This window comes from Neltuma alba, unplaced genomic scaffold (assembly GCF_004799145.2).
Source record: "Neltuma alba isolate B1F8T4 unplaced genomic scaffold, ASM479914v2 tig00012154_pilon, whole genome shotgun sequence".
Classification (NCBI taxonomy): Eukaryota; Viridiplantae; Streptophyta; class Magnoliopsida; order Fabales; family Fabaceae; genus Neltuma; species Neltuma alba.
The window spans coordinates 358,098-500,529 of NW_021636702.1; the positions used below are offsets into that span (position 1 = coordinate 358,098).

Here is a 142,432-nt window from a genome sequence, read left to right on the forward strand (position 1 = left end):
TTTGATCCCCCAACCTAATGCTTCCCAAAATAAGGAATGACCATTGAGCCAACAAATTTTTGTTAACATTATGATGCAAAAAAAAATATAAGTTAACTCATTTACTCTTGTTCCAGGTGATAACAACAATACATTTGGAAATAACAAGTTCTGATTGTAAAATAACACGTCTGGAATAAAAATTTAACAATATGTTTTTTTTATAACAATAAATTTTGTTGCAGGCAATAACAACAATACATTTAAAAATAACAAGTTCTGATTATAAAATAACAAGTTTGGGATTAAAATTTAACAACACGTTTTTTTTTATAACAACACACTTTATTTCAAGTGATAACAACAATACATTTAAAAATAACAAGTTCTGATTATAAAATAATAAGTCTGGGATTAAAATTTAACAACATGTTTTTTTATAACAACACACTTTGTTTCAAGTGATAACAACAATACATTTGGAAATAACAAGTTCTAATTATAAAATAACAAGTCTGGAATTAAAATTCAACAGCACCTTTTTTTTATAACAATTAATTATTTTATACTTTTAGAAAATAAATTATTTATAACTTATAAAAAGTACTTGTAATCTATTTAATTTGCTAAAAAAATAATTTTTATCTCTAATTTATAATCAGAACTTGAAGTATAATTTTTTATAGATTAAAAATACTTTTTTATTGTTCAAATTTTTAAATAAAATTTAGGGAAAATGGCAACACACTTTTTTAATTTTTTTAAAAAATTTTTTAATCTATATATCTATACAACTTATTATAAATCAAACTACTTCTTATAAATTATAAATAGTACAATTTATTGTGGATTAAAAATACTTTTTGACTGCTTAAATTTATAAATGAAATTTATCTCTAATTTATAATTAAAAATACTATTTTATTCTTTAAATATAAAAACTATTTTTAATATTTAAAGAATGAAATGATATAAAATTTATACTATGATTAATAAATAAAAAATGCCTTATTATAAATACTTTATAATTTATAAGAAGTAGTTTGATTTATAATGAGTTGTATAGATATACAGATTAAAAAGTATTTTTTTAGAGAAATAAATATATTAAAAATATTTTTTATAAGTTATAAATAATTTATTTTTTAAAAGTATAAAATAATTAATTGTTATAAAAAAACGTGTTGTTAAATTTTAATCCTAGACTTATTATCTTATAATCAGAACTTGTTATTTTTAAATGTATTGTTGTTATCACTTGAAACAAAGTGTATTGTTATAAAAAAAACGTGTTATTAAATTTTAATCCCAAACTTGTTATGTATAATCAGAACTTGTTATTTTTAAATGTATTGTTGTTATTACCTGCAACAAAATTTATTGTTATAAAAAAACATATTGTTAAATTTTTATTCCAGACATGTTATTTTACAATCAGAACTTGTTATTTCCAAATGTATTGTTGTTATCACTTGAAACAAAGTGTATTGTTATAAAAAAAACGTGTTATTAAATTTTAATCCCAAACTTGTTATTGTATAATCAGAACTTGTTATTTTTAAATGTATTGTTGTTATTGCCTGCAACAAAATTTATTGTTATAAAAAAAACATATTGTTAAATTTTTATTCCAGACGTGTTATTTTACAATCAGAACTTGTTATTTCTAAATGTATTGTTGTTATCACCTGGAACAAGAGTAAATGAGTTAACTTATATTTTTTTTTGCATCATAATGTTAACAAAAATTTGTTGGCTCAATGGTCATTCCTTATTTTGGGAAGCATTAGGTTGGGGGATCAAATCCCCCCAACCTCACTTCCCCCCAATTTAAAAAAAAACAGTTTCAAAAAAAAAAAAAGGAAGACCGCCGGAAGCGGCCGCCGGCGCCGGAGCTCCGGCGGCCGGACCCCAGCGTCCGGCCGCCGACAGTGGCCGGAAGCGGCCGCCGGAGCTCCGGCGCCGGTGGCCGGATTCCGGTGAGGAGTGGCTTTCTTTTTAAAAAAAAAAATTTAAAGAGGGGTATTTTGGTAATTTGACCATGATTTCATAATTACAATTTGAGACCAGGTCCCTCATAGTAATTTAGCATATTCAGGTGACCATAGAGTGATTTTGCTAATTCAAGGGTCTTTATTTGTGATTTCCCCTTATTTTTTCATTACAACACCCCCCCCCGGGCCACCATTTTTCAAAAAGATGATGACCACGTGCACACCACCGACCTTACCCCCTCTCTCTTTTATTTATTTTTTCCATGCGTGACATAAAACTCTGTCATTTTAGTTAACAAATTAAAATCAAATAATATGAAATATCTACGCAATATTATTCCTAAGTTAAGAAATTAGGAAGAGGCTCAGTGCATTAATTACGATTATACATTGATACACAGATGGATGGCATCAGTGGTTATGCACTGAGAAGGAGAGAGGAGTGGGTCATGTGGGGGACAAATTTCTAGTTTATCAAGGAAAGCAATTGCCAATTGTGTCTCATCATTGACGTGACCTTTTTTTTAAAATTATTTTCTAATTACTTTCAATAAGGAATGGGCCTCTTTTCCCCCACTTTATTCACTGCCTTTCCTTTGATTTAGGGACAATCTACATGTTTATTAGTATTTTTTGGATAAAAACAATGACTAACAGTGGAAAAACACTTTGGCCCAAAAAAAGAAAAAAACAGTGAATAAATACAAGCAATGGATGCCGACGGGATAAGGAATTATGTTTGGCAATGTAACTCATATTTGAGCTGGTGGGAACATACCCCCTTGTGTCCAAAATATAAGAAATATTCCCAAGAAATATTTTCATCCAAAATATAAAAGGTTGACATATTAACTATTGATAACTGTTCACTTTATCTTGTTATAAGGATGAGCGAGATAGTAGAATTTTCCATTCAATTTAAAAATAGATAACTTGTATCAGTTTAAAAAATATTTAAGTCTGGTCAAAAAGTAAAATATATTTAATGATTAAATTAAATTTTTTAAAAGAAACTTAACTAACGTTTTATATTATATTATAGATTAAAAGGAGTATATTTTTGCACTTGATTACCTTGTGTTTTGGGTTTAACCCAGTTGTATTTAATTTGATATAAAATCAAATACTGGGTATTTTACTGAAAAAATACAATAGTACTATATTTTACATATTGCAGCATTATCTCTCTATTTGACTCTATATATACAAATAATTAATTAATTTGTGAAAATAAGGAAAACTAATTAAGAATATTTGTGTCACAAAATGTATTTTAGTTTCAAAAATACTCTCAATTAATTTGAGAACGAACTTCTACAAAAAAAAAAAAGGTATTTGATAACACTCGTTAAACTAATCTACTTTATATTATGAAGGACTTTTTAATAAATAAAATATGTAATGAGTAGTTAGATATAGATGTGAAATATTTCACCCTGATGAATACATCATCCCCTTATCAATATATATATATATATATATATATATATATTATGTAACAGGATAATACATATGGCCTTCTTTTTTTGACCAGTTAAATATGATTTTCTTTGATTTAGCTGTGATTAACTTAATTAATTGACCTTTTGATCAGATATCTTTATGAACTTTTTATTTTTAGAGGCCTTCTTAATTATATAAAAAGCATGGGGGCAAGCCACATGGTTAGGGCCTTTAAGATTTTCTGATTACCGCAAGAGTGTCAACCACCATCATTACTGTCGGTACTGATTGACAAATTATCCTCTATTTAAATATTTAATCACTTGAAAATACTTATAAAATATTTATAATACTCTTTTAAAAAAAAACTAATACCCTAATATATAAATTAAGAAAAAGGTCTTATTCATAGTTTGTTTTATTTTATCTTTCTTCTAGTACTCTGCAGGGGGCCGACTTCACAAGTTTTAAATTTTTAAATATTTCATCCTCTTGAATATAAATCACATAAAATTAAAAAAAAATTATTATCCATGTTAAAAAAATAGATTATTTCGTACGTGCTTAGAGTAATATATTTATCGTTATATTTTTATAAAATTTAAAGAATTCAAAGGATATATCATTGTACTCGGCTTTTATTCACTGTAGGTGTTGGTATGTCTTATGCAACAACGATCTTTTAACACTGTACAGCATCATCATTCCACAGCCTAATCATTATACTACAAAAGTTGCCATCTTTTCTTTCCTATCTTCCTTTTATTTATTTGTTTGTTTGCTTTCAAATTCTTTCTTCGATTCTCTCTTCTAAGCTTGTATGTTCTCTCCATCTTTAAATTTATATACCATTTTAGGTTTGCATTTGATCTGATTTGATGTTTCAAATACTTAGACGTTCAAATATTCTATAGGGGAAAAAAAGAATAACATGCAGTTTAAGTAGTAGAATTTCGTTAACGGATTCCATGATGAGATTATTCTTTTTAATTGATTTCATAAATATAGTACTCCTCCTGTTCTAAATATAAGACCCTTTCTGTAATGTAAATTATACTGCAGAAAGGATATTATATTCACGGTCGGATCAAGGGTATTTTATATTACATGCTGATAATTTTATAATATTAAATCATACCAAACTTTTGAACTAGTCATACATTTCACACATGCATGTCTTAATTAATGAGAAGAGTATGAAACAGACATATGCGGAAAATGCAAATTACTCATTTGTTGTGGTTGGACGGCGACCAGCATCCTTTGTCAGTTTGTTTTCCCCCTTCCAAGCAACTTATGCATACTTCACAAATGCTCGCTACAACATTAATATTAACTTGCTTAATTATATGCTCCTCTGTTTTTATTTATAGGATAAAGAGAAGACTTTTTTTTAATCCTGTAGAGAGATTTTTTATATAAATATATAATTTTATCCATCATTTATTATTATACTGTTTTATTTACATAAGACATAGTGTATATTAAATAGAGATAAAATTAATAAATTTTAAATGAAAATTAATAAAATTTAATTTTTTTATTATATATAAAAAGTATTAGAAGTGATTTATAAACAAGATAAAAAGAACGTTTAATTAATTATCCAACTTGAATACTCTCAAATCCACCTAACACATTGTCTCCCCTGGCCAATAAATAAAATTACCAACTGAAAGTACGTACCCATTTGAAATATCACCCACTTAAGTTTTGTGATTGCCGGTTTGCTGCTACTGCTTTCGACTTTTCATTCAATTTGTGGAAGCAACGTGTTGGATGTGACAGAAATGGCTAGTTTCTCAACAAAGTGATGATAACGTTAGAATTTTTGGAAAGAGAAGTGCTCATGTTCATTGTCCCAACAATACTCTAAATAGAATATTAGCTATTGTCAATATATTTTTATTGGTGTATGCGGGAGGTTTTGATTTCGAATCGTTCTCTGTATACAGAGTGAATTCGGCAACAAAAGATCTGATCTTTATCCTCACTTGCATGAGATATTAATTTCTGCTACCAAGAAGTCTCCCCAAATAGATACTTCAAATTTCATAAATATTTTAGAGAATGGATATATATATATATATATATGGTGGTATTTCTAAGAGTTGAGATATACCTTTTTTTTTTTTTCACAGACTAATATAGGTGATAATAGGTACATTATCTCATGGGAAAATTATACAGTATGATTTTCACGCTCGCTCTCTCTTTCGCCAGAAGCAAAATGAAGGTTTTGTTGGAGAAGATGATGCAACCAGAAATTAATGTGGATGATCATGGACGTGAGAAAGATCCAATTCCTCTGGAGATGCCATGCATTCCAGGATTGAAGCCCAAGCAGCCTAACAATCCCTGCTTGTAAGGCAAGAACGTCTTCTTCTTCATCTCTTCTGCAGCCGCTCTGTTCACCGTGTAATGCAATTCGTGGGCTGAAACCGCCGCCCCTCTCCTCCGTGACGTTGATCCCGTACCCGACCCCTCCGAGGACCGGAAACTTGAGTCCTTCGCGTCCTCTTCCCCTGCCTTCTTCGACAGCATCGTGTACTTTCTCAGAGGGTCTTTGTCCGTGGCTCTCCCCTCGGAAGCACTCCGAAACAGCAGAAAATCCTTCAGCCTCCATTTTCTGTAACCTTTTGTGAACGAGATCGATGATAGTAACGATGAAGTAGGCGTGGTGGGCTTTGAGTAGCTTGTTGAAGAAGAAACTCTTTTGCCTGTTTGCGAAAAGTCCTCAGAGACAGAGTCACTCATAATGTCAGAGACCCTCAAAGGAGACAATGATCTGCTTCCTTTACGACCAGAATTCGTCCTAAAAGTTCTTTCTCTCCCTCGGCTTTTCTGATCTTCTCGCCATCCTTCACTCTTACGGGCTTCTTCCATGGCAGCTGCGAATGGATCGAAATTCCTTTTCTGATGGCGTGGGGAAAACGCCTCTTGAACGATTCTCTTTCCCTGAGAGATTCTCGACCTCGGAGATGGCATATTCGAGTTCGACGCCGGAGAGCTATTCCCGTCGCCGGAATGCAGCCGCGGAGGTGGCTTCAACGGCCGGATTTTTCCACCATCGAAGAGCTCATCTGCGGTCAAAGCAGTTCTGTCCAAGTGCCCACTGAAGTCGAATTCAAAGTCTTCGTTCCCAATCCCATCCCTGTCCTGTTCAGTGCTGTTGGTGGGTTTGGATTTGGGAACGCCGGGCTTTTCTTCCCAGCGGAAAGGGACAGAGGAAGAAGAAGAAGCAGAGGAGTGTCTGGGCAAGTCATCGTCGTTGAGGAAGAAAGGGGAAGGAGAGCGAGTGGGACTGGTGGGGGCACTGAAGAAGAAGTTGCCGAAACGTTGAGGACTAGAAGGAGCAGTGATGTAAGGGGAGGAGCAGTTGCTGTCGAAGTTGAAGTTGTCCGGCGCCGGAGACGGCACCACCACTTCGACCTCCATGCCTGAACGTAGTTAACGAGTGGTTCCGCTGTGGGTGTGAGAGAGAGTGTCGGCGAGAGAAAGTGAGAAAGTGAGAATAAATAGAGGAGAGAGAGGAGGAAGGCGCGAGGAAAGAGAAAGAGAGAGAAAGGCGACAGGAAGCCGCCTTTACAAGACTGAGCACAACTGTGATGTGTAATTGTTGACATTAATTATTAGTTTTCCTCTACTCCAAGTGTCTCTCTTTGCTTCTTTTGTGGTTCATAATTTTGTTACTAATTATAAAAAACTTATTTTTGTTTGAAGGATTTATTGTAATTTTTTATTTATGTTCTTACTAAACAGGAGTAATATTCCCTCATTAGTAAATAAATTATTTCAGGCATTATAAAAAAAATTTCTATCCACCTACATATTTAAAGTTTTTAACTAAAATTAACTTATTTTTTAAATATTGAAAAAGGTAGATATTTAGTCTTCATAAAGACGAGATAGGGGAGAATATATTGATAATCCCTGTTTTTGACTGAATTTTATTAATTTATTATTAGCCCAGGAGTACAAGATTACACTAACTTCTTTAATACTTCTCCCCTTTTTAAATATATTTTTGTTGCATAAAATTGTAAATAGTAGTTTTTATGAGTTTCTTTCAAATTTTATAATAAGAGGAGTATTTTTTTAAAAAAAAATCACTGCGGAAGTTACATTCATATGCATATAGCTCTTTTTAATATTTTTCATTTCTATCTTAATTTTAAATTTTTCAATCATGGGAAATATATATAAACAACGCTCCCCTCTCTCACAAAACAATAACAAAAAAATCTAGATTTACTAGTATACTTTTGAGGTTTGTCACCAACCTTGATGCTTAACAACTATGAGAGTTGAAATATTTTTTTAAAAACATGTATACTAGTACGACGTATCATTTTCAATTTAGTTTTTGCTTGGACGGGATTATCTATGAGCTCGGGTTGATGTTTTTATTTAAAGCCACAAGCATCGCGTGTTTGAGTTTTGATTATCTTTTGACTTATAAAGAACTTTAATATGCAAATGCATTACTTTTTCGTTTTCATCACTCACATGTTATAACAATACTTTTATATTTTTTGTACCCCTGGTTTTAGAATATTAATTCAATCATTTGAATGTGAATGTGATGTATCATCACTCCAAAAAAAAAAAAAGTATATTCATAACATTTTAAATAAGTCTTGGCTTTCCAACTGATAACCTAAGGACTCAGTGAAGCAATTCACTGACAGGATGGAATTATATTGTTGATTTGGGATAAAAAAGAATAACTTATTGAACTGTGTAAATTGAGTCACCTATCCCTTGTTTTAGAAACTCCAATGATTATTTGCAAATGAACCAATATTGAACTAGTTTTTTGCCCTCTTAGATAGCCTCAATTATAGTTTTGGTCCCACAAATTTAGTTTTTATCAAACCAAGCCTCTAAAATTTCATAATCATGTATAATTAGCCTCTATGGTTTACATTGGACCAAAAAAAAAAAAAACCCTCTATGGTTTACAGGTATATGATTCTAAACACACATGTGGTTTAACAATTAACTCAAGGATGCCAACCTTTTCATTGATTGAAGAAAGAATTGATGGTCTCATGAGATCAAATCAGAATATAAAATTGTGTGTGAAATTTTAGAGACTTAATCTGACCAGATATAGCTTTTTTTTTTATTTTAATGACAATGATTCCAGCATTAATAACAAAAAAAATTCAGTTAAAAAAAAAAAAAGAGTCAGCTAGAACTTTGATCTTTCGTACTCATTATTAATAACGAAAAATGGGTGAGCACGAAAAATTAATAGTTTTATGTACTTACCATTATGCTCCAAGTTCAATTGTTTTCGTAAAAAACCACGTTAGCCTTGTTGAGATGGCACTGATTTATAATTTTATTTTTTTCCCCAATTTTCAGCTGGAAGCTAAAATTTGTAATCCCATCAATCATTAATTAATTATTCTGACGTTGAAATAAGCCAGGAAATGGGCGAGCACATACAAGCAGGACGAATTGAGCAGCTGGATTAAGGAAGATCACAAAATGAAAAGGTTAATGAAGACGTCAGTTCATGAAAGTTTTATGAAAAGGAATATAAAATTATTTTATTTATTAAATTTATAATTTTTCTTAAAACTTTTTAAATTAATTATACATATTTAGGACGTGATATGCGATACGAATAACTGAGAACTTCTGAAAAATCAATATAGATTTTTTTAAATAAGTAATCTAATTAATTTTTTCAATATTTATAAATCAATTATATAACTTGTACGTTAGCACAACTAGCTATGAGTCTATGACATGACATTGATGTTAACATAATGTTGGTTTGTTTTAATCCCTTTATAATTACGTCCCCTTTTGTTCCCTTGAATTAATGCGGTAAATCAGAAAATAATAGAAGAGAAAATAACAGTGTAAAGTGAAAAATGTAAAAAGTTATATTTGGGCAATATATACATATATATATAATTAAGTGAGAGCCAGCATATAATAAATAATACTACCTCGGGTCCTATTCATAAAATCCTATTTATAAATTACAAACAAAATTTTATAATTAGGACTGAAAATGATAATTTAAATCGGGCTTCTTAATTCAACCACAAAATTAAAATATTAAATACCATGCAATACATTTGAAAATATAAGAACGTAACTGAGAAATGTAAAATTCAATATATTATATAAGTATTAAATTAATTATTGTTTTCCATTAACTATTTATTTATATACAGCGTCAAATAGGAGTATCCATTGCCAAAGAGCCTCAACTTGATTTCACGAAAGCTGTATATATAATCCATACATATCTACTTGATCTCTGTTTTTTTTTCTTAATTACTTCCCTATTTTTCTCATTTGTAGAACTGGAAAAAAAATGCATTGGATGCGTCATGAAGATAAATCAAGCAGTCTAAAACCCACTAATAAGGTGTAAAAAAAATTAATGAAACCATTAATAACTAGTTCTTGGTTAGTAATTTATTGAAAAATTAAATTTTTGATGGATCATAACAATATTATGTCGTTTATATAATTAATCTTATGGGATAAAATTTGTTGTAGAGAATGTTTGGCAAATATAAAAAATGTTTTTAAAAATTATTTTTTCGTAAAACGAAATAAATTTCTCTACATATTTATTTTATAAACCGTAAAAACACTTTTAAAATTATGTTTTGATTTCTATCCAATTGTATGATAAAAAAAAAAAAGAAAGGAAAATGTCTGTTTCTTGGGATTTGAGAGAGAAGGGACATGGAGGGATTTTTTTTTTTTTAACCAAGAGGACATGGTGGGATCTGGGGAATAAATGGTGGTACTGTGAAAGAATGGGATTTTTCAACGCTTATGAATCGTGACAGAGAAATTTGGACTATTGGAAAATTTTGCAGATCGAGAAAGGGAAGGCCAGTTTTCCGATTGCATTGTCCTTCTTGCTACATCCCCAGACAATATCAGGCTATTTTTGACTTCCTGCAACGCCCCACGGTCCCAATGTTTAATGCATTTTTTAATAAATCATGCTGTTTAAGTGTTTGTTACGTGACACGTCTGGTTCATAATTAGGATCATTCGGTATGATTTAATGGCGAAAGTTGAATTGAAAATACAAAATATGAAGCTGAAAATAGCAAATACAGTAACCCTGCATAATATGGCTCTTTTTAAATATTGTGCACTTTTTGTTCTTCCAATATTTTCTATATAATTATTGCGAAGACCTTTTTATTATATCATTCACATAATATTCACCTTTTACCTCAAACATCTAGTTTTATTGAAAAATTGCTCCTCAACGCAAAACAGGGATACAAGTAACCTTTCACAAGTACTTTTTCGGCCACGTTATTTCAGACAATGACGAATTGAAGATTTCATTCACACGGGAAAGATACACAAGTCGTCAACTGGTTTGCATTCAATTTAAGACTTCTTTGAGATAACTTTTAAATAGTTTTTTAATTATAATTTGCAGAATACGAAATAAGTATATTAAAAAAATCGATTCAATTTACGAAAAACGTGCAAATCAATTGGGATATACTTGGGATGGAAGGAAAATAAGGGAAATGAAGCTTAAATCCAGACTTTGCCTTAAAAAAAAATATTTGGATGAAATTAAAACCATAATTTTAAAAATATTTTTAACACTTTTCATGGTTACCATTTACCAAGCAAACCCCCCCTCCCCCAAGACAAACTCTGCCCCATTCCCTTCATTCTTCCATCCAAACATACCTCAGCAAGCCTCATGCAAACGAGGGCATAGGCGTGCAACACTGGCATACATATAAAAGTTGCATTGGACCATAAAAAAGATCAAGTATCTAAAATAATCTCAGCCGTCTACGAACAAAATTAAAAAAAAAAAAAAAACTAGTACAGTACCTATGTTCCAATCTCCTCAGATATATTTAAGGGTCAAGAAGAAATGATCTCCTCGCCATATAATGTGTCAGGCACACTCCAAAATTTTAAAGATAATAGTACAGTCTAAAGAACCTCACATAGCAATACAGCCCAAATATAAAACTCACCAAGCTACAAATTTGCTTGGAGAGCAATAAATATATTGTCTTTTTTTTTTTTTTCTGGTTTTTGAGTTTGATGGGATTGGTTTGCAGTTGTGCCCCCCCTATCAGGATGCCCCTTGAAATGCAGCAGCACCGTTCATACTGATTTCCTGGTTTTGTCTCATGGCAAACCCCTGGCTTCCATAGTGTCCTCCATTGGAATCTGTCCTCCACTGTGGGATCCATGAAACCCGAGGAGTTAAATCAGAATCCAGATGATGAAAAAAGCATTTCATAACCCTTTCTGTTAAAGATTTTGCTACGGAGAATGGAGGAATTATAACAGCCTCGCTAACATACTACTTCTTGAAACAAGCAACCAATTTGATATTCGTATTGAGGCACTGAAAATTCTATAAAATATAAAAGCATACATATAGAAGAAGCAAAGTAGGAGAATGGTGGATTGCCATGACCTGGTATCAAAATAAAATAAAATAAAATAACTATCTGGGGAAAAACTAAGTTCAGCATCTCACATGCTTATTTCCAGGACTACGGCCCCAAGAAAGACGTACGGTCTGCTTCCCAATCACAGTCCCGTTCAATGCTTGAAGCGCTTCCTCAGCATTCTTTCTATTAAAGAGATACCAGAAGGCATGATGATTAATTCCCCATAGAGAAGTCAAGGACAACAATACTAATGCAGTGGGCTGTGGGTAAAATGGTATATGGTATGCAGTGATCACCAATGGTATTAGATATAAATATATAGGTACCTGTCAGAAAATTGAACAAAACCACAACCTTTACCCACAGGTATTTTGACCGAGACAACCTCACCAAATTGCAAAAATGGTTGTCTAAGATCGTCATCTCTAACATCAGAATCAAGACCCCCAACAAAAATCTGTAAGATGGATTGGTTACTATAGTATACCGAGAGCAAGATGGTCAACAACTACACTGAAAAGCAGACTCACAGTTGTGTTATTTGAGTCCCCTTCAGGCTGGGAACCTTGTGTAGTAGCTCCATTAGATGAATGTCCATTAGCTAATACTACAGCTGATGAAAGAATAGAAAATCAGAATTGCAATTCCGGTTAGATGAATGGTGTATGATATACTGCATTACAGTGACTTCTTTATGAGCTCAACCATAAACAACATGCTCAATCATAAGTTTTGAAGACGCACTTATTTATTGAAATTATCGGACTTTCTTGACTATCAAAATACACCAAAATATAACAAAATCCAAATTATAATTTCAAGGGTGTGAGGAAATAGGAGAGTTAAGTATGGTTTAAACTTTGGTCTGCATCTCAGAAGGCATGGCTAGTTGGTAACACATTTAATTCCAGAAATTAAATGAAGGCATGCAAGAGCACAGAAAAGAGGGACTAAAAAGGCACTTATAACAAATGTAAGCCCAAGTAAGCAGAGACCAACGGAGTCTTGAGTCATCAAATATATCATACAAAACAAAGTAACAACGATTCAAAGGATCAAAGCTATAATAAATGTCAGCACATAACAGTTTGGTTACAGATTATTCATCAGTTAACAGGATCAGCGTAGCTTGAGAAATAATAAAAACATTTACCAACAGAATAAAAAGAGAAGTGACTAAAGAACAAGATATGGAATGAATTCAAGTTGGTGAGACTGGCAAGAGCTCTTGTCCCTTGAACAAGTGATTGCGGTAGGAGTTTGATTTCTAACTTTTCAGCATGGAACAAACCTAGTTTGAATGGGTCTCATATTTGCTCTCAACACCTCAAGAGAATTAGTATTTGTTATCGACAGAAGATATTCCTATTGTCTCACCAAAAGAGAAAGAAAGAACAAAATGCATAAATCTATAAATATACATATATATGGGTAAAAAGACTAGTTTTATGCAACTAGCAAGCAAACCCCTCCTCTGAATATAAGCATGTGTAAGAGAACTTGTATGGAGAATAGTAAAAGGAAATTACAACAACATAATAACCCTCATGTTATCATTATTATTTGTAATATTCATCATTTTGATTAGATCAATTCAAAAACCAGCTTGCAACTTTGCGACATTTTTTAAAACGAGGTAATGCCAAATTGATTACAGTGCAGAACCAACAAATGCTGCTACAAGTGACCACAGAAATAACAATCTGACAACAACAAGATGCAGTATTCAATAATATTGCCTATTAAACGTATTTTTCAAGCCATACAAGTAATGTAAGAAGTGCTTACTAACAAACCTTGGGAAGAATATTGTTGTTGATACCCATGGGACTTCTTTGGCGTTGCAACACCTATACGCATAGGCCGATTAGAACAATAGCATCCATTCATTTCAGTCATGGCCCTGGACCTCTCAGCTTCATCACCGAACCTTACAAAACCGTAACCTTTTGAACGGCCAGTATTTGAATCAATGACCACTTTGGCTCCCTTTACAGATGTATATCTGCCAGCGAAGGTTTCATGCAGCATAGCATCAGTAACATCTACAGCCAGGTCCCCAACAAATATAGACAGATCAGACGTAGCTTCAGATCTCCTATCACCCGCGCTGAAAGTAGCCCAATTTAGACGAAAGGGCTGATCGGTATTTGGCATCATAGTACCACTGGAGCTGTTCAAAACTTTCTCAGCGGTTGCACGCGAATAGAACTCAACAAATCCATACCCCTCTGACTGGCCAGTTTGCTTATTTCGTATAACCTTGGCTGATACAACCTGCATATGTGGGGACACAAGGTCAAAAAGCTTTACACAGTGAGTCGGTGAAAAAAAATTATTTATACGCATAACATCAGTTATAAGTCCCAGCAGCAAATACTTTGGCCAAAAAAGTCCTAACAGCAAATACAAAAGAAGTTAAAAGTAGAATCTGAAATATAGGATATATATATATATATATATATATAACTGCATATTTTTTTAATAATAAGAGTTGCCTCTATGGCATGCACAAGAGTCTATGCGAGGCTAACTTAGCACTTGTGGGAAAAAATCAATATTAGCAAATTTCATTACCAAACATTCAGCAATATCTATTTCTCTATGCATGTACTTCTCCCATATCATCCCTGATTAATAGAAATACCCCAAAGGACATTGGAATCAAGCCTCAGCAGGGTGCGCATAATTGTAGTTCAAGATTGTCCAGTCTAAAGCTCATGGATTCACAAGCTGAGCTGCACTGTCAAGCAGCAAAGATACGGTCAACATTTATTACATTGACAAAACTAAAACTTTGAATTTTGATTTGACCGGCGGTAGAGAACACTCAAGATCAGCAATATTTCGCAATGCAAGAGCTTTAAGCAAAGCGTCTACCAAGCAGCTACATGGAAAGCTCACTATCAGATGGATTCACGAATCCTAGATGGCGTTGGCTGATTCCTTCAATGTGCCATTCACAAGTGGATCAAAAATCCATGTGATCAGAAGATAATTAAAAGAAAAGGGCTTTTAATAGTGTCCAGAATACAATTGAGAGATCTTAATAAATTCTTCGGTTCAGGAAACTGCAAGAAAGCACCTTTGTAATCCATTGTATGCATAGTTTCAGGTCCACACTCCCGGCCACAGACTAAGTTGACCGGTGCTAATTTTGAGCAGAATTCAAGTCTTTACAAACACTTACCTTTTACGAGCACACAAAGACATAAACTTCACAGTTAAAACATATATTACGGCATTACTTCAGTCACTTAATTGGTTATCTTGCTTGCAGTTATACTCTTTTAACAACTCAGCAGATGGTAAAAATCATGTCATCACGCATCGAAATGAAACTAAACAACAAAGAAACAAAAATCAATTTTGAACCTAAAATATATAGATGGACAGGAGCAGACCTCGCCTGTATAAGCAAAACAGTTATGGAGGTAGTTCTCATCCATCCAGTGATGAAGGTCACCAAGCCATATAGTCCTGATCTCATCGGACGACCCTTGCTTCTGCTGCTGCTGCTGCTGGTATGGCTGCGGCTTGAGCTGCTGCTGGTGAGGAGGCATATAATGGTGGACGTAAGGCATGTAATGTTGTGGATACATCATCATCTGCTGCTGCATCATGGCCATGGCGGCAGCAGGGTACTGCATAGACATCCACTGCTGCTGATAGTGATGCGGCTGCTGCGTCGTCCACTGCTGCTGATGCTGGTGCTGATTCAGATCCGCCGTGTTGGTGGGCTGAGCCATGGCTTTTATGGAGCTTCTCTGTACCTTAGTTTCCTCTCCGACTCCGGAAGGTGTCGAGCTGAAATTGAGAGTTGTGAGAGAGGGGGAGAGAGAGAGAAGGAGAGGACCTGGTCCAAGCAGGGTCGGACGCCGAGACCAGGTAAGGTACAGAGAGCGAGAAAGGGGTGGAAAGAGGAAGAAGTTGAAGATTGGGGTGGCTATATATATACAGAGGGATTGAGGGGTTGGATCTGGCCATCTGGGGTTAGACCTAAACCTCGGTTACGACGTGGGCTGGCAGTCCGTGACATTTGTTATGACAAACGAGTTGGACAAAATCTTTGTTTAATTTTTATTTAGAATTAGTATTTTTATTTTATGAAAAGACTAAAATACCCTTCTGACCCAATAGTACACAGAGACCTTAGTTTTCTTTTTTTGAAAAAAAACCCATCCCAGCCGTCATTCTACCACCGACAGAATCACCATTGCAAATTTACTTTCTGAGAAGGAAGAAAAAACGAATTAACCAACCCTATTCGAATCCTACTAAAAGAGATATCCTCATTTAAGGAGTGTTGATAATTAAAAATATGTTCACCTATGTTGGTTTTAAAATATAAAAATTAAGCTCAAAATGATTTTTAAAATTATTGGTAGAAGAGATATTAGCCATCCCATCAACTACACTAACATGGAAGACTTCGCGGTGCTAGTTTTCAAGTATATTTGTTACGAGGCTGCCCTTCATTTTCCACATCATTCATCACTTAATAATTGAGGCGGCTTAATAAATGGTACGTTGGTGTTTGACGTTATGAAGAAGTAGATTCTTAAAAATTCACTAATAATGGAGATTAAGGTCACTGCAGAGTTAAAAAGTGATTATTACTTTTGAGTAATTGCGTAGAAACAGCGCCCTCCATATTAGTTGTTTTGTTAGTTAAATAGAGGTGCACTTGCATGGGGCGCACGAAGGGAGGTGAGGTCAAAAAGTGGAGTTTAGTTGTATTTGGATGTGGAAGCCACCATGTACAGTCTTGGCAGTCAACTTTGTGCTTCTCCATTTTGAGGTGCCTCCTTCCTTCTTCTTTCCCAAACTAGAAAAATTTGACCTCTTTCCATAATAGAACTGTGAGCCAGGTTTGTCAAGAAAAAAAAGTAACAAGATTTATACATATGAACAAATTGTTGTCTTGTGACGTAGTTTCTGGTCGCCCAATGAGAATGGTGAAGGGCTGCTTAGGACTGACAACATAGAAAGCGTAGGAATGAAGGATGGCTCAAAATCTAGTAATAAGTCTAAAAGAACAGAGCAAAGGCTGAACCTCAAATCAAGGACGGATCCAACAAGGTTGTGTAATTTCCAAGGTCAGGTTACTGTTGTCACTACCGTACCGTTCCAGTAATGCACAAGTTGTTTTAGTATTTAAATAAATAGTAATACCTCCGGTACTTAAAATAAAAATTAATTTGACTTTTGATTTAATCTTAAATATAAGATCTTAATTTATCTTATTTTTTGTATTTATTTTTTTAAGATAATCATTGTAATAGTTATATATGTTAAATGTTTTATTTTTAGTTAATACACATTATTAATAAGAATATTTTAAGAAAACAAAATATATTTATTACAAATAACTAACTTGACTAATTTTCTCAATCTATTCATATTATTCAACTAGTTCTTATATAAATGATCTAAGGTACTAGTAGATAAGAGGCCTTTGTGGTCAAAGTCAAACTTCCTAGTGAATGGCAAATGTAAAGCCATGTACAAATTGATTTAAAAGTCATAACCTTAATTCCTTGTTTGGTACGAATAAGATTTTTTTTAAGTTTATTTTACTAGATATGATTGTGGATCAGTGGTTCAAAGTGGTCCAAATTGGCGTTCAATCATCTTGCTCAAGAACTAATAGTATCACTTTCTATTTCTAATGATACGTGTCGGGGAAATTTTTAATCATTTGTTGAACAAAAACTTTCCGCCCTCAACTTCTCTTCGAAAAAGTTTACACTTAGATTCAAATTGCAAAATACACATAAACTAATCCCACCATCAATCAAATGTCAGCTTGTGAAGCACACCATTGAATGAGTCATAACTTCAGTATGTTCATTCATTTGATGAAATTGGTCTAACTAAAGGAATCAAAGAATCTCTCCATATCCATTCATCATGGGAGAAATTGAATGGGCAGAAATTATGCAGACAGCAGTAATTCCCACTTCCTTTGAAGTGAAATACAATGAACGAATGAAATATAAATTGAATGAACAAACAAATGAAAAAACAACATAAAACTGAACCAAAATTTCACCAGGGTGGCTTACCCTGTGGGCTGCTACTGCATCCAACTTAGCAGCCAACTTGAGACTAAAGAATAGGGGAAGGCTAACCCAAAAGAATGAGCACAAGAACAAATAAGCCACTTGGGGTGTTCTTTTGCTGAGGATTGTGGGCATTTTAAAAGAGAAGCTACGGTTCAAACCTCTGCTCATGCACCACAAGAGAACAAAAGTTGTATGTACATTCCCAGCAGGCTACTAACGGTAATCTGCATGAAGGAAGCTCTCATATGCTGTCCCATTGAGCGTCTTGCTGACTTCATTACAATTCCCAATCTGATTGGATAAGACCCCTTTATGTATCTTCACTTGACGGCTCTTCAAATCTTTATATGGAACCTTGAGAAAATCTTGAACATCTGCTAATTTCTGAAACCAATACAATTTCCTGGCTAAGACTTGGGAGGTTTCCAAGGAGAGCAGAAGTTTTGTGAATGATCATTAAATCTAAGAGGCAAGAAAGGATAATTCTATGAAGAGCTCAAAGCATCGAACCTTCTCACCCTTACACTAACTTTGAGATTCTCATCTGAAAAATTAATGGGAAAAAATCCAAATGATCTCAGGAGAAAAAAGTTAAAAATACAACCTCTTATCAAGTAGACTTGTTCATAGGCTAGGTCGAGACAAGTTTGGGTATAGTCTCAGTTGCATTTTATGAACATGTGCCCAAGCCCAATTCTACGCCCAAGACTATCTTAATTCTAGCTCATTCCGGCAATTCATACTAAAACTAGGACAAATTTAGCTAAACACATTAACATCAACACGAATGAAAGTTTTCAAACAAATTACTTGGTGTAATTGCCAATTACCTTGAAGTTTTCATCTTTAATAACTTCCTTCTCCTCATTATAACTAAAGTAGACATACAGTGGTAAAAAAGTTTAACCGCTTATGAGGTAGGGTGTTTATTAATATCAACACGAATGAAAGTTTTCAAACAAATTACTTAGTGTAATTACTAATTACCTTGCAGTTTTCATCTTTAATAACTTCCTTCTCCTCATTATAACTAAAGTAGACATATAATGGTAAAAAAGTTTAACCGCTTATGAGGTAGGGTTCTCCACAAAATTGCCCGACATAAGAAGGAAAATGAAGCAAAGATTATGCAACACATTGTATGACTTACAGTGCGGTTTTTGACAACATCCTCATAGTATATGACAATATGTCTGGTGCTCTTGAAAAATTCCAAGGCCTTGGTGGCGGTTTCATTCACTTTCCTCAGTTCGGATATCAACGATGTTGCGTTGATTGTGGGTTTGTATTTTGCAAGCGTCTCTGCCTGAAAATAACGTCAGAAATCATTAACTTCTAAACAATAAATATCTACAGCAGCTACCTAGGATGATAGCACATCAATTGACTCAATAATCTTGCATCTAGGCGAGACAAATATAATAACATGCACAAACAACTTCAGAGAGAGAAAAGAGAGAGAGACCTCACGGGCTGAATGAACATGAGACTTGTGAGTCCCATTTAATAGCTTAGCATCTTTGTCAAATTGATTTGCAAGTATAGAAATCATTCTACGGAGGAGATTCCTTCGGAAAAGAAATATAACTGAAACACCATGTCTTCTGAAGTACTCAGCTATTTGTTCATGATTTTGCATCAATCCCTGCGTTAAGTGACAAATATATTCCCATTTCAGCTCTATCGCATTCTTGAGGCAAAAAAATCAACTAAATTCTTTAAAACAAACATGCATTATGCAGAACCAGTAACATAAGATGTTTTATTTGCTCTCTCTATGCAACCTGTTTAATTACCATCCAGAGGGGTTATTGGTCAAAATATACGGTATACTTCATTAGGCTTAATCCAATCAACATATTGAATGCCATTTAATCCATAGTTCATTATTTGCTCTGGGAAGCATGCAATGGCGCACCAGTTCAGGCAGACCATTGTTACAAGAGCGTTCTTAGCAGACAGCATAGGATGAATACCGCATCAGTCTAGGTGACCAGATGGATAAATTAAAATGTGCAAAGGCATCATTGAGAGCTTAAAAAAGGTTATGTTAAACCTTTCAATGAGGCAGACGTACATGTCATGTCAGCTTTACTGAATTTAGAAGAAAGAGGACTTGGGAAACCAAGGGAGAGTTACAAATCAGGTCAGAATACTAGTCACCATTAAGTAGCGGTTGAACTGAGCTGAAAACCACATGTCTTTCAAATCATTAAATCATTATACTGACTCCAAACGTTTTTTCTAACATTCAGATGCCCAAATGGGAGACAATATCATCGACATCTCGCGTTAGCTACAAGTTCAATACACTTTATTCGTAGATGCTAGACTTTCTAACCGTCCACAAACAGAGGAAAATTTTTGCAATATCCAATGTCTTCCTATACTAGAAAAGAATTCATCCCCTCTTTGATCTATATATGAGTAGAAAATTTTACAAAGATGACAGTTAAACTAGACAAACATTTATTTCAAAAGAAAAAGATGTTGCTAAATAAAAGAGACATTACCTGATTCAGCATCCACTTTAAGCCAACTGCAGCTGTGCATTCATTTTTTGACGCGCTACTTAACCAGTCTAGATTATAAACTTTATCCAGAGTCTCCACGATGGTTGAAATATTACTCCTCCTCACTTTGACGGAGAAAATTTCCCCATTTGAGCTTATGTTAGTATGATTATTTAAAAAAGTCTCAAACCATCCACTTCCAGATCTCTGCATTGACAACAGGGCAAAATACCTCACAGGATTGCAAGCACATTCGGCCCTAAAATGAGGCAAAAAAGAAAGCAATATCACTAAGATTTAAACAGATTCTAAAGCCAACACTCAATTTAAGCAGTATTTTACCTGCTGTAAGTTTTGGGTTTTGGGTAATGCACGTAAGGCATTTCCCAAGGTTCAATCTTGGGTTCAGGGCATGTCTCGTTGACGACCTTTATATCCAAAAATCCGATCTTAGTGGGCATGCTTACCTGCTTTAGACAAATAGAACATATATAGACTCCGCAGATCATTGCAAAGACCAATACGGTCATCTTCCCCACCAAAGTAGAATTCTTTGAAGCCTTTGCAAGGAAGACATCCTGTCATCATTCGGTTCATAACACCAATGATTAAGATTCTGGATAATCCTATGAAGATCTCTACCACATCATTAGACGCATTTGGAGATTCTCGATAAAAAGTGAGGAGGGTGAGAAACTCAAAATATATATACAAGTGAAAATGCTCTGCATAACAAACAGGTTCGGGAAACTAATCAATCAGAGAAGGTAAATGGCCGGGAATCAAATACGAGAAAGACTATGTTCTTATTCCTAACGTGAAAGTACTACGTCCAAGGTTTAGTCTTTTACATGCTATTTCTTCAGTTCAGTCCGTCTACCACTGAAATACTGGTAAACTACGTCCTATCCCATTTCCATCCAGAATTTGATGCCAGTTAACCGTCACCCGGCTTAGAAGCCATATTTGAGGTGTGACTTAGCAGTTCCAAATAAACAAATAATACCCAACTCAACGTATTGTTGGATGGGCGTCAGCAGGTAGAATCAAATGCCATTGAAAGTATTTCGATGTCCAAGAAACGAATTTGAAAGAAATTATTTGGAAGGAATCTAATGAAAAAGAAAAGAAAATCATGGCCAACAGCAAATAAGATTTCCGTCATCGGATATCAAGTAGCTTGCTTGCCGATAACATGGCAGCGGAGCTTCCAATGGCAAACATTCGTTCAGGTATTCCAACAAGCGGATCGGACAATCTCAAATGCCACCTCATGAAAAAAGAAAAAAGGAGATAGTAATCACAAGAGAAAAAATTAGAGGTTCCATGTAAAGGGATAATAAGAAACAAGGTGAAACTAAACCAACCTTGGCGGAGGAAGAAAGATCATCGGCCATTGTGGACGAGCTCAAAAGTTAAGCGGAGGAAAAGGCATTGGATAACTGGGAAAACTCATAACGCTGCTTTTGGTTTCTTTGAATCGTCTTGGAGCTTTTCAGCTCTTCTTGCGTCCAGATTGACGAAAATGGCTTAATGGGGATGAGCTTTTTCTCGTGAAAAACACGACTGGCTGCCTCCCGTTTGCAGGCTCCTTTCGTTTTGCTGATTGCCCAATGCGTATAAAAATGCTGTCTTGACCGATATTTTATTTTTAAATTTTAAAACACTAATAAATTTAAACAAAAACACTCTTGAAAAATAAAAGGATAAAAAAAAATTGACTTTTTTTTAATATTTTAAGATTTATTTGATTATTTGATATTTAACATTTGACTATTTCAATTTTCAAAACAAGCTCGCCTACGTTATTTAAGAGAGAGTGACAAATAAAAAACCTCTAAAACAGACTTATCATAAAGTCGGATTATGAGGTGACGGTGACCTCACTCTTTTGAAGAATTTAAGAATTTTTATTATGTTAATTTTTTTACGAAATTAACATGTTGCGTGTAATTTTTTTTTTCTGTGGCCAGATCATGATTGCCTGTAGCTAGAATTATTGGAAAAGAGGTGACAAATTTTACTATTATTTTATATAATTAAAGTTATTATTAATTTTTAAAGTAAAGTAATTGTTGATTTTAGTCACAACTTTTGTCTAAAACTTTAAAGGTTAATTAATCCGCAAGTTCTTATAGTTTCAACGAATTTTGAATCAGGTCCCAATAGTTTTTTTTCTTTTTATTAGGTCCTTATACTTTTACGTTTTTTTAATTAGGTCCTTGTATTTATTTATTTTTAATTAAGTCCTTATAATTTCATTAAATTTTTAATCAGGTCCATGTAGTTTTAATTTTTATTTATTAATTCAATATAAGCTTAATTAAATAGATTAATACTGAAATATAAAATATTAATAATTAAATTAAATTAATAATTATGTAATAAAAAAGTAATAGAATTAATTAATTTAGGAATTTTTTAGAACAATAATTTTTTTGCTGAAAAATTAAAATCATTATAATAATTCAATATCTTTAGAATATTATTGTTTATAAACTAATATTAAATAATATATACTATTTTATGTTTATACAATAGTACTATTAGAATTTATAAAATAAAGAATAAAAAATTCAGGGACTTGATTAAAAATAAGGTGAACTTATAAGGACTTGATAAAAAGAAAAATAAATACAATGACCTAATTAAAAACAGGTAAAAGTATAAGAACCTGATAAAAAGAAAAAAAACTATAAGGACCTAATTTAAAATTAGTTGAAACTATAAGGAGCTGTGGATTAATTATCCCAACTTTAAAATACTACCTAGCAATCAATGTTTAAAACTTTGCTTTAATTTAACATAAGAAAAGTTTTTTTTATTTTAAAGTCGAGGTCAGTGATTTCCTAATCACTTTATTGTTGATGATTCTAAATATCAATATATTATGATCAAGAAAAAGTATCATATATGAATTCACTTTTTTTTTTGGTTGTTTACATATGAATTCTGTTCATTAATGTAAAATTGATGCAACTAGGATTAGATATATACATCTCGCAAGAAATAAATAAATTTGACAAAAACAAACCCAGCAGATCTTTTATTGCTTCCACATATTAAAGGTCATAAAAAGTACTCCTCCGATTCTTAATATAAGACCCAATTTTACAGTTAGTTTTGGTTCTAAATATAAGACCCATTTTTCATATTTATCAATTTTCTCTAAATTACCCTTATAGATACTCTCTCAACCATAATCAAGTAGAAGAGAGAGGGGGTATTAAGAAAGATGATTATGGTGTTTTAGGAAAAATGTGTCACTTTTCTTATAATTAACTAATTTACCTAACTTTTTTAATCTAATCAAATTAGTTAAATGGGTCTTATATTAAGGACCAGAGGAGTATTTTTTAAAAAGAAAAGAAAAGAGCACACTGTAATTGCTTCCCTTCACTTATATCGCATCGTCCCTTATTATAAGATCTTTTTAACCAAATCACGCGACTTAAAAAAAATAGTTAAAATTAGTTAAAAGCAATTAATATGTAGCAAATATAATTTTTTTTCCAAATATACCCTTATATATAAATGAATAGATATGAGAAAGTAATAGTGAGATAAATGAAGAAAAAGAATGTATTAAATGCATTAAACGCATTAAACTAGGAGTAAAATAGGTAATAGTATATTAAATGTTCAGACAAATTCAAAAAATATCTTATAAAAAAATAAAAGGAAAATCCCAAAAAAAGTCATTGGAATATAGGAAATTTCAGATTGGGTCCTGGAATTTTGTAAATGACAAAAAGAGTCAGTGGCCTAATTTGTCATTTGTAAATTCAAGAAGAATTGACAACTTTGTCCTCATTTGTATTCATTCGGAATCACTATAAGGGTTTAGGTGTTACCTAGATTCGTGTAGCGAATAACTACTTACTTTTTCATAGTCATGTGTCTTGTTATTAACTACAACTAATTTTGTAATCACTAGAATAATATAAGCATTACCTAGATTCATGTAGAGAATAACTACTCACTTTTTCATAGTCAGGTACCTTATTATTAACTATAACTAACCTTGTAATCACTAGAACAGTGTAAGCGTTACCTAGATTTGTTTAGAGAATAACTACTCATTTCTGCTTAGTCAAAAGCAAAATTGTCAATTCATCTTAATTTCACAAATGACAGATTGGGTCAGTGATCCTTTCTGTCATTTACAAAATTTCAGGACCTAATCTAAATTTTTTTATATTTTAAGGGTTTTTTCTGAAATTTTTTTAAAAATAAACTTATTTAAAAAATTAAATATTATAATAAGAGACCGATGGAGTATAAGTTCAGGCTCCCAGGAGATGATTAGAAGACAGCAAGCCCAGAAGAGGCCAACACGCACAGGGAAAGTACAAGTCCAAATCAATACGCCGGCTTGAGGTTTTTTCTTTATACTTTTCTCCTTCAAAACACTTAAAATAATATTAGTTCCGATACATGATATAAGAATTAATTAACTGATTTAAGTATATTAAAAAAATTAATTATATTAGTTATTTGTAATAAATAAATATTATTTTTTAAAAATATATTATGACAATGATTATATTAAAAAAATAGATAAATATGAGAAATAAAGTGAATCAAGATTTTATATTTATAATAAAATAAAAATCAAACAAGTTCTTATATTGAAAATAGAAAGTAGTATAAAACATTAAAAAAAAGGAACTAAATTAAAGCAACGCACATCTTCACAGGTAATTTCTACGTCGAATCCAACGATCAAAGATGATTGCCTGCAACGAAAATTAGGAGGAGGTCGAAATGATTTAGGTAAAATTCCCCAGTAAGCTCTCTCTGTCCTCTTTGTTTTTTTTATCGATTAAGCACATGATTCGTTATACAGTGAGGGTTATTCTCTTTCAATAAACCTGGTCCCAGGCCTGTTGGTAACGTGGCCTTATTTTCTTATCATCCTGTCAATTCAAAAATAGTAAATAATTTAGTTTATGTGTAGACAATTGAAGATCTTTTTCAATCACAAATTCTACAGTATAACTCTACGAGCTGAAATAGACGTTTAAAACCAACTCGAGTGCAGGGAAATTAAAATACCGAAATTTCCATCGCGAGTGATGTTCTAAGAGCTTCCACTATCAGTCGAGGACTATTTGTCAATTCTCTCATCTGCAAAATGTAAAATTATCATCAGCCATTGAATAATATTACATTACATAATATAATATTCATGTGACAAAAAAGAAAAACCTGCATTATACTCCTCCGGTCCTAAATAATATTACATTACATAATACTCCTCCGGTCCTAATTATAAGACCCAATTGACTTATTTGAGGAGATTAAGGAAGTAAGTTAAGATGATTATTTATAATAAATAAGTATTGTCATTCCCAAAATATCCTTGCTAATTAAGTATATTGGCTAAAACTATCATTATTTGAAGGATTATCTTGGGAAAAAATGCATAAATATAAGAGACAAAATGGATTGGGGTCTTATAATTAGGACCAAATAAAAAGTCAAATGGGGTCTTATAATAAGGAACGGAGGAGTATAATATTCATGTGACAAAAAAGAAAAAAAGAAAAACCTGCATTATATTCCTCTGGTCCTAAATAAAAAACTCTTTTCCTAGTGTAAATTACACTACGAAAAAGGTCTTATATGTAGGATCAAAGGAGTATTAATTACAGGCTTCAACCTTATTTCAGAAACAGATCAGGTATATCCAATAACATATAAACCTTACACATGCTTATATAATAACATAAATGATCACATATATATCAGGGTAAAATCACGAGACAACACTCCATCCTCGTACACACCTACACATAGCTACAGAGAACAACGTAAATCACCTCAGGAAGGGCAGCTATAAACTGAATGGGAACCCATCCTTGATGATCCATATGTTGTCGAAAGTATGAGTCTTTAATCAAATTATCGAAACTGCAAAAGACAGATTACATAATTTACAAACGGCAAAAAAACAAGAAGAAGAAAACTCAAAACGCACATGCTGAGATTGAATATGGTACCTGAAATAGTACCCAATTTGTCTTACAATCTTAGCACATAAATCATCAGGATTTGGAGCTATATGATCATTTACTGGATAATACGGCATTATTGATGGGTTGAAGTGAATGGGATCGTGATCAGGATAATATAAAACACGATAATTGAATCCTGTAAGTGAACAGAACATATTAGGATTAGTACATAAACATAATATAATACAGAACTACCATATGTTTTGATTATGCTAGAAAATTCAAATTGCATATCAAAGAACTTGTAAGTACGTACGTACCTCTATAAGGTGGCGTGTGCAGGTCTTTGCGATTGAAACTTGTGTTGTGGATGTTCCAATCTTGATGAGATCCCCCAGAATAATTACAATGAATAGCTCCAACTTCACTTTGACTTGAACTGCCATTATTAGGATTTTTGAACGAGTCATCCTGGTGGCTGCCGTTAAAAGATTCGTCTGAATCCTTATGAATCGTTGGTTTCTGGTCGGTAGGGACATCAGTGCTTGTTCCTGCATTATCAGTAACCTGTCCCTCTGAACACGCACGTAGGCTTTCCAAACCCTGTAATATTGGTAATTAATTAAAACATGAGCATAGCATATTAAAAAATTAATAAACCCATAAACAAATATTTTTACCCAGTGAACCTAAGCTAATAGCTAGTACGATCACATAGTAAAGAAAGATATATTGGCAAGAAGAAACCATTGAACTACGTCTGTTTCAGCTTTCTCGTTAGGAAAGAAAGATCAGTTAAGCAAATATTAGACTGTACAAATTCGCAATAGTCTTTTTTCCCCCTCTTACCTTCGAGCTTGTAATAGTTGAAAAGTAAATAATAAAAAATACCTTCAAGTTATTACTTGTCGTGACGTTTTCAAGTATCAAAATTGCAGAGAAAATATAATCATTGAAACTCCATCACTTTTAAAACTGAAAGAAGCTATATAAATCCAAAGAAGAAGAAGAAACCAAACCAGAAAATGTAGTAAATATGACCCATCGTCGGTCAAATCCTCGGCCACAGGGCTAGAATCATCCGCCGGCAAAGAAGGCGAGGCGGGGGATGAACGTTCAACAACAGTCGCCGGCGATCGCAACGAAGCAGCATCGGCTAGGTAAGCGCTTAACAACGCAACATACTGATCAGTCCTTGGCGAGGAGCCGATGGGCCTCACGTCGTCCCGTGGCTCAGAGCCATTAAGATTGTTGGCTGATGATGAAGATTCAACGGGGCCGGTAAAATACATGTCGGAAAAAATCAGAGTGATCGGAAAAGCAATTTACGTTTATCTAAATAAAGAGATTGGTGCAGAGATGAGAAAATAAGAGTGTCGGAAGAACGAGAGGGTGTCACTGAAAGTGGGAGGCTCAGTTAAATGCCCTGAGGTATTTATAGATCGTCGTTTGAGACTTTGGATTAAGTTTAAACAAAGAATAAACAATAAAAACTCAAATTGAATCAAAGCTTTAAAGATTTGCTGGCGTTTTTCTATCTCTTGCTGTTCAAATGTAATGAGATTTATCTCTCTACTACATCCGATAACATCCGATAAAATATCTACTTGTATTAAGATTTACAGGATAATGCAAATATTAATTAATAATTATCATAAAAAAATTAACCTCAACAAAATGTTATCTATTATTCGCGTGCCAACTAAAAGTTAGCAATTCACTAATTGTATTCGTACATTTTGATTTGAAACTAAGATCTTTATTCTGTCTTTCTAAATGTTAAATGTGCCTGGATGAGTTTTTATTTCCTTAAAAAACATAAAAGTAAACGATCTTTACGTCATCTTAATATAATTTATAAATATCCTTTGTAACAATTTTATCAAATGATTTAAATAATGATCCAAAAATTATTATACAAAAATTCACCTCGGAAAAATGTTAGTATCAATTATCCTTTATCCTTATGCTCCCCAAAAGTTAGTGATTAATTACATCCGGAAATTTTAATATTTGAAATTAAGATTTTTATTCTGCCTTTATGTTGAATGTGCTGGGATAAGATCTTGTTTATAAAAGATAGAAATATATTTATCCCCAGTTATAATAATATTTATAATTATACCATGCGCATCAATTTTATCTGAATAATTTGAATATTGATCAATAATCACCATAAAATATCAGACTCGGAAAATAAATGTTATCTAATATTCATCTACCAAAAAAAGTTAGTCACATTGGAAAATTTTAGATAAAATATTTCTTGAAAATTATTGTGGGAGTTAATTATTTACTTCAAGAGAATCACTGCAGCATCGAAGGGTGCCCCAGAATTTGCTGATGTGGCCGCTGAACCTGTAGCCTTTGACAAGTGAATACAATCCATTAATGGAACTGCAGCTAGAGCACAACCTGTATTTTTTTCTCTTTTTCTTTTTTTCATCCCTCGCCATTCTTACACTGTTTTCTTAGTGGGAAAAAGCCGACGAGACATGGTAAGCCCAGTATTGTTCACTGCACCAACCCAAGCCAAATATCACTGTGCGCTGATCAAGCCGAACCAACCACTCATCAATGGTGTTCTTAGCCATTCCTTCCCTCTCTCCTTCTCACAAAAGCCTCTTCCTCCTCGCCCCCCCTCTTTCAAGCTTTCCAGTTCTTCTTCTGATTCTAATTCTCCGTCTTCGGTTTCCTCTCACGACACTGACCAATTAGCCTACGACTTCTCCCCCGTTTTCAAAGTCTACAAAGACGGCCGCGTAGAGAGACTCGCCGGCCTGGAAACCGTTCCTCCCGGCGTCGACTCCGTAACCGGTGTCGAATCCAAAGACGTCGTGATTTCACCAGGCGAAGCCATATCCGCCAGGATTTTCCTTCCCAAAATCACGAACCAGGGTCAGAAATTACCTGTTCTCGTTTACTTCCACGGCGGCAACTTCTGCATCGAAACCGCTTTTTCCCCAGCTTACCACAACTTCCTCAACTCCGTTACTTCTCGGGCGAACGTCATAGGCATCTCTGTCAATTTCCGCAATGCGCCGGAGCACCCGGTTCCAACGGGTCATGAAGATTCATGGACTGCCGTCAAATGGGTCGCTTCCCATTTAGGCGGCAGCGGCCCCGACGAGCGGCTGAATCGTCACGCCGATTTGGGTAAGGTTGTCTTCGCCGGGGATAGTGCGGGCGCTAATATAGCACACCACATGGCGATTAGGGTCGGGTTAGAAAAACCACCGGGCCTAAAGCTGGAAGCTTTAGCCTTGGTGCAGCCCTTTTTCTGGGGCGAAGAACGAACAGAGTCGGAACGGAATCAAGCTGCATACTCGGCGAAGCTGGATCGTCTATGGAAGTTTCTGTGTCCGAGTGCGTCTGGGGGCGACGATCCGTTGGTTAACCCGGAGAAGGATCCGAACGTGGGAAGGCTAGATTGTCAGAGAGTGCTCATTTGTGCTGCAGAGGAAGATTTGTTGAGGGATAGAGCCCTGAATTACAGAGAATTGCTGGGGAAGAATGGATTTTCGGGGGATGTAGAAGTGTTTGAGACGAAAGGGGAAAACCACGCGTTCCACATATTCAAGCCAACTTGTGAGAATGCTATGGCTTTACTGAGCATTATTGCTTCCTTCATCAAACAGGAAAAGCAGTAAGCATTGGACCACTTTACTTTTTTGTGGCTTACTATATTTCACAGTTTTTATTGTTAGATTGCCCGTTTGGGTTTTAATATTTGCACGCTTTGCGGCTACATATTTGGGTGTAGAATATCAAATTCCAATCCAAAGATATGCAGTTATATTCCCATAACAAAAATCTGGGCTATCAGCAAGCCTCCCCCCGGGGGGGTCTTTGCCTGTAAGATTTTTGGACATCGACGGATAACAATTTTTTTTATTTTTATTTGAGCTAGCTTAAGTAATTTTGTACTATACAATGTAAATATATACGAGAAGAGAGTGATTTTTAAAAGTGTTCAAAGCACACCATTAATCCAATCATCCCGTGAGCTTCATTCTAGTGACATCCCATGTTATTCTTATTGATCTTATTTCCCTCGCATGTTTTGGGAGAAAAGTCTGTTATTTATCTCTCTCGAGCTCGACCTCGAGACATACTCGATTTGTGGGTCTTACTGTCCAAACGAGAAAGCATCGTTTAGTTCTTAACCCCTTCATCAATTCATGCAGTTCAATCGAGAAGGAGGAACGTGATACCATCCTATTAGTCGGGAGATAGTGACTCCTCCTAGAAATTATGGGACCTCGGCCTTACCAAATTAGCTTGGAAGTTGGCGACTAGTATTAAAGGTTCATGGGCAGATGTTCTCTTTGATAAGTACTACCAAAACAGCGGTACTAATTATAATAGCTCGTTTGTAAGTGATGTCTTATAATTAGGACTAGAATCGAGCGGAAGTAGTATGTATTAATTTCATTAATGATACTTGGATCTTACCTGATAAACAAAGAAAATTAAAGACATGTGCCTTAGAAGTTAGAACACCATCTTCTGGGGAAAATGATAGTACAGTTGCTGATTGGGCTCTCCAAGGTAGTAGGAATTTTTTCAAACTAGCTATTATTGTGGATCAAGATATGTTTCAGCGTCTTATTACTCTACTTCCCTCAATGCCTATAGCTGGTGATGATGTTATGATTTGGAGTGCGACACCACATGGTGATTCTACTTCGAAAATTGCTCATTACTTTCTGGAACAGAACGCTTCAAATCTCTATAGCAATGCTCACAAGCTAATATGAAAATGGGAAGGGGGTGGAGCGTATAAGAGTTTTCACGTCGCTAGCTTTCAACAAGAATCTACCTGCAAATCTGTGGAGGAATGTTTAGTGTTGGGCCTCTCCTATGTTATGTGCACTTACCGCAACGCTGACGTGGAGGATATATTACATGGATTACGGGATTGTCAATATGCAGTGTGCTCGTAATTTATGAGTTAAGTTGCTAAAACCTTCGTGTTATGGCCAGTTTCTTTTCTGGGTAGCTCTTAATCTGAAACGCAATTTGGGAAAGCATGGAGTCGCTCAATGGGATCTTGTATGGGGAGTGACCATCTGGAAGCTATGGAATCGGCGAAATAGTGCTCTCTTTCAATGACGAATTTCAAAAGCCTCTTGATCCGTTTCCTATTATTTTAAATTCTTGGTTTTTCTTTTGCTCAATCTTTAGATAACCGTGGGTTGGTTTCTCAATGACTGATGCCAAGGTTGGTACTTGGCAAAGCGGCACAGGGTCTCTCCATTTCTTTTCTGTTCATTTTCCTCCATTTCCCTAATGCTGACCTTTCATGTGATCTGTGGCTGAAAAAATGCAAATGCATATGACACTTAATACCTTCACATCACACTGTAAAAACTGTCACCTTTCCCCCATGCTCCCTCTCTACTCGTTCCTTTTTTTCTTTAAAAAAAAAAAATCTTCTCTTTTTCACCTTTTGATTCACAATTTTTTTTATTTTTTATTCTAAGTTGTTATTTTATAGCAAGGTTTTGTCTGTGAGGCCTTATAAGGACCAGATAACTTTTTAAAGTGTGGGAGGACGTATAATTTATCACTTTTTGAAAATATTGCATTAATCCACTCTCTTTTTTTGTGAATAAAACGCACACGCCATTAAAAAGTATGGCCAATTGTTATTCCTTCCTTCAAATCAATCAAATGTTATTCAAAAAACCGAAAAAAATTGTTATTTTAAAAGCATTGTCATTATTGTAAACTTAAGAAACAAAACAACAATTTTCTACTGCCTTCTTTTAACTAAATTTTTTCGACTATCTTAATTGAATGGCGTGCAATTTTTTAAAATTTTTTATCGCTTTTGTGTAATATTTTTATTATTCTGATTTTTTGCCTAAATAAAATATATACTTCTCCACTTCTTAATATAAAACTCATTTAACTAATTTGATTAGATTAAGAAAGTTAGATAAGTTAGTTAATTACTCTTCCGGTCCTAATTATAAGACCCAATTGACTTATTTGAGGAGATTAAGGAAGTAAGTTAAGTTGGTTATTTATAATAAATAAGTGTTGTTATTCCTAAAATATCCTTGCTAATTAAGTATATTAGCTAAAACTATTATTATTAGAAAGATTATCTTGGAAAAAAATACATAAATATAAAAGAGAAAATGGATTGGGTCTTATAATTAGGACGAAATAAAAAGTCAAATTGGGTCTTATAATAAGGACCGAAGGAGTATAATAAATGTGACAGTTTTTCCTAAAACAACATAATCATCTTTCTTAAAACCACATCTCCCTCTTCTACTTAATTATGGTTGAGGGAGTATTCATAAGAGTAATTTAAAGAAAATTGATAAATATGAGAAATGGGTCTTCTATTTAAGATCAAAATCAACTCAACAATTAGGTTCTATATTAAGGACCAGAGAAGTAATTTTTTTCCCGCATTTTTCTGTCTCCTTTAGGAAGAATTTTTTTTTTTTATACAGCTAGAGAGAATACTCCTCTGGTTCTATTTATAAGGCGAAGAGAGAAGGTATTTTTTGGTCCTATTTATAGGACACTGAAAGAAATTTTTTGTATGGATGTACAATTTTACCCTTCATTTATTATTGTGTTGACTTTGTTTATATGAGGTATAATGTATATTAAATAGGGATAAAGTTGGAAAGTCATTAAATTTTAAATAAGAGTTAATGAAATTTAAAATTTTTCTTGACATGTATGAAACATGCTGAAAATATCTTATAAATAGGATTAGAAAAGTATTTTTCAAATTAAATATCAAATAATAATGCACATATCTTTTAAGACCATCCCTCATTTGAGGGTGTTTGGTTACCCTCAAAAATGTTTTTAAAAAGTATTTTTTTGTAAAACGAGACAAACTCCTCCACATATCTACTTTATAAACTGTAAAAACACTTTTAAAATTATAGTTTGGTTTTCATCCAAACATAGGTCGGACCGTCCTCGACCAAGGCTTAAGGCAAGAACGAAAATTTTGTGAGGTTCAATGCCCGCCTAACATCCATGAGGGGGTAGTTGACGACCAACTCCCAGTGCCCAACTAAATGAAATATGGAATTGAGACCGAGTGCGAGCAAAACACGTGTTCTGCTTTAACTTCTTCCTTTGTTCAAAGCCCAGGGGACGGAGAGAACAAACCTCGAGATGGCTGAAAGAGACAATGACATAGCCCCCGACTTTCCCTTCTTCTGCGTATACAAAGACGGCAGAGTGGTTGACTTCTGACCCCTCACTGAGAAGATCCCGCCTTCTGATGATCCAACTACCGGTGTTCGATCGAAAGACGCCATCGTCTCCGTCGAACCTCCCGTCTCTGTCTGAATCTTCCTTCCCAAGATAACCGACCCGAGCTGGAAAATCCCCGTTCTCCTCTACATCCATGGCGGCGGGTTCTGCATGCAATCCGCCTTCTCCTGCCAGTACCACAACTATGTCGCTACAGTGGTGGCTGAAGCAAACGTCATCACGATCTCTGTGGAATATGGTTTATTCCCAGAGCGACCCTTCCCCACTTGCTACGAAGACTCATGGGCTGCTCTCCAGTGGATCGCATCGCACTCGGGGAGATCCGAACCCGAGTCGTGGCTGAACAACCATGCCGACTTCAAACGAGTGTTCGTCGCCGGCGACAGCACGGGAGGTAACATAACCCACACGCTGGTCACTTGGGTTGGGAAAGTAGGATTGTCGGGTGTGAGGATAATCGGGGCGGTTTTAGTGCACCCTTTTTTGGGGGCACAGTGGACAATCACATGTGGCTGCATATGTGTCCAGAGAATGAAGGGTTGCAAGATAGGAGGATGAAACCGGCCATAGAGGATCTGAAGAGACTTGGTTGCCAGAGAGTGTTGGTGTTTGCAGCAGAGAAGGACTGCTTGTTTGAAGCAGGGAGGAATTATGCGAGAGAGTTGAAGAACAGTGGGTGGGGTGATGAAGTTGAGCTTGTGGAAAACTGGGGTTCAGAGCATTACTTTCACTTTATTGGGAATCAAAGAGAAGGTAAGGCTGAGGATTTGCTTCAAAAGTTTGTGTCTTTCATTAAACAAGATTGAGTTGTGCCCATCATGAATAAGCTGATTGGTATCAGTTCTCGGTGTTTTTGGTAACCAATCTTGTCCTTAGTTCTAATGAATAATGATTTTGATTGCCGCGTGGAATTTGAGTAATGGTAGTTTATACTCCTTCCGATTTAAAATATAAGCTAAATTTTCTTTAAAAAGTTGGTTTTTTTTATAAAATAATATTCATTTTGTCCAAATATTTGATGAGTTTTTTTTTCCTAATTTTATCCTCTTATATTCTCTTTGTTTTTTAATTTATTTATTGTATCTTTTACTTGTTTTCTTCGTTAATAAAGTTATATTAAAAAAACAAATATATACTTTTCACATTTATTATTTTCAATTGATTATAATTAGTTTTTTGATAAATATAAATAGAAAAAATTTAGTTTATATTTTGGATCTGATGGAGTTAGTATTTGATACATGAGTATTAGGTTTTTGGATTACGCATGTGTGACATTAGAATTGATGCCCTCCCGCGAAAGATGTCTCCTGCACGCCATAAAAACTTTACAACCTCTGCTTTTTCATCCCTTTCCATTCTGACACTGTGATTTGAATCGGAGAAAGCCGACGAGATGACCAGTCCAGCGCTCACTCAATCCAAATATCACCGTGCGCTAATCAAATCAAACCACCCCTTCGCCAATGGCATTCTTAGCCATTCCTTCCCTCTCTCTTTCTCTCACATCAGCATCTTTCCCCTCGCCTCTCCTTTCTTAAGTTTCCAACTCCTTCTTTGCTCCTAATTCTCCCTCTTCGCTTTCCTCTCATGACGCCGACCAAATAGCCCATGACTCCCCCCCCCCCCGGTTTTGAAAATTTACAGAGATGGCCGTGTAGAGAGACTCGCCGGCCTAAGAACTGTTCCTCCCGGCGTTGACTCCGTAACAGGCGTCCAATCCAAAGACGTTGTGATTTCTGAAGACGAAGCCGTATCTGCCAGGATTTTCCTTCCCAAAATCATGAACCCGGGTCAGAAGTTACCTGTTCTTGTTTACTTCCATGGCAGTGACTTCTGCATCGAAACTGCGTTCTCCCCAAATTACCACAACTTCGTCAACTCCATTGTTTATCAGGCGAACGTCATTGGCGTCTCTGTCAATTACCGCAATGCTCCGGAGCACCCGGTGTTAGAACAATTCATATGAACACATATATTTATCCAAATAGTCATATAGAATTCTACAATCATCAGAGTAGCAGCGGAAGACTTATAAATACCTCTCGCCATGCTAGATAGTCTGAAGAAGCAATCCATAATGCTTCTGGCCTTGATCTGGATTAGAATAACTGAAATTATTCAGATGTTGTTAGTAGAAAAGATATCAGGATCTCTTCTGACTGGGAGGTGGGCAGAGTGATGGAATAAGAAAGAGCCGCCACCAGTCAGGGAACCTCAAGAGCCATGTATTAGGTTTTCACAGATGCTCACTCAGTTAACCGTCAAAAACTTAACCCACCATCAAGGTCAAGAATGACTAAAAAGCACTGAGTCTAGAACCCTACCTGGACTGGGCCTAACTGACTAACGGGCCATACTTTGGATATTTTAATTAAAACAAAATAATATAATATAATATAAAATATATAATTAAAATATCTTACATTCTCCCACTTGGCCCGTTCATAATATGTCAGTTGACATGTCAAGGTTAATTAAGGCAATACTATTAGAATCATGGCGATAAGTCCCCTTAATCGAGTATTATCTTCCATGTATTACAAATAGCATCCTTACTTAATGGGTTATAACTTTATGAATAAACCTTAAATGTTTATTCGGTTCCAACTTGAATGTTTGTTAATCTCACATAATTCAGGTACCAAACTTGAGACAACAAACCAAAATTTGAATTTCATCACTTGATAACACCTCATTTAGATCACTACATGTGATCCATCTCTGATAAGATATTGATCCTTTGACATTTTTAATAGCATGCTCTTTATTCAAAGGATTTATGCTTTATGTGTTTTATGACCAATTAAATCCATGGTCATATAATAAACACCTTTGATGAATTTGAAATTAATTCAATAATTTAAAATCCTATGATGAAATTCATTAATCAACAATCTTACAACTTGCCTCTATGAATGATTACAAGAGACACTTCATGATGAAAGGAAACAATCAGTGATTGTTTAGCAATCTTGCACTCCTTCATGATGCAACTTGTTCATTAAGCATGAATATGTATCACAATGTTAACAATTTGTTGCTAACTCATCCAGCTAAATTGAACGATCTCAATCATTCAAAGAAATTGACTCATATATGTGAAGCATGATACCTAATGTACATTTAGTAATGTACTTCACCATTGCAGCTTTTCAGTTATCATTCAAGTATTAATTTACTTGTAACTCCAACTAATATTCATTGTAATGACATTGCCCATTTTGTGCACATTTAAACAAGGCAATATCCTACAATTGACTTAGAAGAAATACTCATCATCTCCTTTACATGATGATCATATTAGAGACATATAGACAATCTGATCATATCCTCGTATCAAGTATGTTACACATGACAAATGTCATCTATTCGTGGATGTTCAAGTACTTGTGATTATATATTACTTATGATAATCTCAAGTACCTTGAGAATAATCCATTTATGTATTCTAAAAGAATACAACACCTTAACCAATAATATCACAACTTTTGAACAATGACCATCCTCTCATTTGTAACACCTTGAGTCATAAATATGAACAATATATGGATCATCTATATGCAAATTATAGATGACCCAACTCCCACTAATCAAGTGATACAAACAAAACCATGATATTCTCAACTTGATCATGCATGTGAGTATATCATGATATATTAGTCATCACTATTTTGAGACTTGCTCATGGACCAAATTCTCCTTGTATAAACTATTTGACCTCTTTTACTAATTCATGTATCTCTCCTTGTATCAAAAATTGGAAAGATTCTAACAATATTCCAAATCAATATAGACATTGGCACCAAGAAGATATGGTGGGAACTATTCATTAATATAGGAGGTAATATCTCACTATAATAAGTTCCTTTTCTCCATAGAGAATCTTTGGCAAACAATATTCTTTTGTATTACTTAATGTTGCATACTAGCAACTATACAAATATTCAAACGTTATTGTTTGCCTTGAAATCTCACATATCTATTATGAAGCAATGCCTTTATTTGGAATTTATTTCATTTCTTGAAATATGAAATTGAGGTCATACTCCATATTTATATTTATGTTCTAGCTGAATACTTTTATGTACATCATGTAGTTACAGCGAATTACCAAATTTCAATCACTATTGATCTTAACTCAATCTGTTAATGAGATTGAAGTTGCAAAAAAAGAGTATCACCCATCAATTTTGAGATATCCCTTATATATTTTCAAATACTCCTTGTATAATTGACGGAATTCTTAATGTTGATACTCTTAATTTCAAACATGATCAATTGTGAATCTAAGAACTTCATGATGGTTTTTACATTCACCTTAACAAGATGAGTGCCATGCCAAACCAATGTTCTACCATAATTAGAGGTTGTTCTTTATATGTGATCATTCTTGATTAGTTTGATCACTCCCACTAATCATGGCAATAATAATGAATTTGGCATTCCTCCAAATACTACACTAAAATATGATGGACAAAACATTTGGATGCTTGAGACTTTTATGCATTTTCATCAAAATATGCAATATAAGTCTCAAGAAATATTTTCCTTCTACACTCTTTCTTTCATAAGACAATTTTTCTACAAGTATATATAATAAGTTAAGCTTCCAACTCTTTAGATTTTCAAAAGAATTTAAATACAAATTAGGTTGGAATCTCATTTAGTATATACATAATTGTCTTGAGTGTGTACCCGAAAAGGAAAAACAAATTGTAAACCTTATTGCTCAATATGTCTATTAATATTATGTTTCTTCTCTCAACAACATCACCTAGTGATTTCTTATATGAAGAAACTTAATATATAGACTAGGTTACTGTCCATCATTGATGTACTCACCATCTATCTCCCTTGTTGATCTCACTACATTAATCTATTTGTCAGATTAACCACCCAATTTTGCCTTGTACATTACACAATTATAAGGCAAATAGTGATCAACATTGTGAGAGGCCACTTATAGGAAAAATATGTAATTCCATTTACTAGAACACAAACTTACAATAAATAATAGTACATGTAATCTCTTACTAATCATAACTCTTCAAGCTTTCTTAAAGTCGTACGATGGTTTACGTATTTCTTAATGTAAACTATACATAGATTGGAATCAATAAGGTTTAAGAGATCATTAAATCTCATTCTTGATAAACCTTTTGACCCTTTCATGAAGATCTTTGAAACTATTATGCACCACACAACTTGAAGAAATCCTTCTCATGATTAGTACAAACAAAATGAGATTTTAAATGCACCAATGGCAATAATTTATCCATCATTATCTCCAATCAGACCTTTCCTTATTAACATATAATTCTTATATATGCATATCACTTTATGGTCTTGAGGTTGGTGACTAAATAACCCTTATTCAAAATCTCATCTTATTCAAATTTGAGCCAATCATTTAATATATACATTTTCAATAAATACTTAATCTTGCATGTATTTATGAAAACGTATATAGCTCATACTAATGAGATAATAAATTAAGAATCTCTTTCACCAACAGTAATGGAGATTATTTGTGCCAATACACTTTATGGAGAATCACTTTATAGTCCGCATACAATGCAATGACTCTTTATGAGAATTTCTCAAATTCATCCTTCAGCCCATTTCTTGACTTTTGTTCCATTCATTATGTACCCATAACCAGCTCTTAATTGAGATCATTGTATTAAGACAATTTAGTCTCATAATACTATCTCATTTTGCATGCTAGTATTAATAGGCACTAGAACTTTCTTGATATCAAGTTCAATTTAGTTGAAGAAGTCACATTTATCTTCTTCTAGGCTCAATAATTGTCCCTAACTCAAAAGATAACAATAATGCTGCAAAATAAAGAATTAACTTTTAATCATGCTTACAACAACACTTTATGAGGCATTTAACCATCACGTTTAAGCGTACATTTACCAACGTAAATCATACAATCATAAATTTCGTATCACTGAAGTCTACCTGTGGGTAAAGACTTCAGCATAGCACAAATTTATGTTCTCTAATTGGTGAAACTAGAACGCATTTAGATTTCTAATACCTGTGGGCTACTTAGGAATCATAAGGCCGTTTCTATCCCACCCTAATTAAATATGTAATTATAATTATCTACCTGCGGGCAAAGATTAACCATAACTACATATTTAATTACAAGTGATGTCTTTAAATCTTTATATGATGATTTGTCTATTAAGACAAATACATGTACATGTAAGGATGCTGTGGCTACTCCTCAACTCTACATTTGCATCACAAAGACATCAAATCATTGTGTGTATTGATTGTGCATTTAACCAAAATTGATATTTTAAATCCACATGTGATTAAATATGCATACAACATGTGAATAAGGATGCTGTGGCTACTCCTTGAACAAATATATATGCTAATCACTAATGTCATATATGTACAATTAAATTCCATATACACACACAATATCAATGAGCATTCCAACTAAATAATTTAATCAACTAAACCATTTATGTGATCAAATTATAATTACTCATTGATTATAGTTGATATTTTAAAATCTGTATGTGATTATCTATCCATGCACTATGTAAGAGGATGCTGTGGCTACTCCTTATCAACCTTGCATGCTAATCACAATTATTAACTATGTGCATTTAAATCTCATATATGCACAGCATAATGGAGAACTTGACCAATTAATTTAAGCAACATAAGCAACTAAATAACTAAAATTAAATTCTCCCACTATTTTATGCACCCAAAAATTGTTTAATAAATCAAATTCAGCATATTTCAAATCAAATATAATTTTGCAAAACTCAAACAAATATATGATTGCCTAAAACAAATGTTTAAACAATTAAATAGCGGACAAAAAGAATTTTGCAAAATTTCACAGTATGTTAAAATAGCTAAATTGATTTCTCTTTTATTTAAACAATTTAAATGGTGCATGAAATAGATTATAGATAAACCTTATGGCTAAATAAATAAAAACCAATTTAAATAATGCTTTATTTAGCCAAAAACTGTTTCTAGAAATAAAACAAAATTGGCTCATATAACAAAATACAAAATAGAGCCCAAAGCCAAAATTCCAGAAAAATAAAAAAAGTTCAGGCCAAAAAAGAGTCCCAAATAATAAATCAGAGAACTCATACAACATCTATTTAGCTCAAATGATTTCTGAAAAATTACACAAACCATCCCAAACAACAATAATCGCACAAAGGCAAAAATTGATTTTTCTGGGTTCAGACATACATAAAAGGCCTAGATATATTTCTGGATATGAACCAAAAGAGTGAAAAAAAAATTGGAACCAGAAACAAAATAAACTGATTGAGGCCCATGTTCCAATTTTCCAGAAACTAAAACAATTTTTCAACAGCCAACTTCTGAAATCAGACAAATAGTACTAAAACTTTTGAGAAATTGGAAATAATTTTCACGGTCCACTTTGGCTCTGAAATAAAATCAAAATGACCCAGAATGTCATATGGGCGTGAAACATTAAAGGCCTATAGGGAAATAACATATTAAAACCAGAAAATAAAATTCGAAGGCAGAAACTTGAACCACAATGTCCTTGCGAAATCCTTCCTTTTTTTTTTTTGTGTGTGTATTAAATATGCCCAAAACCGAATGGCCCATAAAATGTGGAAAATATGAAAACAGAAGCTGTCATGGGATAGGCCCAAAACACTGCCCAATTTTGTAAAATGGCTTCGAGTAACAAACAAGCTATTCTACAAAAAACATACAGAGTCCCCAACAAAATAAAAAACAATTCAGATGCCTACTTTTTCGTGAGCCCAAACCATGTTCAGCCCAACAACTGAATAGTGAAACTGGGCGTTTCCCTTTGCCGCCTATTTTCCACCTTCAGTCGGATCCCTAACCAACCCGCCAGCAATTTCAACCCGAATATATACAGACATATCTGCCGCCGTCTCTAATTGCAGGCAACCTTTGCCGGCGATTTTAACGCCGTTTCTCTCGTTTTCACGGCAAGATGATCAGAACTCAATGGCCAGCAATTTATGATAGCAATATCATCAAGAGCAAGCCCATGATCAAATTGAATTTGATAAAAACATGTGGAAAAAAAAACACCAAATAAAATTTTGATTTCAAACCAAAACATCACAGTGGTACCATCGGCAATTTTATTCTCCAAAACGGCAAAGTCCATGTGGGCAATAATCACATGTAAAGGATACGAAAACTCAAATCGCATATATCAATATATAGATTTTGATGCAAAACCAAGCTAACGTTTCGGATCCTTTAAATTTCAATGAAAAGGCAAACCAAATTGAAGGCGGTCATCAAGGAAACAATATATATAATTTTCTTTGGTCCATTCACCCAAAAGCTCGACCATATATAGAGATCCGAGAAAAACAAAGACGGTTGAAACAAGCACATATGACGCTCATAGAAGTTTTTCTCAAAATAATTTCCAAATAGAAAATTAACATACATTCATAATGTATCATTTACGAAAATAGCAGGCAGAGGGAGATCTAAAAACCAGGCTCTGATGCCACATGTTAGAACAATTCATATGAACACATATATTTATCCAAATAGTCATATAGAATTCTACAATCATCAGAGTAGCAGCGGAAGACTTATAAATACCTCTCGCCATGCTAGATAGTCTGAAGAAGCAATCCATAATGCTTCTGGCCTTGATCTGGATTAGAATAACTGAAATTATTCAGATGTTGTTAGTAGAAAAGATATCAGGATCTCTTCTGACTGGGAGGTGGGCAGAGTGATGGAATAAGAAAGAGCCGCCACCAGTCAGGGAACCTCAAGAGCCATGTATTAGGTTTTCACAGATGCTCACTCAGTTAACCGTCAAAAACTTAACCCACCATCAAGTCAAGAATGACTAAAAAGCACTGAGTCTAGAACCCTACCTGGACTGGGCCTAACTGACTAACGGGCCATACTTTGGATATTTTAATTAAAACAAAATAATATAATATAATATAAAATATATAATTAAAATATCTTACACCCGGTTCCAACCGGCCATGAAGATTCAAGGACTGATGTTAAATGGGTCACTTCCCATTTCGCCGGCAACGGCCCCGACGAGTGGCTCAATCACTACGCCGATTTGGCGTAGGTATTCTTCGTCGGGGATAGTACGGGAGCTAACATAGCACACCACATGGCGATTCGGGTCAGTTCAGAGAAACCATGGGGCCTAAAGCTGGAAGATTTAGTTTTGGTGCATCCCTTTTTCTTGGGCGAAGAACGAACAGAGTCGGAACGGAATCAGGCCGCATATACGGCGAAGTTGGATCGTCTATGGAAGTTTCTGTGTCTGACTGCGTCTGGGGGTGACGATCCGTTGATTAACCCGGAAAAGGATCCAAACGTGGGAAGGCTAAATTGTAAGAGAGTGCTCATTTGTGTTGCAGAGGAAGATTTGATGAGGGATAGAGCCTTGCATTACAGAGAATTGCTGGAGAAGAATGGATTTCCGGGAGAGGTGGAGGTATTGGAGACGAAAGGGGAAAACCACGTGCTCCATATATTCAAGCCAACTTGCGATATTGCCCTGGCTTTACTCAGCAGTATTGCTTCCTTCATCAAACAGGGCTAAGCATCGAGCTTTTGCTTCTTTCATAGCTTTTATTGTTAGATAGCCCGATTGGGTTTTAATATTTGCAGACTTTGCGAGTCCATATTTGTGCGTGGAATATCAATTACTCTTCCTATACTTAATATAGAACTCAATTATTAAATTGATTTTAGTTCTAAATATAAGATTTATTTTTTATATTTATCTATTTTTTTTAAATCATCTCTATAGATACTCCCTCGACCATAATCAAATAGAAAAAAAAGAGTGGGTATTAAGAAAGATGATTATAGTATTTTAAGAAAAACGTATTATATTTCTTATAATTAACTAACTTAGCTAATTTCTTTAATCTAATCAAACTAGTTAAATGGGTCTTATATTAAGGATCGGAAGAGTATTATTCTAAGATATGCAAGTATACGTATTAATGAATCGGTCCCAGAACAAGGATCCATTTGCGTGTGAGATGTTTGGACAAGAAAATGGAACGAACGATCAGCTCCAACAAATCCTAACCATAATTCAATCATCGTAGAAACTTCCTCACATCCCTCACATGTTCCTGGGGAGAGGAGTCTGCTATTTATCCCTGTCAAGTGATTATTAATTGGTGGGCCTAAGCGTCCAAAAAAGAAAGCCTCATTTAGTTCAGATGGAGAACGATGCTGGACCAGTTATAGACCCAGGATTATATCGGGTTTCCACTTGTGCCCCGTAAGCTTATACGGGATAAAGGAATGCTTCCATACTGAGGTTTTGAAGTTTGGCCCACAAAAAAAAAAAATACTGAGGTTTTCAAGGGCAATCTTTTGTTTGATTAAAAAAAAAATGGAAACGAGAGAATAGGAAACAGAGAAAGATAAAGCTGACAAGTTATCTTTTACTCTCTCTCTGTTTTTTTTTAATAACACGCGCACTCAACTCACGATCCTACACTGAAAAAATAATTTTTAAAAAAATGTTTGTTGTCAATTGAGCTCTAATGTCCCCATTTCAATTTCATGCTACTGTTTGTTGAACTATCTGAAGTAATGGAAAGGTAAATGTATAGTCAAAACGGGAGTGGGATTGAGGTAAATAGTCAGCAGTTTAAAACCTTCTTATATAATTAAAGAAAGGAAGAAAAGATAAACTTGTTTGAAATAAAGACGGCTCGAGGCGAATACTTTTCATTTGTTTTTTTCCTTAAAAAAATTGAATCTCTTTTATCCTTTTCTTGCATTGTATTCCCTGCCTTATCTCTGATGCTGGAGCTATAGAGTTGGTTGAAGCTATCAATACACTTCAATGGATAATTGATATTCACGGGAAGTGATACTATTTATTAAATTATAAACTGAATTATTTATGTTGAATTCTATATATGTGTGTGTGTGAATACGCCTTCTAGAATAGTGTTATAATATAATATTCATTTTTTTTTTTACAAAAGTTAGTGAAACATTTATAATGCATTTTAAAAAATGCCCTTCATGCAATTAACTATCAATTTAATGTGAAGTATCGTCTTTGAATCTTTTCAATAGATTTAACTAAGGGTATCTTTGAAATGTGAAGATAATTTGTTATATATGTTACATCATTAATGAAGTTTTATCTTTTTTTCCTCCCTTAAACTGCGGTTAAAAAGCACTCTCTCCATTGTCAACTACAAGGCAAGATTCGACGTTTATTGATCTGTATATAAAAGCAGACTTGCACAGTATCTTTGATGACGGAGTGAGTAATATGTTATGGACCCCTGAAAGTAGTAATCAGTAAAGTAAAAACTACCCTCTCCAACTCATACTCTCTCTTCTTCCCACTTCTCTTTCTTTTAATAATTTACTATTGTTCTCTTTTATGTTCTCTCTCCTTATTAATGAGGGTATTTTTAGAAAAAAAATTATACTTTTTACACATTGATTGTTCTTAACTAATTTTAACTATTTTTTTATCAACGTAATTTGGTTATTCATCTCTTATAATAAAGAACAGAGGGAGTAATAAATGGTTAACAAGGAGCATCAATTTTAGCAGTGACATTTTGGGAGTAATAAATTAAGGCTGTTCAGCTACATTATATTGAAGCAAATGAAGATGGGAACTGTTATGGCACTGTGCATGGCAGCACTGTGGTTGGAATCAGGATTGTAAACATTTATAAGCATATTTTACATAAATCAAGATATTTTTTTCCACATACTTATCTCATATTCCGTAAATCAAGATTGAAGAATTGCTTATAAGCAATTCCAAACAGATCCTTTGTTTATTTCTTTCACTCAACTCCAAAACCCCCCCAACTTACTCATAGTATACAAATGTATTGTTATGCTTGATCCAACTAGACCTGGAGTTAGAATCAAACCAGACTATAAGCTGTCTTGTTCAACTTGAAGCCTTTTTCATATCAAACCTCGAGTAGATGGCTAACTTGATCTAATTTTAATCCATACGCACCCTCACTATTCCAAGTTTGAAATTTCAAGTCCTTTTCGTTGTCCCAAATTCCACCATATCAGAACAAGCCTATATTATAGTGAGGCCAACCCTTCATATAGGGATGTTGGAGGTTGATATATAGTTGAGTTGTTATGTCACTTCAAAACCCCTTACCTACCATTAACCTCTTTTGATTTTCATTCATCACTCCCAACTTACACATCTTCTTTCCTTGTTCTTCTACCAGTCACTCCCGGGCTTTGCGGGTCCCCCCAGTCAATTCTTAATCACACACAGCATGTGAATTCGGTGAAATTTTTTTCTTTCTTTGTTTGACAAAAACAGAAATCTAATCACATGCACTATTCTACCAAGACGATGATAATTAAGCACGTGTTTTCTAGACCTCAACGTCATATTACTATTGCTTTTAAGTTATCTTTTCTATTAATAAGGTTAGCTTTACAGCGAGTACTATTTCCAATCCTTAATATAAAAGTTAATTGATTAATTTGAGTAGATTAAAAAAATTAGTTATATTAGTTATGTATAATAAATAGATGTTATTTTTTAAAAAATATTTTTGCTAATTAAATGTATTGGCTAGAACTATCATTATTATAAGGACTACTTTAGAAAAAATAGATAAATATAAGAGACAAAGTAGATTGGACTCTTATATTTAGAATCAAAATAAAAGTGAAACGAGCTCTTATATTAAGGACCGGAGGTAGTATTAATTAGCTAAAATCAAATTTTACTAACAAAGTGTGAGATCTCGTATCACATGCAACAAAAATTGGTCCTTATAATATAAAAATAGTTGTTTTAATATGAAGAATGAACTAACAAGAGTTGGAATTAGCAGGAAAAAAACTAGTCATTTGCAACATAGTAGCGAAGAGGTTCTTATATTTAGTGTCCGATAGTATTTTAAACACAACACTGCTTTTAATAGAGCTTATAAAAAAAGTTGTTGAAGTATCAAATCTCAAATTCTAATACGTGTGAATACAAAAAAACTTAGTTCCCCCATTTAACTACTGGGACTTGTAATAATACTTAAATCTAACCCCAAAAAAGTTATAAAAACTGGGATGCTACATAAATGATGAACTGTGGGTAGCTACGAAAGGTTCCTAACTCAGCCTTGCTGTCCTGAGTGGAGAAACATGGTGTTGGAATTTGGCATTGTCTCGTGTTATTATCTGTCTCTACAGAAATTATTGTGTTGTTCCCTGTTTGGTTGTTCCATGTTATGACACTATCTGTCTCTTCCTGCATTAACTCCATTATTTTCACCCTCTCGCCCTTTCCACCAACCGTATTAACCACAAACCAAATCATCCCTAGGTACCTGCTATGCTCGGTAAAATAACTAACACTACCAATGCATTTATGAGTCTCTTTCATCGCCTTTCTGTACACTATACTAAGCCGATCGATATCTTAATTCTCATTACAACCTTTTTAATGTCATCATTACTATCTCACTTGCTTTCCTTTATCATTCTCCCCCACCATGCCCTGCTTATTCAATCATTCTCTGAGAACGATCAGGACACTGCCGATCGATCGCTGTACGTTTTCTTTCATTTATTATATACATTTAATTTTGATGATATTGATGGGTTTTAGAAATCAGATACATATACATATACATACACTCCTCCGGTCTTAATATAAGACCCTTATATATAAGGTCTTATATTTAAGACCCGAGAAGTGTATATATATGATAAGAGTCTTATATTTAAAACCAGAAGAGTGTATATATATATTGTGTGTGTGTCTGTCGGCCATCTAATAACAGAGAGTACAGGCAAAGAGGTCCATGTTCCCTATCTCCCTCCATATATTCAGTGCTCTCTGTTTCTTTCATAATGCCTTCCACACACACGCGCGCGCGCGAAGCTCTCATAGATCATAATAACCCAATTCTTTAATTTCAATGTTGTGCACCACTTCCTTTGTCCGTCTCTTTTTGGCGAAAAGATGAGACACCGCTTTAAATTCGCCAGAAATTAAACCTAACACGATGAATGATATAAACCTTTTATAACTTAGTTGGGATCGATTATTATTTTATAATATATGAACATGTTGATGGGTTAATTATAAGCAAATATGCGAATAATAGAAGGCGCACGGTTCACGTCGAACATCTCAAAGCTGATGATTGTGGGCATTCATTTGGACGGATGAATTGTGTTTTTCAAACAGAATAATGATGATTTGGGTTTAATTTGGTAATGTCCAAAAGAGAAAATAATAATGAAGGAAAAGCTGAGAGTTGGAGGCTTGCACGCGTTTGGTTGCATATTCTGGGGTTAAAGAAAAAAAGGCATGCCAACGCAGAGGAGCCTATGGTGGGCTACCCACGTACTTATCTGTGCATATCCTTTCTTCTTCTAATCTCCCTTTCACATGTCCCCTTTTCTTCTCTCTCTAACTCCGATCCTTCCCTCCTTTCTTCTCTCTCCCCATTCCTTCTTCCTTTGCCTAAATGAAATGTATCCTTCAGTTCATGAAGCCCAGTGACATCCACTTCCCATTTAAATATGTGATCTTATATTATGATACCCTTGACATTTAATTTTTCATTGTTTATTTTAAAATCAGCACGAGTCATTTTTTTAATTTCTTGTTATTTTACTTAATTAATTTTCCAAGCGTATTAGCCAAAACGGCGGAACGGATATACATATCCATGCATGGATCTAGAAAGTTTAAACGATTGCAATAAAGTTTATTAAACTCAATAGGGAGAGAAAACTGTAGATACTTCTTTGTGCCTGTGCGTAGAATTTAATCCAAATCAACTCTTAGGAACTGGGAGAAGAATAAAATAAGCAATAACTTTCATTTTGCATTTTAACCCCACATCGAAAATTTTGACTTTATTATTATTGAACAAGTTAGAGCGAAGCGTTTCCCCTCCCTTCACATGGGCTTCTGCAAACCAAACGGCATTACATGTGTGCGCGTTTTCGGCGTATGGACGACGCCTAACCAAAGACAAAGAGGGTCCCGCATCAGTATTCTATGATTCAAGTCACTATACGATGACGTTTTGTCCCTTTGAGCCAGTCAAATGGACCATCCTTACTTCTAACCCATCTCAGCCGTCCATCTAATCACCAGCTCATTAACTCATGGTCTTCTCTTCTATTCCATATGATCACCCACTTTTTAAGCTCTCTGTCTCTCTCTAGGCTACGCAGCATAACCAGGGTGATCGAGAAAGGAGAAGAGAGAGAAAGAGAGAGATCGAGGACGAGAATGGCCGACAATAAACGCAGCATTTCAGTGATTGCAGACATGGATACTTCAAGCCGAGCTTTGGTGTCCAAGAAGAGGAAACCCGCCGTTGCTGGTTCTGGTTCTGCTTCCTCTGAATTGGAGCTATGCTCTTCCGTCGACCGCCTCCGCAGCACGCATTTGTGGGAAGGGTTGCACGACATGACCGTTTCACCTGCTAGTTCTGTGAGTTCCGCCGGGACGGTGCTTTCTGGCAGGTCATTCTCCTGCTGTTCCAGCAATGTCGTCAAAACTAGCTCAGGCGTTGTGAACAGCACGACGCCGCCTCCGCCGCAGCAACCAGATCTGGAGGTGCAAATTTTGATTTCTGAATGTGTTATGTATACTTTCTTATCACGTACTCTGCTGTATGTATCTGCTGGAATTACGCTTAATTGGTTTCTGAACTGCAATTTTGAGGAGGAAGAAAGAGACGCATAGAAAAACAAAACAAAGCAGCTAAATGTTCCCGAGAAGTAGCTATCCGCTCTTTTTTATACGGTTTCTAGTTCTGATATTTTCTCAACTTTTGTTTTTCTTCTATTTTTCTCAGCCGCCAAGCGGTCAGTCAATATAATCACCCACGCTTGTCAATTTCAAGTTGCGTTTCTTTTTATTCTTGAATTTGAGATATGAATTTCGTGTTTTTTTTTTTAAGTTACTGACAATAATGTGATCCTGCAGGCCAAAGGTTTCGAAACTGTAGAATCAACGTGCAGCGATATCAAATTATTCAGGTTTTCAACAATTTTCATTTCCTCTACTTGCGCGTTGAAATTTCATATCGATCGTCTTATTTCGCTTCCTCTCTGGTTAATACTTTCATATGATTTTGTTCAGGAGGGACATGTACTTGTTAAGCGAATCTTTCGGAGACTCGGAAGAAACAATGACGTTACAGGTCAAGTCACCACCGGCGGTGTTGAGCAAGCAGCGGAATATTCCGGTGGCTAAAATGGCGCCCAAGGAGGAGATTGAGGAGTTCTTTGCAATGGCTGAGAAGTACGAGCAAGAACGGTTCGCAGAGAAGTGAGTGCTTGTTTGAGTGGCGCAGGATGAGAGAGAGAGAGGATTGCGCACCGTAGAATTCGAACCTTAACAAACTAACAACTTTCTTCTTCCTTGCAGGTACAACTACGATATTGCTAAAGATATGCCGTTGGATGGCCGGTACCAATGGGTTCGTTTAAATTGAACATCCGCATGATATGAATCAGCCAGAGGGAAAAGGAAATTTTAGAGAAGGACTAGATCAGGGCGAGGAGGCTTAACCTGACACAAGGTAAAACGAAAACTGAATGCAAATTCCGGTCGCTAGCTAGCTCGATTGGGGCTGGTTTTGTACAGCTAACCGCTTTATCTTTATCTATATTGTGGAATAGAAGTCATAGCTTTCTGCGACATTGTCACTGTCACATTGGCACGGCACACCTAAATGGAACTTTCTTTCTGCAAGTGGAATCGCGTAAATCAGAGATGTAGGGATGAGGGGAGAAATCAAATTAATTTGATGTCCGGGTGTTGTTATATTGAACGTCTTTTTCACAGTTTTCAGTAGAGTACAAGAGGCCATTGATTGGGCCAATTCCTAGGGGTGGTTTTATTCACTGGGGCAAACAAATTCATGGATAAAACATTAACTTGTATTATTGATGATTAAGTTGTCTATGAATAATAATGTATGTGTTTTGGAAATTTCTTTTGGTTGTTTCTTCTCAGCCTTTCGCTGCTTCAAATCCTTTATGGGGGAATTCTTTCCATTTAGCCTCATTTTAGAATATTCTGTTCATGCCAAGGCTATGATTCCCCTATTTGGTGGGGACCATGTGCGTTTCGACATAAAGAAATGCCCTCATATATATATACATAAACTAATCAAGTCTTCTCTTCACCGTAAATGATTGAAAGTATATCAGCCTTTGAGCATGCACAAAATTAACAACCCCTCCAACAATGACCCCTCAACCCATAGTCTATATATATATATATAGGGCTACCCTATGTCGTAGGGACTCTATTAAAAATGCCACCATATTGGGTTGTCCGCTAGCTGTGTCCAGATTCTTGGATTATCTGGGTCGTGGCTATAACCATATTCTTGGCTTCCCAATGTCCCTCTTAACTTATCTCAGGAGAATCTTATCTGCTGGGCTTACTTCTGTGTGCTTAATTATTTTTTATGTTACAAAATATTAATGGTTCGGACGTGATGAGGAGAGAGCTATTTAATTTTCATGCCTTGAAAGTTAACTTTCACAGCAGTAATGTTAATTTAATTTAAGCAAACTGCCAAAGGAAATTAACTTTTGTTGCTGTGTCAGTTTTATTTTTCTCTGTGGCGTGATAAAACAAAAGCACGGATGGACGTGACACAATATTCGTTATGAAGGGAAGAAATGAGTGTGAGGAGGGAGAAGAACAAAGTGTGGCAGAAGGCATTGTCGGAAGCTAAAGAAACAGGGTGGCTAGCCCTCCCTGACTAATGTCATCATTACACACGTGTCCAAAACCACCACCACCCTGATCCATGTGACCATGTTCATCAATCATCATCTCCACATTTTAGATAATACTATTGGATTGAAATTGTTGCTGGTCAAAAAAAAAAAAGAATTGGAATTGAATTGAATTCCCAGCCAAAAAAAATGATGAAAGAAGAGGGATCGCACGTGGTATGGTGGAGTAATCGCGGGGGGATTAATTTGCTTTGGATCTGATGCCATTTTTCTTTTTCTGAAAAAGAAAAATTGCAGGGAAGGATGGACAGCTTTACAGGGGGGTTATGGTGGTAGTGGAGAATAATAGGATGTTGCTTGGTAATGAAGAGAAAGGTGATTTGGGTTTTGACGCTTCCTGCCACTTTTTGCTCTTCTTACGAAACCGATTATGAGGCTAACAAGGAATTACTGTGGATGAACGTGTCTTAAAGTATTGTTAATTTTCGTCATATAGCTTTGGTTTAAGCAAACTGATTATAAAACCATTAATCCCAATCCCTATTATTTATGACTCTCATGTCTCGGATTTCAGGACATTTTTACAATTTGTGTGTAGAATGATTCGTATTAATTATATTCCCATTGGCTGCCTGTGAATTGCCGCATATATAGATTCATCAATCTCCTTGACATGCTCGCAAGATTTTTATTTTTATATTTTTGTGCTGCATAAGCTGGATTCCTGTGTTTTGGGATGAGGGCAGAATTTTCTGCCTGCTCTTACAAACATGCCTTAGACGCTGAATTTTGTTTTTCTCTCTGCTTTTTTTTTTGCGAATGATTTAAGGCTTGTTAAATGATGGGCAAGCAGAATTTATAAACTAAAAAAAAAAAATCATATACCACTACTAAAAAATAGGGGTTTTAGCAGTTTCTTTCTATTTTGCCATCCCGTAGCATTTTCAAATTGTCAAGCACTACCTGATATAAATGGTGCTTAAAAAGCATTGCTTTTTATGGAAAAGTTAGCAATTCCTCAACATGAGTCTTGGGTTTCAAATATATGTAAAGCTTTTATAAATAAATACAGATTAACGTGGTAGGGTGCCCTGGCCCCTCCCCCAAATATTTTCTAACAAAATTTATTGATCCAAATAAATTAATATTGAGTCATGTCTCCCTATGTTTTTCAATTCAGTCACAAAACCTGAACTTTGAAAGAAATTTTTTGGTTCCGGTAAAAAAAAAAAAAAAATTTTTTTGTTCTAATTATTTGAAATACAGCGTAAAGTATTTATGAATAAATACACACTAGGGTGCACTGACGCCTCCCACAAACCTATTGGTTCAAAAAATCAACATTAATTGGATTTGATAATTTTATGCGGAGTTTTGGGTTTTAATCATTTTAAATATGAAGTAAACTACATTTACATAAATACACATCAATGCGGGGCATCCTGACCCCTCTTCCAATTTGTTTCTAAAAAAAATTACTACTTCCAGTTTTTAATATAAGAATTCATTTGATTTTTATTTTGGTACTAAATATAAAACCTCAATTCACTTTGCCTCTTATATTTATCTTTTTTTTTTAAGATAGTCTTTGAAATAATAGTAGTTGTAGCCAATAATTAGTAAGGATATTTTAAGAAAGATAACATCTATTTATTACAAATAATTAATTTAACTAGTTTTCTTAATCTACTTAAATTAGTTAACTAACTCTTATATTAAGAACCAGAGGTAGTATAAATCTATGGGTTCAAAAAAAAAATCAACATTAAGTTGTGTTTCTCTGTATTTTTCAATAGAACCACAAAACACACGCTTTAAAAATCATTTTGAATCATTTCAAATATTAAGCAAAGTTTTTGTGAAGGAAAAATTACAATAAGGTCCCATCTAAGAGAATTAAATATAAAAAGTCTCTTGAAATTATCAAATTATTCTGAAGTTCTAAGGGACTTTATCACAATAAATTTTATTTGTTTAATTGCCAAATTATCTTATTTTTTTGCGTAATGTATAAGTTGTTAGTATCTGTTGCGATAATTGTTAATTCTCTTAGAACTAGAGAAATATTGATGAATACATATTAATGGGAGCCGTTCTCACCCATCCGCCATTCTTTTCCCAAAAAACAAAAAATACAGTCATATTGGTTTAGAAAATACCATTGGGCCGTATCTTCCTGTATTTTTCAATTAAAAAAAATGAATCGAGACTTCAAAGAGCTTTTAATCCTAACTTGATACTAAAATTCACAATCAATCTCACTGCATCTTTCATAAAGAACGGCCACAATTTTCCTAATTTTTCTCTCAAAAGGGTTCGAGAATCGCGCAACCCTGTAAGCATTTGACTATTTTCCTTCTTGATCTTTTACATATTTGTTTATCGATCATGTTATTAGCTATTAATGATGTACGAAAAATTAAATATTTAAATTTATTTCGCAGATCTGCGATTTGGACAACCTATTTCCTCGATTTATTTCACCAATTTCTTATCAATGGAAAGTTTTGGTTTTAATTATAAGATAATTCTAGTGAATCTAAATAAATTACCATTACATGACTGGGATACTCATGTAAGAAATCAAGGGCATCATCACCCACCGATCGCTTGTCAAATCACTAAACTCCCAATAGAGATCTATATTTTATATTTCAAAATTTATTATTCTACAATAAATTTTTATTATACGCTTTCATTATTTTAAAATTATAGAATGATAAATATGAAAAATTATATATAAGTGATTAATTGTCCGTGGTCAAACGATGGCACGAGTAAACAAGACGTTTTGATTTTTTAGTATATAGGCAATCGATGGATGCTATGTATAAAATTAAAATTAGTATCACTGTAGTTTTGTAATAAAAAAAAAAGTATCACTGTAGTTTTCAGGCTGCTACTATCAGTTTTTTTTTTAATTTTAATTCAGAGTTTCTCTTGAAAAATATTTTTAATCAGCTCCTTTTTAAAGATATTTTTTGTACCTTTTAAGTATGACAATATCATTCATCAAAAAGTTGGCCTCTTCTAAATTAGTGCTCAACTGATGTGAAGGTGTTTTTGTTATTACTACCTCTAATTTCAAAGATAAGTAACTTTCTGAAGTCTCATGGCCTAAAATATAAGCCTCATTTTCAGTCAAAAATCTAAGATGAAGCCGACAACTTCAGCCCCTCTGGTACTCCTTCAAAGGTCTCTCTCTCTATACCTCTCTCTGTGCTGTATGTGGGAATATTTTATAATTTGCGAAATTTAACTAAGTTCTGGATACTGCAATATTTTGCATTTCATGTCAGAAGAAGTGGAGTACAAAAGAAGGTAATAAAGACACAAATATAATTCTACGATAATCTTCAAAATTAGTATACATCGTGCTCATTAATGATGCTCAGTTTTAGTAGTGTTTGTTTGGTCCTGAAATTTATGATAAAAAATAGAAAATCCACAAAATGTAGGTTTTCATTTCTCCTGACGTTTGTGACAAAAATTGTAATAATCTTATATATCCTGAGCTGCTTTGGAAGTTAGAAAGAGATATTAGTAATGACTGCAATTGATTTCCTAAGAATTTTTTTGGGGGGGGGGGGTTCTGTGCTAGCTAGAATGAGATGGTTTTGTTTTGAAGTATACTGTATGGAAGAAGAAATAAGAGCTGATATGGAGAGTGATAATTAAGTGAAGCTGATGGTAACCGATTAATCAGATAAACAGCAGAAGAGAAAGCATGAGCCCAAAATTTGAGAGGCAAAGAAGCGTGATTTAAAAGTGCAAGACCAGATTTAACTATGTGCCTATGTTTGCGTTCAACTGATCCATTTTGAGCATGGGAATAAGGACAAGTGATGCGATGAATAATTCCAGAGGATTGAAGAACAGAGTGAAGAACTTTAAATTCCCCTCCACCGTCGGTTTGTAAGAATTTAATTTTAGTATTAAAAAAAGTCTCAACATGCTTTTGAAAAATAGAGAAAACAGAGGACACATCAGATTTTTCTTTGATAGGATATAGCCAAGTAAATCATGTGAAGTCATCAACAAATGAAACATAATACCGAAATCCATTCAAAGATAAGACAAGAGCAGGGCCCCAAACATCACTGAATACAAGAAAAAGGGGAAGAACATGACTCTTTGCTTTATTACAGGAAGAACAAGACACAAACTGAGACAGAAGGCTGGGAAGAGAATACTGGGAGAGCACCCTGCGCACAATCCTATAAGCTGGATGACCAAGTCTAGCATGCCACTGATCAACAGATGTTTTGACTCCAAAGCTAGCTTCAGGTGGCCGAGTAGGAGCAGGATAGAGAAAATTTTCAGTTGGTCCTTGTAGAAGAACTTGTTTGGAATGAAGATCCTTCATGAGAAAATGGGATGAGTAAAATTTGAAATAAACAGAATTGTCAAGGCAGAATCAGGCTACAGAGAAGAGATTCTTGGAAATAGTGGGTACATGTAAGAGATTAGATAAGTGAAAGTTTTTATTGGGTATAGAATAAGTACCTGCACCTTGATTAGCAATAGGCATGGAATTACCATCACTGATGTGAACTTGCTCCCGACCCTTGTAGGGCTCAGAATGAAGATTGAGATTGGATAAATCCTGGGTCATATGATTAGTGGCTCCTGTGTCAAAATACCAAGCATTATCGGGGGTAGATGAAAAAGTAGAGTAGTGAGCCTGAGGCAGAGAGTGAGGAGGTTGATGGGTCTGATTAGAGTAGTGAGCTTGAGGCATCGTTTGGTGAGACTGATTATAATAGCAATTTGATGCTATATGACCGGAGCGTCCACAAATGAAGCATGGGGATTCAAAATTACCACCATAAAAATTTCGTCCTCCGTATCCTCGTCTACCTCTTCGTCCAAAACGTCCTCTGTTTCCAAAACGTCCAGCCTCCCTCTTCCACGATAATGATAGGAACCACGAAATACTTGCTGTGAAGATTTAGAGGGTGATTTTGTTACAGCGTTGGCCAAAATTTCAGGTGAAGAGGATGAGTAGACATTAGTTAAACGAGCTTCATGAATTAATAGAAAACTCAGCACCTCCTCTGGAGACAGCGAGTCAGTGCGAGTAGTAAGAGAAGCAACGATAGCTTCGTAATCAGATCCTAGACCATTGAGTAAGCAAGTAATGAAATCAGCATCGTCTATAGTTTTACCAGCAGTGCTTAGAGCTTCAGAAATCAATATAGCCCTTTTATAGTACTCAGAAATTGTTTCAGATCCCTTTTTCAAATTGGTAAGTTGATTATGCAAATGTAAGAGTCTAGCCTGAGATTTCTGGGTGAAAGTTTTTTCAAGAGCAGCCCACATGGTACGATCAGTCTTGTTTTTAATCACCTGTCCGATTAAGGATTCAGATAGGGATGAGATAATGACTGACAGAACGAATTGATCTCTCTGGAACCATTTAGTGTATTCTGGATTTGGTTTACCATCAGATAGACAAGACGGTGGAGGAGATGAAGATTCTTCAAGATGAGAGAAAAGGTTTTGCCCATGAAGATACGGGATCATCTAGGCTTTCCAAATACAGTAATTATCATTATTTAATTTGATTGAAATGAAATGAGAAGGGGAAGAGGGATTGGGATTTGATCCCATTAATGAATAATTGGAAGGCGTTTCCGCCATGAGGGAGAGCTCAAGGCTCTGATACCATAAAGAGGTATTGAGACCTTAATACTCAGAAGAAAAGTATTGTATTTTCTATATTGAAGAGTAAATGTACAGTGTAGAATATATAGACTTTAGTGATACAAAGAAATGGGACACGTAGCCCTAAACAGAAAGATCTAGAATGACTATACAGACTGATGGGCTAGAAAACATAAATTGGGCCTATAACACATTGTCTTCAGTCTTGGGCTTCAATCTCTTTGGATGGGCTCTAATACAAGGGCTGTTACAAACCTTCTCGAGCCATTCCCTGTTAACCTTTCCGGGCAGAAGTTGTTGCAGTTCTGCAGAAAGACTCCCCACATGCACCTGCATGTGGTGCTTAAAAGATTTTGAATTTGAAAATTGAGCATCACAGGAGCAACAACGCCAGGATTTCCAGGTCTTGTTGGCCTTAACGTAAGCCCAGGCATTTTCTATTAATTTCTGCATTGGCTCTGACTCGCCCTGAAAATACCGTGTGATTTCATGAACGTTAACCACCAGAAACCTCTTTTTTGAATCAGCATTCAGCGAAATCCAATGTGAAACGGCCAAACATTTTCCTTCAGTCTCACTTCCCCTGTTCTGAGATTGGGGTGACTTCCTTTTAACAAACAATTGAGCTTCACTTTTTTTTCCTTTCAGCCCAGATTCCTTAATCGTCTTTCCCATTGTCACCTCTGAAGACAGTTTGAACAGTGCGCCTTTGACTCCGATTCGGATGGCTTTGATTGTTGAGCACGGAGCTGAATGACTTCTTGGTGATGAAAAGTGTCCTATATTAGAAGCAAGAAATCATCAAGAACAAACATCTTGAACTTAAATTTCCATGGTGATATGGTACATTGATATACGAAGACTCTATATAACCCTATGAGTGCGTTTGGTACAGGAGACTTGGAGGGAAAGGAGAAGGAAGGGAAGGGAATTTTGCTCCCCTTCCCTTGGTTGGCAATCCAAAATTTGTAGGAGGGGAGGAAAAAGTTTTTCCTTAGAAAGAAAAAGTATATTTTTATCTTGACTAAATTGTCCATAATTATTTTTAATATTTTCATCCGGTCTTTTTGTCTTTTTGCCTCATCTTATCTCACCCAATTTGTAGATAGTTATATATTTATTTGTGTTCATTTAACTGTCAAATTTTTTAAAAAAGAATTTTTCAATTAAAAATTATTAATGGAAATTTTAAATTAAAACATTAAAAGTTTAAAATTGTATTCGAGAGTCTACTCTGACCAATATTAAGCAAAAATTGTTAACTAAAAACCTAACAGTTAACTAATTATACTAAAAAAATTTTAACCGCCAATGCGATAAAAACTGATCTTTCTATGAGTTATGTGTGGGAGTGTGTGTATATTAATTTTAGTTATTATTGTGTGTATTTATATCTTATACTTATAATATTTATAATTATTATGGTGTATATGCTGTAAGCATGATTATAAATGATACTTTTATATACTATATGTAATTTATCCCTTTCCTCCTTCTCCCTCACCTTCTTTCCTCACTCAGTTCTCTCTCCCCCTCTCCCTCAATTGCGCCTCTCTGCCCATGCCCTCCTATCTCTCTCCATGTCTAAGCCCACATTTTTCTTTGATGTGGCAAGCGTTGCAAAGTCAAATGGATTAACTATCTTCAACTTAATCTCAAGCAAGGCAACTTCACTTAACAAGAAGATGAGCCCACCGTTAATCTTCACAACCACCTTGGCAACAAGGTTACCTCTTGCTTCATATAATTTAATCCTCCTCCTTTCTCCCTTTCAAATTTCTCTCTACAGTGAAACTAATACATGATTCTCATGCTGATTCCTTAGACGATCTCTAATTGCCACAAGGTTACTGGGAATTGAATAGACAATGAGATTAAGAACTACTCAAACATCCACATCACCACAAACTCTACAGTCATAGTTTTGACCGTTTAACGCTGCTACTGCACCTACTGTTGATAACGTTGATGTTATTGATAGCTAAGTTTCGCTTAGTGACCGGCTTTAGTGTCATGGTTGGTCGCAAATGATTGAAGTGTTTCTGTTACAAGAGATATAAAGAAAGCAGGTGGATATCAATGTATTAACGGTGTTTTTACGAAAGGACTTGAACCTTTGGCAAAATAAAGTGTAAGAATATAATAAAAAGAAATAAAACAAGAAGGATCGAAACTATAAGTACTAGCAAATTAATTTTTTTAAACCCAAACTTTAAGATTAGGTCCAATCATTTCAAATATGGACTAAAGTATTTATGAACAAATACACATTAATGTGGGGACACCTTGGTCCCTGGCACAAATTTTTAACCAAAATTTTTATAAACCTATTGGTTGAAAAAAAAAAAGTGAAAGATTTGGTTAGAAGTTCTTGTTTGAAAATTTTATTGGCTAAAATAATCTAAATTTAAGCGAATGTAACTATGATTTATGGGTACAACTTTTCTTTCATTATGTGCAATATATTATTAATGATGCACAACAATCATCAATACGGAAATCATTTGCATACAGTACAAGATATGTTACACACAGCAAAAGAAAAAGTTGCACTCAATAATCATAGTTGCTTGTACTAAAATTTAAATCCTTTTAACTAATAAAGAACAATTAATACGAAAGTCATTTACACACAGTGAAAGATATGTTACACACAGTGAAAGAAAAAGTTGCACTCACAGATTATAGCTGCATGCACTTAGATTTAGAAGATATGTTACACACATCAAAAGAAAAAGTTACACTTAATAATCAAAGTTGCTTGTGCTTAAATTTAAGTCCTTTTAACCAATAAAGAGCCATTAATACAGAGTCATTTACACACAGTGAAAGATATGTTACACACAACGGAAGAAAAAGTTGCACTCACGGATTATAGCTACATGCACTCAAATTTAGATCTTTTTAACTAATTAAATTTTCAAACAGGGATTTTTTTTTTTACCAAATTTTCCAAAAACTAACATCAGATAATATCTCTCTATATTTTTAAAACCATAAAACTCGCATTTTAAACGAAGTTTTGGTCTAACCATTTTAAACGGGGAGTAACGTATTTATAATTTATAAATGAATACGAAATAATGCGGGGCATCGTGACGTGGGCCCTTCCCCCAATCTCTTTCTAAAAACATAATAAATATGCTGGTGAAAAAAAAATTAACATTAAGTTGTATCTTTTGTGCTTTTTAAAAGAACTAAAAAACAAAGGTTTTAAAAAGAACTTTGGGTCTAATAATTTCAAATATGGAGTGAAGTATTTATGAATAGATAAAATTAAAGTAAAGTGGGGCAACCTGACCCCGCTGCCAATTTTTTATAAAAAAAAGTTATAAATATATTGGTCCAAAAAATAAAATATCGGGTCATATTTCCCTATATTTCAACAGAACCACAAAATCTAGACATTAAAATGAGTTTTGGGTCTAATCATTTCAAGGATGGAGTCAAGTTTGTATGAGCGAATACACATTAAAAATCCACTTGCATTAATTAGCACTACTTTTTGTCCTAATTATAAAATTTTGTTTATAATTTATAAATAAAATTTTATAATTAGAACTAGATGTAATATGTATTTATAAGTAAATACATAAAAATACTAATGTGGGGCGCTCTTACCCGTCCCTCAATTTTTGCCCAAAATTTTTTTACAAAACACATTGGTGCAGAAAATAACATTGGGCCATATCTCTTTGTACTTTTGAATAAGACCATGAAACCTAAACTTTAAAAGGCCCTAACCCTACCCGGATTCTAAAAATTCGCAATCAACTTTATTGTCTCTTTTTTGAGAATAGCCGCAGTTTTTCTAATTTTCCTCTGAAAGAGTTTGAAAAGCGCGCAACACTGTAAGCATTTGACTATTTTACTTGTTGATCTTCACTTATTTTTCTAGTCAGAAGATCTTCACATATTTATTTATCGATTTTGTTATTACCTATTAGCAATGTAAGAAAAAAATATTTAAATTTATTTTATAGATCTGCGATTTTTACGATCTATTCCCTTGATTTAGTTCAACAATTTATCATCGATGGAAAGTTTTGGTTTTAATTATAAGATATTCTTAGTAAATCAAATAAATTACCATTACATGACCTAAATATTCATGTAAGAAATTAAGTACATCAATGATCAGCCATAGATCGCTTATCGATCGAATCGCCCAATACGATCGCCATATATCTATATTTCATATCTCAATTTTATTTTTTTTAATACGAATATTATATTTTTAAGGTACACTCAAAAATTTTTTATAATTATAAAATGTTAAACATGAAAATTGTTCTGTCAAAAAAAGCATGAAAAATTGTATATAAATTCTTAATTGTCTCTTTGGACATATCGCACAGGCAAATAAAACGTTTTGATAATATTTTGCTATATAGGCAATCCATCGATGCCATATATGTACTCCGTAGGTTTCAGGTTGCCATCATCCTTGGGTTGTTTTTTTTTTTTTTCCCTGTCTCGAAAAACTTTTTAATAATCTTTTTAAATATTTTTTGTATTTTTAATTTTGACGAGTCATCTAAGAGTTGGCCTCTTCTGCTGAATTAGTGCTCAACTGTATGCGAAGAGAATTGTTTCTGCCTCTTATTTCAAACATAAGTAATTTTTTGAATCTCATAGCCTAAAATATAACTCATCTCTATATATCATTGAATACTTATTTTTTCACAAATACATCATTAAATTTTTATTTTGAGAATAAGCAAGTAAATAGCGAGAAACTGATCATCAAGAAGCAAACCGTTTATCTCTCTGGTCATTGTATCAGTACTTGGAAATAGAAGACAACGAATATAATAAAGAACGCATAATTTGAAATTTGGCTTCATTTTTTATATGCAAACCAATATTTTGTTGGTTGAGGTCATTTATAAATTAAACCAAATGGTATTTTTCAGTTTCTTTCAGTCAAAAATCGAATATGAAGCTGACAACTTCAGCCAGTACCACAACCAGTACTCCTTCAAAGGTTTCTCCCCCTCTCTCTCTGGGATTATTTTATAATTTGCAAAATTTAACTAAGTTCTGAATACTGCAATATTTTGCATTTCAGGTCGGAAGGAGAAGTGGAGTACAAAAGAAGGTAAAGTCACAAATTCTACAATGATCTTCAAAATTAGTGTGCATCGTGCTTATTATGATGCTCAGTTTTAGTGTTTGTTTGATCATGAAATTTATAGGAAAAAAATGGAAAATCTACAAAATGTAAGTTCTGATTTTTCCTGAAGTTTGTGGCGAAAATGATAATAATCTAATATTCCTTAGCATATTTTATAGTTGGATAATAGATATTAGTAATGACAGTAATTTAGTTACTAAAAATAGAAAAAAAAGATACTCCTCCGGTTCTTAGTATATGACCTAATTCTTGAGTTGGTTTTGGTTATAAATATAAGATCCATTTATCATATTTGTCAATTTTTTCTAAATTACCCCTATAGATACTTCCTTAACCATAATCAAATAGAAGAGGGAGATGAGGTATTAAGAAAGGTGATTATGGTGTTTTATGAAAAATGTGTCATTTTTTATAATTAATTAACTTACCTAGCTTTCTTAATAAAATCAAATTAGTTAAATGTGTCTTATATTAAATACCAGAGGAGTACATTCGTTGCCTAGAATGATATGATTCGTGTTTTGAATCATACTGTATAGGAGAAGAAAAGTGAAATACATCCATAATGAAGGTTTTAATATTTTCCCCTCTAACTTATTGGATTGAGTTGGACATGTAATTAAATGATGATAGTTATAACAAATTACTGGATGAAACTTTAACTTATTCCATCATCTATTCATATTATTAGCTTTGTAAATATTACATCCGGTTCTAATTATAAGACCTCGTTTACTAAGACCGGAGATAGTATGTCACATAGATTTATATATTACCATTCATTTCGGATTATCTTAACTACATGATTTGTGTTTTGCTGTATCATGAGGGATCTTATTGGATAGAAATTATATTTGAACAGGCTGTAGGTAAGAACCCAGAAAGATCTCGAAGGTCAGTCAAAATTAATTAACTAACTTGTATTTCTATTTAGTTATTCTCATTATATACATTGTAAAATGTACATGACAATATAATGACTCCACATTTTCACTCGTGCGCTACTTACACACACACAGATCAAAGAAATCAACCACCGATTCTGAATCTCGTGCTCTAGCAAGAGCAAGGGAGATTAAAGCAAAATTATCCAAAGAGCATCCCAGTTTCATAAAGTCAATCGGGGAACGATCTTGTGTGGTAAGTTCCTTTTTAGCACGAAACCTAGTCATTGTTTTAAGAGTTTGTGGTTAATCACAGGTTCATTAGTAAAAAAAAAAATGACGAATAGATATTTTCTACAGTTAAATATGGTTTGTTTTTCTAGGGGCAGGGTCTTCCTAAACGTTTCTGTGAGGTGCATTTGCCTAAGGCTGATACTATGATTGTTTTGGAAGATGAGAGTGGAGGAGAATACCAAACAAAATATGTTGCTGAAAAGAGGTTCTTAGGTAGTGGATGGAAAGGGTTTTGCTCGGATCACAACTTAGTTAAGGGGGATGCTTTAGTTTTCCATTTAATCCAACCATCCAGGTTCAAGGTAATAGCTTGCTAGTTTCATCATTATGAGAAAATTAATGAGCGACGATAATATGTTATGCTGCTTTGTTGCTAGAGTAGCAGTCAAGTTGGTAATCATAAGTATCCTTTTATGTCCAAAGGTGTACACAAGTGTAAAATCTCATGGGTCAAACGAAATGGATGGTGCTCTTGGCCTTCTACGTCTAGATGGATCGAGACAACAAGATTCAGGTACGTACGTTCTCTGTGATTCTCATTTCTTTGTTTACTTTGATGTTCCAATTTCTAATTGCTTTTTGCGATCCATCCTTTTAGATGTCGTCCCTCAAGAAAATAGTCCAGGCACTAGCAATACATGTGACGCTAACGTAGCACCGCCAGATCAACCTGAAAATACAGGTGATCAAGAAGAAAACTCTGGGCTTCAAGTCGTGAACAGGAATAGATTGATGAGATCCACGACCACATTTGAAGAAGTCACAAACATCGATAATTTCAACATTGTTGTCAATGGCTTAATACTTGATTCCCAACTATCGCAACACATCAAGATCAAGTACTATGAACTCTGTTGCAGCCAACAAATGTTTCTTCACGAGCATCTTCTTGAAGGGCAAAATTGTCAGTTAGTAGTTGGAATGATATGTGAGACTGTTAATGTTGCTGAAGCCATTAAAGCGAGCAAGCTCACAACTCCTTCAGATAGTTTCCACATGTGGCATAGAAAGTTGAAAGGGCTGGAGATGTGGGGCATGAATGTTAGTTTCTTGCTTGTTAGGTTAGAACGACTCGTGCATTTAGCTTCAAAAACTGAGGAGTACAAAGAGGTGAGAAATCGTCGAGAACGAGCTGAAGAGGAAAAGAAACATATTGAACTAAAGCTTGAGGGCCTAAAGGAGATTATAAGAAGACTTGATGGGGAAATGGACTCGCTAAATCAGAACTTTAACATGTTGGAAGTTGAGTTTCAAAGACTGACTAATGCACCATGGTGATATAGTACATTGATGCCTCCTTTATGATGTGTTCGTAAATTTGTTTCTTCTCATATAGCAAAAAATCCTGTGTCCATTTGTTTATGTTCACGTGACTATAATGTCACATATATATACAGATATGAAAGTATTTAAATCTGTCTATTGGAAAAGGTTGACCTTCTATAGGTTTAGAATCCATAAAAAATGTCGGGGAGAAGTAGTCTTATGAAGTTGCTCTATATTTCATGTAAAGCTCTAGAGCTACTTACTAGCAAAAACTTAAAGTTGTCATACATTTTTTTCCTTGATTATGACATTATTGATAGTTCTTTTTTTAGTCTATGCCAATTAGCTGGTTTGTCAAACATTTTTGTCTTCATCCTAATTAGTTCGTCCTTTTGATATAATTTGTGATAAGCTTTTGATAATGTAAATTTTGATTCAATATTTGAGTTTTAGGCACGTTCTATTTGAAAAAAACATAAAAATAATATGAGACCGAATTGATTGCTCTTTTATAGAGTTTCTATTGATACCCTTAATTGTCTCAATTTTTGCAGAATTTTTGCAGAATATATATTCTATATGTGAGATAACAAGCACAAATAAAGATAGGGTCCTGTTCTTACACTTATCTTTGGCAGTTTGATATTCATGGCTTAAAAGAGTTTGGGATCAGAGCAGAAACTAAACTCACTTTAATTGAAAAGCCAAGTTTTCTATGATCTTACCTTGAGAAGTTTGTGAAACATGGAAACTTCAATTGGTTCATGAAGTGGTAGCGAAACTTTCGTTCGTAAGAAAGAACAATAACTGGCCTCCATCGATCAGGAATGGATATTTGTGAAAAACTCAAAAACGAAAAATATGAACGAATAAATAAAAAGGGTAAGAGCAGAGTTGCGGGTAATATGAAAAAGAATGCCCCCATGCAGGATCGAACTACAGACCTTCAGTTTACAAGACTGACGCTCTACCACTGAGCTATAGGGGCTGTTCATGGAATGCCGTGGACAAAAATCACTATAATAGCAACAAATATGTTTTTTTGAGTAATTATCTCAACATTCACTGTTTCCTTCTCTCTCCCTCGCATCGTACATGGCATCAAGTATCCACAATGATCATGACTTCTATTTTTGTCTCCACAAGGTCTTCTTGATCACCACCCCTACCTTCGTACTTGTTTGCCATCACATCCCTCACATTTTCCCTCTCGCAGCGACCGACACGCTTTTACTGGCCAAAAAACCGACGAGACAAATGAAAAGAATTTTTGTGACTTGTGAGACAAAAAATGCCGGGGAAAAAACAGAAAATTCACCCAAAATATAGATGCGAGTCATATAAAAATTTATTGATAGAAATGGTCTAAATCAAAATACTAGTGTATAGAAATTTATTTATTTTTACTGATAAAATATTTCTCAATTTTCGAAAAATAACATAATGAGCTTGACTCGTTGGGAGGATTGATGGACGGAGGTCCGATTAGCCACGTCGGATTTCCTTTTCCAAAAAGCAATCCACATGACGGAGAGTCCAATCCAACTTGCAAGAATAAATGGGACGCTCCTAGTGCGATTCCCATCTCCTTCTTTGCTTATCCCCCCCTCCTTTTTTGTATATTTATTCTCTGCCTTAATTTATAAGTAACTGTATATACGCATGATCAGAAGGTAATTATATATTCACTAGAAAAAAAGTTACATATAATAAGACTCCGAACTAATTTATTTAATTTATAAGTTAATACGACATAATAAGAGTATTTAGCAGGTATGTTAATTTTATTATAATCAAGTAATTCATTTATTTTATTTTATTTATTTAAATTTGTTAAATAGCGATAAGTATATATTTTGAGAGAGACAATCTCCCAACATCTTATGGTAGGAGGTGGATTATGTGTATTTGTTTTTAATAAAAATTTTATTTTATTTTATTTAAATCTTAAAAGTTTTAATCTGTGAAATTATGCGTTTTATTTTCAAGTAGTCAGACAATTTATTAATTTTATGTTTAATGACAATACAGATTGATACTAATTTATTTTATGTATGATATGCTATTGATTAGTCATAGCTATCATATATCTTTTTTTTTTTTTAGTTCATTTTATAAATATCATCACTTTTTATTTGTGGCTGGTCCCTGAGTTTTAATTTTAATTTCTGCACTCACCTATCATTTTGGGTCATTTTATACTCTCTTTTTTTTTGGCCTGAATGGGTCATTTTATACTTAAATCTTTATTTTGTTTCATTCAGGCGAAAATTATAAAATGTAGCCGTTATAAAAATCCGGTACAATCCAATCCCCAAAAAGGGTCCAATTTGTTGAAAAATTGATTATAAATCAATTAATATAAATATTAATAATTATTAATACTATGATTAGTACTGATTCAAACACCAAACTAAATAGATAGTGATTTGATATGCTAGATAGTACGTTTACAAAACTCTTAACAGAAAAAAGGAGAGAGAAAAAGGCTCAAGTATCCAACAAATTCGTCGCTGTTCGTAGATTGTAGTTATAGGTATAGATAATAATGTGTTTAAGTTGCCAAAAATTTCCAGTACTGAATTTTAATACAAGAGACTAGGAGGTTAATTAAAGGTTGGGGAAGAGGAGGATGATTCTGTTACGGAAACACAAAAGACCAAAAATTCTTGGAACATTAAAATTAGAACAAAAGTCGTAATCTTTCCATTCTTATAATCATCTGGCGGCTGCATCCTCCGTTGTTGTGTTGTGTTTTATTCTCAACATTCACAGCCTCCCTGCGTTGCTTTCCATCGTTAGATGGAGCTTTATCGCCCATCCTGGAAAGCAACACCTGCGACAACAACATCAATAACAATTCAAGCTCCAATTTTGCAGTTGCAATCGGTCGAGATAAACTCCAAACCCTAAGACACAAAATTTCCCGAAATTGTGGTTTCAGCCGCCATTATCATTGCAACCATGTTTCCATGGAATATTGCGAAGTCAGCGGAGGCGATGTTCTCCCGCTGGGCGACGAAGAGGCTTTGCAAGTTCTTGCTGAAGAAGAAATTGGGGCAGTTTATTTTGGGGGATATCGACCTGGACCAGCTGGACGTGCAACTCACTCGAGGAACAATTCAGCTCAGCGATCTTGCGCTTAATGTGGATTACATTAATAAGAAGGTATTCCTTGTTTTCCCAGTTCTTAAGGCGCGCATATAGGAAGTTGAGAATATATTATAGTTCAGTTGCATTAATTCGCATGATATACTAATTTTCCTGGGCAGTTAGAATGAACTGCAGTACCTGTCTGGATTTCATTCCCTCGGTGTTAGGTAATCGGATGCTAAACTGAGGTTGCTGAACAGTTTTGATTGTCTATGGACGTAGGTTTCCTAAGTGGTATGTGATGCGATAATAAATTGTTCAGGTCAGATGGCGGGAAAATTATGAAGTTGGTATTTTTCACAAGTGTCAGAATTAGAAAGTGGTTTATATGCATGAATTAAATTTCACAACGATAAAGCGTGTGAAATAGGAATAGCTGCAGTTCTTTGGATGATCCTGATCTTATATAAAGCAGCTCCGTGATTATTTTTTGGCTGTTGTTGTTAAATAGCATCAGTAACATTTTATTCATTAACTTATTGCTTTCTTCTGCTTGCTTTTTGCAGTTGAGCAAGGCGGCATCTTTAATTGTCAAAGAAGGGTCAATTGGATACCTATTGATTCAACTGCCTTGGAGCGGTAAAGGTTGTCAGGTTGAATTGAATGGGCTTGAACTAGTAGTTTCTCCTTCCACCGATGATATTCCAATGGATGATGAAACGTGTGTTGTGGGCAATAATGATAATGGCCGTCTCCAACATGGCTCAACTAGTAATGACCAAGAATCATCTTTGATGGATGTTCATGAAGGTGTTAAAACTATTGCAAAGATGGTAAAGGTGTTGCTTACAAGCTTCAATGTGAAAATAGAAAATGCAATTGTTGCTTACGATCCATCTTTAGATGAGGGTGACAAGAAAACAGATTGCCATAGGACCCTTGTTCTTCGCATTTCTGAAATAGAGTGTGGAACATGTTTGTCAGAAGATGCTGATTCAAATGCTGATGTGCTGGGAATAAGCTGGTTAACAAATTTTGTGAGGTTTCAAGGAGCTACGTTTGAGCTTCTTAAAATAGATGAGGATGATACTTGTGCATCTTCTTCATGTGAATTAGGAGCAGGATGTGGAGAACCTGTTTTGGGGTCAACAAAAGCAGCGTGTCCAGTCATGACTGGGAAAAAAGAAGGATTTGGTGGAGAGGTGAAGATAAGTATTCCTTGGAAGAGTGGGTGTTTAGACATTCAAAGAGTGGATGCAGTTGTTTCTGTTGATCCTCTAGTGTTAACACTTCAACTTAGCACCATTAAATGGCTCTTACGTGCTTGGGAAAGTTATAATAATCTGGAAAAAAATGGACAAGTTTGTACCAATCACAACTCAAAGGGATATGCGCAGCTAAAATCTACTACGTTGTGCAGTTCATCAAATTCAGTCTCTGTTAGCAGTGCTGATTATCACAGTTTTCTGGATGATTCCTCTAATTTGACCTCACTTGAACCCCATACTGAATCATTGGTTCCTGAGTCTCGTCTTATATCAAATTGGGTACCACGGTCTGCTGATATAAATAATAAAGATGGTATTCAAGAACTTGATTTTGGGGCCAGGTATGCTCTTTTCCTGTATGCTTTCATCTAGATGCAATCACTTGAAATTCCTGTATAATTTTCTGTCAGCTGGATCCTCGTTAATGTGTGAGCATAGTCAAGTTTAGTGCTTGCTGATAAAACTTTCGTTATGGTTATATTCTGGTGTCTAAGTTATTGTGGCTAATTTATTTACATGCATGAGAACTGAGTTAAGTCTGCACATTTAGCACTCTGATAGGCCATTTTTAGATTTTTGATGACACTTTTATAATCTGTTTAGTCGATACTGGTAACCCTGTTGTTCTATTGGGATTCCTGCAGTGTGGACCAATTTTTTGAATGTCTTGATGGAATGAGGAACTCCCAATCAGCTTTAGGGAGCAGTGGAATGTGGAACTGGACATGTTCTGTGTTTAGCGCTATTAGTGCTGCATCCACCCTTGCTTCTGGATCCTTGCATGCTGCTCCTGGTACTTCTCTTCATTTTGTTAATAAAGCATTCTAAGTTCTTTAACATCGTGTTCTGTTATTATTATCTACTCGCAGTGATGCTTATGAGACCATTTTAACCAAATAACATAGATGAAGAACATGGTGTTCATGCTTTTATAAAAAATTGTCAATATTCCGAAATTGCCCTTCATTATTGTTTAAAACCTCTATCCCAAAATCAATTTTTCTTCTTCCAAGTAAGAGAAAGAGGATTATAATTATGAAGGCCATATTTGAAAATAATTAATAAATGCTTCGTACATTTTGTAAAGGCTTCTAGGTTAAGGACTATAAAAAGATTCTAGAGGGATATTATAATAGGACTGAAGGTAGTATTAAATTTATAATTTACCATCAATTTTGCTTATTGCATTTTTTGTCTCAATGGATGCGAATATTTTCAAAATGTAAAAATTTTCCTATTATTGACAAAGTTTTGGATATGAACCTTGGTTCATGCATGAACAGAAAAGCAACATGAGGAAACCAATCTCAGAGCAACTTTTGCTGGAATATCTGTTGTATTGTCTTTTGGTGATGAAGACCAACAACACTGTTATGGGCCGAACACTGATGATGTTGTGGGGCTGCATATTGATTATCTTGTTGCAGACTGCAATGAAATTCTTCTTTCTCTGCAGGTAATAATATAGCTGAGTTGCTCTTTTCTCTATCCCACACCAACATCTGCTTGTCTTAGGCTTTCTTGGCTTGTGAGACCTGGTTCTCTGCTATTTGATTTTGAACAGGCCCCCCCTCTAACTTGAAATGTTGTGTATTTTAACAGGTATGCCCCCAAGTTACAGTTGTTGAGGGAATGATGAAAAATATGGAAGTTGCGACTGTTTTGAATTCTGGAATTGATACTATAGATTCTGGTTCGCATGAATATAATAATGCTAAGAATCAAAATGCTCTGGTTCAACATCTGCAAGCTGAAGTCCTTGGTGCTCTGCCATCATCTGTTTCTTGTGATCTAGGTCCTGATTCTGATTCTTTATTTGGATTAGTTGCCGCAGACTTTCCACTGGGAAATAATGATAGCTTATTCAAAGTGACATTGTTTGAAACTTCTGGTGTCACCAATTGTAAATTCACTTCGCAATCAAGTTCTGATGGAAATCTAACTGGGCCTGTATCATTTTCTTTGAGCCTGCCACCATTTAATTTCTGGGTAATATTTTCTGTCATAAGTGTGTTCACTAACCTACTTAAGAATGTTGAAAAATCAGTGGAAGTGCTCAATAAAGCAAACAAAGACATATATAAGGCCTCAGATAAGAAGGACTCAGCAACAGAACGTTTGAGTGGTGATATATCAATTTCTAGTGCAAGAGTAATACTGTGTTTTGCTTCAGAAAGAGGTGGAGATCATGCATGTTTCTTTTCTAGGGAACAGTTTATTGCTCTCGATTTTACTTCACCATCACCTTTGAAGAAGAGTTTCACTGAAGATTATATTCCAATGTCAAATGCTAGCTCAAAGAGAAGATTTCCTTCAGCAGATGTAAAATCTCTGCAATTGAGTTTCAGTGATTTATGCATTTACTTGATTACGTCAACAAATAATGATTATGGTAGAATCAGTTCCTGCACTTTGGAGAATGAAAAGTTTTCTGCTAGTTGCCTTCTGTCCGTTGACAGCCGATCCAGTCATTACTCTGTTATTAATGTGGTTTGGCAGGAGGGTCTGGTGACTGGTCCTTGGGTGACAAAGCAAGCCAGGTTGTTAGCAAATTCTGATCAATTCAGGAGTAGAAATGATTTTGTTGGAAAAGGCTATGAGTTTGCAGCTGCATCAACAGTCAAAGACCTGGAAGAATTGAAATCTCAAACTCAACAAGAGATGATTCTAAGTTCATCATTTTTCATTCATGTTCATCTACATCAAGTTATGGTCAGCCTGAGTGATTCTCAATATAAAGATGTGCATTGCCTTGTACATCAGATGCTAAATGAATTGGAACGTGTGGCTTCTCAGTCGGTCACTGATGAGAAAGAGTCTTTTCCTTCACAATCATCAGTATCTGTGGAATGTGATTCTTTAGGAATTGTTATTAGCAGGGATACATCTGAGAGTGTTAGGTGCTCATTGCAAAGTGAACTTCCAGGATTATGGCATCAATTGAAACTGAAAGTTCAAAACTTTGATTTGCTGTCTGTTACAAATACTGGCGGTGTTGGGGGTGCTGAATTTTTCAGAGTAACTCATGGTGAGGGCAAGCTGTGGGGTGCCATAAGCAGTGCTCCTGATCATGAGTTCCTTCTAATTACCTGCGACGACTCATCAATGAAACGAGGTGATGGGGGAGGCTCGAATCCATTGTCTTCTAGACATGCTGGTTCTGATATAATACATCTGTCAGACCCAGAGATTTCCCATGTTTCTACATCTATAACTGTCACATGTAGTACAGTTGTTGCTGTGGGTGGACGCTTGGACTGGTTGAATGCAATATCATCCTTTTTCAGTTTTCCCTCTTCTGACGCCCAAGAAGCAGGGAGCAATACCGTGCTAGATGAAGATGCCAAAGGATATTGCAGGACTGACTTTGTACTCAACTTGATCGATATTGCATTGAGCTATGAGCCCTATGTGATGAATTCAGTGGTTCAAAGTGAAGTCAAAGAGTCTGAGTCTGGCTTCTATTCCAATCAGGATACTGGTAAACAATATGCTTCTTGTCTATTAGCTGCATCCTTGTTGACGCTGTCAACTACAGCTTTGGCCGATTCAGTTGAGAATTCTTATCTAATCACAGTTCAAGACCTGGGGCTTCATGTGGCGTCAGGGACAAATACTCCTTGTAGCACTTATAGCTTTGAGCGTCTTCAAAAGGTTGGTTTCATTAAAGTCGCTCGTGAAGCATTTATGGAGGCTAATTTTAAAACCAACTGTACTAGTGGCACTTTCTGGGTGGTGGAATTGTCTAATTCTCACATCTATGTGGATACTTGCCATGATACAACTGCTAGCTTGATTCGTTTGGGTACTCAACTTCAACAATTATTTGCCCCTGATGTGGAGGAATCCATTGTGCATTTGCAAAATAGGTGGGAAAATGTTCAACAGGCCAAGCTGAGAAATGACTTTAATTATGAAACTAATAACCCCACCTTTGATGCCCTGGCTACAACTTCTCAGCAATGCCCTTCCAAATCATTTTTGGAGGATGGATCTAGAATGGCGGGCTTAATGGATGAGATTTGTGATGATGCATTTCAAGTGCATGACTATAATACATGGCGGCCTCCTTCTTCTGGAGCAGGAATTCACATGCCGCTTGATGGTATCTTTATTGATGATATGAGTAAGAGGCGTATGGAGGAGCCTGAGGTTCTCTCTCATAAAGGATCTTTGTCTGAGTCAATGCCTGTAATGGGAGCAGAAGGTAATGATGCTTTGTTTTTGGAGGAGGGTTTGTGTCCAGAGATTATAGAAGAATATTGTCTCTCTGACTTATTAATATCCATGGGCGTACATTCTGAGGGAGTACATAGATACAAGCAGAGCAATGTGGAAGGTAGAGAGATTGAAAGAGGAAGTGGTGGTTGGTACCAGGGCAACTCTCTGAAAGTTGTAGAAAACCACATTTCAGGGAAAGATGAACAAACTGAGCTAAAACATTCCGCAGTTGGGAAACTCCCACCTAATGATGATTCCTTGCAAAATAAGGCCTGCGGACGTGTGATTCTGAAGAAAATTGATCTAAGGTGGAGAATATATGGTGGTTCTGACTGGCCTATGGAGAATGAACAGTATTCTGGGAGGGATACAACCGTCTGCTTGGAATTTGCATTGTCCGGAATGAAATTTCAGTATGATATATTTCCAGTTGGTGGAATAACTATATCCAAGATGTCCGTGTCTGTTCAGGATTTTAATCTGTATGACGGAAGCAGAGATGCACCATGGAAATTGGTAGGAGTGAAAACATAAATGCTCTGAAATATCTCTCTTTTTTATTTAGTCTTTTTTCGCGTGCAATGACACATTTTTTGTGATTTTCTACTTTTTGAATTGAAGGTGCTAGGATATTATCATTCAAAAGGCCACCCTCGAGAATCTTCCTCAAAAGCACTTAGATTGGACTTGGAGGCAGTCAGACCAGACCCCCTAACTCCACTTGAGGAGTATAGGTACGGTGTTTAATATTCACGCGATCTGTTTTGGATGGCATGTGATAATTTATATCACTAAACCTTGGAAGTTGCATCAACTCCCCTATGGAGTCGTAGAATTGGGGATCTTTTGGGTATGTGTCCCATCATGACATTGACATGGGAGATTCTAAACCTCATTCAATAAAACTTTGCAGAAAGCTGACAGAGAGTCGATAATGAGATTTGTTTGTTTTTAATGATCATTTGGTCTTGTCTAGTGTTCAACGATCTAATTATTCTTTTTCCAAAACAGACGCTAATATCTGACTTACGAGTCAGGTTTATGGAGGGAATTAGGTCTTTGACTTCTTTATCATTGAAATGTTTGAGATGAAAATCAAAGGGCATCCTCCAAGAATTGTACGCTAAAAGTATGACTATTGTTCAAATAAGACAAGAAAAGAAAATTAACAGATATTAGTGCATACCAAATGAGTGGCCCTCACATAAAATATAACCCAATAGTTGGTCTTTGTAATTCATTTCCTGTTGATCTTTTTAAAATTTTCAGAAGTCCTTTCTTCCCATTTTTGCTTGGAAATCCTTATAACTTGTTGAACTTCACTAGTCGTGCCATGGCAATTTGGAGACCCTTGTTCATTGGTTCTACATTGAAACACGTTCCAAAAATTCGATGCGTGGTACAAGCTCACGCTTGTCATAATATGGGCTTCGTTCCCTGTTTCTCTGCTAAGCTCTCTTTTCTTGTCCATGAATTTCTCATCGAGCTTGGTCAATTTGAAAGTGAATTTATCACGGAAAATTTTCCTCCACTTAAGTTTATAAGCTTGTGTTTATTCATTAGTGACCACCCAAACTAACTGTCCATTTAATCTTGTGGGAAGCATAATGCACAGAAGCATGTCTTGAAATTTTAGCAGCTGCCAGGTTCTGCTTTATAATTATTCCGACTTGTATACATGAGGCATTGTAAGAGGCTGTCTTGTGTCGAGCACAACTGATTTTTAAGTCCTTTTCCATTACGGTCCGTGATTTTTCTTAAACAGAAATTTAATGTGTTATCTATGTATTTCCTTTCTCCTATATCAAGACACCATTGTCCGTCAATCATAGGTCTATTGTTGCACGTTAAGGGGATCCACTAATGCTCAATCATGTCAAAAGTTTCATATTTCTTATCTTCAACAATCTGGACGTATTTGTTTTATTTGGATATAAAGGATCTGTTTAGAAATTTTAGAAATAATTAATACTTAGCTTGATTCTACCTGGTGGCAGGCTTTATTCATCTAAATATTTATGAACTCATGAAGGAACTATTATGCATTAAGATCTTCAAACAGCAATTAAGTGTCTTTATATTTCTCTCTTTTCAGGTTACATCTTGCCTTCCTTCCTATAAAATTGCATCTACATCAATCCCAGCTTGACTTTCTTATTGAGTTTTTTGGGAGTAAAAGCTCATCATCTGATCAGTCTCCTGATCATCCTCAAAATGTGGAGGGTTCAATATTTTTGCCAGAAAGGAGGAAAAATCTTGAGGCATTGCTTCCTTACTTCCAGGCAAGTAGCATTCTGTTTTCCGTCTCTATTAACCTGTAATTTCTTGAATTTCTTTATTTCCCTCCTTTTTAATCATGTGCAGTATTGATTTGTAAAGAAGTGAAAAAATCCCAGTGTATGTGTTTTTACAACAAACTTTAGAAAGGCTCATCCCTACTTAATTCATTATATTGCTCTTATCAATGTTCTTAACTTATTAATCCATTTTATGGGGAGTGACCTGTTTGAGAAGATTTATGATATAGTCAGCCCCTAACTCGACTTTGATTTTATGGAATGTTTGGACAGTCTGCTCAGTATTTGTTCTAACCTATCTTAAAAAACATATTTATATGTTGCTTTTGGTTACAGAACATTGACATACGGCCTATCCTTTTTCGGGTGGACTACAGTCCCCATCATGTAGATCTAGCTGCACTGAGACGTGGAAAGTATGTGGAACTCGTAAATCTTGTTCCCTGGAAGGTAATATTTGTTCTTTATGTCCTGTTTCCATCAGTAGTATGGCTTCCCTTGTTTTTATTTCATTTACTACCTAATTTGCCACCTGATAGATTTGGCTTGTGGATAATGGAGCTTCAATTATTGCCTCATCATAGGTTTCCCTATTGGAAATATCTGATAATATGTTTACTAAATTTGCCCAGGGTGTTGAGCTAAATCTGAAGCATGTTCATGCAGCTGGCATCTATGGTTGGGGCAGTGTTTGTGAAACAATTATTGGAGAATGGTTGGAAGATATATCTCATAATCAGGTTTAGTGACAAATTATTTTCCTTGGAACTGAGGTTCTGACTATTCTTTTCTCTTGATTAATAGTTTTTATGTCATATTTCAATCTGTAGATTCATAAAATACTGCGGCGCCTTCCTGCTGTACGGTCATTATTTGCAATAGGTGATGGTGCTGCTAAGCTGGTGTCATCCCCACTAGAGAACTACAGGAAGGATCGGAGGGTGCTTAAGGGTATGCAGAGAGGTATGTTAGATAACACTGCCTTTGTAATTGACCTATATAATTTGGCTTCTTTTTGGGAAGAAAAAATAGGAATCACAAATAACAGTAGGTTTTTATCACTTATAGTTCACTTATAGTTTTATTTATTGGTTTCTTAAAATATTTTTTGAGCGGAACGATCTGTCGGTAGAGCCAGCAATTTTGAAAGCCAATATTCATTATGTACCCATTTAATTGTTGTGGCAGTTGATAACCTTCATTTACCTGGATTCATTTAGTTCAATCCATTCAACAAAATACATTTTTATATATGATTTACTGTAAGTGGCAACCTTTCTAAGCTACAGTAAGGTCTTAATGGCTATTAATTTTATATTTGGATTTTTTTTTTGGGGGTCAAATTTTGTATTTGAAAGTTTAATATTTACATTTATATAAGTCTGTTGCTTGAGGGTGAAACCTCCATTTAAGGAAATTATTCTAGCTTCATTACTGTGTCTGAAAGTGTGCTTTGGGGAAGGGAATTGTAGACCCCCTTTTGGCTGGGGAAAACAATCTGGTTTTACTAGTCTATTTGTATTGCGTCTATATTTGCAAGAATTGGATTATTCCATTTCTTCTGCCCTTTTTCCTTTAAAAACATCTATGTTAATTTTTAACTTGTGTTTTCTGGCTCCATTAATGATTGTCTTCTATTTTTCTTGTTAATTGTCATCATAGTAGTCAATCTGCTTTGTAGGTACAATTGCATTTCTTAGAAGCATTTCTCTTGAAGCTGTTGGACTTGGAGTACATTTAGCTGCCGGAGCCCATGACATTCTGCTCCAAGCAGAATATATTCTTGGAAGCGTACCTGCTTCTGTAACATCTCCGTTAACAGATAAACTACATGTTCGATCAAATCAGCCTCAAGATGCCCACCATGGTATCAAACAGGTGAAGTTTCAAACAAGTTGATACCTATACTTCCTTTTTACACAGATTGATGTCTTGCTTATCCTAATTCCTGCATTTCTTAAACGAAAAAGCAGAAGAAAAAAAATGTCGGCTATATAACAAAATTAATAAGGGGCCCTCACCTTTTCCTTACCCTCTGCCTTTTGTTGTCTACTTCTTCTTCTTCAGATAGTATTTATTTGAGCAAATGAGGTTTTTGACTAAGCTTTCGTAAAAGAAGCTACTTCTGAGGAGGAAGCAAATATTGGAATTTCTCTTATGCAAAACAGAAATTTTTTTGTAAAGACAGAAGTACCTCTAATCAAAAGCAGTGATTTCCATTGTTATATCTGATATTTTTACCTAATTTCGGTCATGCATGTGTTTTTCTACTTAGAAAATAAAAGGCAGTTATTTATTTCGCAGGCTTATGAGAGCCTTAGTGATGGCCTGGGAAAATCTGCTGCTGTGCTAGTCCAGAGGCCCCTGAAAAAATATCAACGTGGCTCAGGTGCGGGGCCTGCACTGGCAGCTGCTTTTCGAGCTGTTCCTGCAGCTGCCATAGCTCCTGCTTCTGCTTGTGCAAGTGCTGTCCATTGTGCTCTTCTTGGCATCAGAAATAGGTCGGATAACATTGCCTTGATTTGAAGTAATTCTTGTTTTAGATTTCCATTGAAGCAATTCCTAGATAATTTGAAGTTTATTTACACACAATTTTTTTCCAGTCTTGATCCTGAACGTAAAAAGGAGTCCATGGAGAAATATTGTCCAACACAACCCTGGGAAGAAGGCTAATTAGAGGTGCCATTAGCTACAGATGATTTTGTCTTCGTAAAGCATTCATACAATTATGGAATGAGATATTTCTTGGTTCCATGCCCAGAATATCATGTCAGGATTGACTGATTGATACTTTTGCTTCACTGGCCGACTGTGAGGAGATCCAAAGGGCTCTCCATGAAGTGATGGGTCATGTATCATGTGAGTTGGGCCTCTTCTCTAGCTATCATTGTATAGTAAATCATATGATGGGATGATTTATTTATCAGAAGGAATAAACGACTGCATCAATAATTTCATTCGGAAGAGCAACAAATTAATGGATCATTAGTTGTGAATGTCCACACCAGATAATAGTAGGAATAGTTACAATCAAGCTAATAATCATCTCTTATCATTCTCATCGTGAACAATTTGAGCATGTATGTGATGTCTTGGTGATAATCGCTGTAGCACTGTTTTATGGAGATAGTACTTTGAGTTTGAGATAGCTGACGTCTAAAGTTTCATTAGATCTTTCTCAAGGTATATTAATTGAATTATTCTGAACATTTTGATTGGCTGCAGATGTACAGCAGCGGGACCATTAAGCGCATTCTTTTGTCAGAGGAATTGTATATGCTGTAAATAATGGAGTATGGAGAGTGCTTTTATTCGCACTGAATGGGGATATCTTCTTGGTTATAGGGCTTCCGTTTGCAATTTAGCCTAACTAGTTGTGTACATAGTATCATTCATTTAATGTTAAGCTATCATTGTATATTGCCGTTATTTTTTAGCTGTAAATAATACACGCTTATTAATATGCTTCCAATTATTCAATTTTAGAACAGTGATTGAGCATTTGGACTACTGATAATCATTTTTTCCTTGTGACGAAGTTGGCAAGTATATTGTTGATAACTATGCGGAAAACTGCTTATTATTGATTTTTATGCCATTGGTAATTCCGACCAACAAATCATAATTTTGTAGAACATTTTTATTTTTCACCAAAATGCATACATATAGCTGTTGAGACCCGCCTATAATGGCAGGCTTCGCCATGAGATGCCTTAAGAATTCTCGCGTCATAGAAAATTAATGCTCCTTTTTTTTTTTATAAAAAAAAAAGGGCTGTTATATTATACTATTTCAAAATGGATATTTGCTGATAGACGTTTATACTATTTCAAAATGGATATTTGCTGATAGACGTTTATACTATTTCAAAATAGATATTTGCTGATAGATGTTATGTCTCTGGTAAAACAATTTGGGTGAATGTTTGTTACTTGATGTTAATCTTGAAGACGATCGTCCCTAATCTGTTGGTTACATTTGGTACGGAGTATTGAAAATAAAGGATAAGGATTGGGATTGAGGTTAAAAATATATGTTAAAAGATGCTTAGCATGAGTAATTTTTTTATCACATATAGATAGGATTGGAGAATACTATCTCTCTTCATGATATTCCTCAATCCCACATATATGAATTTATCTGATCCCAAGTATAATATAATTACTCATACTGAATATTTTTTTAATATAGTTTTACACTTTCAATGTCAATCCCTATCCCTCATTTTTAATGCTTCGTATCAAACGGGACCTGAAGGTCTTAGAAAGCATGATAAGTTCATTAGCATGGAAAATTCTGTACCACACCATCATATTCAGTTAAACAAATTCTTCTGCTAGAACAAGGAAATATTCTTATTAATTGAAACAGTCACCAAAAACATACCAGTCTTCCAAAAGCAAGCGCAACAACAAAGTAGGAACGAGAAACAAACCAGAAAGTATCACAGCATATTTTACAGCTTCCTCCATGGCCAAGGCTTCAACTTAAAGTACTGAGCTTGATTTTGATACTAGGCGAGATAGAAACTGGTTCTCGGCTCAAATTATTCTTAAACCAGCCATTTGCCTCCCAGAATTCATCAGCTTGTTTAAAAATAAAAATGGAATCCGATGGCTTCTTTTTAAGTTTTTCTCTACCCACCTAATGAATTTTCTTCTTTCCTCCTTTGCTCTCTCCCACCAGAATTCAGAAATCAGTTTAAAGGAATTGCATTAGCTGCAGCTTTGATCAATACCTCTTCCTGCTTCAGATAAGAAGTTTTTCTGCCATCCCAGAACTCTTCTACTAACACTGTCCACAACAAAATTTAAGGCTTGTGATTTCGATCTTCCCCATAAATTACGAAAGGAACCCTTGACAAACTTACAAGTTGACGTTATTCCATGAATTAGTTCCAGCAAATTGGGAATTCTTCTTCCATCTTATCTAACAGTTCAACATGACATTATGGTATAGGGATAAGGGCATTTGATGGGGAATGACACCTTCTTAGTGTGATTTTTAAAAAAAAAATCTAATAATTATGAAGAATTGAAAATTCTTTAAAAATCTGAATTTCCAACGCTTACGCGTGAAATTTGAACAATTTTTGTGGCAATTTATTTTTGTCAAGTCATATAAATTCTCTTAGTTTTTTTGGGTGCAATTCTTTTAAATTTTGACCGATGTGCAAATAAACTTTAAGCTTTACAATTTGATAAAAAAGCCTTATTTAAACTTTTAAGTCTGTGCAAATAATTATTTGGTCGTCATAAATTATTTTGTTATTTCACTAATAAAACGTAATACGTTATTGATCATATGCCTCCCTTTTTTGGTACAGATAATCCTATAAACTTGTAGTTATATGCAGATGATCTTTTCTTAATTTTGATATGTGCAAAAATATATGTAAAATCCTCTCGCTCGCTCTTCACATCTCCTCATTCAAGTACGGAGGAGGTCTGAATTGGTTCCTTCTATTTCTTATCATGTTTTTCCCTGACATTGAAAGACTGATAATCTAATAATACTCAGCATTTACTTAAACATTTTTAAAAGAATCTGATACAAAAACTTAGTCCCTGCAGACATGAATTTCTTTTAACAGAAAATTAAAGGAAGAAAATAGACAACTTATTACTAGAAAACAAGTGGTCTCTCCATAATAATTGGGCATATTACACACAGATATAAACTAAAACCGATCTACTGATGGGGTTGTTCTTCTACTGCAAACATTTGTACACTGATCAAAATGCTAAAGGTGCCATGCATCTTTCTATTTCTAGTTAATTGATAATAAACATCGCTTAATTTGCAGGTTATGTCTAAGTTTTTCTGAATAAAGTCAGCACAAATTCTAACAACCCCTCAGAAAATTATCGTCAGAGGAACGAAACTCCCTCCTAGAGATTCGACCAACACTGCCGCTACTATATATATTTATAGTTCAGCTCATCTTCTGACCTCCTCCATAAAACAGCCCCTGTGACAAAGTAAGAAACTGGTTTAATAATACTCATGGCTGCAGAATTTACTACTTTATATTCTATTGCTTAGCACATATTAATAGTGAGGGGGAAAAAGACCCAATTATATTCAAATAGGTTTCCTCACTCGGTAAGTGAAGATGACCTCTCCCTATATCAACTTGGGTTCAGTTCTTCTAGGTAACGACCAATATGAAAACAAAGTTTCCAGTGCATCACTTTAGTATAATCAAGGAATTACGAATGACAAATCAAAACCACCTAGAGAATCATCAGGGATAAAGAAGATGCATGTTAGGTAGACATATAGGCATTACCAGATTGTCTTTGCTAGGCCTTTCCTCTTCAGCTACTCTCTGCAGAAACCCATCAGTACTGCAACTCTTCTTATCCTTCTTATTAGAACTACTCTTTCTTAAGCCCAGCCTCTCCTTCCATCTGCTTGAACTCTTCGGTACTCTTGGCAGTGCGTCGTCGTACAAGTCATCACTCACAAGAAGCTCATCTCTCAGAGTAGTCGTCATCTTCTTGGCCGTCATGGATTTGTTATTAGGCACCAACATGCCCTGGGAAAACACTTCATCTGCTGAGATCATGGCATAGTTCTTCACACAGAATTCGAAATCCGAAGACACAGGAGCTTCTCTGTAAATGCTTTCACGCTTCATATTGATGGCTTGCTGGGCATCCACAAAATCATTGGAGAAGGAGATTCTTGGATCCATAGCTGAATGGAGTTAGCTAGCTAGCTTGAAGCTGAGGATAATGCACTATACAGTGCAAGGGTTAGTAATATTGTTGCTTATAATTTAAACATGTTTAAGCATGGCATGGACAGTTTCATGTGAGGGTTAGGGCAACTTTTGCTTTTTGTGTTCCTTCAAGATGAAGGGTTGGATCTGAGATGAAGATGATTGGTCATTTATATATAATGTGGGGATGGATTCTCGTGTTTGTTCCCTTTAGTGGACATAACATGTTGCTCGGATTTGTCATTTTATGTTAGGAATGTGGGTCTTGTTCACTTTAGCTCTTTTGGGTTATGTGGCAAAAACAATTATTGACCCATCGCAAGAAATATGTTAAAAAAATTTAGGGGTAATACAAATAATAAGGACATGTTTAATTTTGCCGGTGAGTTTGACTATTGAGACTAGATGGTGGCCTTATTTTAATCCAAAGCTTCCATTTATTTTGTAGCCAAATGTTTGAGTTAATTAAGCACTGAATAGATTAATCTCTTAAGAAATGAGCTGTACATGTAAATTAAACTTGTTCTTGATATACAAATTCCACAAGTTTTTAGTATTCAAACATCTTACAAAGTTTCCGGTCCTCAAAATTTTTTTTGCATAAGAAGCTTTCACCGACTTGGATAATAACATTTCCAATCAAAAAAGATACTTTGAGCCAGCTCAACAAACAGATGGAGAACTTGGAAAAAGGGGTAAAGAATTTAAAAGTATTGAAGGGAAAAGAAGTGGACTTCATTTTTCTAAAAGAACATGGAGTTTAATTTTTATATGGGGATTTGATATTCCACTTTGAAGAAGTAGAAAAAGATACAGTTGTAAGCACAAGGATGGAAAATGTATATATACGTACAAAGCATGCAACTTTAACTACATTATTATACTCATTAATTAATAATAATGCAGTTGTCTAAAGAATCTTTTTCTCTGTTGAAACTATATTGACCATCACGTGTCTCCTTTTCATGTGTCTTTCACATGCCGTTCATATCCTCCAAAAACTTTCTAACTCGATCTAAGTCTATGACAAAATCAAATAAACTAAGTTAATCCTATTTAAGTCTTTAAACTTATTAAATTACTTATGCAAACTATTCATTTTTCAAATTAGGGTTGAATATATATACTAATTAAACAATCATTACTTCATCTTCAATCATACGCTTAATCACTTTTAGACTTGGTTCTTTTTCCATAACAAAAATATGTAGTATTAATTATATGTAATATACTCTAACATAAAAATAAATAAAAGATACATATATTTACCCTAGACATAATAATACTCTTTTCATTAATATATAATTACGCCAACATAGATAGCTCAATTTGTTTTCTAAATGTGTATGTAATATAAGTCAATAATTAAAAAAAAAACCTTTTGTTTAATGTTACATGTGATATAATAATTAAGTTAGGCAACACGTCAAGACAATTTGATTTAACTGATACTAATTATTATCTCTATTTCTTAATATAAGATTTAGTTTGAATTAAAAATAAAATCTTATATTAACAATCAAAGGTAATACTTTCTTAAATCTTATTTCAATATATATAATATTGCATATTTGACCCTTCATAGATATGATGAGTGCATGATTTGTTTTAAAAAAAGGTTAGGAAACACATATTTTGAGTTTTGCATTGTAAGCACATATATAATGGAGATCAAAGAGGTCAGGAAATGGTCAAATCCTAGATGGAAGTGGTTGCATGTTAAGATAAAGTTTAAGGAAAAACAAAACGCCCTCATAGGTTGCACGACAGAAGGTTAGGACTGAGAGCTTGTCTCCCTCTTGGTCTCCTCTTGACCTGGCAAAGCTTGTCTCTTTGGAATCCATTTGCTTTTAACTACTATGATTATTATCATAGTTAAGCATTCTCAAAGCTCGAGGCTCATTTTACTATGTCAGATCAAGAAAACCCTTATTTTATTTGTTGGGTTCTCTGAATCTTGCCTTGATAACAACCTGTTATTCATAATTCACCGCTCACAAATTAAGTCCTCAGAGGGAATATGGTTTATACAATGTGCTTATCAGCTTCATTACTTCATTTAACTTCATGTTTAGTGTTCACAAAATGATTTATATATGTTCCACAGATATAAATTTGGTATGCCTTTTCCTATTTTATCCCTAGTATTTTGACTCTAAAACATTGATGAAATTAAGAAACTTGTGCAGCTAGTTGAAATTAAGAAGTTTGTAATGATGCGACAGAAAACAGATCAATCAAGTAAATGAGTTATAAGATACTAAACTTGCCTACATATGATCAGAAACTAAGTTAATTGAACGCTTACATTTCAGGCTCAACAAGCCACCACTTCAATTTGTTACCTTCTTCCGAATTGTCCGACTTTGCTTAATATTTGTACTCAAAAATGTGATTGAAGCGCCTAACACAAGTGATGGTGACTTAATAATGAAAGCCAGATTTAGATAAGAAATTATTCCCACTTCCTCGAGACATTCGAAACCTATAGATCTGGAAAAAAAATATACAAAAGCAAAAAGATATAAGAAAGATGTCAACCGTACTTTATAGCTAGAGTCTACACAGCTAAGCCATTTCTGAATGACTATGGCATGGCAACCTACGAAAGCAACAAGAGTTTCACATTCATAGGCATACCAGCTTTAAAGGTCACTGCAGATTGCCATGTAACATCACATAATTGGATCCATCTTCATTAAATATTAACTTTGCTAGCTGTTCTCGATTCTAATGAACAATTTCATCGAAATAAACTATAAAATTCACAGCAAATCGAATTGTTTGTTTAGGTGAACAGTGCAATTTATTCTGCGGATCCGGTAAATCTAGGGATTATTTATCACAAAACGATCAGCTAACAAGGGTTCAATTATTATTCGAGGCCAGGTAGAAACAAGCTCGTAGTATATTGGGTTCAAAACAAAAGGAAAATAGAATAATAATACTGATATATACTGTGGGTGGCTCCCTAATAGCTAAAAGATAAAACTTGCTTGCTAATGACAATGATAGCTTGCTAGCAACAAAGTATTCCTCAAAAATATATCACTAATTTAGGACAAGTTACAGCACACGAGACTTGGACTGAGATACGTCATATAAACATAAGTGGGTTGCTGTTTCGTTTATCAGTAGAAATTTCCAGAAGATAGAGTGAAGAATTATTCAAGGAGGAAGTACTTCTGACGTAAGGGTACATAGAATTATAAAATTTATTTCCATCTGTAAAAACTAGACGCTGTAATTTTGTTGAGAAATCAACGTAACATGATGATATTACATATGTCCCCAGTGTATTTCTGTATTTCTGTTAGTTTATTTTATACTGTTTGTGTTCTCATTTCTCATAAACTGCGGGTTCTGCCTGAATAGTACTACCTCCAATCTTTAATATAGGATCTCATTTGACTTTTATTTTAATTTTAAATATAAGACCCAATCCATTTTGTTTCTCATATTTATTCATTTTTTTCAAAATAGTTCTTTTAATAATGATAGTTCTAACTAATACATTTTATTAGTAAGGATATTTAGAAAATACAACACTTATGTAGAACAAATGACTAACTTAACTTATTTCCTTAATTTACTTAAATTAGTCAACTAGCTTTTATATTTAGGACTGTAGGTAATAATAACCAGGATTAGTTTTCCTCCAATTTTTTTCCTTCCGGGTTTTCCAATGATTTGCTTGTATAGAGACTAATGATTATCTATAATAGGAATAGGGCTTAGTTTTGGTTAATAATAAAGACCGCATGTCTGAAACTGAAGAAGTATGGTTGGTGGCAAGATATGACAGTTCAGTTTATAGAACAAATTGTGCCACCACCACTTCCTTGTGAATTCAAGCAACATGATCTAACTAATCTTGCATTGACCCATATTAATTAACAAGAAGGTTGCTGTCAAGCCAATACAAAAAGAAATGCATTCTAGTTGACATAAAATTGACTGATCTCCTTATAGCATTAGTAAATGATTTCTCATCTTCCACCTTGCATTTAAAAAATCCATTAATTATAGAGTATCATCTTTGAATGTTGAATGCCCATCCCCGAACTCAATGACCAAGTCAACCAGATCATGATTGAAAATGAGGATTGCTTCCTCTTCCTACCATCTTGCAGCAGAAGATTGTTCTAGGAAATTGCAGAGCCAAGAAGGAAACACGGTGATGTAATTCCCTACTTCTTTCTATGAAATTGTTCATTTATTAGATTAATCTTACTTGTTATTGAACTAGCCTGATTCTATTTATATGCTGCAATATTGATTTCTGATTATCTGCTAAATTCTCAGAAGCTTATGTATCCTACAATAGATGAACCTGAGATATATCCAGAGTATAGCCGTCCAGGTTATGTCCTTCCAAATTATGGGACTCCACGCGTTTCTTCTGCTCCTCCCACCATCATGAGGCATTCTGTTCCAACGCCTCAGTGGTCAAGTGATCTTTTCCATTGTGTTGATGATCCTTCACTTTGTAAGAAACCCAGAAATTTTCCATATATATATATATATATATATAGATATTCAACTTTTTCTATACACAATTCACATGTTTACTTTGCTTCTTGAAGGTTTAGTCACTTGCCTCTGCCCTTGTTTTACTTTTGGGCGCATCGCAGAGATTGTAGATAAAGGCAATCCAAGTAAGCAACGGCAAAATCACGATCTATAGCATGAAATGTGCCATTCACTATGAAACAAACTCGTAGCGTGAAAATTTTCATCACTTGAGCAATAGATTAATTATTTCCATTAAAAATTATATGCTATATATCAATGGCACTAATTAAAATCATTAGGGAGCAAGCTGAATATCTAGACTAAATCATAAGTAGTAGTTTGAAGTGGCTTGTGTAGGTAATATTCTTTAAATTATGTGCAGCATGTGGTTCAAGCGGCCTTTGTTATGGGTTATTAGCTCCCACTGGACTCGCATGCCTGTATTCTTGCAATTATCGCTCAAGAATGAGGGCACAATATGACTTACCAGAAGCTCCATGTATGGATTGCTTTGTTCATTTCTGCTGTGAGGCTTGCGCTCTGTGCCAGGAGTACAGACAGCTGAAGCATTATGGATTTGACCTCAGCTTAGGTAATTAACATAAGATGACCCATTGACAATCAAAGTGCTTGTTGTTCTTATTATTTAATGTTGTTTTTTTGAGAAAAAAAATGGTGAATATGAGAATGATTTGCTGTTGGACAATGGATTGAAGTATAGGATGGGAAGCCAACATGGAAAGGTCAAGAAGGTTTGGGGTTACGGTAGCCCCAGCTATACCAACTGGCATGACGAGATGAAAGTGAAGGATTCAATTGGGAGGTTTATTTTTCCCTGCTAGCATGGGACCTCTTGATGCTGGTTCAAACCCTGTGTGAATTCTGCGTGCGCTGTGCTGTTAGGTTTGAGTGCTTTTTGTCAATATTAAGCAAAATAAAATGTGCTCTTGTACATCCAAAAAAGGGAAAAAGAAAAATCTAGTTTGTTTCTTTTGCCTTGTCAGCCCTCCATTTTCTTTCTTTATTTCTTTCTCTTTGGAGTTACAAACTTTTGGTGAGAGGGCTAAAGTAACAAACGAGAAGCTTCCTCGGATGAAAATATGGTATGAGAATTATTTGTAAAATTTTAATATCTTTTATCCTGTAGCATTGTAAATAGATGCGTTGGCTTGACAATGTCGAGACTCGCCTGCTTGATCATTGCTTCTTTCAATTCTAAGAAAATGAGAAAAGTGCAAAAGTGGCCAAGTTTTAAGAGTTTGCTAGTCTCTTTTTCCTTTTTTACCCCCCAAAAAAAAGGCAATTTACAAGTTGACTGGGAATACCTCTCATCCTTAAATTTTCTGTTATACCCCAATTCCATAATTTAGAAGAATCTCCAGTATTTGGTTTATAAGGAACATGTAAACCAAGCCTGTGAAGAGCGCATAAATGTGTTGTGTGCATAATAAGACCCTGTTACAACATATTAGTGCTTTTATATTTGGCATCAAGAGTAAGAAAGTGAATTGAGAGTCGCTCAATGAATCTAATTCACTCTTATCTTGTGTTATGTTTCTTTCCCAATTCAACTGATGCATTTAAAATGGGCAATGGCCAGTAATTCAGCTACGTGTCAAGGACTGAGTCATCATTACAAGAAACTCGTCCATGTCAACCATGCCATCTCCATCAGTATCCACAGCACTCACCATTCTGGTGCAATCATCAAGGCTGCATCTTTCCCCCAGCCTCCTCAGCATATCCTGAACTTCCTCTGCGCTAATCTTCCCATCACCATTCTTATCAAATACCCTGAATGCACTTTCTATGTCCACTCTTCTAATCCCACCACCCATTTTCAGAGCTTCCACAAATTCCTTGAAACTGATAAAACCATCTAAATCCTGATCGACCACCCGGAAAATATCAGAAACTTCACGAGCCATATTTCCCCCCATGGCTAGAGATTTCAGGGTGGCCTTATACTCCTGCTGAGAAATTTTCCCATCTTTGTTGGAATCAAACTTGTCAAATACCTGCTTCATGTCATCTATGCTTGGCTCAAAAATCTGTTTCAATCCAGAATTGAGCCTTTTTGGGGAGGAAAAGAGACGAGATGGTGTGCGCAGGTACTTTCTCTTTGAAAGACTGTATTGGAAATCAAGGAATCTAGCACTTGACATTTTTTCCCCACAATGGTGGATTGGTCTTATCTGTTGAATGGAAGAAGAAGAACGGAGTCTTTATATTAGAGGTGGAAAGTGGAAGTGGTGAGTTCCCATTCTTCTTCCACTAGACATCATGCAAATCTTAGTTTATCAGTTATTCCTCGACAAATTGATCCTAGAAGGAAAGGCAGGATAGGAAAAGAATAAATTCTTTCCAAAGGCTACAAGTATGTTCCTATATTTCCTGTGAAGGGGTTTTTCTTTTCCAGTCTACAATTGTAAAAAGTTGATTTACATGAATAAGCTATTATTATTTCAGTAACCAAAGAATACACAGCTCATCAAGTAGGTTACAGTATAACTTCCGGAAGTAAGGAAAGGAAAAACCTAGAAGAAAACTGGAAATTATCTTGTCACGACGGCTTTCCATTATCCAAGTCCTCCATTACGTCAATGTCCTTTCGAGCTGTTATCTTCTGCACGTATCCTGCCAAAACAAACATTCTGCTAGTGAGTGCAAGTTCACATTCTAAAACCCACAAGTTAATTAGTAACACTAATGGCATTTTAAGCAGTTGACTCAAGATGAAGGCCACCAGGGCGTCATGTAATTCCCAAGGAAGTCACAGTTGGGAAGGGAAAAGGTCCCTTGCACGCACTCCGACACAGTTTCAAGAATAAATTTAAAATAACCAAAATATATATAATATGCACAGTGAACAAAATGGTAAAGTAAAAGAGACGCTGAAACAAAATCTAGGCAAAATTTAAATTAATATCCCATATAACATAAGATTAGCATGCGACTTCCAAACAGGAAAAAAGAAACTTACATAGGTGTTCACGCTGTAAAATCCAGAATTATCTCACATAGAAAGCATTTATGTCCTTCTAGCGCATTCAAAGATACCAGGGACTAATGAATAATTTATAAAAGGTAGCTAGGACTCAAGCTATCAAGGCAGCAGCTAACAAGAGAAAATTGGGATCTTCTTAGTTCTTACAAGTATGTTTTGGATTCAAATCAACAGAACTCTTATTTACCTTCTAGTTTTGTTGAGGTGCAGTAAGGCCAAAGAAAAAACATAGACTGCAAAGTTAGAAATCCCATCTCATGTATAAGTTAGACGCTGATATGAATCATATCTGCATGGGATTCGAAGTGTACCATAATAGTAACTTTAACTGAGTTGACTGACTGACAAAACAAGATTGCATTGTCAAGGAAGAAAAAAATTCTATTCCGAAATCGCAACTGGATCAATCCGTAGTTTAGTGGAGAACATGTTATATGGGACTGAAATATCAATGAGGATTTCCTAGATTTTCCTTTACAAGGAAGGAAAATCAACTGGAAAGTGAATAACTAAAAAACCCTGTCATTTCATTTCATTAAATCAGGCAGAGCAGTTCAACATATCTCTCGTGTAATTAGCTTTAAAAGAAATCAGACTCCAAATCCATATTATGGAAAGATGGCTTTCCCGTACCACAAATTGCATAGCATGGACAGGGAAAGGCTAAAAGCATGAAACAATGCAATAGATCACAGACACACAATCAAGGTGCATTCAATGCAAAAGCTTTAAGTACCAGGAAAGTATTCATTCAATGCTACAGATATATCGTGCATAACATAGCTAACAGGTGAGCTATGACAACGATCCTTTAAAAAAAAAAAAGGTCAAACTAAAACAATGACAACAATCCTTTTTTTTTTTCCCTGATGCATATTGCAATACTAAAGATTAGTTGCTTATCGAGCCATGGGGAAAAAAATCCAAGATACTTACAGCTAAAATTATTTAGGATTTCTTAGGATCGTTGTAATTTAATTAGCCATCTGTATTTAAAGAATGATGCCCTCGAGCATACCTAGATGTGGACATGGCACAAAGTAAAACATAACATATCTCACAAATTACAACAGATGATTATCTATTTTTGTACACATCACATGCATGCACAAGCTTCAGACAAACACGACATTGAAAATAGGCATCCAAGAGTTTGGGTGCATGGTATTGGGCTCTGACAATGGGGAGAAAATTAGACAATAAAAAATGAAAAGAATTGAGTTTATAGCATCACAATTGATGCATCGAACCCAAAATACTTATGAACTGCTACATGTAAAAACTTCGCAGCCGAAACTGTTGCTGCCTTAGAAGCCAAGAGTGCACGAAAACAAGTAACAAAAGTATCACAAGGAGATAAAGATTTTCCATCGCTAGCTTCATAGAAACATGCTCTCAGAATGATCAGCTTTGAACAGAATAGACAGGAGGAAAGACCAAAATAACACATCATGAAAGCACAGAGCAAAACTGAATTCTCTAAATAAATTGGTGTTGTGATGTAACTCATTTAGCATAAAGGACTAACATATTTGTGCAGCAATGACCTTTTTACATGAGAATGTCGAACAATGGCGCTCAATATTTGTTCATTTAAAACATATATTGTCAACATCATTACTAACAGCCCTCTCTCTCTAATATATAGACCCGCTGTTTTTCAGTTCAGTTCATTTCAGTCTAGAATTAGAAAAACAAGAGAGCAAATTACATGGGTCTAAAAAGGAAGAGCAAACACCTAAAAAAAAACATGAAGGATGAGCATGCCAATATTGAAGGGAGCAGTACCAATTCCCATGCAAGGAATGCATTTGCAGGATGTCGATTTGCCCCTTTTGTTATAGTAGGTTACGTATCCCGACCCATGGCAGCTACGGCACATGCCAGTCCATTCATAGACCACTTCTTTACAGTCCTACACAGGAGAAAAAAAAGTGAACCTCTTTAATTTCGCTACAATGAGGGGAGAAAAGCAGGAAGACATAGGGAGATTTAAATCGAAGCCAAGAACCCTCGACCTCCCACGGCTCAAAAAAAAAAATCTTCAAATTCTGGAACACAAACAGTAATCAAATACGTAGGTCGATAGGAGGAAAGAAGGCAAGCGAAATTAACCTCCACTTGGGGATCGCATCTAAGCCGCTTATCAATCTCGTCAGCAGAAACCGGCGAGGAATCCGGGTACGTCATAGGAAGTGGAAGAGCGTCATTATCATCCGCCAAGTAGCTATCTGTGTTACGCGACCATTTCCTCTCCTTCGCATTCACTCTAACGCCATCATTTCCGCCTGCGCGTCTCCCCGCAACGCCACCATCCACAACGGGTCCTTTATCGATATCTTCGCCAATTCTAACACCACCGGCGACGCCAGCAGCTGAAGCCAAGGATTGGAACCACGAGGAAACGATGGTCCGGGCAAAGCATCTCCAGCGGCGGCACGGCAGCGGAAGGCCGACGGTGAGACGCGATAAGATAGTGAAGGCTTAGAGGGATAGAACAGGGAGGCTGTATTGACGGAGAACATTACCAGAAAGTTAGCCCACGTTAAATATGTGTTTAGGAAATGGGAATTCAGAGGGAAGATTGAGAATTGAGAGGTATAATTGGATGAGGAAGGTACGGATGATTTATATAGATTATGCTCTTGCCCAGCTACTCAACAGCACGCTGGAAAGTGGAAAGCTTCAGCACTTAGCATTGGCCGGTGAAGCCCCTTCTGACCTTCTCTATCCAATAGAGCCGTGCCGTTCACATTGTGGTTAAATTATAACTTTTCTCTGCTTTAATTTTTTTTTAAAAAATTAATCCGAGGATATAGTCAAATCATGTATGGATTAGAAAAATTGCGTCATCAATCTCAAATAACCTCCTTCACTGTTTTTAAAAGTAGTAGATTAGTTTGTAATGTAATACAATTGAAAGTTTAGTTTAGACGCATTTCTAGCAAAGCAATCTGTATGATTATTACTCCCCCTTTGACAATTTTTGGAGTGCCTAGGTACATCAAGGTATGGGATATTTTTATTTTGAGAAAAAATAAGGCTTGATTAATGAACTACTTCTAGAATTGTTCTTGATTATTTTACTCCTCAAGAGATTTTTCTTTCTCTCTCATTTTAACCTTGTTAAAAGATATTTTTTTAAAAATTTATATGTATTTTTAGAAAAATTAATAAACTTTCAAATTGCATCTAACAAACTTGGGTCCTATTTAGTATGATGATTAAAATCACTTATAAACATGTTTCACGTAAGTCGAAACAAAATTTTTTTCACATATTTACTTCATATTTAGTAAAACATGATTGAAAAACTACTTATAAACCATTCTAAACGTCTTAGTTGGTAGGCAAAATTTTGTCAAAAAAATGTCCTATGGTATGAAATGGGGCGAGCAGTGATTTTATAAGCACGCTCAAATTCAATATGCGTGTTGGAGCAATAGCTGCAATTACAAGGTACAACCATAGCTATCATCCTATCAAAACATCGTCGATGATTCGACTAGAGATTTTTATACAGGAATTGTCATGCTCATGCATGTCACTTTCAATTTTTTGTCTAGAGATTTCTCTCTCTTTTTTTCTTTTTTGGTTGCATGTCTAGAGATTTTTCGTCCAGGATAGCCCGTGATCAATCTCCCTTCTCATTTCCTTTGGCAGCGCACCTGATAATAGAGACGAAGTGGGCACTTGTTTTGGGCCTGACAAAGGTAGGTACTTTTTTCTTGGGTCTAAGTGAAGGTGGGTACTAAAAGTTGGTCTTCTCGGGATAATTTTTTAATGAAACAAGATGATTCATTTACATTTTCAAAAAAAAATACTATACCAATCCAAAGCTAAAAATATGATTTTTAACGTCCTTCGTCAATAAATAACTCGGTTCATGAAGAATGCTTTTGGAGACCTGAACTGAAGAGGGGGGAAAAAATAAATAAATAACTCCAGGAAACGGTATCTAGGGAGACTCGTCTGTTTCACGAATGGCTGTGGCTTCAATACTTGCTGGCAGATTATAAGAAAGGGAGCTCAGCTAGCAGAAAAATATTGAAGAGCATTACACTATATAGATCAAGTGCTGCAATTTTCCCTCCCAACAATTCTTTCTGTCTGATCTATTTGGAATCATAAGGTTATCATCACTAAGGAGTTTCTTATCCTCTCTATAACAAAAGTGCTGCTATTAATTAGAATCTGCTTTCTGCATTCATTGCAAACTGCAAAATCATAGTGTCTTCAGGGCATTTCTTTTGATTTGCGTTCGTGACAACAACATGAAAGCAGAAACTTACAGTAGTTTTTATTTGCTTACTTCTTAGCCATCGTAATCAGGAAAAATGATGTAGTGCTTACTTATATTTTGATAACTAGCTCTCTGCTTTTAGAATCCTCAAGGAGTTTTGCTATCAAGTTTGTTAGCTTGGAGAAATATTTCTGGTAAACCAAAACCACATAGTTTATATGATTAGCGAAAAGTACAACATGAAAGAAAGAATAGCAACAGAATGTTTAACTTTTGTCCTGAAAAATCTTACATCTGGTGCAGTTTGGGAGCTGCCCTACTGATGGAGGAACTGATCCTTCAAAGTTGTTGTTTTCCCAGTGTCTTGCATGGTGGAAAGTGATCAAAGGAAATGGGTGAAAAAGACAGGAGGGCAATAAAGACAGTTTAAGAAATCTCAGAAACTATTGAAGATGAAGCATCTTTTTGTTCACATACAAAATCAGTAGTTTCTTCATCCCACTTAAGTCAGGAATAGTGTCTGAGAAGTTGTTTCGAGGCGGTTTGGTTCAACTCTATTGCAGGCCTACAATGCTAATCAAGATTACATAACCAGAAGAAAATGTGTTTGGTTGTTTTTTTAGTTTGGTAATGGGATTTACTGTGGTAATGATTGTTACCAGAAATAAGGTAATACCTACTCATACCTCCCCTTATGAATTCCGATTACCACTCATTGCGTGTTTTAAAAGGTCTTATTTACCCTTCAGTCACATTTGTGTTTGTTCTCACCATCTTTTCCCTTCCTCAGTTCCTCCTCCTCCATCATGGACCATTACCCCCACGGCACCACCACCCCCACCGACCAAGAACTTTTCTTTTTTTCTGCCTCCCTTCATTATCATTGTCTCCTTCTCCTTTGCCCTCCTTGTTCCATTGGCATCGTCATGTCCATCCTTTGCCATCAATATTCGAAGTTGTGAATCTCCTTTTCAAATCAGTTTTAATTTTTATGAATATCCTTCTCTGAATCTATTTTCCGCAGAAGTTCATATTAGTGTTCGCGGTGACAAGCTCCAGATTTCCGCATTTATGTGGTTGAGGTCTATATGGAAGATTACTTTTTCCCCTATACGCAATTTGAACCCACATTTAAAACTTGATTTATGGATTACTTCCCTTTCAATTCGTTACTGCATGTCGGCTGATTCTTGTCTGCATTTTCTACTGAGACTCTGAGAGTGGTGTTTTGGCTGAGGATTTGAGGAAGAAGACAAGTGGGGATGGAGAGCTTTTTTTTGTTTGAGGGGCGTTTTAGACCTCTCATAATTTTGATTAAGTATAAAAAATAGTTTCTGCACATTTTGTTAATAACAAACCAAATATATTGATTGATGTTAACTATTATTGCAGTGCACTCCATTGCATTACTAAGGGAGTCTCCAATCGAACCAAACAATTGTAGAAATTATAATGTCATCTCCATAAATATCTAATTATTGTGAGTTTAGTACGGAGAAACTTAATCAATACTAAGTGGATAATTTTATGATTATTTCAAGAAATCGGTTGAATTTTTAACATTAAAAGATAAGTTTATAATTATTATTCTAACGTAAAAATAAAAATGAAGGGCTAAGGATTTTGCTGTAAAAAATGGATATCTAACAGAGAGGAAGTTTCCCTGGAGAAGTACCACATAAATATATCATAAGCCATTTTTAGCCACACACCTGACCCAAAAAGGAAGAGAAGCCCAACCCAATATCGAGAAAGAGGGTTCGCTGTCAGTTCGACAAGAACGACGCAATTCAGGTTTCCAGCTGACCCATGGCATTGAGAATCCACGAAGCTTTGATTTAGCCCACAGAATTGAAGAGGGAACGGTGAGGACCAGCCTTCGCTGAAGGGAAAGTGGGAAACAGAAACACAAGTCAAAGTCAAAGCGAATACCCTTTCATTATGGTGAAGAGTCGGAGAGCAATTAATGTTCATTCTTTTTAGATTCATTCATTGCGCGCACGACAACAAATGATATAAAATGCCGCCTTCGTCCTTTATATAAGTCAATTATAAGGGATACTTTTGTTCTTAAATACTCCTATGATTTTATTTATAAAACACTTATAATATATTTGATATATTTGATATAGATTAAGAAAAATTTTTAATTTTATTAATTCTTATTTAAAATTTGATAACTTTTTAACTTTATCCCTATTCAATATATATTATACCCTATTAGAACAAAGTCAACACAACATTAAATAAAAGATAAAATTGTACAGTCATATAAAAAAAAAAATTTCTTTATCCTATAAATAGAATTAGAGAAGTATATGCTTCCTCCGATTCTTATTATAAGTTTTAAATAACTAATTCATAAAAAATAAATGATTGATTAAAATAATAAATAGGTTAGAAAAAAACTTTTATTTTCAAATATGCCTTTTTAACAAATGAGAAAAAGAATGAAAGAGAATATGAGGAAAATGTGATAAAAGATAAATAATTAAGGGCAATATTAAAAAAAACATTAAATGTTAAAACAAACTCAAATTAAAGCTTATAAATAGGACCAGAGGAAGTACAAGTCACTTTTAAATTTTAATACATCTAACGTTTTTTTATTTTATCTTTATTATTAGAAAAATAAAAGAGAGATATGAGAATTATTAGTAAATGTTCAAAGAGAGAAAAGCTTTAATAAAGAGTAAAATTGAAAACTTTTGTTAATTTAATGTATTTTTTGGTATATGAAAATGTGTTACAAATGACTTGTATTAAAGACTATAATAGCATATACGAAGCCTGCGGGTAAACAATTTTAATTATTTTATTTAAATTTTTTGCCAACGCTTTTTTTTCCCTTTAAATAGTGTATTGTTGCATAAATGATTAGACGTCTTCTGATACATTGAATATCGTCCCCAAAAAAAAAAGTGCCAAGTATATGATGAAGGGTGTGTTTAGATTAATTTAGATGCCTTCGATCTGATACGTTGAGTATAGAAATCTGTATGTTTGGTTCTTCGTTTTTCCCCATTCCATCTCAATTTTTAATAAAAGAAATTGGGAAAATGACCCCTTATTAAAAAATTCACCACTGAGAAGATCTAAATCAAACTATATACTAATATTCTTGTGATAAAATTTGTAAAATATCAGTGCTTTTTGTATATAAAAATTTATCAAGTGCTTCTTATAAAACAAATTTAGTAGATAGAGGTTTTTTTCCCTCCTAATATTTTCTTTTCTTTTTGTGCCCCAACCAAGGCATTATTATGCTTTCACAGAAGAATCATCTGTCACAACGAAGCTTATCTCACCTAGACAAGATTAGCTGCACAAACCATATGTTGTCATTTTATTCTATTAATAACTAAATTTTTAAATAAGTTGTTAATCAAAAAATCTTATTCAATCAATTTTTTGAGTTCTCTTCAATTTTCATCTAACTATTTTTAGAAGACTCTATATTGTGGGATTTACTATCTTTACCATCTTTCCAAATGATCTTTGTAAATTTACATACTATTTTAAACAATTTTCTACCATTATTTCTTAAGAGAAATCATGCTAATTATTCTTAATATATGTTCATAATGAATCTTATCTTCTTTTGTAGTGTCGTGTATTCATATCAACATCTTCATATTTTTTATACTCCAAATTTTTGCTCTCATTGACTCTTTAAAGCTCAACATTTACACCATATAACATTTAAGAATAATTTGTTTTATAAAAGTAGAAATTTATAACAGAAAACAAAGTTGGGTCTCATTATCAAACACACAAACCGAACAATATAAATATAGCCTAACAAAACAAAGAACGAACTTCTCAATAAAAAAATATACACCACTAAAAAAAATCAGGTACTGATTGAGAAATACTACCTTCGGTCCTTAATATAAGATCCCGTTTGACTTTTTGTTTGGTCCTAATTATAAGACCCCAATCCATTTTATTTCATATTTATGTATTTTTTCCAAGATAGTCCTTCTAATAATAATAATTCTAGCCAAAAAACTTAATTAGTAAGGATATTTTAGGAATGACAACACTTATTTATTACAAATAACTAACTTAACTTACTTCTTTAATCTCCTCAAATAAGTCAACTAGGTCCTATAATTAGGACCGGAGGTAGTAGTATCAAAGATAAAATTGCACTTTTACATAATAATAAAAGTATTATCATTAAATAACACTAATGAATTGAAAAGAAGAAATATTATGCAGAAAAAAAAATTAATTTTCCCCCCTTGAAAACCAAGCATGTGACATGTCCTTATTCTCTCAATGCCACTTGAGGGGTGAAAATGAATTACCTTTAGGTGATAAAATAAAGTGACCTAATAAGAAAAGGAATCTGAGGAGCGTCAAGAAGGTAATAATAAAAAGGGGATGAGTTCCCCTTTTTGAAGGAGATATTTGAAGCAATAAATCAAAAGGGTTTGGCCCCTACAAGCAAAAGGAGAATAGAGGCAGATAAGCTGAAAAGGAAAGGAGAATAATCTTAAAAGTGAAAACATGATGCAAGTGAGGGGACCCATTTTTCAAAGCGTGCAGAATCCGCGTATGTTTTGCACGGACGGATGATCATGCCGCGTAAACCGGGGATGGTTTTCTGTTAGCATTTAATAATACCACTACTAATATGATACTATTCCATTTCTTATTATAAATTTTTTTTTAACTAAATTATGTGATTTAAAAAATAATTAATATGTAGTAAATACAATTTTTTCTAAACATATCACTATATATAAATGGATAAATGTAAGAGAATAACTGTAAGATAAATAAAGAAAAAAAATATACTAAATATATTAAATTAGGGGTAAAATAGATAATAATACATTAAATATTCAGACAAACTAAAAAAATCTTATGAAAAGAGATAAATTTATTTAAAAATTTGATCTTATAACAAGAAAAGAAGGGAGCACGGGTCAAGCCCGAAGGATGACTCTGTCAACTCCAAAAAGCACAATTCTGTCTCCTAATGTGTTAGTGGCTGGAAGTTATGTTAGGTTAGACAGTTGTTGATTAGGTCAAGCTCTCCTGCCTCTCTCTACAACGCCGTCAAACACTTCCCAATAAATCCTCGTCCCTTTTTTTTTTGGGTATAAGTCCTTGTCCCTTGCATCTGTCTGCTTTGAGTGCTTTCCTGCCTCACCTGTGGATTCTCTAGAATCAGTTGACGGTCAAATACTCTTGAGATGTTTTGCCTCACCAATCATGTCATCATTTATGTCCATATATATAGAGGTGGTACCACCCCCAAAAAACAACCGGTTGGATTGATAAAAATCAAATTTATTTTAAAACATTTTTTTTGAGTCCGCAACCATCAAAATGGAATTCAAAATTAGCATACCAGCTCATTTTATTTTATTTTATTTTTAAAAATTTTTTCTCTATTCAAATATAATTATGTTTATTCTTTTAGTCTTTTATTTCATCCGCATTATTTAAAATTATCATAATGTAATATATTTTCCACTCTGTATTATGAATTTTATTTGTGGTAAAGTTAGCTAAGCAAAAAGAAGGTGGTTCTACTTCTCAAACCCAACCAAATAATTTTACATCTTTAGAGCATACTTCGAATCCTATCAATATTAAATGATGGCTAATAGTGAGTACCTGATAGTGATTTGTGATATTGTGTTTGTTTTATTATTGATTTGGATTTATTATGTTTTAATTTGTGATGTATGCTTAATCATTTAGGATGATGTGTCATGTATGTTTAATATTTTGAATTTTATGTTTTATTTATGATAATTTCTATTTAGATGTTTCATTTTAAATATTTAGGAATTGGAATAGATTTTACTAAAATAAAAGAAAATGCCAAAAAAAAAGTAAAATACCAGCCTACCAGAAGTCGATTCTTTTAGAACCATCCTGTCGATCCTTGACCTTGTTATGGGCCAGCCCATAACCATCGGGTTGGCCTATATTACCAACTCTCTCTGTACACATGATTCTAATAATTTTGTTATTTGTTAATTTCAGCATCAAATTTGTTATTTGTTTCTTAAGTGCTTTGCTATATTTACTATATAGACGTTCTCATAATGCTATATTTTATCATCTCATTACTGTACTAATAATTAATGTAAACTTCTATTAGAAATCTAAATATTTTTTTCAAAGTTTGATGGGATGGATGAAGTAATATGAACTGCCTGATAAAAATTTATTAAAAAAAATCATACATCTTAGTCTTTTAACAACATATAGAGTAAGAAAGCGTGAAGCTGATGGATCATTTATCAGTATCTTAAGGGGAAAAAAAAAGCTAGGTCATAAATTGATTAGATCAATTACCAATTTGCTAACTTAAAGAGGAATTTTAGTATTTTAACAACATTAAAAAAAATCCCTAATAAGGCCCATTGGCCTAATTAGGAATTTATTAAAATTAAAGTGTGAGCCTTAATTTAGATTTTGATATTTCAACTCTCTGAAATTCTCCCAAAATAAAAAGTACTTTTACTTGGTAGTAATTTAGATATACGATACATTAACATATATGGTCCCAAAAAAATATTGGCAAAGCAATAATAAGAATAAAATAGAGATATAGTCCAAAATCCTTGCCCCCCGGGCCAGAGACAAGCAGGCCAAATATTATAATCTTTGTATTGTCTTTAATATAAGAGTTAGTTGGAGTTGAATCTGATTATAAATGTATATAAGATTTCAATTTACTTTGTCTCTGTTTTTTTTAATAAATCCCTATTGACTATAACGAGTTCCCACCAAGTAGTAGTTTCAACGTAGTACATAATTAAAAATAGTAATTTAAGGAGGCCAACATATATTGGTTTCAAATAATCAATTCAACTAATTTTCTTAATGTTAGCTTTAGGGATTTCAGAGAAATAAGAAGAAAGATGAAATCAAATATATTATTCATGATAAAGCACATGCTTATACAATCGTTGTAACCTACTTGAGTTAACACTAATCATCCCTTACACAAGGGTGATGAACAAACCCTATAACTTATGAGGATTTTTTATATGGGTGACCCAAGTTAACCTTCCCTTTTTATGATGAAGATTACATTATCTCACACTCTTAACCCATTCACTAAGATTCTATTTATAGAATCTATCTCAATTATCTAATGATATCTTTACCCCTTCTTAACACTTAACATCCTCAAATTAGTTATTTAGTTCTTATATTGAAGACCCAATATAGTATTTGTATGTTAGTTTGCGTAAAATAGGAAAGTTAAAGGAACATCAGTTGAAACTCAGTGCTCATTCATCTAACTACAACAAGTATCGTCCTAAAATAAACTGGGTTTTTATCATAATTCACTGAGTAAGGTATCAAGTAATTCTTTTAAATATTATTCCTATTTAAAATTTGACACAACATTTATCTGAGCATTCGTACAAAACTGGCCGAGTAAAATTGGAATATTTTTAATTTCAAGACAATATTAACTTTATTTCGGACAAAAATGTAGTAATAATAACTCAACCCCACATCTTTCAGTTTAATAAGATATGATGCACAATGATGCCTACATAACAAGACGTGGAGAGAATAAAAGTGACTTAATTATATTCCCGTTTAACAATGTTAAGCCGCATATCTTTATAGATCTTTTGAAGGAAAAAAAACACTACTACTCCCTCTACTGTTATTTGTAAATTATATTTAACAAATTCATACAAAACAGGAAAACCAGTTGGAGTTTTTTTAACTAGGTATACTTTGAAAAATTATTCAAACTTAAAAAATCAACTAATATTTAATAAGAAAATTAATTAACCTAGCTAGAGTTAGCACTATTCTATTTTTTTAATAAAAAACTCCTCTTCTTTTCTTAATTTGATATTTATTTCATTCATTGCGCCCACAGAAACAAAAGATATAAAATACCACCTTTATCCTTTATATAACTCACTTATAGAAAAAAGTTTTGTTCTTAAATAATTCTATGATCATATTTATAAGTTATTTCTAATATATTTCATACAGACTAAGAAAAATTTTAAATTTCATCAACTTTCATTTAAAATTTGATAACTTTTCAATTTTATCTTTATTCAATATGCATTATACCCCATTAAAACGAAGTCAACACAACACTAAATGAATGATAAAATTATACATTCATATAAAATTTTTCTCTCTTTGCCTTATAAATATGACCAAAGGAGTATATGCTTTCTTCAATTCTCATTATAAGCTTTAAATAACTAATTCACAAAAAATGAATAATTAGTTAAAAGAATAAAGAGGTTAGAAATAAACTTCTATTTTCAAATATTCCCTTATAAAAAACGAGAAAAGTGATGAAAGAGAATGTGAAGAAAAATAATTAAAGCAACATTAAAAAAAAATACATTAAATGTTAAAAAAAACCAAATTGCAACTTATAAATAGGACCGAAGGGAGTATAACTCACTTGTAATACATTTAACCTTGTTTTTAAAAATTTATCTTTATTAATTCTCATTGGAAATAGAAAAATAAAGGAGAGATATGAGACTTATTAGTAAATCTATGAAAATGTATTACAAATGACTTATATTAAATACCACAATAGTATGTAAGAACCTTACGAGTAAACAATTTTAATTATTTTATTTAAATTTTTTTTCCAACGCTTTTTTTCTTTAAAGGGTGTATTATTACATAAATGATCAGATGTCTTCTGATACACTGAATAGCATTCCCAAAAAAAAAAAAAAGAACGAAGTATGTGATGAAGTGTGTGTTTAGATTAATTTATATGTCTTCTGATACATTTAATAGAATATGGAAATGTTGTGGTGTTGTGTGTGAGTAGCAAGTGAGGGGACTCATTTTTAAAAGTGTGAAGAATTTGCACGGACGGATGATCATGCCGTGCAACAATGAACCGAGCGGATGGTTTTCTTTCAGCATTTAATAATACCACTATTGTTATGGCTCGAGGCGAAGCCCGAAGGTTGACTGTGTCAACCGCAAAAAGCACAAATCTCTCTCCTAATGTGTTAGTGGTTGGAAGTTATGTTAGGTTAGACGGTTGTTGATTAGGTCAAACTCCCGGGCCCCCCCCCCCCAACGACGCCGTCAAACGCTTCCCATAGGTCCCCATCTCTTACACCTGTCTGCCTTCCCACCTAACCTCTGGAGTCTCCCTTACACTTGTCTGCTTTCCCACCTCACCTCTGGATTCTCCAGAATCTGTCGAGCGTCAGATACTCCTTAAGATGTTTTGCGTCACCGATCAGGTCATCATCTATCTCCGCGGATAGAGGCTGTGCCAAGAGTTAGATTGATAAAAATCAAACTCATTTTAAAACTAATCTTTGAGTCTATAACTATCAAGACAGAATTCAGGGCTAGTTAACTCACAAGATCAGTAGATCAGCCCATTTTACTTTGTTTTAAATTTCTCTCTCTCTCTCTCTCTGTAAATATAATTATATTTATTTCCTTAATTTTTATCTCATTTTTATTATTTAAAATTATCATAATATAATATATTTTTACTTTGTATTATGAACTTTATCTGTGGTAGAGTTAGCTAAGCAAAAGGAAGGTGGTTCTATTTCTCAAACTCAACCAAATAATTTCACATCTTTGGATCATGCTTTGAATCTTATCAATATTGAATGATGGCTAATGGTTGGGTATTTAATAGTGATTTGTGACATTATGTTTGTCGATTTAGATTTGTTATATTTTAATTTAGGATGCATGTTTAATCATTTAGGATAATATATCATGTATGTTTAATATTTTGAATTTCATGTTTTATTTATAATAATTTCTATTTAGATGTCTCATTTAAAATATTTAGGAATTGAAATAGACTTTATTAAAAGAAAACAAAATCCAATTTTTTTTAAAAAAAAGTAAAATATCAACCAACCAAAAATCGATCCTTTTAAAATCAGCCTATCAGTCTTTAATCTTATAACGGGTCAGCCCATAACCCACGGTTTGACCTATATTATAGGTTATCTCTATGCGTGGCTCCCGCATCCCCCTTAATAATACCCCATCATATACGGATGATAATACGAGTACTACTCATCTTCAAACTTTATTTTAATCTGTTCTCCTTTCCAAGTTACTTCCTTTATTTTATCCCCAAGCCAGCAGCCCCCCGATTTTTAGTCAGCGGCATCTAGCACGTGTTTAATTCACAGCCGGGATGCTCTCGTGGTTTCCTGTTCATTACGTGGCATCACTGGGATTCAGGGAGAGTGTTACGCGGTCCTACTGATAGTGGGTGACTCGGTTCCACCAATTGCATAAATTTGTGACAACTCAGCTAGCTACTCAGTAAAAGACACGAGTAAGACGTTTCAATCATAACTGGCATGCTTTCACAGCATTGCTAAAAGAACTGCCCAAAGGGCAGAAAAGGACGGGAGGGTCAAACTACGCGACATTTTACCGATGATTCTCCCAGCTAGGTCCCACCCACCTGAAAAGGCACCCCGCCAGACCCACCACCGACTTTTGCCTGTTAGAGCAAATACTGTATATGGAAACCATACCTTAACTCGGTTTCTGGATCATATGCATAAGTTTGCGTGCCTATATACAGTTGTACACCCAACACAGTACTGAAATGAAAGACTCATTATTCCCACCGACCTTTTATTTTGCGCATGTACATAGATACGACCTGCTTCCATTTGCTACTGCACATTAATTTTTTGTTAATTAACAAACTTTAAAAACATATACCTCCTTCCTCCAGTCGCGTAAATGCAACTGGAATCTGGGTACAGCATACATAATTCCCTCTCACACTAAATCTTAAAACGGAGTCACGAGTCCATAAATCTAACGTGACTCGTCCTATACCAAATTAATTAAATACGCTCAGCATTGATAGGCCTCTTCGAGGCAGAGCTAATTTTTTGTTTTTCGCTTTAGTTTGGACCACTCTATGGCGAGATTATTAAACAGACTGTTTATTCTGACCACGTGCTGACTTATTTAAGAATTCACCGGCTCTGAGTAGTTCCGGGAGCAGAGTCCGAAGAGTCTCCCTCGACAAAATCCATCAACCATTCCAAATCTTCTTTTCCAATCCCATCCCAGAATTCACCATCGTCGGGCACTATCGCTTCCATTTCAATGTTCGGATTCTCGGGATTCACCGGCTCCGCCTCGGACGGCACTGTCGCCGGCGGCTGAGCCAATGGGGGAGCTTCCGGTGGCTGAGTGGCCTGCAAATTCAGCAACGAGTCATCAGAGAAAGGAAAGTTCAGCTTGGCGCGGGGCCCGCGGAACTCGATGGCCGCTTTGTCGTAAGCGTGAGCTGCTTCCTCGGCTGTCTTGAAGGTTCCCAGCCACACCCGGGTCGCCCGTCTCGGATCTCGAATCTCAGCCGCCCATTTGCCCCAGGGCCTCTGCCTCACTCCCCTGTACTTCTTCGCCCCCCCCTTCTGCGGCTGTTTGTTCCCTGCATTCTTGGTCTTCTCTTCTGGTAAAGACTTGGAGCCCGAGCAGGAGGCCACTCCGAAATCAGGGCGGCCTGCTTCAGCAGTCGTCAGGGCTGGCGCCCCGTGGTCGACATTGTGTAGGATTCCGGCTGCGGAAGAGGAATAGGGTGAGGGGAAGCGATGGGTGAGATCAGCGGTGGAGCCAAGGACGACGTTCGTGAGTGCTTCGACGATGACGGAGAGTTCTTGGTCGGGAGGGAGGGCGGTGGGCGGACGAAAAGAGAAGGAGGCGGAGGAGGAGGAGGAAGAGGAAGAGGAGGGGGGAAGGAGCCTGGATGGGGTGTTGGAGGACATGGGGGAGAGCCGGAGAGGAGTGAAAGAGTGCGAAAAGTGAGAGAGGATAAGAATGACGGCTGATTGTGAATGCGGAGAAGCTACCAAGCTAGGAGGAGGGGAAAGGAGCGAGGGGCATATATACGGTTTGGGGGTGACGTGGCAGGGAAGTGCCAGCTGTGTACACAATTCGCACACGGGGTTGAAGGGGGCGTTATGGAACTCAAGTAAGATACGCCGTGTCACTGTTTTGACGAAGCCAATCCTTTGCACTGACTCCAGCAGAATCTCACTACGAGACAAGGGCAACAGTTGGGCACTCAGACAATGACAGTAGGACCTCATCTTCTCGTCGCAGTGGACGGTTACAGCAGCAATATCCGTCCATCATATTATTATTATTATTAGATATGGGATGCATCGATAAAATAATACTTGTCCGGTATTTAATATATAACCTCTAAGTTGATATTCGTTTTAAATATAAAACATATTTTTATATTTATTAATTTTTTTAAATTACTCTAATAGATACTCTCTCAATCGTAATTAAGTAGAAGAGCGATAGAGGATATTAAGAAAGATGATTATAGAATTTTAAGAAAAATATTTCATATTTTTTATAATTAATTAACTTATCTAACTTCTTTAATCTAATTAAATTAGCTAAATAGATATTACATTAAGGATTGGAGAAGTATTAGCATACTAGATCTATCCTAAATAAGATTAGGGTTTTATATGCTGTTGGAAAATAATATTAATGTCAAATGCTATTTTACCCTATTTATTTTTAATTATCAATTTGATTTTTTAAATTTTTTAGAGCTCAAGAACAAATTTCTTTCGTGCTGTAATTTCTTTGCTTTTTTTCACGGTGAAAGCCATACTGTAATCTCCATCGGAATGTGAGCTTAGGAATCGCAAAAGTCATTTATAGTTACATTATTTATATTTTGTTAAAAAAAGTAGAATGTATAATTTAATATAAATATTGATATGAACATATAATAGAAAAAAAAATAAGATCTTTTAAAAGGTATTTTTTATTTGATGTTGATATGTAATTCCAAAAGAAATTATAACAGTAAACGATGCCAACTATTTTTCTTTGTACGTATAATATGTGAAATGGATGATGTAGAAAATAAAAGGGAGAACCCTAATTAAATCCACTTGAAATATCAAAACTCAAATTAAGGTCTATATTCTTAACAAATTTTGAATTAGATCAAAAAGTCTTATTAGGGATTGCTGAATGTTGTTAAAAGATTAAAATACTTTCTTATAATTTAAAATAATATTATTTTGAAAACAAAAAAATTAAACCATGACAACTTGGCATTATATATAGTACTTAATTATAAAATAAATTTACATAAAAAACTTGCAAATACTAGAAACAAAAAATTGACAATGCATAATATAATATTTTATACTAACTCTAAATAATATTCATAAGAAATTTATGGGAACAAGGATTTTTTTTTTTTTTGGGTAATGGGAACAAGAACCTTTTAATTACCAGATTCCAACACCATTAAATTAATGACTTTTTTAGTTAAAAAAATCAGTTTTGGCCTCAAAAAATTGTTAAAAAATTAGAATCTTAATGTATTAGTTGATTTCAGTATCAAAATTTTCATTTCTTTCTTTAGCGCTTTGCTTTATATGCCATAGAGATATTCTCATCATGTTATGTCTTATCATCTCATTACTAAAATTCATGCTAATAATTAATACAGACTAATATTCAAATTTAAATAATTTTTTCAACGTTTAGTGGGGTGGATGGAGTAATATGAATTGCTTAATAAAAATTTATAAAAAAGAACCATACATCTTAGTCTTTTACCAATATATGGAGCAAGAAAGTGTGAAGCCGATAAATCATCTAACAGTATCTGAAGAAAAAAAAGAAGATAGGTCATAAATTGATTAGAGCAATTACCAATTTGCCAACTTAAACAAGCATGCTAGTCTTTTAACAACATTCAAATATCCCTAATAAGACCTTTTAGCCTACACAGGAATTTGTTAAAAGTATATACCTTAATTTGAATTTTGATATTTTAACCGGATTTAATTAAAAAATTTTCAGAATAAGAAGTACTATTACTTGGCACTAATTTACATGGACGATAAAATAACATATATGGTCCCAAAAAAATATTCGCAATAGTAAGAATAAAACAGAGAATTTGGTTATAAATGCAAAACTTTGATTTATTCTGTCTTTTTTCCCCTAAAATATCTCTACTGACCATAACGAGTTTTCCAAATAATAGTTCCAATTCAGTACATGATTTAAAATAATAGTTTAAGAAGGCCACTATATATCTGTTTCAAATAATTAATTCAACTAATTTTCTTAATATCTTCAAATTAGTTATTTAACTCTTATATTAATAATTCAATATAGTATTTGTTTGTTAATTTGTGTAAAATAGGAAAGTTAAAGGAACATAATTGAGTTAAATGCTCATTCATCTAACCACTACAGGTCTCGTCCTAAAATAAACTGATAGTTTTTATCATAATTCACTGAGTAAGGTATTAAGTAACTCTTTTAAATATTATTCCTATCTAAAATTTGGCACAACATTTATCTTTGAGCATTCACAGAAAATTGGCTGAGTAAAATTTACAATATTTTTAATTTCAAGACAGTATTAACTGTATTTCGAACAAAAATATAGTAATAATAACTCAACCCCGGATCTTTCAGTTTGATGAGATGCACAGTGATGCCTACATAATAAGACGTGGAGAGAATAAAAGTGACTTAATTACATTCCCGTTTAACAATGTTAAGGCGCTTATCTTTATAGATCTTTTAAAGAAAAAAAAAAACACTACTCCCTCTACTATTATTTGTAAATTATATTTAACAAATTCATACAAAACAGGAAAACCAGTTGGAGTTTTTTAACTAGGTATACTTTCAAAAATTATTCAACTTAAAATATCAACTAATCTTTTATAAGAAAATTAATTAATCTAGAGTTAACACTATTCTATTTTTTTAATAAAAAAATCTTCTCTTTTTAATTTGATATTTATTGCATCGAGTAGTGACAAATCACTATAATGCTCAACCCCACACCACTTTCGTTGTTTTATCAAACATTAAACTGCCTCAATAAAGGGGAAACAATATCTGCCTTTTGGGGCCTTGTTGAAAATCTCCGTCCAAAAAAAGGATCTCATCCCCTATGTCCATATTTATATAAATCACTATCCCGAGTTCTGTCACATTAGCACTTAGTTGAGTTTTTCAAAGTTTGATTGGTGACAATATGTATGAAGAGTGTTATAGTCAGTACTAAATTTTTTTTGAGAAGTGAATATTAATCACTACTACCAACGCTAAATAGTTTGGATTTATTAAAAACAATAATTACCTTGTGATTTGTCGTGGGGAATGAAAATAGGAAAGAGAAGCTGGGAAAAAAACACAACAAAAAAATTGTTTTTTTCTCGACTGAATATGAAAAAAAAAAAGGAATCTAAGGTTGACTTTGAATCCCACACTCAAACAATACAATGCTCATCATCAAGTTTAACAATTTAAACTGATTTCAATGGGCCCAAATTTAATTCAATTCAATATTTTAGCCTTTTTTTTTTTTAATTTTAACGGGTGAAGGACTAAAGTAGAGATATGACGTTATGTTTATGAAAAAATCTCAAAAAAAGCTCTTGGAATATACGAAATATCAGATTGGGTCATGGAATTGTGTAAATGACAGAAAGGATCAACGACCTAGTCTGTCATTTTTAAAATCAAGAGAAATTGACAACTTTACCCCGACTAAGCAAAAGTGAGTAGTTATTCTTTAAGCAAATATAGGTAACGCTTACATTATTCTGGTAATTACATAATTAGTTGTAGTTAATAACAAGGTACCTGACTACGAAAAAATAAGTAGTTATTCTCTACACAAATCTAGATAACGTTTACATTGTTCTAGTAACTACATGATTAGTTGTAGTTAATAACAAGACACCTGACTATGAAAAAGTGAATAGTTATTCTCTACACGAATCTAGGTAACGTCTAAACCTTTATAATGATTTCTTGAATCATTGTAGTAAATGAATACGAATGAAAGCAAAATTGTCAATTTCTCTTAATTTTACAAATGACAGATTGTGTCATTGACCTTTTCTGTTATTTACACAATTTCAAGACCTAAATCTAAAATTTCTTATTTTTTTTTAGAATTTTCCCTATGTTTATTGCTTAAAAAAAAATTCTTATTTAAATACTGGTACTACTTTGAAATTGAAGACGAGATTTGGATAGAATAGAACTGTTGCAGCGGCGCCGTCCAATGACATGTGGGGGTCACAGATCGCGTCATTCTGAGACGGAGGAGAATGGAAGGTAAGTTCGGTAGAGAGGAGGAAGGTACAAAAGGTACAAATAGTGACAGTGAGATGACAAGCTGGAGGCAGCTGCCAAAATCACGACTTGGCCTCTTTCCCATTTAACGCCACGCCCCACAGACCGACCACGCTTACAACATTTCCCTTTCTTACCCCTCACTCCCTCGTCTCTTGGCCTCCGCCTCGCTCCTCCCTTAATTATCTATTTTTGTGGTGGTTATCAGATCTAACAGACTGAGATCCATCCAACAGGGATTCAATTTAGCTCAAAGCCTAACTTCTCATCACGTGCCGAATCAAAAATTTAAATTTTTGTTAAATATTGTGTTCACATTTAATAACTAACAGCACGTTAAGCATGATGATATCCAATTAAATAATATCTGTAAGTAATAAAAAAAACGTAAAGCAACATCTAATTTTTGGATTCACGTTGGGCCATGTTGAAATTTCGTATTAGGAAAGGATTTCGTTCTTTTAGAGATAAGTTCAACATTAAAAATTTTTTATGAGAAAAGTAATGCCTTATAAATTTTTACAAATTAAAATAGTAGTACTATGATTTATGTTTCTTTGACTGATAAACTTTTTAATTATGGTTTTTTTTTGGGTGATTTTTACGTCCGTCATCTCTACAGTTATTTTTTTCTCAGTTGAATATATAGGGAAAATAAGGAATCCCCCATGTGGCAGCATTCAGTGAAAAAAAATAGAAGTACTATGATTTATGTTTTTTTGACTGATAAACTTTTTACTTATGGTTTTTTTTTTGGGGTAAAAAAAAAGAAAAGAAACGTGGGAGTAATAGCTGGCTACGATGAGCAGCCGTCCAGAGACATGGTAGGGCCATAGACGGGGTCATTCAGCGACGAAGGAGCATTGATTTCCAAAAATAAATAGCAGAAAATGAAAGTGGGGGCCCAACTGCCAAGGGCACAGAGTGACAGTTAGATCCCAAGCTGGAGGCTGCTGCTGCCCAAATCTTGACCTGGTCTTTCTAGTTCCCTCCACGCTCCTCCCTCTCATTACTCCTTTCATTTTCATATCCACTGACCACTATCTAGTCATCCACTCCCACCTCAACATCACTCCTCTCTGTTTTTTTTTTTTTTTAAATCATGCCCTTAGTATTGAAAATATCTCCAGTTCATTAACCAGGACTAATATTGAAATAATTAATAGGGCATTTTAACATTGGAAATTTGGGATATTTTCAAGAACATTAACCAGATTTAATCAATCTTTTTGTTTCAGCAAATTAGTTAAACATGACTCACGTGTGTATAAGACCATATTAAATATAATTTACTTGACATTTAGATATAATTGTTGTTATTTTAAATTCTCCCAATTTCAAAGCCAGACTCTCTCACCTTCATTTGACTCCAAATCTTGACTTTTTTTCCTTTCTTGTTTCACTGGAATTAAATGAATCTCTTTGATTACTTGAGTCTCAAGGTAGACCAAATCTTAATAACCATGGAAATTATTCACTTTATATTGCTGGCCGAGGTTCGTTGCTGTGCGTGTGTGTGTTTTTTTTTTGGCTAAATATTCTTCTTTCTGCCATCTATCTATCTATCTAATTCAGCCCATGGCGAATCTGTGCCTCCAAAACAGAACACGACGAATCTAATTAGGATCTTGGGAAGACCCTGGAAGGCCACTCATATACAGCAAACTCATATGCAGAACATAATATGCTTGATGATCACCTTACCTCATTTTCCCCAGCACTTGCAGTCACTGAAAATTTTTATAACTGAGCAGAATCAAAGCTTTAACCTTCTTCAGTTAGGCTGAATCCAGCAACCAGTACCTGAGAAATCCAAAAATAAATAAAAAAACCATACTTGCATATTAATTCAGGTTAATGTGAAAAGCCTCGCTACGTGGGAGCCAAAAAAAAAAAAAAGATTAAAGTTTGAGTTAGTGAATTGACTCGTAAACTTGGTCTGAGCTCTAACAGAACCAGCCAGCCAAAGCAAAAAAATGCCCAGACTAAAAACTGCATCTCTTCATCGTCCTCTAAATCTGCAAGAAATAGAGCCCTTCAGCAAAATTAAGACTACAGGACAACAAGGAAACTGAAGATTTCTAGGCTTTGTAAGTAGATCCTGGTAAGGAGCATAATTCTGTTTTGATTTTGTCACTGTAAATAGCGAGCAAGCATGTTCATGAATTAGCTTATAAGCTTCTTCAACATAATGACTGAGAGTTGACTTACGAAAATAATAAAAATTCACGCAGTGCAGGAATATTTGAAACTCTTGGCAGCTTCCATGAACATGGGACTGGCATCATGAAGGGCGAGGTTTATGAAGACAATCCTGAAAATCCCGTAAATGCAGTATCTGTGACCTACCTATACGTGTTTTTTTCTGTGTTAAAAGGAGCAATCTTCAGTGTCCATGTTCTTTATTGTAACAAAAAATGGGGAATGGGTGTCTAATGCGCCTTTCCTGCTGCCTCCTAATGCCTCTAATCCCCTGCTGCTGCTTTCATAATCAGAGAAATTTCCTAGCCTCTTGTTCATAAACTGAATCCTATCCATTGATCCCTTTTGACCTAATTAGTCTTCTTCTTCCTCGCAGAATATTTGGCTCTGAAGGCCAAACCTCTTCTTTCAAAGCTTTTGGGCGTGTGAACTGTGATGGAGACCGGAGAAGCTCGTCGGAGGGGCGACTGAGACGGGAAGAAGCTTGCCGAATATTGGAGTTTCAAGGTTTCAATGTGAAGGACTTCCTCTTCGCCTAGCACTCTTCTTGGGCGTCTTAGCAAGGTTGGTGTGTGATGAGGAGAAAGCTCGCGAATTTGAATTTTGAAGGCCATCGCCATTTTGGTTTCCAGACTAGCAACGGAGATATTAACCCAATCCTTCTGACTTACACACTCTCTCCCTCCACACACATACACACACTCCGGGCATATCTTTCTGTTCTGAGTTTCTGTTTTTCAGGCCCTTTTTGTTTTCTATAACTCAAATTCGTGCTTTCTGGGTTTTGTTTTGTTTTGCTGATCAGATGATTCATGGATGATGATTTTTTTGGGATTTATGTTTGTTTGCCAGTTCTTCATCACGTTAAGAAAGGGAGGAAGATTTCCACGGAAGAAGCTTGCTGGTTGTTTTGGCGTTAGTTTTTATTTAAATTTTTCTGCTTTAATATTCACCATCACTCTTGCTTTGCTGACCATCTCCGCTGACAAATTTTAGTTTGTGAATGAGCTGCAATGACTCAATTAAAATGACGCTGTTTTGATTGATTAATGAAACGTTTGTAGCCGCTGGATAAAATGAAGGGCTGAGATTAGGAGCATTATGGGGCAGTGGACAAGGCACAGCAGACACGTTTGCCCACGACAATGCCAGCCCACCCACGAGCCTGAAGAAATTAACAGAAGCTGTTAATATAATTACATGGCAGCAGCAAAAGGCTATATAATTATGCCAGGACACAGTCACAGAATTTTTCTCACATTTAAAAGTAACGGCCCACAGGATATAAAGAAACAGAATTGGGTAAGCAGCCCCATAATGTTTTTAACTGTTTTTATTGGTACGTTTGAATTAAAAAGGTTTTATAAAATGGACCGAAGTGAGTATCGGCGATTCTATGTTCTTCCAGCGAACCCCAACACACTAGAGTATTCAGTTCTATGTTACCTCACATATCATTTTGCCTGTTTCGAGTGACTATGGACATTTAGCTTACCTCCCCATGGATTGTGCTCCATGTTCTTCAGAGAACAACTGTGAGAAATGTTCGGCATTAATTTGGCATATTCCATATTATGCTATTGATAACTTACCTTCTGGGTTTTGGGAAGCTGATATACTCAACAATTTGATTCTGCATGGGAGTGACCACTATAATCAATAAATTAATTGTGCATGTCTTCTCTGCTCAATGAATTAATTCAATGTTCTGACTGCCTTTAGACTTTGGTCATTGTCTTACAATCTTCACTAGGCAACAACCTCTTTCAGTGTAATAAAGGGTTTGGTACAATCTGTAAGTGGCAGAATAACCAGAGGCTTAAATTTTCCATGTAGATTGAGATACTTCTGTCCGTGATCTTTATTGTTAAACATGTTCGTGGATCTAAAATTATGAATCATGTACTATATTTGCACCCTTACCGTTCCATATTATTAAGTCCTGATATTATATGATGTTTCTTTTTTGTCTTCTTGTTGCATTACCTCCAATCGGGAGTGTGTGTGTAGTGGTTCTAAAAGTTTGAATAGCTGAGATCCATGATTAAATTACAGATAATCTTAGAACTTTTTGGTACTGTTAAAAAAATGATAATAGGCATTTAATCTTACCACCGCATTTATCTATCTATTAACTAAAATATCCCTCATGTTATGGCACCCTACCACTTAGGATAAAATTTTTACAGATATGGTGCTACTCAGAAAAAGAAAACCATTAGAATGGAACCTTGGTAAAGAAAATCAGTTGCATGTAGTTAATTTGAGAAGAAGATACAAGGAAAAATGACACTTGAGAATTCATAACTTACAAAGTTTACAATTAAAGGCTCTAAAAATCAAAATTTGTCTCGAAGACTACAAACAAGTTATCACTAATATTCCTTAGTTAAATTTATAATTTATGATCTCCGAATTCATTTAAAGAAGATCATATTACTTTAGGACGAGTAATGCCCTTGGAATGTGCTAGTAGTAACTTATTCTTATGATGCTTAGGATGAATCTTAATTTTAAGGTTTTTGATCCTCAATATTATATAAGTTATAAATCCTTGATGTCATTTTTCCATGATACAAGATACGTCGTTATGTTGAGACTAGGGGCTCATCCAAAATCTTGCAGGAAGACCGTGCAGAGGAACTGGAAATGGGTTATAATGAACTCCACCCTGACATCCTACCACCTCCCACCTGCCAGTCATTGAGTCCTAAGTTAATTTCCTCAATAGATAAGGACTCATAAAGTAAATACACAGATTTAGTTAGGAAATTGACATGTTTTTCTATAAATGACACCAGGTTTGAGAAAAAATAAACATCACAAACCTCGTACTATCATAGTTTATGATATGAAATTTATATTTTGTACATTGATGCTGATAAATATAAATGTCAACTGACTTCAAGATAGAGAGATGTTACCTTAGTTTGGTCACCAAGTGATGAATTAAAATCAGCATGTTCAGCTTGGCAAGCTCATTGCCAGGACAAGAGTGCACTCCCTTCCCAAACGGCATAAAAGTATTGGGCTTTGGTGCAACCTGAACTCATCCACAAATAAAATCAACTCCAAATGCTTAATTACGAGAACTAAGTGAATCATTTTGCTTGAGCATATTATTTTCACCTGAAATCTTGATGGGTCAAAATTGTGAGGATCTAGGAAGTATTCTGGATTATGATGGATGTTCCTGAACAGTGGCATGACTTTCCAACCCTTTGGTATGAGATATCCTGAGCAGTTCACAGTAAGTTTGGATATCAGTAAAACTTTGTCATTAAGAAGAACTTATCATATTTAATAAAAGAATGTTCTGTTCAAAATCATTAATTACCATTGTATACTACATCAACCGTAGCTTCCCTATAGGTAAAAGATATGATGCTTGCCATCCTCAAGCTTTCCAGTATCACCTGCAAAACAAAATCCTTCTTTTGAGAAATTCATTCATGAAGTTGCTTTGAAACTCAGACTAGGAACTAAGTATTGCAGCAGCAGCAGTTACCCTATAAGTAAGCGGCATCGTTCTGGTCTGACCCCATGTCAAGGGTTTCTTCCCTCCATCATTGGCTTCATGAATGGCCATTTGTTCTTCCTATGTATATTACAACTGGTTGGTCAGCTAAGAGGCGTAAACATAGTGCCATAATGTCTCAGACATGAATGTGAAAAACTCGAGTCTATCTTACTTTTATTGCTTCAAGAAGTTTCGGGTGATCATGGAGATACTTGAGAATCCATGTCAGAACACTAGCTGTAGTGTCTTGAGCTGCAAATAGAACCCCAACCAGATTATCAGCAATTTGGTCATCAGTTAGTGTTTGTCCCTTTTCATCCTTGTAGCTCAGCAGGTGACCCAAAAGGTCATCCTCCATCAATCTCTTCTCTTTTCTCTTGTAAATTATCTCTCTGATAATCTCTTGGATTCTTCTCCTAGCCTATCAGAATTCATCAGACACAGAAAGAGATAGAGAATAAGATCCATGTTCTCAACAACTTGCTATCAAGAATTTTATAGGATGTCAAATTTACCGAGAATGCCCGGGAATATGTGGTTCCTGGAATCCTGTTTGGGAAAGAATTATAGCCTCTCTCTACTATGCAATAATTCTCCTTAAGCTGCTCTTTATAATTGCCTTCCAAGTAACCAAACACCGATAGGATGCCAATATTAAACGAGAACTATCAAGAATGAAGAAAAGCCATTTGAGTTGGAAATGCCAAACATAGGTTTAAACCAGAAAGCTGATGCAGAATAAAAATGTCCGTGGCATCGTACAATCAGAACTTTTAGTATAGTTTGCAACTAACCTTCTTCATGCTCTGAAAAACATTAATGACTTGACCAGCAGAAATCCAGGACTTCAAAGTCGAGACGGCCTCAGCTTCTATATAAGGAGTAAGTTTTCGGACTCTTTCAGGGGATAAAGAAGTTTGCACCAGCCTCCTAATCCTTGCATGGTAGTCTTCTTGGTAGAAGAACAATGCAGAAGGGCCTATGAGCATCTCTTTGCTTTTGGGGTAGGTAGGCTTGAACAAGTGAGCATGAGTGACGAGTACAAACCTTGCAGCCTCAGGGCTAGCCAGCATCACAGAGGGACAACCCAGCACATGGGTTTTAAAAATTGCTCCATATCTGATCAACATAAGAGCGAACAAGTGAATTATGTATCAACCCTATGCATGCAAGATTAAGGAACCCTGAAAAAGATGAGAACCTTTTCTGCTTTAGAGCAAAAAATACATTTGGGTCCTCAGAGTAAAGTTGAGGAGTCTCTCCAATATAAGGCCAACCCATGGAACCTGGGGGAAGAGTTGGGGTACCTTTGGGTTTCTTGTGTTTCTTTATAAAGAGACAACAAAGGATCAAAAGTAAGAAAAAGAGGATCATGTATACAAATGTAGCCATAAGCACTGATCTCTGTTTATGAATTGTGAACTCCTCTTATCTAAATGTGAAGCCAACAATGAGATAGCGTCTGCTATATATAGAAGCGGCATGAAGACGATAGGGACAGCTAACTACATTTATTTTTCTAAATAAGGTTAAGTACAAGCTCTCCAAAAATCTGATTCTGACACGACTGTAACAATCACTGTTCATATAACTGCGGGAAGAAAGTCAATAAAAGTGAATAACATATACTTATAGGATATTTATCACATTTGTTTCTAAAGGAAAATAAAGGACAATTTGGATTAGAAAACGATAGCCAACTGAAGAAAAAAAAGAAGATGCCTCCGGAGCGAAATGGAGATAGAGCTCTTTGGTTCTGCCTTTTCTTTTGTCACAGTTTTCTAGCATACCAAGAAGGATTAAAATTCTAGTTTCACTTTGCACTAACTATTACCGCTTGAATTAGTCTCTAGTGTTTTTAGCACTATGACACCCTCTTTCGGGCTACCATCATTATGCTGGTTGCCTACTGATAATGCTTCTTCCTTCTCTATGACATGTGCAAGCTCCATGAGAAGTGCTTGAGAAAGTTTGTGAATCAAGCTTAATTAATGACGCTACCTAGTACGTACGAATTTTTGTGGATACTCTCACTTTGCTAGAAGTAATCAACTTCTCTGCCGTTACCTAATATGCGTATGTGATTCGGACTCTGATCTCAAAGTTTTAAAAGAGCATCTCTTTCTCAGAAAAAAGAACATGATACCGGATTCATGTTCGGATCCCCTGCACCTTATATTTGTCTGTATCTGTAATTTGAAATATATTTAAGATGGTTCATCACAACGTGGAGAACTATCATGGACCCTTGTAGTGATTTAACAGTTGTCAGAGTGGGGATCGTTACAAAGATTTCAAGAGGAAGAAATCGGAAGATGGAGGGGCGATATCCCTCAACCCCAAATTCCGAAGCTAATGTGAAGAAGATTGATTGGACGGAGTCTGTTAACATTCTAATTCATAATTAGGTTATAAGTTACCATAGCCCAGTGGGACCCAGTGATCCGATGGTGTTAGTGTACTATTTCTTGTCCTAATTATAAAAGCTAGTTGACTAATTTAATAAGATTAAAGTAATAAATTAAATTAGTTATTTGTAATAAATATGTGTTGTCTTTTCTAAAATATCTTTGTTAATCAAGTTTATTAGCTAGAACTACTATGATTAGAAGGACTATCTTAAAAAAATATAAATATAAGAGATAAAGTAAATTAAAATCTTATAATTAAAATAAAATAAAAATTAAACAAAATCTAAGAAGCGGAAGTATTACAGTTCATGTACCGAGAGATCCTTGAAATTCTCAGACCAGGTGACTGGCCCCACTTTTAATATCTTGTTCCCATATGAATGTCGACGTGGGGGTGGTGGTGCGAACGTGGTCCGCGTGACGTTATTCCCCATAAAGCAGAAGTCGGGCGCTAAACTAGATCCATACGTGGCCGTCAAAGATTGATGAGTCTCCACGTGTCAATATCATGGTGGTCCTGATCCCAAAGCTTGAAGGCCAGAAGAAAGTCATATAGTGCTTTGAAAATTGCAAGGCTCTTCTAAAAATAATTTTTAAACTAACTCCTTCTAATTTTCTTCTCCTGCGCAGCCTAGTTAAATATGACTAAAGTTTAAAAAAAAAATTATGATTTGAGATAAATTTAATAAGTTAACATAATCTTTTAGTTCTGATGAAGTAATTAAAGTACTTTAAATTGTAGATCATGGGAGTACTATCTCCTTACTTATTAGTTATTAGTATAAAACATCTTTTAAAAGAAAGATGGGTGTTATACTTAATGGGGCATTAATAAAATTTTTCATTTGAATATGGATAAAATAAAAAATTTATCTTATTTTCAGAAAAGTTAATACCTTAATCATCTCTCCTTTATTTTGATAAGATACTTCCTCTTGTCCATGATATAAGTTATTTTAACAACTTCATCAGACCCAAAAAAATGGTCATTAATTTATCAAATTCACCTCAAATTAATTTTTTTTCCCAACTATACTCATAGTAAATGAAGTTGTAAAGAAGAGGAAAAAAAATACCATAAATTATATTTAAGTATTAATTGTGAGAATAAAATTGATAGATAAGTATGAATTAATGTTCTGAATCACGAATGTTTTAGACAATAGAAATTATTTAATGATTCGACTTTGTATGGGGGGAGGACATGTCGGCTTTAACTTACTTTTTACGATGTCACCCATGCGCAGATGCCTGCATTTGACGATCTCATGTAGTACTGCTACTTATCTTTAATATAAAATTTTGTTTAATTTTTATTTTGATTTTAAATATAAGATCTCAATCCGTTTTATTTCTCATATTTATATATTTTTTTAAAATATTTTTTCTAATAATAATAATTTTAGTTAATATAATTGATTAGCAAGGATGTTTTATGAAAGACAATACCTGTTTATTATAAATAACTAACTTAACTTATTTTTTTAATATTCTCAAATTAGTTAATTAGCTCTTATAATTAGGACTGTATAAGAAAGAAATAGTTTAGTGACCCTAATGTTTAATTGCAGATTTTAGGATAAGATAGGATTCGGTTTCGGATTTTTGGTGATCAACACCGTATCTACATCCTCCAATTTAATATAAATTTATTTTTTATATTTTTAATTCATATGTAATCTAAAGTAAAATATCTCTTTACCATCATTTCTGTCGAAAAAATATTTTCTACTCTTATTAATTAAAAATTTCAAACACAAATTTTTGAAACTATATTTAAAACTGTACAACATCCAGCAACAAGCATAAGCTTAAAGATGAAAAAACAAAACAGCAGACTAAACAACATCTAAACTAAGCAGACATATGCTACACAAATTGTCAATCCTATTATTTACTTGTTAACTTATACTATCTTCTATCTTTAATATAAGAGTTAGTAGACTAATTTGAGTAGATTAAGTGAACTAATTAAGTTAGTTATTTGTAATAAATAAGTCTTATCTTTATTAAAATATTTTTACTAACCAAGTGTATTGGTTAGAACTACTATTATTACAAAGATTACCTTAAAAAAGGGGAATAAACATGAGAAATAAAATGAATTGGGGTATTATATTTAGAACAAAAATAAAAATCAAACGAATTCTTATATTAAAGACTCAAGATAGTATCTAGCTGGGATGGTTGTCCCACTTTTCATGTTAATCAAATGACACAACACGGCATTAAGTTTTGTTGGGATAAAATTTGAACTATAATTCAATAGAAAAAGATGTAGATCCCATGTTAAAACCAATTATAGATCACATAGGCCTCGAACGGTGCATGGGCTAAGTACTGTAAGTCATACTGTTCCGATACCTTCCAAACAGGGACAAGGTCTTCAGTCCCAAAAAAAAAAAAGAAGAAAGAAGAAATAAATAGGGACAAGGTCATCAGTTCATCACAAGAGTTAAAAACAGAACAACCAAACACAGAACTATTCCCATGCCATGCGCAGCCTAACAAGCTACCTGCAGGCCAATTATGGAACAATCTCAATGACCCGCAAATGTATTGGCGGCATTCTTCTCTCAGCTCTGTTGTTTCTCCCCCAACTTTTTCTCTACAAGTTTTTTTCCGAGCTCGATCTTCTAGATACTAATAACATTAGAACTGGCAATCTGACTGTTCCATATGCTGCTGTTAAAAAGATGTCCGTTTCCCTTCTAGTGCAGAGATGCATAGGCAAAATTTTTATGGTAATTCGCATAACAATCTTCAAGCTTAAAATTCTGATCCGTATCATGCTTAGCTTCTTACCTATTATCTGAAAACCTAACCGTTCTGTTTTCTATTTAAGGAAAAAAAAAAAGTGTTGATGAGATACCAATTTGGCAAAAGTGATTCTTCCTTTACCAGCATCAACCTAGATCTCATCATTGCAGGGGGAGCATCACATCAGTACACTAGTACAGTTAAATTTCATTTGGTAACATTGAGAAGAGAATTACAGATCTTGTAGTTACCTAAGATCTTCAGTTTAAGTCTATTTCTGTTTCCTGCTTAAGGTTATTTTCCCATCATGATTTGTGGTTGTGTCATGAATGACGACAACAGATTCCATAATAACTACCAATTTGTATGAAGGGGATAAAAAAGAAGTGAAAAAAAGGAATATAGAGGCCCAGAGACGTAACACTTTATCAACTATTCCTGTTATCAGGTACCATTCTTTAATGGATTAGAGTGTTCCCTATGACTGATTTTCCGATCTTATCAACTTTCTTGCTCATCTCTATTATTGCGTCTGAGAAGAAAATGAAAGGAACAAAGATATCTCTACTGTTACAAATTGTCCGCCCATGCTAAAAAGCAGAGGAAAATACGAACCCAATCTATCATCTCTTTCAAAAAGATCCGGGTGATCTATAAAGAGCCGTAGATGTCATATCATTCGACTGTCGCGTTATTTTCATTTTTGTTCAAACAAACATTTTACGTGGACCTGATGTATCAAAGAATATATAAACTGACTTAACAACTTATGAGCATGCAAGTATATGAACTGTACACTTTTTTTATTTCTCATAACTGGTTTGGGATGCATAACTTCTAACAAGTCTACCTAAAATCTCTCCCATAATTATATTCTTCCACAGGGCAAACAATCATGGCCGAGTTCAAAGTGAGCGAGATTAATTTTGGAACTCACGGGTTGACGTAGCTATCTAGCTAGGCCATGGGTATAATCAACAGAGGCACCACCAGTGAATCTTCTCATTAGATATGCGAAGAGATTGCAAGAGATAAAAGCCAAACCAGTACGACTCTGCCATGTTCCTCTCCTTTGGAATTCGGAATATATCATTGATTCCTTGGTGGATTTGCACTTTTTCCCCACACTCAACTCACCACAAACGTGCCCCATCCACAGAGCTCTTTATTGCTTCGAACTGTGCCAAATCCAAGCGCACTTTTGCTCCACTGCAACTAGTACCACTTGACAGATGCCAGCGCGCTATATGCTAAGCTTGATTCAATGGATCAGATCGACAAACACATTAGGTGCAATATATCATTATGCAGTCCTCGTGAGCTTGGTGAGGTACAAGAGGCGAGTTAGTCAGTATACAATGATAGATGTGCAAATAGAACTGCTCTTTATACAATTAAACAGACACTTTTTTTTTCTGTTGACCCGTGTATGCCTAAATCCATAAGGACAGTATACTATGCAATTCAATGGATCAAATCATCAAACACCTAGTGTGCTGTAATTTTGGAGTTCTTATGAAGTTAAACAGCCCCAGACCTGCAAATAACATCGTTCTTTGAACAATTAGATACCCTTCCGTTGCTTCTTTTGACTAACAGAAGCCTTATCTCATATGAGCTATATGATCTGAGCTTATCCTCATCTAGGGCCGCAAAGACAAAATTCCACCTCCACCAGAGAATAGTCAAGTGCAGCGAGCAGAATATAAATAGAAAGCAATGAAAATGCCACCATTCATTCATTCACTCGAAGCAGTAATCTGTGTATGCTTATGAGCCCTCTATGGAGTAAAGAATGCAGGTTGAACACGGCACTTGTTGCCATGATCTGAGGCACAGGTTGAAACAAATGGATTTCCGTGAATGGCTTCAGAAATTACTATCAATAGAACCAAAAATTCTTCACTATGCGTGTTCACATTTCTTGGAGGTAGCTTACATTCTCCCAAATTCCCTCACCATTGCTCTGTCGCTTTCGTCTTAGCCATCACTTTCACGTAAGATTCTAATTAAACAGGCACTGTGTCCTCCACATTGGTCGGTGGGTTTATTGTGCTGTTTATTGAAAAAAACAAAAAAAAATCTATAAAGCTGATGGCCTTTTGATTCCAATTTTGGAAAATCTGAGTAGCTTCCATACACAAACTTTTAACCATCAGAGTTTAGAACAGGTTACCAACTAAATTAACTTGTGAGAAGACTCGTGTCCATTCTATTATATCCATTATAACCAATTCCTTTAATCAGATTTCAATAATAAAGTTTTTTCTTATTTCATTATTTATTTAGTTTTAATGAACTATAATTATATTTTATAGTAAAATTAATTATTGATATTTTATTGAAAAATTGATAATAATTAATACTCCTCCGGTCCTTAATATAGGATCCAATTGCTGAGTTGATTTTGGTCCTAAATATAAGACCTATTTCTTATATTTATCAATTTTCTCTAAATTACCCATATGTATATTCTCTCAACCATAATCAAGTAGAAGAGGGAGATGGGGTATTAAGAAAGATGATTATGGTGTTTTAAGAAAAACGTGTCACATTTCTTATAATCAACTAACTTATTTAACTTCCTTAATATAATCAAATTAGTTAAATAGATCTTATATTAATGACTGAAGGAGTACAAAAGAATGAATCTAAGTTTTATTCGTTAAATTATAGCCACTTACAATAGTGTTTTAAGAATACATTATTTTATCATGATAAAAATGGAATTTTATGGATACCGTGTAAAGGCATCTTTTGAGTTGTGACATTCTCAAGATTCAATTCATGTAATGTAACCTTTTCTACAATTCAATGAGTTACCCTTTTCTTACTTTTTTGGATTCCCAATCAAATGTTTCAAAAAACTTTTGTTTTTGTAATTTATGAATGGTAACTTAATGATATTAGAATAAACTTCAATCTCACAAAAATGAAGGGAAAAAGACAAGAGCTGATTTAGTTCGCCATTAGGAGATAAACTTTTGTTTTATTATATGCTGTTTTCACGTCTCATATGCCAACTTTTATTTTCTAGAAGATTTTCTGCCTCACTGCTTTGTTTTTAACAAGATGCGTGACAATAATATTAGCTCGGCATTCTTAGGTCTCGTTTGTTATGAAGCATTGAAAAGAAAAGATCAAGACTGGGATTGCAATTAAAAAAATTATTTAAAAAATATTTAGCATGAGTAATTACTTTTCACATGAGATTAAAAAAACCTGTGAAAGTGGGATTGAGTAATACCATCTCTTCTTATTTTATAGTAAAATTAAATTATTGATATTTTATTGAAAAATTGATAATAATTAATACAAAAGAATGAGTCTAAGTTTTATTCGTTAAATTATAGCCACTCACAATAGTTTTTTAAGAATGCATTATTTTATCATGATAAAAATGGAATTTTATGGATACCGTGTAAAAGCATCTTTTAAGTTGTGACATTCTCAAGATTCAATTCATGTAATGTAACCTTTTCTACAGTTCAATGAGTTATGCTTTTCTTAATTTTTACTAGCTTGGCATTCTTAGGTCTCGTTTGTTATAAAGCATTGAAAAGGAAAGATAGGAATTGAGATTACAATTAAAAAAAATTATTAAAAAATTATTTAGGATGCGTGATTGCTTGTCATATTAGATTAGAAACACCTATGAAGGTGAATTGAGTAATACCACTTCCTCTCATTTTATAGTAAAATTAAATTATTGTATTGATATTTATAGTATATACTAAATACTCTTTTAATAAATTTTTTCAATATCAATCCCAATCCCAATTTCTTATTTTTAATTCTTCGCTCAAATGTATTTTAATGTTTTCTTATTTTTGGTTACCATATCTTTTTATGTTGTTTTGTGTGCAATATGTCCGTCGAAATTGGGCATATTCAAAGAATTTGTTTCAGAGGATATGAAAATATTAGACACGTATGCTCACAACGTGTCAACATAAGGCTCAGCCGCTCAGGTTTGAAATCTTATCCAAATATAGCGGGTGGTATTGTAACTGGTACACCTAGCCGTTCACAATTTTCCTCCTTGTTCAACTCCACATCTCATTTGCTGTTTTAATGTCCATTCTCATTTCTTTGGGCTTTGGGTCATTCTATTTGGGGAAAAAAAAAATTAGAACAGTCTTTCCATAATAACAAGTAATTTACACGCGGCCAGTCTTTTATGTCTCTCTAGATTGCTCATAATGGGCTTAAGCCTAAGGCCCAGGTGGGTTAAGCTCCATGTCAAATACCGGCCCATCTTTCGAAAAAGAAATTAATATTTAATATTAAAAGATATACTCATCCGGTCCTTATCATAAATATCTTCCATCCAGTAATTCGGTCTAAAAAAGACAAAGACCCAAAAGGCCCCGGTCCACAGCGTGGGTTTGGCCAACACGCGATAAAACAATAAAGAAGCCAACCTACTGACTTACTGAGACAACGAAATATCACGACATTGTACGACAAACAAGATGCAAAGGACACGGCAACAAAAATTCACAATTACATTCGAATTTCATAGACACTGTAGAGAGTTTCGATACCGTCTGCTTGTTTCTCACAGAAAAGATGAGAAGTGAACAGAAAGAGATTCAGACACAAAAGTGAACACCACAAGTGCATTTTAATACTTGACTTCTTCAGGTGGGCGGCGACGGACGCTCAAGTCCTGGATAAGAGAATTTAAATCGGAATAGGATGAACCTCCTTCTTCCACTGCCTTTCTTGCTTTCAGAGCCAGCAACTTTGCTCTGTCCCTCAGTTCTTCTGCTTCTTCCCCTTCCATGACTCTCTTCACAGCTCTCTCTATGGCATCCCATTTCATACTATCTCCCGTCACTCTCACCCATTTTGTGACCCCTACAGGCACACCAATTTTAAGTACCTCAGTCACCAACTTCTCATTGTAAAATTGCTCTGCATACACAGGCCATGTCACCATTGGAACTCCTCCACACACTGATTCCATTGTTGAGTTCCAACCACAGTGGGTCACAAAAGCTCCGATTGCTTTGTGCTCAAGAATCTTCCCTTGTGGTGCCCATCCTCTTATGATCAGCCCTCTACCTTCCACTCTTTTCTCGTATCCTGCATCAGGCAGCCATCGTTCTTCTTGCTGTTGTTCGTCTTTCTTGGGTTTTCTCACGACCCAGATGAATTGTTGGCCTGAAGCTTCCATACCCATTGCGATTTGTCTGAGCTGGGATTCTGGGAAGTTCGTCACACTTCCAAAGCAGACGTAAACGACAGAGTTGGGTTTCTTCGCGTCAAGCCACTTGAAGCATTCGTGTTCCTGTGTTGCTGATTTTTCCTCTGTTTTCCGGTCGCGGAGAGAAAGCGGGCCGATATGCCAAGATTTTCTTCCGAGGACATTCCTGTAATGATCGGCATAGTCCTTCTCCAGTTCGTAGAAGCTGTTGACAACCACCCCGTAGCACGTAAGCTCCGCTTCCTTGGAAGCAAACAACAGTCTGCTCACTATGGTGTCTTCATTATATTTGAGAAAATCTGGCACCTGCGACCTCGTCATCGTGATTTCACCAGGAAGATTAGGAATGACGAATGGCTCTGAATCTGAAGAAACATGGTCGTGAGGCCTGTAGAGTCTGAGACATTCGGAAGCACACAAGGCGAAGAGACCAGTACCGTGAAACACGATGGCAGGAATCCCAAACTTGGCTGCAGAATCAGTGGCCCATGGGAAGAACATATCAGCGACGAGACAGTCAGGAAGGGACTGCTGCAACACTTGCTCCAGTGGCTCTTGAAGCAGAGTAGTGGCTTCGAAGAATGCGCGCATCAAATCTGGAGAAGGGATTGAGTTCATACTCTCGCAGCCTTGAGGGAAACCAACCTGCTCACAAGGGAAATCGATGGTTTGGATATGAATGGGAGAATTGAAGGATGGAAGTGATTCGGAAATAATAGGAGCGTTGAGAGGAGTGGTGACAATGGTGACCTTAACTCCTCTGGCTGCAAATAAATTGGCAATGCTAATGGCAGGAATTATGTGGCCATGGGCAAGGAAGGGAAAGAGGATTATGTGAAGAGGACGATTCTCAGAACCCATATTTTTCAGGGATGAAAGTTCAGATCTTGCAGGTGAAATTCAAGAGGACGAGTAAGAGGAATTTGTTTTTTTGTGTGCAGGCAGGCCCGATGATGTGCCCGTTTGCGGTGTTTGTCTCTTCAAATACTCATAAACAGGCGTGGCCTTGACCTTGACTACTGAGGCGCATTCCCCACGGAAATGCCAAGGAAGAATTTTGATGTGAGCTGCCAGAAATAAATGGCCATTACTCCCTCTGGGAGTAGGGCAGAAAGGTCTACCTTTCTGCCATGAACGTCGTTGCGTTTTATTCAATTGGATTCTTTCATTTCTTACGTGATTGTCCTCAGTTTTCATGAAGTCACTCCTAACTTTTTAATATTTTAGTCAAATTTTATCCTATTTCTCATTCTATCTTGTAATTATTTTTTAGATTAGTACTCCTTTTCAACAATCAGCGATGGTTATAATTCTTTTTTTCCACGTAATGTTAATGTTTGGTTTTCATGGATAGAAAATTTACATTAGAAGAAATTTTCCGATTTTGATCTAATAATGGTAGAGTGTATTTTAAAAGTAAATTTTATTGATAGAAAAATATTAAAAGAGTTAAATTAATTTAAATTAGAAAAAACATGATTTTTGTTATTAAAGTTGCCCCTTTTTACAAAGGATTTAAGTTTCGCAATTGGAGTTGAGAACCGTACAGTTTTTTTAGCCATCGAAATTATAGTAGTAACTTCTATTATATTAGCTGCGGTCCTCAATATAAGAGTTATGTGACTAATTTGAGTAAATTAAAAAAATTTATTAAGTTAGTTATTTTTAATAAATAGGTAGTGTCTTTCCTAAAATATTCTTATTAATTATATATATTAGTTAGAACTATTATTTGATGGAACATTTAACATGTGTAACTATTACAAAAATTATTTTTAAAAAAATAAATATGAGAAACAAAGTAGATTGAGGTTCTTATATTTAACAAATTAAAAATCAAACTATAAGAATAAGAGGTGGTATATAGTTACAATTATTGATATGGCGTCATATTGAGTGACAGTAATCATAATGATGATTTTGACTAAAGTTAATCATCAGTTAATAATTCATGAACTAATTCTTTATTAGAAAAAGTCGAAAAACTACGCGATCTCCATTCGCCTGAGTTTGATTACAGTTTTGAGAACAAAATCTCCATTGCTTTCTTTTTTTCTCAAAGCTGTACGTCCATCCTTCTTATGTATACTTTTCTAATCCTAGGAGGAAAAAAAATCTTTTTATACTATTTATTAGTCACGTTATTAAACTTTTCATATAAGCGTGAGATTTGACTACATTTATGATTGAATAGACTTTATACTCATGAGGTAAAATACATATTAATATGAGTAAAATTGAAAATTTATTAAAATTTGGTACATAATTAGTAAGATTTAAGATTTTTTTTTAGTTTTGATGAAAAATATTGAAAATGACTTATTAGGAGTAAATTACAATTTTTTAAGATAAGACCGACCTTTTTCATAAATTTCACTTTGTATTTGGCTGAAAATTTATTTTGTTCCGATTTTATCTCTAATTATAACTAAGCTATTATCTCTTATGCCTATCTCGTTCATTCTCTCTTATTTACTCTCTTAGCAGAAAAAGGTATATTTGAAAGAATATACCCTTCTTTGTATATTGCTCTGGTCTGAACCTCGCATGTTCACATTTTATCTGCCACTTCAGTTTGTCCTTGACAATTCCAATTTCTGCAACGGATATAGGAATTCTGGTGAATATCTTATCTTTAATATAAGATTTTGTTTGATTTTTATTTTAATCCTAAATATAACATCCTAATTCATTTTGTTTCTCATATTTATATATTTTTTTTCAAGATAATCTTTCCAACAATAGTAGTTCTAATCAATATAGTTGATTAATAAGGATATTTTAGAGAAAATAATACTTATTTATTACAAATAACTAATTTAACTTATTTTTTTAATCTTTTTAAATTAGTCAACTAATTTTAGGATCGAGCGTAGTATTAAATTTGTAGCTTTTGTAATATAATGAGGTTTATTTCATCAATGAAAAATGAACTTTTATTATGTAGGATGTGAAGGAATAATTCTATGGTGAAGATACTGGCCAACATAAACAACAAAGCATTGCGAAATTCAAGGGCAAAAGAGATGCAAAGTGCACACACTACAAAGTTTCCGTAAGGAGCATTGAAGCTGGCCCCGCTTATCTGCGTACCAAAACCTAAACCCAGTTCGCTACGAATACAAAGAAGAGCTGGGAAAGCAGCGATCTACTAGAATGGGAAGGGAAACAAAACAATGCCAAATAGAAACACTTCAACATTTGCATCTAACATTCTAATATTTGATTTCTTCAGGGGGACAGCGACGCCGGCTCAAGTCCTGAATTAGAGAATTCAAATCTGAGTAGGATGAACCGCCCTTTTCCACTGCCTTTCTTGCTTTCAGAGCCAGCAACTTTGCTCTGTTTCTGAGTTCCTCTGCTTCTTCCCCTTCCATCGCTCTCTTCACGGCTTTCTCTATAGCATCCCGTTTGATACTATCTCCCGTCACCCTCATCCATTTTGTAACTCCCACAGGTACACCAATTTTAAGTACCTCAGTGACCAATTTCTCATTGTAAAATTGCTCTGCAAACACAGGCCATGTCACCATTGGCACCCCCCCACACACTGATTCCAATGTTGAATTCCAACCACAGTGTGTCACAAACGCTCCGATTGCTTTGTGCTCAAGAATCTTCACTTGTGGTGCCCATCCTCTTATGATCAGGCCCCTACCTTCCAATCTTTCCTCGTATCCTTCATCAGGCAGCCATTGTTCTCCTTGCTGTTGTTCGCCTTTCTGGGGTTTTCTCACTACCCAGATGAATTGTTGGCCTGAAGCTTCTAGACCCATTGCGATTTCTCTGAGCTGGGATTCTGGGAAGTTCGTCACACTTCCAAAGCAGACGTAAACGACAGAGTTGGGTTTCTTCGCGTCAAGCCACTTGAAGCATTCGTGTTCCTGTGTTGCTGATTTTTCCTCTGTTTTCCGGTCGTGGAGAGAAAGCGGGCCGATATGCCAAGATTTTCTTCCGAGGACATTCCTGTAATGATCGGCATAGTCCTTCTCCAGTTCGTAGAAGCTGTTGACAACCACCCCATAGCTCGTAAGCTCCGCTTCCTTGGAAGCAAACAACAGTCTGCTCACTATGGTGTCTTCATTATATTTGAGAAAATCTGGCACCTGCGACCTCGTCATCGTGATTTCACCAGGAAGATTAGGAATAACAAATGGCTCTGAATCTGAAGAAACATGGTCGTAAGGCCTGTAGAGTCTGAGACATTCGGAAGCACACAAGGAGAAGAAACCAGTGCCGTGAAACAATATTGTAGGAATCCCAAACTTGGCTGCAGAATCAGTGGCCCATGGGAAGAACATATCAGCGACGAGACAGTCAGGAAGGGACTGCTGCAACACTTGCTCCAGTGGCTCTTGAAGCAGAGTAGTGGCCTCGAAGAATGTAAGGATCAAATCTGGGGAAGGGACTGAGTTCATATTCTCGCAGCCCCGAGGGAAACCAACCTGTTCACAAGGGAAATCGATGGTCTGGACTTTGATCAAAGTATTGAGAGATGGAAGTGATTTGGAAATAATAGGAGCGTTGAGTGGAGTGGTGATAATGGTGGCCTGAACCCCTCTTGCTGCAAATAATTTGGCCATGTCAATGGTAGGAATTACGTGGCCATGGGCAAGGAAGGGGAAGAGGAATATGTGGAGAGGGAGACTCTCAGAGCCCATGTTTTTGAAGGTGGACAAGTTCAGATTTTGCGGGTGAAACTCGAGAAGAAGAGGAACGGAGAATGATCGTGGGGTGCAGACAGGGCCGATGATGTGCACAGGCCTTCACTATTCGTCTCTTTAAGAAGCCGCGGCCTTCCCCTCCTTCTGTGTATTTTTAAACAATAAAAGTGAAAATGGTGAGCTTCTAGAATTGAATGGTCTCTACCGGTTCTGGGAGGGCAAAAAGGTGTTTGGATATCATGAATATAAATTTTTTATTCAATTGAACTCTTTTTACGTGCATCAAAAATATGTTAATAAAAAATTTATAAAACAAATAAATTGATTTGTAATTCAGCTTACATGTGTGCTTTTGATTTACTGAGTTTTGTAAAATTTTTATTTGGTTTAGAAAATGAACAGCATTGTGTCGGACTTACAAAAATACTCCCTAAGATTTTAAATACATGGTATTTTTCAGAACATTGTCTTGGTCCACAATATGATGTATCATGGAGCAATGAGATTTTTTTTACATGAAAAACATTTTCCTGGTGATGGGACTTTACCATTAAATTATTTAATGATTATTCGTCCAGTAATCATGTTTTGATTGGTTGGATTTATTAGCTTTATACTTAATGAAATTTAATTTTGTTTTTGATAGTAATGAAATTTAATTCTGCCTTTGATAGTAATGAAATTTAATTTTGGATTCATCAAGATAAAGACGAATGATTGGTTTTTTTGTTCTTTTCACGATTTACAAATATAACAGATTTTTTTCCTTAAAATACATGGCATAATTGGAAGTGTGTTATATTTAAGATAAGGAAGAGAGAGTATTAAAATTCATCTTACTAAGCACCATGACGTGATGGCAAAAGGATTCCATTTCTGTAACCAAAAAAAGGATTCCATTTTGGTTCAGTTGAGTTGAGAACTTTGGTGCTTGAATCTTGTAATGTCTATGGCAGATCGCCTGCCCTTCATCAAGTTTGGCTTATCTCGCCCGGGAAGCCACTTAGAACATATTTTCTGTAATCCCATATATAAGACATAAATAACAGAATTATACAAATAAAAAATTAATTAAAATTGATTCTAAACAGTAAATGCATAAAAAATATTTTTTAATATATTATTATTTATGGAGAGGATGATTAAGAGGGAAAATGAGTGGAAAAAATGATAAAGAATAAGAAGTGCGAAAAATGAGGGGAAGTCTTCTAAAAGAGAGAAAATAAAAGCAAAAACATGCAATGAAAAGGGGTTAAAATGAAAAAAATAAATGGAATTTTAAGCACATCCGAGCATCTAATTGTATCCTCAGCAGCTATATACACGACAATGTTTCATGTTGTCCCTGACGTGGGGCTATTACAACAACCCCAAGGCGCTTTGGTTAATGCGTTCAGCAAACCCAAACTAGAAAGAGTTATTTAGTTTGCATTCCAATCACTTATAAATACTTTTATGTAAATTAAGATAAAACTCTTCTTATATACTCACTTCAACAAATAACGATCGATTGAAAAACTACTTATAAGTTATTTCAAACTGGTCTTAAAAATATATTTGCTATAGGAGAAATAAATGGGAGAAAATATTTTAATGAGTTTAATTTTAAAAAAATTAAAAAGTGAGGTGAATAAAAATTTAAAATTAATTTTTTTATTTTACATTTTTTTATCAAAATTTCATAAGCTCATTTTTCAAAATTTTTAAATCCAACTTATTAATTTTCTTTCCTTCAATTCTATCACACCAAACATAAACTTGGTGTCTATTGTTGGAATAAGATTGTAATCTCATTGAAAAAAAAAACAAAAAAGACTCCATTATTAGAAGTCATAGTGACTGGTTAACTGCTACTTCCTCCGTTTCTTATTATAAGAGACGAATAACCGAATTACGTTAATTAAAAAAACAGTTAAAATTAGTTAAGAACAATTAATATATAAAAAGTATATTTTTTTTTTCAAAAATGCCCTCATTAATAAGGAGAGAGAGCATGAGAGAGAACAATGGTAAATTATTGAAAGAAAGAGAAGTGGGAAGGAGAGAGAGTGTGAGTTGGAGGCAATAAATATGGGTAAAATAGAAAATTAACACAAAAAAATAGAGACAACTTTTAAATATCTCTTATATATAGGAACATGCCATAAACATCAAATGTCTCTTATAATAAAGAACGGAGGGAGTAGTAAGTAGGGGATAGCTTTGAGGCCCTTGTCCCGAGAACACACATGACGTGTCTCATGGACTATCTGGGGATCACATTCAATGATATGTGGACTTGTTTGTGACAGCCGACGAGTGGGAATTAGGGTTTAAGTTCAAGAAATAATGGGTGTGCCCCGTTCACTCGCAACTGCGGCTATGAAACTCGGCTTAGCTGCGTCACCCGCCAGCGATTGGAGCATGTATGTTGAATACAGTTATTCTACTGATTTTAAATATAAGATTTATTTTATAATGTATATAAAGATTTTATATTTAGGATTGAAGGAGTATTAAATCCGAATATAGTATGTGGACAAAAATTTTTCCATCAATTCTATAAACTATTCCCTCAACTTTAAACAATAAATTATAAATTTAAAAGATAACGTAAAATAATATTTTATATTTAAAATTAAATTTAACTGTCGGCTGGTTCTTCTATTAATAAGAGATAGTTTTGCACATCCCCATCTATAATATTGGTCATTTTCTTTCACCTTGCGTGTATCCAAAATATAAATTCAGTTCGGTAATATCTACGATATTTAATATTATTTTGTAATCTGTCATTCTGTACAATTAATGAGCCAAGTTTCATTTAATAACATTTAACTTGCGATAAGTATCGATTCGGAAAAGAACATGGAATTTATGCATTGAAAGCAAATCAGCAAGATTATATCACTTAAAAACATATAAAAATATCATTTTTAAATCTGTGACTGACTCAGCCTAATTTTTTTTTCCCTCTAGTCTATGGGAATAAAAATTTATTTTTAACAAGGAATAATGGTTTTTACTATGTCACGCGGGGCAAAATGGTTTGTCCTTAGGGTAACATGAAGATGACTCTTTAAATTTGGCATACTCCATCAATAACTGTGTATAGTTACAGGTTTAATTTTAGATTATAAAATGCGTTACAAAAAATGTAATCAGGAATTTATAGTTAAATCAGGAATTTAATGATATATTGACTTGCATGAGCGTAACACATGAATGTGAATTAGTGAAGAGGAATAGTGTCCGATGAATGCTCAAATATAACGATACTCCAAAGCTCGTGGGTTGAAAATTGAAATTATATGAGGTGGAGGGTTCTTATTGGACAGAGTTGACATGATTTGGCACGCTGGGAGTACCTAAAAATTTCTCTGACTCAGCCTGCATTCCTTGCCAATTAAAGTTAAAAGCCGACCACTCCAATTAATTATTTGTGTTGAATAGAACTGAATCTAATCCCAACCATTTTTTTTAGACTAAATACACGTTTGATCTGTAAGATTTTAGTTTGGTCTTTTAATTTTAAAAAGTATACTTTTAGTCATTTAATCTGAAAATTGTTAGTTTTAAATGATATTTTTTGTAACAGTTATGATTATTTTGAATATTAAACTTAATATGTTAGTATTTAGTAATATTTTATCAGCATTCAAGAGCTCAATATCATTATTTTTTGTTAACAGTTTTAGAGTTAGAAGACTAAAAGTTTACTTTTTAAAATTAAGGGACTAAAATGAAACATTATGTAAAGTTAAAAGATTAAAAGTATACTTTAGCTTTTTTTTTTTAACTACAATTTAGATATATATACACGCATACAAAGATATTAATATTAGGTTTGAATAAAAAACCTCATCCAGCTATGGCGGGCAATGCCGTCACTAGTGGCTATATATTTCACTATTGAAAATCACAACTCCAATAATGAGGACTCTTAGCCATGGAGATGTTGGGAGAGAAACAAAACTATAATCTTAAAAATGATTTTATCATGGGAGAAAAATTTTATCTCGACTAATATAAAAATACTTCTTCTTCTTTTTTTTTTTTGGCAAACCAAATACCTCCATAGTCTCTTTTACTAATATTAACATTCATGGATTTATGCTATGTTGTAGGAGGACACAAAAACAAGCACAGCAAGTTTCAACACAATGACATGTTAAGTTGTTATGAAATTTTTTAATAATTACTCTTCTGGTCTTTAATATAAGACTTATTTAACTAATTTGATTAGATTAAGGAAGTTAGATAAGTTAGTTAATTATAAGAAATGTGACATATTTTTCTTAAAACACTATAATTATTTCTCTTAATACCCCTCTTTCTTTTCTACTTTGATTATGGTTGAGGGAGTATCTATAAGAGTAATTTAGAGAAAATTGATACATATAAGAAATAGATCTTATATTTAGGATCAAATCCAATTCAATAATTAAGTCATATATTAAGAACAAGAGGAGTATCTTACAATAAATCAGCAATCACATATAAATTGATAACTCATCTAGAAGAACCGCGCACAAAACAAGTGGGCGTAGACTACGTGGACGCGATCAATTTCATATGAGTTGGACAGAGTGACGATAAAGATGACCCTTTACGTCAGGAACTGATGGAGAGATACCTCTTTTTTGTTTCTGATACCAACTCCACAAACTTGTTCAAATTAAACTATTATCTGAGTTTAATAAAAAATATTTTTAATATATAAATTAGAATTCTATATATTTTATTTACAAATATGTATGTATATAAATGTGTGTGTGTGTAAATATAGTTTTTCACCTTTTCCTACTCCGCTCGGTGAATACAGACGCAGTGGTACAGCAAACTAAGGAGAGCTTCTAGAAGAAGAATCGATTTATTCAATCTATGGTCCAATCTCGAAGAAATTGGGACCCCTCCTTTTTGACAAATATCGCCACTTGAGATTTCATGTCCCCCGCCGCTCTTTTGCCTGAGTTCTACCTTCTATTATTGAATACTTCTGCCTACCTCATTTTATTATTTTCCTTTTTTTTGTTTTTTGAAAAAAATCAGTAAAAAGTATGTAAACATTTTATTGGCTAAAAAGACATGAATTCAAGCATGTTTAATTATTTTCAACAGGTGTAACTTTTCTTCAAATGATTTCTGTCTTAACATTATTAAAGAAATGTTGTATATAGCTGAAAACAAAAGTTCCACTGGTAAGGATAGTTACATCTACTCAAATTTAAGCACTTTTAGCTAATAAAATTTTTAAAGGGATACTTCTTTTTTTTTTTTTTTAAAATCAAACTTCCCTTTTTAAAGAGCAAATTTGCTTTTTTTTTTTTTTATAATTTAAATAAGCTGTGGTTGGTATCTTTTTATCTACGTGATATTTTTCTAAAAATTTTAAGAAGATTGCAATATAGTTACTATAGTAATGTTTTAATCATCTTTAATTGTTATTTGAACAATTTGACTAAAACTGAATGCCAATTTTGCTTTAAGAGCTAACCCAACCTGAGCGCTATATAGAATTGCCCCAAGTCCCCACGTCTCCCATTAAAACTGATGCTCCTATTACAACTTGACAAACGGATTACAAGCGCATCCTTTTCCTTTACCCACCCCCCCTCAAAAAAAAAATCACACACACACACACACACAAATTTAACTTGGGATGTTGATTCATAATCTCATCCAAAATCTTCTTTTCGTTTTGGGTTATAACAAATTATTGGATTCTTTTTATAATTTGAATGTCAATGATTCAAAAATATTGCACCAATCAAAAGTTTATAGTGCGAATTACTCTTTTGGACAAAGTTCTCATTTAACACTTATGATCGTTCAACTAATGCTAAATGTTGGTCCAACATTTTCATGGGGTGACATTACCCAATGTTTGAAACTTTTGGGAGAATATTGTGTTAATTGGAAGTTAAAGATACTAGTTACACCCATAAAAAATACTTTCAAGACAAGCTTGCCATTTAACCCCTTTATTTAACATCAAGCTTCAAGATTGAAACTTTGGTACTTTTAAGGTAAAATTAAGTGATGAAAGATCATCAAATATTTAATTTACTAAATAATTTTGTCATTAAAATGTCATGACAACATTATGCAATTTTTAAAGAAAAAAATTATTAAATGATATCTTTGTCTTTGTCTAACAGTTTACAAAAACTCTCCTAAGAAAATACTAACACCGATCCTAGTTATATAATCATATAATTATGATTAAAACTAGTATAACGATATGGGAAGTCTACTTTTTGGTCTCCGGATTGAGCACAGCGGCAGATGAGATAATTGCAACCGCTCATTTAATGGCGATCTTCTCTAGAAGAAACAGTAACGAGACCCGCAGGCAAATGGATTCCTTCGTAAGCGAGTTAGGTCAAACTTGATATTGATAATTCAGCTGACTAATGAGGAGAGGCCACTCAGCGACCTGATTCGTGAAAACCCTAGAAAATGGATTACTGAGTTTACCACAAGGCTTCTAGCTTATCCTCTTGCGTTGTTGAAATCTTAATACACTTACTAGAACAAGCAGGGCTTCTTGAGAAGAAGTAAAGCAAAATACCAAAAAAAGAAGGAAAAAAAAAATCTAAACCCACAACTTCTGGCAGTGGAATGCAGACAATAATTGAGTCCTTGGCCAACTAAGGTGCAGAAATCAAAACAGTGGCTAGCACTATCAATGGCAACGCAAAGCCAACTACTGAATGAGATAATTGAAATCAGAGTGAGATGATCCTCCAAGTTCAATGGCCTTAGCTTTCCTGCCTTCTGTTTCTTCTCCTTTCATTAGAACAGTCTTCTTTATGGTATCGCCGTCGAAATGGTGGCCTGAAGCTTCAAGACCCTTCACTATTTCAGCGAACTCAGATTCTAGCAAGTTTATTTGTTGCAGTTCCTATTCGTAAACAAAAGTTGGGTTTCTTCGTGTCAAGCCACTTCAAGTGTTCGTGCTTGTTACGTGCCATGCTTGGCTTGTAAAAGCGATATTTGTATTTTTACGCACCTTACCAATTTCGAGTTAGAACTTTGTAGCGACTGCGGGAAATTTATCATGGTTAAGTTTCTTGTCGTACTGTTACTACTAATTTAATCTTATTAGGATACTTATTAGCATACATCTCAATTATGTATTTTTGTGATTTCCCAATTCTAGTTACTTTTCAAATTTAAGGAAAATGTCAATTCGTCAGTTACTGGACGGGTAGATGAATATGTTAAAATGGATTTTAGAATCATGTAACGGAATACGTGGAGGGAAAGGAGTTTCAGAACCATTGCATATTAGGGAGGGAAGCTAGCTGAGATTTTACACGCAAATAAATAAACACAAGGCTTTCCCATAGATTAAAAATGAGTGACAAGTGTGTGTGTGTGTGGGGGGGGGGTTAATTTTAAAATAAATAACAGAGAGAGATAAAAATACTTGTAACTAGTTGGATCTATGTCCAAATTTGCTGTCTATCCCCACGTCTCATCCATAACATCCAATTAAAATTTGGATGTGGTCTAGATCAAATTATTTTATTTTTTGTATTTTTAAATTTAAATATTTATTTTACAAGTTGATAGTTATATAAGATTGATATAATTTTGTATTCTCCAATCTCCATAAAACAATCATTAAAATATGATTAAAAAAAGTTTTGAATCATCCTAATATTATCTGAATGCTCCCGATATCTACAGAAATAAGCAAAAAAAATGCACGGGATCCAGTTTCCTGTCACGGGAGAGAGGAATTACATTCATTATCCTGCAAAACTTTTCCAGTAAAGTCGCTGTGTTTGATATTTACATAAACTGGAAAAACAATATGACTTAAGCATAGGCTAAACAAATATGACTTCAAACTTCGCACAAGGATTGCTTTCCAGGTAATTCCTGAAATCATCGTCCCCTTTAAAACTGAAGGTATAAAGAGCTTGTCTCTGGGTCATGCCAAGGGGGTATATTCTGTAAATTTTTAGTTCATTGCTTCCTCTTATGCTTTCAGGTCTCTCGGACCTCCAAAGGGGTACATGATTCAGGGATGTGAACTTTGAAAAAACAGCAGACTTCAAAGCCTCCAGAGTCAAGTGGCCAGACCTGCCCATTGGTGTCAGTGATGAGTCTTCATCATGTTAATCTCATAATGTCCTTATTGATAAACCTAAACATACAAGAATAAGATATTGGAGGAGGCCTAAAACATTACTCTTTCCCAAGTAGACTGAAATCTGAATGAATGTAAGAAAACCTAATGATATTCCCTTTTTCTTTATAGAGGCATCCCTGCTGTTTGTTATTTTGATTAGCAACCAAGAGATACTGTCAAGTCTATCTGAAAGTCTTTGAACCGTAGCATAACTAACGGAAATTTGCATAAAACATAGCATGAAAAAATCAGTGCTGGAAAAAGTAGTATACCTCAGGTAAATAGATTCCATCTGAAACCTTCCTCTTTCTCTCACATATATGTGATAAACTGTTTCTGAGCCTCTCGTGCACCTGCAAGGGCGTTTCTTAAAGCCAGCGCTCTTTTCTTCCTTTTCTCTAATCACTGAAGCCAAGTGAATGCAAAGGCGGCAAGATGAATGCACCACTGCCATATCCAATAGTGCCTTGAAAGAATCAGATGGGCCCTCGTACTTCCACCTAGTCAATAAATATCTCAGCGTGTACCCAAATGGTATTTACCAATTGAAGATATAATAAATGCAGCATGAAATCATCTTTTAAAACTAGATCTGACTTTTACAGTCCAATTTTGCCATCAAATCCATTAGAATTAAGTCCGGGACAATGGCAATCATTCCTCGGGAAGAACTCTTTTCATCTCTGGAGGGGGTTGGGCCATTGACTCAAGAAATCTCTTCTCATTTTTCACGGCGTGAAATTATAATTTACCTCAAATATTGACTATATGCTTGAGGATTTTCTGCTAGCATCTTCATGGTCTTAGCAACTGAACCAACATCTTTGAGCTGTCTTATATGTAAAAAGGAACCAGAGGAAGGAGCAAAATCTTGAATATTTGGAGCACCAACAACCACAGGGACAGATCCTGTCATGAAAGAGACAATTCTGACATTTGATGGAACTAATTGGGCCAAACAACAGAAGGAGAAAAACATATGGGATGCATCGGCCATGAGTTCTGAGGTTCATAAGGTTATATCTGTTTTCCCTAGACATTGTAATATAAAGAAGGGAAGATAATCAATTTTCATACCAGCGACCAGGGATTGAAAGAATTTTTCAGTCACGTAATCCTCCACATTGGAATTCTCAAATGCTAAGCTAAATTTGTAGCGCTTCAGAGCTTCCACTTTGTCCACTGTGAAAAAATAAAACAATAATCATGAACAGTAGTAAATGTATATATGCACACATGAAAAGTAAGCTGGGGCAAGAAGTTTTCATTAAGTGACAAAAGATTACTACTAAATTAACTGATTCTTACAATAAAAGTTTCACAACCTTGCTCCGGATGCTGGCCTAACAACTTACATATCAAGTTTAGACGTTTCTCAAGAGTAAAATAAATAATGATATCAGATAGACCAATGTCGGAGACCTCTTTTTATTTGATAGCATCCCAGCATAGTGGAGCCGTGGAATATGTTCTCAGTCTGCGTACAAATAAGTCCGTGTACACTCTCAAGCACATTTAAGCTTAGGCTATAGTCTTTTAATCCTTAAATTTATCAAATGACTTGCCTGTCTCAGTTTTTCAAAGAACCTATACAGAAGATCATCAACTATCGAAGTAGAATTTCTCATCAAATATGGAGTCATCATCTAAAAGGTAGAAGGAACCAAGGATGCGATTCAAATTTAAGAAACACTTTGACAGGGTCAGCATAGAAAAGGGGGTAGCATTTGTCATGTTAAGAAGATTATCATTTGTCACAAGAGGTTCCAAAAGATAATAATGAGCATTTATTCTTAATCAATTAAAACTCCTAGTAATATACCTCTTTCATCACGATTCCTATGGCAACCACCATAAGAATCAATCTTGATGTTCATTTTTTCAAGTGCCTCAAGAGCTTCCAACCGAAAATTTGGGGCACCACAATTGGAAATGAATGCTGCTGCAAGAGCACTTTCATTTTTTGGCTGTACTGGTGCCATGATGTCATACTCAGCCCACGAAAAATACCCAACTGGAACATCAGATGACAGACTGGTAGTCATTACAATGTCATATCCCCTCCTAGTACACAAGGACACTAATATTAGTTTTGACGTTAACCAATTTTCCTCTTTAGGAAATATTCCCTTAGTTGGAATGAATATTGGCAATTAACAAGATAGGTGGACCCTGTGCTTTGCGTGGAATTTAAGGTAAGTTGCATTGTTTTCACCTATAAAAAATGCAACTTTGTACACCCAAAAAAAAAAAAAGAAGCAACTTTCTATGTTTTTTTTTTTTTTTAATTTATATTGATCAAAAGGCTCTATGGCATTAGCCTTATCATCTAGGTTGAGATTACACTTACAAGGTCCACCACGTTAGGGCATTAAACAAGGTAAATTTTTCCTATTACTATACTTTTCCAAGGAAAGACCACACAACACCCTGACACAAAATCATCAAATGAAGCAATATATACGGCAATGATTGGTCCAATCTAAGGAATTTATGCTTTATCATAGTGCTTACCCACCGTCGTGCCACTGCAATATCATTGTCTTGAAAATATACAGTTGATTCCATGGATCGTCGAATATGAGCTATTCCATCTCGTCTAGGGGAACCAAACGAAGCATCAGGAACCCTGCCTTCATCTGAACCAAACTTGCATCCCAAAGAACACGATATCTGATCCTGAATTAGGACAGTACAAAAACTTTAGGCGGAAACATTAACAATAAAAAGAATACAAAGAGGATCACATGGCAATTCGTCAGTCATCACCAGACAAACATCGTAGGCACAAGACCTTAACAAGCATTTATCAACAATTATTATTCGAATTGGAATAAAAGGATCTGGCATAAATATATAACAATGCCGCGTCTGCAGAAATTACTCAGAGTCACAAAAATCAAAGTCACTACTGTGAAATGGAAGGAATCATCCGTAGAGCGACCAACTGTTCACATGGTTCAAGACCCTAAACTTCAATCCAAAATTCTCTAACTAGTTGGAAAAGACAAATAATAATGAAATTATAAGAAAATTTATTTGGCGGGACATCCTGGCTCACATTTTTTTAATTAAATTTTTTACCCGTCGACACCATTCCAGTTAAGAATTAAAGATCAGCTACTGTATCATAGATTGCATGACATTCTGCTCCACTTCATCATAAAGTTCATAACTTCCAACTTATAATTAATGACCTCTAAGTACATCTCAAACTTGTAGTTTGTTGCTCGCCTATTCATAATAAAAAAAAGCTCGGATGGCATAATAATAGCGGAAATCCCAGGTTATAATGCATCATCCTAGTTATCCTAACTTGTCAGTAGCCAGCCCTTCTTCA

At 34.5% G+C, this 142,432-nt stretch overlaps 15 protein-coding genes, 1 long non-coding RNA gene, 1 other non-coding gene and 1 pseudogene across 22 annotated transcripts in view; 5 read left to right on the plus strand and 13 right to left on the minus strand.

Moving 5' to 3' along the window:
- Positions 1 to 5,639: 5,639 nt before the first annotated feature.
- LOC114723796 (uncharacterized) lies at positions 5,640 to 6,867 on the minus strand. Its single transcript, XM_028910033.1, has one exon. The coding sequence runs from the start codon at positions 6,852 to 6,854 to the stop codon at positions 5,697 to 5,699; it is 1,158 nt and encodes a 385-aa protein (XP_028765866.1). The 5' UTR covers positions 6,855 to 6,867; the 3' UTR covers positions 5,640 to 5,696.
- Positions 6,868 to 11,274: 4,407 nt separating this feature from the next.
- LOC114723799 (polyadenylate-binding protein RBP47) lies at positions 11,275 to 15,788 on the minus strand. Its single transcript, XM_028910036.1, has 6 exons — positions 15,256 to 15,788; positions 13,648 to 14,128; positions 12,382 to 12,464; positions 12,178 to 12,308; positions 11,938 to 12,034; positions 11,275 to 11,631 (listed from the first exon to the last, which is right to left on the minus strand). Exons 1-6 carry the CDS (start codon positions 15,598 to 15,600, stop codon positions 11,524 to 11,526), a joined length of 1,245 nt encoding a protein of 414 aa, XP_028765869.1. The 5' UTR covers positions 15,601 to 15,788; the 3' UTR covers positions 11,275 to 11,523.
- A 2,262-nt stretch (positions 15,789 to 18,050) lies between these two features.
- Positions 18,051 to 21,986, minus strand: LOC114723819 (uncharacterized). Of its 2 annotated transcripts, XM_028910062.1 has the most exons (6): positions 21,800 to 21,986; positions 20,775 to 21,010; positions 20,433 to 20,691; positions 19,385 to 19,564; positions 19,070 to 19,225; positions 18,051 to 18,303 (listed from the first exon to the last, which is right to left on the minus strand). In XM_028910062.1, exons 1-6 carry the CDS (start codon positions 21,827 to 21,829, stop codon positions 18,133 to 18,135), a joined length of 1,032 nt encoding a protein of 343 aa, XP_028765895.1. In that variant the 5' UTR covers positions 21,830 to 21,986; the 3' UTR covers positions 18,051 to 18,132. The 2 variants fall into 2 exon arrangements, with proteins under 2 accessions (XP_028765895.1, XP_028765896.1); XM_028910063.1 differs by lacking the exon at positions 19,385 to 19,564.
- A 6,840-nt stretch (positions 21,987 to 28,826) lies between these two features.
- Positions 28,827 to 30,740, plus strand: LOC114723818 (probable carboxylesterase 2). The gene is made up of 2 exons (XM_028910061.1): positions 28,827 to 30,038; positions 30,580 to 30,740. The coding sequence occupies exons 1-2, from the start codon at positions 28,888 to 28,890 to the stop codon at positions 30,626 to 30,628; spliced, it is 1,200 nt and encodes a 399-aa protein (XP_028765894.1). The 5' UTR covers positions 28,827 to 28,887; the 3' UTR covers positions 30,629 to 30,740.
- A 3,062-nt stretch (positions 30,741 to 33,802) lies between these two features.
- On the plus strand, positions 33,803 to 43,362 carry LOC114723785 (probable carboxylesterase 12; annotated as a pseudogene).
- A 5,554-nt stretch (positions 43,363 to 48,916) lies between these two features.
- On the plus strand, positions 48,917 to 50,573 carry LOC114723754 (cyclin-dependent kinase inhibitor 7-like). The gene is made up of 4 exons (XM_028909986.1): positions 48,917 to 49,280; positions 49,653 to 49,705; positions 49,809 to 49,997; positions 50,097 to 50,573. Exons 1-4 carry the CDS (start codon positions 48,951 to 48,953, stop codon positions 50,161 to 50,163), a joined length of 639 nt encoding a protein of 212 aa, XP_028765819.1. The 5' UTR covers positions 48,917 to 48,950; the 3' UTR covers positions 50,164 to 50,573.
- On the plus strand, positions 50,129 to 79,082 carry LOC114723753 (autophagy-related protein 2). Of its 3 annotated transcripts, XM_028909984.1 has the most exons (16): positions 50,129 to 50,138; positions 67,475 to 67,840; positions 68,332 to 69,374; positions 69,678 to 69,826; positions 70,317 to 70,489; positions 70,636 to 73,770; positions 73,876 to 73,988; positions 75,350 to 75,536; positions 75,888 to 76,001; positions 76,184 to 76,291; positions 76,382 to 76,514; positions 77,233 to 77,429; positions 77,856 to 78,052; positions 78,155 to 78,230; positions 78,313 to 78,410; positions 78,777 to 79,082. In XM_028909984.1, exons 2-14 carry the CDS (start codon positions 67,637 to 67,639, stop codon positions 78,222 to 78,224), a joined length of 5,823 nt encoding a protein of 1,940 aa, XP_028765817.1. In that variant the 5' UTR covers positions 50,129 to 50,138; positions 67,475 to 67,636; the 3' UTR covers positions 78,225 to 78,230; positions 78,313 to 78,410; positions 78,777 to 79,082. The 3 variants fall into 3 exon arrangements, with proteins under 3 accessions (XP_028765817.1, XP_028765816.1, XP_028765818.1); XM_028909983.1 differs by lacking the exon at positions 50,129 to 50,138 and having other exon boundaries at positions 67,340 to 67,840; XM_028909985.1 differs by lacking the exons at positions 50,129 to 50,138; positions 67,475 to 67,840 and adding an exon at positions 67,961 to 67,992.
- Positions 54,609 to 71,365, minus strand: LOC114723755 (uncharacterized). The gene is made up of 3 exons (XR_003738263.1): positions 71,298 to 71,365; positions 56,522 to 56,526; positions 54,609 to 54,621 (listed from the first exon to the last, which is right to left on the minus strand). It is a non-coding gene; the product is annotated as an uncharacterized LOC114723755 (long non-coding RNA).
- On the minus strand, positions 65,589 to 65,660 carry TRNAT-UGU (transfer RNA threonine (anticodon UGU)). The gene has a single exon. It is a non-coding gene; the product is annotated as a tRNA-Thr (tRNA).
- Positions 79,083 to 81,152: 2,070 nt separating the features above from the next.
- LOC114723748 (uncharacterized) lies at positions 81,153 to 82,348 on the minus strand. Its single transcript, XM_028909980.1, has 2 exons — positions 81,844 to 82,348; positions 81,153 to 81,522 (listed from the first exon to the last, which is right to left on the minus strand). Exons 1-2 carry the CDS (start codon positions 82,249 to 82,251, stop codon positions 81,487 to 81,489), a joined length of 444 nt encoding a protein of 147 aa, XP_028765813.1. The 5' UTR covers positions 82,252 to 82,348; the 3' UTR covers positions 81,153 to 81,486.
- Positions 82,349 to 86,395: 4,047 nt separating this feature from the next.
- LOC114723745 (protein PLANT CADMIUM RESISTANCE 7-like) lies at positions 86,396 to 87,789 on the plus strand. 2 transcript variants are annotated; one of them, XM_028909976.1, is made up of 5 exons: positions 86,396 to 86,460; positions 86,584 to 86,767; positions 86,865 to 86,936; positions 87,176 to 87,385; positions 87,515 to 87,789. In XM_028909976.1, exons 2-5 carry the CDS (start codon positions 86,590 to 86,592, stop codon positions 87,592 to 87,594), a joined length of 540 nt encoding a protein of 179 aa, XP_028765809.1. In that variant the 5' UTR covers positions 86,396 to 86,460; positions 86,584 to 86,589; the 3' UTR covers positions 87,595 to 87,789. The 2 variants fall into 2 exon arrangements, with proteins under 2 accessions (XP_028765809.1, XP_028765811.1); XM_028909978.1 differs by having other exon boundaries at positions 87,510 to 87,591.
- Positions 87,790 to 88,397: 608 nt separating this feature from the next.
- Positions 88,398 to 88,958, minus strand: LOC114723786 (calmodulin-like protein 1). Its single transcript, XM_028910024.1, has one exon. It carries the CDS (start codon positions 88,956 to 88,958, stop codon positions 88,398 to 88,400), a length of 561 nt encoding a protein of 186 aa, XP_028765857.1.
- Positions 88,959 to 89,140: 182 nt separating this feature from the next.
- Positions 89,141 to 92,498, minus strand: LOC114723751 (protein disulfide-isomerase SCO2). Its single transcript, XM_028909982.1, is given in 4 exon segments — positions 89,141 to 89,430; positions 91,589 to 91,715; positions 91,916 to 92,194; positions 92,197 to 92,498. Coding segments are annotated over 4 exon segments (609 nt in total). The 5' UTR covers positions 92,326 to 92,498; the 3' UTR covers positions 89,141 to 89,356.
- A 12,234-nt stretch (positions 92,499 to 104,732) lies between these two features.
- Positions 104,733 to 106,135, minus strand: LOC114723787 (ethylene-responsive transcription factor ERF109-like). Its single transcript, XM_028910025.1, has one exon. It carries the CDS (start codon positions 106,133 to 106,135, stop codon positions 105,017 to 105,019), a length of 1,119 nt encoding a protein of 372 aa, XP_028765858.1. The 3' UTR covers positions 104,733 to 105,016.
- Positions 106,136 to 114,598: 8,463 nt separating this feature from the next.
- On the minus strand, positions 114,599 to 117,344 carry LOC114723810 (abscisic acid 8'-hydroxylase 4). The gene is made up of 9 exons (XM_028910050.1): positions 117,122 to 117,344; positions 116,715 to 117,039; positions 116,436 to 116,585; positions 116,093 to 116,341; positions 115,909 to 115,998; positions 115,738 to 115,816; positions 115,530 to 115,636; positions 115,325 to 115,443; positions 114,599 to 115,093 (listed from the first exon to the last, which is right to left on the minus strand). The coding sequence occupies exons 1-9, from the start codon at positions 117,310 to 117,312 to the stop codon at positions 115,000 to 115,002; spliced, it is 1,404 nt and encodes a 467-aa protein (XP_028765883.1). The 5' UTR covers positions 117,313 to 117,344; the 3' UTR covers positions 114,599 to 114,999.
- Positions 117,345 to 125,401: 8,057 nt separating this feature from the next.
- Positions 125,402 to 127,403, minus strand: LOC114723809 (scopoletin glucosyltransferase-like). Its single transcript, XM_028910049.1, has one exon. The coding sequence runs from the start codon at positions 127,162 to 127,164 to the stop codon at positions 125,719 to 125,721; it is 1,446 nt and encodes a 481-aa protein (XP_028765882.1). The 5' UTR covers positions 127,165 to 127,403; the 3' UTR covers positions 125,402 to 125,718.
- Positions 127,404 to 129,253: 1,850 nt separating this feature from the next.
- On the minus strand, positions 129,254 to 131,031 carry LOC114723805 (scopoletin glucosyltransferase). The gene has a single exon (XM_028910044.1). It carries the CDS (start codon positions 130,962 to 130,964, stop codon positions 129,519 to 129,521), a length of 1,446 nt encoding a protein of 481 aa, XP_028765877.1. The 5' UTR covers positions 130,965 to 131,031; the 3' UTR covers positions 129,254 to 129,518.
- A 7,650-nt stretch (positions 131,032 to 138,681) lies between these two features.
- LOC114723814 (glycoprotein 3-alpha-L-fucosyltransferase A) overlaps positions 138,682 to 142,432 on the minus strand; it is a 4,505-nt gene continuing 754 nt past the window's right edge. For both annotated transcript variants that reach the window (XM_028910054.1, XM_028910053.1), the window contains 6 exons: positions 141,611 to 141,771; positions 140,915 to 141,156; positions 140,170 to 140,274; positions 139,845 to 140,001; positions 139,365 to 139,592; positions 138,682 to 139,043 (listed from right to left, as the gene is read on the minus strand). In XM_028910054.1, the coding sequence (XP_028765887.1) occupies positions 138,788 to 139,043; positions 139,365 to 139,592; positions 139,845 to 140,001; positions 140,170 to 140,274; positions 140,915 to 141,156; positions 141,611 to 141,771 (1,149 nt within the window). In that variant the 3' untranslated portion in view covers positions 138,682 to 138,787. The remainder of the gene's footprint in view (positions 139,044 to 139,364; positions 139,593 to 139,844; positions 140,002 to 140,169; positions 140,275 to 140,914; positions 141,157 to 141,610; positions 141,772 to 142,432) is intronic.

What these genes read in the sequence shown, in the direction of transcription:
- LOC114723787 (XM_028910025.1), bottom strand. Translation starts at nt 106,135, where the DNA reads ATGAGGTCCTACTGTCATTGTCTGAGTGCCCAACTGTTGCCCTTGTCT.
- LOC114723818 (XM_028910061.1), top strand. Translation starts at nt 28,888, where the DNA reads ATGGTAAGCCCAGTATTGTTCACTGCACCAACCCAAGCCAAATATCAC. An exon ending in TTCATCAAACAGGAAAAGCA is followed by an intron (nt 30,039 to 30,579) that starts GTAAGCATTGGA and finishes CAATTCATGCAG; the next exon opens with TTCAATCGAGAAGGAGGAAC.
- LOC114723786 (XM_028910024.1), bottom strand. Translation starts at nt 88,958, where the DNA reads ATGTCAAGTGCTAGATTCCTTGATTTCCAATACAGTCTTTCAAAGAGA.
- LOC114723754 (XM_028909986.1), top strand. Translation starts at nt 48,951, where the DNA reads ATGGCCGACAATAAACGCAGCATTTCAGTGATTGCAGACATGGATACT. An exon ending in CGCAGCAACCAGATCTGGAG is followed by an intron (nt 49,281 to 49,652) that starts GTGCAAATTTTG and finishes GTGATCCTGCAG; the next exon opens with GCCAAAGGTTTCGAAACTGT. An exon ending in CAAGAACGGTTCGCAGAGAA is followed by an intron (nt 49,998 to 50,096) that starts GTGAGTGCTTGT and finishes TCTTCCTTGCAG; the next exon opens with GTACAACTACGATATTGCTA.
- LOC114723745 (XM_028909976.1), top strand. Translation starts at nt 86,590, where the DNA reads ATGTATCCTACAATAGATGAACCTGAGATATATCCAGAGTATAGCCGT. An exon ending in TGTAGATAAAGGCAATCCAA is followed by an intron (nt 86,937 to 87,175) that starts GTAAGCAACGGC and finishes AATTATGTGCAG; the next exon opens with CATGTGGTTCAAGCGGCCTT. An exon ending in TGGATTTGACCTCAGCTTAG is followed by an intron (nt 87,386 to 87,514) that starts GTAATTAACATA and finishes ATTGAAGTATAG; the next exon opens with GATGGGAAGCCAACATGGAA.
- LOC114723810 (XM_028910050.1), bottom strand. Translation starts at nt 117,312, where the DNA reads ATGGCTACATTTGTATACATGATCCTCTTTTTCTTACTTTTGATCCTT. An exon ending in CATATTCCCGGGCATTCTCG is followed by an intron (nt 116,342 to 116,435) that starts GTAAATTTGACA and finishes GAATTCTGATAG; the next exon opens with GCTAGGAGAAGAATCCAAGA. An exon ending in CACTTGGTGACCAAACTAAG is followed by an intron (nt 115,094 to 115,324) that starts GTAACATCTCTC and finishes AATGACTGGCAG; the next exon opens with GTGGGAGGTGGTAGGATGTC.
- LOC114723799 (XM_028910036.1), bottom strand. Translation starts at nt 15,600, where the DNA reads ATGGCTCAGCCCACCAACACGGCGGATCTGAATCAGCACCAGCATCAG. An exon ending in ACAACAATATTCTTCCCAAG is followed by an intron (nt 12,465 to 13,647) that starts GTTTGTTAGTAA and finishes TTCTTTCATCAG; the next exon opens with CTGTAGTATTAGCTAATGGA. An exon ending in TTTGTTCAATTTTCTGACAG is followed by an intron (nt 12,035 to 12,177) that starts GTACCTATATAT and finishes TCTCTTTAATAG; the next exon opens with AAAGAATGCTGAGGAAGCGC.
- LOC114723805 (XM_028910044.1), bottom strand. Translation starts at nt 130,964, where the DNA reads ATGGGCTCTGAGAGTCTCCCTCTCCACATATTCCTCTTCCCCTTCCTT.
- LOC114723819 (XM_028910062.1), bottom strand. Translation starts at nt 21,829, where the DNA reads ATGGCCGATGATCTTTCTTCCTCCGCCAAG. An exon ending in AAACCCAAAACTTACAGCAG is followed by an intron (nt 20,692 to 20,774) that starts GTAAAATACTGC and finishes GCCTCATTTTAG; the next exon opens with GGCCGAATGTGCTTGCAATC. An exon ending in ATGTTCATTCAGCCCGTGAG is followed by an intron (nt 19,226 to 19,384) that starts GTCTCTCTCTCT and finishes CGTTATTTTCAG; the next exon opens with GCAGAGACGCTTGCAAAATA.
- LOC114723753 (XM_028909984.1), top strand. Translation starts at nt 67,637, where the DNA reads ATGTTTCCATGGAATATTGCGAAGTCAGCGGAGGCGATGTTCTCCCGC. An exon ending in GAGATGCACCATGGAAATTG is followed by an intron (nt 73,771 to 73,875) that starts GTAGGAGTGAAA and finishes TTTGAATTGAAG; the next exon opens with GTGCTAGGATATTATCATTC. An exon ending in ACTCCACTTGAGGAGTATAG is followed by an intron (nt 73,989 to 75,349) that starts GTACGGTGTTTA and finishes CTCTCTTTTCAG; the next exon opens with GTTACATCTTGCCTTCCTTC.
- LOC114723809 (XM_028910049.1), bottom strand. Translation starts at nt 127,164, where the DNA reads ATGGGTTCTGAGAATCGTCCTCTTCACATAATCCTCTTTCCCTTCCTT.
- LOC114723796 (XM_028910033.1), bottom strand. Translation starts at nt 6,854, where the DNA reads ATGGAGGTCGAAGTGGTGGTGCCGTCTCCGGCGCCGGACAACTTCAAC.
- LOC114723748 (XM_028909980.1), bottom strand. Translation starts at nt 82,251, where the DNA reads ATGGATCCAAGAATCTCCTTCTCCAATGATTTTGTGGATGCCCAGCAA. An exon ending in GGCCTAGCAAAGACAATCTG is followed by an intron (nt 81,523 to 81,843) that starts GTAATGCCTATA and finishes ACTTTGTCACAG; the next exon opens with GGGCTGTTTTATGGAGGAGG.